General features: G+C 33.8%; 11 protein-coding genes and 1 long non-coding RNA gene across 17 annotated transcripts; 8 read left to right on the forward strand and 4 right to left on the reverse strand.

Moving 5' to 3' along the window:
* The first annotated feature begins 2150 nt into the window (after positions 1-2150).
* Positions 2151-7392, forward strand: LOC138325684 (uncharacterized). The gene is made up of 3 exons (XM_069271508.1): positions 2151-2596; positions 6332-6512; positions 7059-7392. Exons 1-3 carry the CDS (start codon positions 2426-2428, stop codon positions 7169-7171), a joined length of 465 nt encoding a protein of 154 aa, XP_069127609.1. The 5' UTR covers positions 2151-2425; the 3' UTR covers positions 7172-7392.
* Positions 7393-9407: 2015 nt separating this feature from the next.
* LOC138325726 (uncharacterized) lies at positions 9408-13326 on the forward strand. 2 transcript variants are annotated; one of them, XM_069271583.1, is made up of 4 exons: positions 9408-9585; positions 9691-9878; positions 11531-11711; positions 12320-13326. In XM_069271583.1, the coding sequence occupies exons 2-4, from the start codon at positions 9708-9710 to the stop codon at positions 12430-12432; spliced, it is 465 nt and encodes a 154-aa protein (XP_069127684.1). In that variant the 5' UTR covers positions 9408-9585; positions 9691-9707; the 3' UTR covers positions 12433-13326. The 2 variants fall into 2 exon arrangements, with proteins under 2 accessions (XP_069127684.1, XP_069127675.1); XM_069271574.1 differs by having other exon boundaries at positions 9411-9878.
* A 1025-nt stretch (positions 13327-14351) lies between these two features.
* On the reverse strand, positions 14352-19302 carry LOC138325718 (all trans-polyprenyl-diphosphate synthase PDSS2-like). Its single transcript, XM_069271561.1, has 6 exons — positions 18869-19302; positions 17412-17549; positions 16824-17022; positions 15775-16023; positions 15306-15443; positions 14352-14625 (listed from the first exon to the last, which is right to left on the reverse strand). The coding sequence occupies exons 1-6, from the start codon at positions 19144-19146 to the stop codon at positions 14470-14472; spliced, it is 1158 nt and encodes a 385-aa protein (XP_069127662.1). The 5' UTR covers positions 19147-19302; the 3' UTR covers positions 14352-14469.
* Positions 19303-19490: 188 nt separating this feature from the next.
* Positions 19491-32310, forward strand: LOC138325691 (malonyl-CoA decarboxylase, mitochondrial-like). 3 transcript variants are annotated; one of them, XM_069271521.1, is made up of 10 exons: positions 19491-19641; positions 23763-23921; positions 24476-24616; positions 24960-25100; positions 25412-25564; positions 25844-26008; positions 26566-26716; positions 27194-27352; positions 27794-28027; positions 29244-32310. In XM_069271521.1, the coding sequence occupies exons 1-10, from the start codon at positions 19567-19569 to the stop codon at positions 29450-29452; spliced, it is 1587 nt and encodes a 528-aa protein (XP_069127622.1). In that variant the 5' UTR covers positions 19491-19566; the 3' UTR covers positions 29453-32310. The 3 variants fall into 3 exon arrangements, with proteins under 3 accessions (XP_069127622.1, XP_069127629.1, XP_069127638.1); XM_069271528.1 differs by lacking the exon at positions 19491-19641 and adding an exon at positions 19836-19993; XM_069271537.1 differs by lacking the exon at positions 19491-19641 and adding an exon at positions 23108-23207.
* On the reverse strand, positions 31909-42128 carry LOC138325709 (uncharacterized). Its single transcript, XM_069271549.1, has 7 exons — positions 41483-42128; positions 38494-38662; positions 37537-37725; positions 36894-37135; positions 36248-36454; positions 35527-35776; positions 31909-34413 (listed from the first exon to the last, which is right to left on the reverse strand). The coding sequence occupies exons 1-7, from the start codon at positions 41547-41549 to the stop codon at positions 34263-34265; spliced, it is 1275 nt and encodes a 424-aa protein (XP_069127650.1). The 5' UTR covers positions 41550-42128; the 3' UTR covers positions 31909-34262.
* Positions 42129-51797: 9669 nt separating this feature from the next.
* Positions 51798-61077, reverse strand: LOC138310381 (uncharacterized). Its single transcript, XM_069251585.1, has 9 exons — positions 59824-61077; positions 59630-59702; positions 57055-57160; positions 56491-56659; positions 55144-55332; positions 54403-54644; positions 53420-53626; positions 52637-52880; positions 51798-52026 (listed from the first exon to the last, which is right to left on the reverse strand). Exons 2-9 carry the CDS (start codon positions 59645-59647, stop codon positions 51888-51890), a joined length of 1314 nt encoding a protein of 437 aa, XP_069107686.1. The 5' UTR covers positions 59648-59702; positions 59824-61077; the 3' UTR covers positions 51798-51887.
* Positions 61078-73493: 12416 nt separating this feature from the next.
* LOC138325738 (uncharacterized) lies at positions 73494-79559 on the reverse strand. Its single transcript, XM_069271596.1, has 8 exons — positions 79472-79559; positions 79217-79322; positions 78154-78322; positions 77593-77781; positions 77017-77258; positions 76160-76366; positions 75201-75447; positions 73494-74477 (listed from the first exon to the last, which is right to left on the reverse strand). The coding sequence occupies exons 1-8, from the start codon at positions 79487-79489 to the stop codon at positions 74321-74323; spliced, it is 1335 nt and encodes a 444-aa protein (XP_069127697.1). The 5' UTR covers positions 79490-79559; the 3' UTR covers positions 73494-74320.
* Positions 79560-85004: 5445 nt separating this feature from the next.
* Positions 85005-101004, forward strand: LOC138325746 (L-sorbose 1-dehydrogenase-like). Of its 3 annotated transcripts, none has more exons than XM_069271607.1 (12): positions 85005-85161; positions 89823-89985; positions 92432-92640; positions 93092-93281; positions 93649-93780; positions 94078-94199; positions 94639-94806; positions 95408-95558; positions 96844-97007; positions 97318-97495; positions 97782-98010; positions 98271-101004. In XM_069271607.1, the coding sequence occupies exons 2-12, from the start codon at positions 89865-89867 to the stop codon at positions 98437-98439; spliced, it is 1833 nt and encodes a 610-aa protein (XP_069127708.1). In that variant the 5' UTR covers positions 85005-85161; positions 89823-89864; the 3' UTR covers positions 98440-101004. The 3 variants fall into 3 exon arrangements, with proteins under 3 accessions (XP_069127708.1, XP_069127727.1, XP_069127717.1); XM_069271626.1 differs by lacking the exon at positions 85005-85161 and adding an exon at positions 85284-85973; XM_069271616.1 differs by lacking the exon at positions 85005-85161 and adding an exon at positions 85284-85968.
* Positions 101005-101603: 599 nt separating this feature from the next.
* Positions 101604-104141, forward strand: LOC138323675 (L-sorbose 1-dehydrogenase-like). The gene is made up of 3 exons (XM_069268492.1): positions 101604-101730; positions 103359-103522; positions 103899-104141. Exons 1-3 carry the CDS (start codon positions 101679-101681, stop codon positions 104139-104141), a joined length of 459 nt encoding a protein of 152 aa, XP_069124593.1. The 5' UTR covers positions 101604-101678.
* Positions 104142-106155: 2014 nt separating this feature from the next.
* On the forward strand, positions 106156-107726 carry LOC138325775 (uncharacterized). The gene is made up of 3 exons (XR_011208822.1): positions 106156-106285; positions 107083-107234; positions 107664-107726. It is a non-coding gene; the product is annotated as an uncharacterized lncRNA (long non-coding RNA).
* A 1420-nt stretch (positions 107727-109146) lies between these two features.
* Positions 109147-114236, forward strand: LOC138325767 (glucose dehydrogenase [FAD, quinone]-like). Its single transcript, XM_069271652.1, has 4 exons — positions 109147-109367; positions 109737-109914; positions 111665-111857; positions 113702-114236. Exons 1-4 carry the CDS (start codon positions 109350-109352, stop codon positions 113763-113765), a joined length of 453 nt encoding a protein of 150 aa, XP_069127753.1. The 5' UTR covers positions 109147-109349; the 3' UTR covers positions 113766-114236.
* A 1356-nt stretch (positions 114237-115592) lies between these two features.
* Positions 115593-127776, forward strand: LOC138325760 (uncharacterized GMC-type oxidoreductase Mb1310-like). Its single transcript, XM_069271639.1, has 11 exons — positions 115593-116360; positions 118673-118881; positions 119743-119932; positions 120344-120472; positions 120671-120792; positions 121641-121808; positions 122168-122318; positions 123590-123753; positions 124054-124231; positions 124705-124933; positions 125648-127776. Exons 1-11 carry the CDS (start codon positions 116240-116242, stop codon positions 125814-125816), a joined length of 1830 nt encoding a protein of 609 aa, XP_069127740.1. The 5' UTR covers positions 115593-116239; the 3' UTR covers positions 125817-127776.
* The last annotated feature ends 7447 nt before the right edge of the window (positions 127777-135223 follow it).

A 135223-nucleotide genomic window follows, 5' to 3' on the forward strand; every position in this document is an offset into this window, starting at 1 on the left:
CACCTTCCACTGATTATGACGTCATATTTTTACGTGAGTTTTGTGACGTCACAATTACAGGAATGTGGGACTAATCGACGGTAAATCCTACTTGACCCACATCTTTTTGATACCTTGAATTGATTATGAACATATTTCTATTGTCGTAAATTATTGACAACAGGGATTGGACACAAGTTTTGCCAACTTAGTAACGTCTTCTACCTTGAAACCCTCGTATTACCAAGCTTGCATGTCTAAAGTGATGTATTGTTTATTTTTACGTTCTTTTCTTAAATAATCATGTGTCCACAATGAAATACTTATGTCACTACAAAATATCACAAAAAAGGAAATCAAAATATCAAAATCAATTTTTAACATGTTTTCTCCAAACAGAAACAGTCTACTAAAAACATTATAAAAAAGAAGCAGTTCAAAATGTAGAATGATCTTGTAACGGGATACCATACAGAAAGACGAAATATTATTGTCGTTTTAATAAAGGTATGAATAATAAGCGTAATGCTGCATCGTGAGAATATATTGAATGGTACTGATATATGTTTTATACCAAAAAAATAGGGTTAAGATTTCAACATTCAGCAGTTGTCGGTCACACAATGTACATGTACATTTAACATTGTCTCAGTAATCTATTTTTATAACGTTTGAATTACAATGAGCATTTACAAAACCCTCATATACATTGAATGTAAACTATAATTAATCGTAAAGGCGAATACCGACCTTTTGTTTTATAGATCGTATTTGGTGTTAATTGTAATTTTAATTAATGTAAACAGGTATAATATAATATAAATTACCGTTGTGTCATCCGTTGAATTTCCACAGAGTATCCCTACAAAAAAAATGCTTTATTAAGATCAATTATATTAAAGGAATCATCCCTATATTACTTTCTGATACCTGAAGCAAACTATAAGTATTGTTTGTAGAATAACTTCCATTTAGCGTGAACAAATTGTGTGTATCAGATCACAATATAAATTATCTGAATGATAAACAAAAAGGATGATATAAAATGATAAATAAGTGACATGCATATGAAATAACCTACCGTCAAACGTAACCAACACTAAAATTAAACCCACGTGCAGCTTAAACAATGCTATTCTTATCTCCATGTCCACTTCCTCATTTTCCGTGGTTCACTTTGTTTTCACTAGGCGAAATCAGTTTTAAACTTTTGCTGTACATGTAAAACTAGCTTTTACTTCCATAACCATTTCTATTAAGTAACCGCATTTCGAAATCTCACCGTTTCATGCAACCAACGTGCACTACATTGCCCGATTGATTGTAAACTAATCTCCGATCTTGTCTTTATAAATCGACCATGGTATAAATTCAGCATTGATCATGATATATCTCAATGACTCATGGTAAGCACCCGCGTGGTACCATTGTGTGTCTATGAAGAAGTAAATTAAACTGCATACTTGATTAAATAAAGGGTAGGATATCGAGTACTTGTATTTTAATGTTTAAACTACGACAAGGGATATAATTGGAGTAGGATATATGATAATACATGATGCATCAGATTAACTTAATATAGAAACGTTCAATTTTGTCAATGTTATTTTTTGTTCTGGCTATGTCATTTAAACAATTTCTCAGCTTTATTTCAACACTGTGTATTTCCTCTTTTGTTTGACAAACGAAACTACTTCAGATCAGAATGCTTTTTGAATTCGCATATAATACCACAAAAAATGATTGAATAATGGGTTTTGTTAGGATAGGGAATTTCCTATGACAATTAGACCAGAATCAAATCATATATATCAAATTCATTGAATAAGTTATTCTAAAGACTAGTAACCAACCATAAACTTTTATTTTATTCACTTATTTATTTTTGTAATGTTAACTTCAACAACGCCTTCAATTGGTTGTATATATGTCACGTAAGTCATTCATTGGGGATGAGGATGTCCTTTCAGATCAGTCAATTAAGTTGACCATAAAATGCCAACTGAAGAGAGGTGAACTGAAGCAGTTTCTTACTCGCAATGCTGACATCTCAGATTATCTGGTAGAATCGATGACGACGTAAAAGTCTTCATCGTTGATAACGACAGTGAGTCTTTCAGATAACGAAGTGTCAGAATAAGCTATCAGATTTGCTAATGACAAACGAGATATTTCATCATTAGGAGTTGCACGACAGGAGCCAGCAATAACCCTGACCCTATTTTAACTTGAAATTTACCTCTCACGAGATATTTTAACGTAATACGATCAATGAGTGTTTACTTTGTGCACCGGATCCCGTCGAAAAGAACTATTTGCTGAATGGCCTACATAAGGTAGCTTTTCTCTACCTTTAACCACCGCCGTGAAATTCAGTCTGTCGAGTTTTCTGCACGTAGGCCATACCATACTTAGAAAATAACAAAGTTCGCCAAGAAGAAGAACAATGTTCACTCTAATTGAAGGTCTGAAGTATGGGGCAGCAGCGGCAATGGGACTGTTTTCGGGTGGAGCCTTGTACATCAATGCAGTGGAGCATCACAGTCGCAGATCACTTCCAGTGGAGGCCCAGAGGCAGGAGTGGGCTAACAGCTTCAATTCTGCTAAAGTATTCTTGGTAAAAAACTTCATCAGTGATTTTACTTAATACCTCCATTAATGTATATGTGAATCAGTTACATAATTAAAATTTCTTGATATGATAAACCATATCAAAGTTTACATTAGAAACATGTTTTTTACAATTTTAGAAATATGATAAATAATACATTATTGAACAATTTTTAAAAGACTGGTGCACGCATACAGCGTGCACAGGCAGCTAGTTTATCTATGGCGTGGAGGTAACATTATATAGGTGATATTGTAGTTTAAAAAAATTATCGCTTGAGCGCGGGACAAATAGGTCAAGGCATTTACCTACAACAGGTCGAGCGAATCAATATGTCGGCACATTCTGAGTATCTAGATTATGTTATAGACATTTTTTCTGTGATAGCATATGTGTATTACTATATATAGATCATGTGGGTATATTACAGACTTGCCCAAGTCCCTTGTCCAGGATATTTATAATATACAAATGGCATGTTTGCTATAAATTATTTAAAGATGCTCCACCGCCGACAAACCATAAATGATACTCATCATTTGAACAACAATTGGTGTTTAATCGTGTATATATATGTACGCGGATGACCTGGTAATGTTCTCTGAAACTGTTGAAGGGCTGCAGTGCCTCTTAGATAGTCTTTATAGTTACTCAACTAAGTGGAAATTGTCTGTTAATACTGATAAAACGAAAATAGTCGTATTTAGAAATGGAGGACGTATACTTGAAAAGGAATCGTGGAGATATAATGGCAATGAAGTTGAAATAGTAAACGATTTTTGCTATCTTGGTGTAAAGCTGAAGTATAATAATAAATTTAATCAAATTCAAAAACATTTATCTGACCAAGGTCGTAAAGCCATGTTTGCACTTTTTTCTATGTGTTCTAATTTATATTTAAATTTTGAAACCTTGTTACGTTTATTTGACACGTATGTTTCTAGCATCTTGCATTATGCTTGCGAGGTGTGGGGATCATCGAAAGGGTGTGATATAGAAAAAATTCACTTGTCATTTTGTAAGAAGATCCTAAAAGTTAAGAGATCAACGTGTAACGCCATGGTATATTTTGAATTAGGCCGGTATCCATTAGAATGTTTAAGGAAGTACAGAATGATAAAGTATTGGCTTAAATTAATGGTCTCAAATAACTGTATTTTGAATTCCGCTCTTTTATATTTAAGTAATAGCAACACTGGTAATTGTTTCAATTGGATAAACCATGTTAAACATTGTCTTTTTTCTATTGGTTTTGGTAATGTATGGAATCATCACTATCTGTATAACAATAAACATATATTATGTTTGATAAAGCAACGACTATTTGACCAAAGTCAGCAACATTTGAGAGGCTTATTGGATTCCTCATCAAAATGTATATTATATAAGCATATTGTGAATCATTTTACTATACAATACTATTTGACCAAATATATACCTCCGAAATACCGAATTGTCTTATCTAAATTTCGTCTATCTGCTCATAATTTGGCCATCAAAACAGGCAGATATACCAATACTGCTAGAGAACAAAGATTGTGCCCTGGTTGCAATTTAGATGTGGAAGACGAATATCATTTTATTTTAATATGTATTAATTATCATGATTTAAGAAAGAAATATGTAAAATCTTTTTATTGGCGTAAACCATCTATGTACAAGTTGATACAATTATTATGTTGCGAAAATATAAGTGATATACGTAAATTAGCAAAATTTATATTTGAGGCCATGAAAATACGATCCCGCCTCCAATAATTTCAGTACAGTTATTTTAATGTTGTATACTTAACCTGTAATTTATGTAGCCTTTATATAATACACATTTTGATTTCAATGTATAGTACATTTGTAACTTGTCTATGATATTGTACTACATATAATGTAATTACTATGTGATTGTATATATATGTATATGTGCGTATTTTGCACAATTCCAATAAGTTGTAAACTTAAGGAAAAAATAAAGAATTGAATTGAATATGTCTAATTAACACAAAAAATAATATCAAATAATTTATTTTGCTTTTGGTGCAAGCGCAGTCAGAACTGGTTTATTCTATAAAGAACATAGTGCCACAGAATTTTTTCGGGATGCAATTAATTATTTCTAATATTTTAACTTGAAGTAAAATTAGAAGCTCAAACATTCCAATGGTGGTAACGGTGTAAAGGAAGTATCTTTTGTCAGCGGTGGAGCATCTTTAATGAATTGCAATAATTTGTAAAGTTGTATGGTTTTATAAATGTTTTGAAATATTTTACCCTGATGATTAGACATTGTATATCTTAATAACGCAAGTATTACTATACCAACACAAGAGTGTGTAAGAATATTAAACTATAACCATCAGTGTATAACAAAAGATTATAATCTGATATTCAATTCAACGTGAATAAAAGATTGGCCGAAGTGCCCCGACTCTATCAATGTGACACCGATAATTTAATCGAAACAAGGAAATAATTTCTCCTGAAGTCCATATTAATTTTGATCGTGAAGCCTAACAAATATTTTTTCTTTACCTCAAATACATATATCATACTCTATACTGTATTATAAATATACTCATATATCATATGCTCATGTTTGAATTAGTTAAAAACATTTAAATATATCAATTATGTATATAATATATCCCGTCTAATTATTTGATTAAATCCTTGTGTGGTATCTAAATATGCAATTCCCTATTGATTAAAATGTACTAATAGCATGATTAATTGAAAGCAAATTATGTGAATGAACGTATGCTATACATATGTATGTCTGGTGGAAGTGGTCTTTTCCTGGTTAAATTAAAAATAACCGATGTAGTGAGTGATTTAACAAGAAAATGATAGAGATGTGTAATTCTACGAAATAGTATGATTCAGGCGGTGTAGGTTTGTATGCCCATTTAACAAGAACTTAAAAAACTTTTTATCGATGGAAATTTTAATTTACTAAAAATAGAAGTGTAATATTCGCCAATCAGAACGTCTCTTATTTAAGGATACATGGCTGACAGGATGTTTCATTATCACCTCATATAATTCCCGGTAGGCGTTCACGGATTCTTTGAATTCAGTCCTTTTATTTGAAATACTCAAACCAAGACATGCACTTAAAATATTGATGTGTGTATATCTGTCTTTGTCGGAGTTGTCAATTGCGAAATGTTTTAAGGAGGCATAACCCATTCAATGTCTTTATATTGTGGTCACTTACCGTGCCGACTATTTATATTTTTATCTATGAAAGATACATCAAAATAAGTCTGCTTACATAATACATGTAATTGGTATTATGTCAAAGTTTATTTGATTAAATAGACGTATGATGGACAATATTACAAATCATTATAGATTTTACATTTAAAATGGTTACATCTGATTCAGCATGTTATTGAAATGAAAACAATTTGTCAATTTAGTTCTTCTTTCCTATTAAACTATCTTGGTGCTTAAATATCGATTTTAATCAATGGATTCATAACACACGTAATAGATATACATTGTTTTAAAATCATGTATCATGTGATGTAAAATGTATCAAATAAAAGCTCGCGTTCAATGATATTCTTATCTTTCGGTTTTTTCTTAAAAAAAATATACAGTTTTTTTTTACAGTTTCAATTTATAACTCAATGTCTGGAGTATTTATCGTTCGAAACGTAATCTATACTTTACGGTATATGAAAATGTTGTAACCATTATTTGGTTTTGTGCACGTAAAAAGTTTTATATTTCCCTTTCCAGCCGTCGATAGGAACAATAGGTGCGGGATGTTCGACAGCCCTGTTTTTCCTTGACGAGTCCGAGTTTAAGTACTACTGGTTAGTGGGCCCTGTCCAGTTTATCCTTGGAGGCGTGTATACGGTGTTAGTGATGTTACCGGAGATCAACGTACTACTGGACAAAGGGGTGGTCGAAAAGAAAGGTAATGGTCACTTACTACACATGTGTAGTATATAGTTTCTCTGTAGTATTTAGGAATCGTTTGAGGTGCTGAGAAATAATGATAATGAAAAAAAAAATGAATCAAAAAGCTCACAGAATGATATACCTGATGTTGCATAAGACAAAATTCAAAACTGATATGTGGAAGGGGAAGTGGAAAAAAAAATCAGTTGAAATTTTCAACATATGAAAATAACTCAAAATCTTTCGGCTAAAGAAAAAAATCCTTTGATTTTCATTCATAGAATTCTACCTCAATTCTTTATAAGTGAACTAATGCATTTATAAAATGATTATGCTATGAAATTCAATTGTTTAAATGAATATATAACATTTCTGAGTTAACATTAGGTTGGTTAATTCATTATGATAGAAAGGCTACCACACACGTTTACAAAATGAAGACATGTAATTACACAAATATATGATAAAATAATGTTAATATGTGTTACAATAGTTGTTGCATACAATACAACAACAATATTTATTTTTTTTCGTTTAATGTAAAAGTCTTTGTACATTCCAGGTGAGAGATGGGTCCGTGGTGCCATAGACAGGTGGAACTACAGACATATGTTTAGGACATTCTTAGATGGCGCTACATACTTTCTCTTCCTGTATCTCGCTATGAAATCCTGAAAAATTATTATACATGTACAAATGCATCTTTATTTTTTATGTATCGTTAGAACCGAATTGTACATTTTCAAAATAAATGCTTGAAATGTGCCATATAAATTTGCACTTCATTTATTCACTTTTTTTGTTTCTTCATTGGCATTAAAGAACGTTGATGATACTAAAGGTTGTGTAATATTGTCTGTGATTTTTGGTAATCAAAAATCAATTTTTCATCTCAGCTTCTCGAGGTCAATTTGTTTTATGTGGTCAGTTTATTTGTTCCATTCTCGGAAACCACAGTGTCTCCTCTAGGCTCTTAGCGTAGCCATGGGTAACTGAGGATACTTTCTTCAGGCAAATGGAAATATGTACAATGATAGGAACTGATATTATATATACATGTATATAAAATTGTGATATGGAGCAGTAGCAATTTTGTACATGTATGTATTCATGGGTGATGCGTAGTCTTTGCTATGAGATGGTATAATTTGCGGCCAATATATGTGTAACATTTTAAAAGTAATCGCATTTATGTTATATAGAAGATAAAGGAAAATAAGGACGAATAGAAAGAATGACAAGAAGGCAGAGAATTTGTCCGAATATTAAGATAATGTTGAATTAGAGCTGAGCTCGGTTAGATGAGCGCAACCAAAGTCATATGCACTATAAACGAAACACGCCATCTTACTCAGTTATCATTTTGGAATCTTCTACTTGGAATCATGAACTTTTAAGTAAAAGTGACTATACAATTTTAATATTTAAGTTTGTCGGTCATATCACCAAACAAGAACATAGGTATACGTATTATCAAGGGAAATAAAAGACCTGTGCCTAGTACTACATGTAGTGAGAACTGTCTTCTGTAACTCAAGATTTTTTAACAAGATATCTTCTATACAAATGAGATTTTAGGAGCTACATTCGGGTTGAATGCTGGGGTGATATATCTTACGTTAACTCTAGGATGTTTTATATATTTGCGACTAGGATACTTTTTTAAAGAATACAAGTATGTGTAAATCAGTGTAGATTTATACACTCTTACACACAACATTACTTTTCAGGTTTACCAAGATCATTCGAAGGATACATTCCATCTGGTCACTATTCACTCGTATAAGTCACACAACCACGCAAGAATCTACTTTATATATGTGTGTGTATTGAGTGGATATTTTCGATTTTATTTCGAATATTTGTATGGCATGATATACCATTGAGTGACGAAAGGGATTCATTCTGAAGAAATCGGGTGTCCATATGATGTCAACCAAATCGTTTCTTTGTCTTGTGTTATAGTTATTAGAGTACCCCCAATGTTTGTAGGTACAAAGTAAACAATCAAGGTTTATTAAGGTTGTAATATCGATGAAGAAACATTTTTAAAAACTGAAATAATTTATGATTCTTTTTCGCCATGCAAAACCCATGATTGCATCTTCACTAGATTCCAGGAGTTTGTAAAGAATGAAGTTTTCTACGAATCTGCGAAACAAATTGAAAAGTAAACATTGCAAAAAGCTGTAAAACATTAATATTCATTTGAAAATTACCTTTAAAGTTTTATTAGCTTATTAATTACATTTTTAACAACTGGGCCCAGATGTTATGCCTTTTTTTGTATTTCTGTAGGGCATAGAATTAACTGAAAGTTCAACGAGCACGTTTCTTTTATACTATCGCATTTCAACATTTAAACAGTTCGTTTAAGTCGTGTTCAGTTATGGAAAATGAAAGAGATTTGAAACATTTGGAAGAGATATCCTTCAAATTTTTTTTGTTTCGAGTATATGAAACAAGAACTACCATCTTAATTGGATGATACAATTTTCTTTCAATGGACAATGCATTATGAAATACTAAAAATGACATTCACATTTATTTGAGTATGTAGTTATATTCGGTAACGGTGTTCACAAATTCAAAAAATCAAACAGGAACGAAATGATTCATCTTCTCGATAATTTCATATGTTTTCGTAGACTCTCCCGATTACACAAGCCAACAGCATGATAAAAATTGATATTAGTGCTTTGCCAGAAGAATTTATTTGTTGAACAATTCAACGACATCCATGCAATAATACGTACAATATCATTACAGGGTACTTAATATCACAAAAGGTAGAATCGATTTAGCATGACTCACTTATGATGACCTTGTATTTATTCTGATTAAAGTGCTACTCAGGGGCTACCAGTGTATGTGTTTGAATCTGATCAAATATTTAACTTGAGAGGTGTTTTCATGCAGTGTAGCGTATCAACGAAGAATTCACCAGACATGTGTAAACTGATCTTTATATCATACAACGTACATTATATCGTCTAACTACTACATACTACGGTTCGACCTGTAGGGACGGTAATTATACTTCGGTCGAGCACAGGCGTCTGCATCTGATTTTGAAAAAAATAAAACAGGTAAGACACTCCATGAACCGGAATATCTTTATCACACCAGAAGCAGACGCCTGTGGGTCCCGTAAGAGTGCAAGTACCACCAGGAAGAATACCTCCCTGTTACAGAGCTATATACTAGAAACATGTTCACCTTGCTCGAGGGTTTAAAGTTTGGAGCCACCTCCGCCATGGGGATATTTGCTGGAGGGGCAGCTTACATAAACTTGGTGGAGCATCCTAGTCGCCGGGACCTTCCTGTAGCGGCACTGAGGCAACAATGGGCCAACAGCTTCGACCGTGGCAAACTGTGCCTGGTGAGTTTGTATTGCCCAAGGTCAAATATCAACTGAAATATTTTGAACAAAAGGGAAAATAATCTATACTATATGTAATGTTAGCTAAAAATTTAAACACAATATATGTTTTTATAAGTATATTTACCTCAGATGAAAACCAAGAAAGTTATATCTATACGTACAAGTACGATCTAGTGTGGTTAGAGTGCACAAGGGTCACCTACTGACATAAAAACAACACATGTGGATTGAAGTGGATAGGTATTATCTAGTGCATACGAATGAATCACAAAACAGATAGCATATGCTCTATATATGCTGTTCAACTTTTATAATTATGTTACTTGTGTTATTGTACAAAATTAACTATAGCAAAATCGATTTATTGTTAATTACATAAAGAATAAACCAAAAAAATAATAATAATGGTAATTAATTAAGATAAAAACTGATTGATTGCTAGTTGTACCCCAACTTATTTTCGCGTGCGGAAACTATGAAATCTTTCAAACACACTTTAACAGAACCATGTGTGTCTATATCATTCACAAAATTAAATCGCCATGAAACTTGAAAGTCATAACTCAAAATTAAGTCGACATGAACATCAGTAGGCTCATAGTATTAACGCTAAACTTTTCTTACACTGCATATATCTATCGTGTAAAACAATGGACATGTTTCATTATATTTCAATAGCTGTTAACTAAAGTATATCATCGAAAAAATCATAAGTTTTATTATATGTTACTAATTCATTTTCTTTGATTTATTACATAAAATGTTCAATGATATTATTCATCATTCATCCACTAGAATTAATTGGAAACTGAATCAGAATCGTGTACACTGAACAGGAAGTCAAATCTTGTACAGTTGTTTACCCATATATCCGTGTACAAGGAAATAAGAACTGTTCGACTTAACGATGATCAAACGTATGATTTCTAAGTATATATAAGTACATAGTTAATAATGATTGGTAAGGAGATTTCCAAGTATGATTTGCAAATAGAATGGAAGGGTGATGGGTGGATCTAAACACATGTTGATAATAAAAACAAACGTGGGTCACATATGTAGGTCAAGTTGATTGTAAGTGTACTATTTAGTAAATGAGAATTTCATTCTAAATTTGCTGAAATGTTTACAAGTTAATCTTCCTGGTAGGAAGTCTTTAAGTGTGTATTATAACTACACAATGTTATCTTTTTGTTTTTTATTATTTTTATTAGCATCTTTTTTATTAACTTATCTAAAATGTAATTATCCTATTAACCTATTTAAACGATTGGGTCCTGGCTATGCGGAATAATTTTTTTATTTCAATTTGTAAAGAATTGTTGAATTTACTGTCCTTTTATCAACTTTAACGCAAGCACATCTTCAGGTAGTGTTCACCTTGAATTGGATGTTCTCCCAACCCGCTGCTCCCCATTATACAGTTGAGTTGTCTTATTGTAAAACATATTTAAACATGATTGCGAAGATTTTAAACATTTACAAAAAAGTATAAATTAGCAAAATCATAAATTTCATTCAATATTTCGGAAAGATTACCGCTAAAATGTACGTATAGAGCGATTTTGATGATTTTCATCCCAATGTAATAATATTGTACTACTATGTAATTTGATGGTGTATTTCATTGTCCCGTTTATTCTTCACAGCCGTCAATGGGCCTGATAGGTGCCGGATGTGCCACTGCCGTGTATTTCCTGGACGAGTCCGAGAACAGGTACTACTGGCTGTCAGGACCTGGCCTGTTCATAACTGGGGGACTCTTCTCAGCCGTGGCAATGCTCCCGGATATCAACATCCTCCTGGACAAAGAGGTGGTGGAAAAGAAAGGTACGGATGGGCTTGTAGATGATACCTTTGACACTGTAGATCTATATTGTTCTAGAGTATAACAGGCATTGTGTATAGGGTGGTACGGATTCAAAATATATGTTCGATGTCTGTGCATCAAATATCCATAAGCATTTGAAACTAAACGTCCAATTGTGACTTTAATTATTTCAGTATAAAATAACACTACAGTCCTGACTGTTATATGCATTGACTTTTTATTACTTTAAAGATATTTTCATTAGGTGTTATTCCTCATATTGAAATTATGTTTTGTATTTACTATAATACTTGCAGGAAATGATCATGGTAAAATCAAAACTCGTCCGAAGCAATTGCATGTTATTACCACACTCTAAAGAAATTATTTACTTCAGAGGATGCCAACTGGAATTCCGTTGCTTGAAAAACGTTTAAAAGGAATATGGTACATATCAATGGACTCCACAATGTAAACAAATACTAGATTTCACAAAATCTACTAGTCCTGTGAGATAAGCAGTAAATTCAGTATTGGTATCTGTTTTCGGGAAAACGTTAAACTCCAAAAGTTTTTAACAAATATATTACTATAAAATATTGTCAAAACGTCTTTTTTTCATTTCCAGGTGAGACTTGGGTCCGTGATGCCATAGACAGATGGAACAGCCGTCACATGTTTAGGACTTTCCTTGATTGTGTTGCATTTTTCACGTTTCTGTACCTTTCAATCAAAACCTAAGCATTGATCAAATTGTATGTATGTTTGTTACTGCTATATATGTTATGTAAAGGTATCATCCCATCAAATGCCATGAAGGAGTTTATCGATTTAGGCAATTCTGCTGCCTCTTTGTGATGATAATAATAATAGCATGTATTTTGCTTAGTTACCTTAAGCTAGGTACAATCGTTAGAGTTCCCCCGACCCTGAAGTTAGTTCTACAATATAGCAGCGAAAAATGAAGTAAGGTACAATGTAGTTTTATATTATTTTAGTTCGCACCAATCGTATCAGCTTGTGATATGAAAAATCGAAGGATGCAAGTTCAAAGTTACATAGCATCCTGGTCCATATATTTGATCCCTATTCACCAGACCCATGTAACACTACGGTGTTCAAGTCATCTTAAAAATAATTGGTCGAGTGAAAACTTTTCATTCAATTATCTTATATTATTAGAGATAAAATCAAGCAAATGCTTAACTAGATTACTGTGACCTTTGACCTGTTTTCTAAACTTAATTTAACATACTCGGCCTTCTATTGTAGAAATTATGAAAATTCAAAATATTTACTTTTTAGCATCCTTGAAAATAAAATGAGCCAAAAGTCTTTTGAATATCCTAATACAGGTACGTGTATATGCACAAAGTACTTCATTTTTTACCACGAGGCCGGAGAACTACTTAAATCGGTTTATCATTTTTTATCTTGTCATCTCATGTTTTGTAATAATTACACATTAAAATGACTTTGAGATATGTCTTTTTTGTGTCAATTTCTGTATAATTTTGTTCTTATCATTCCTGAAACAATGTACACTTTGTATCAAGTGTGACTACTGCAACAACAATTTGCTGTACTGGTATGCATGCTTGGTTGATATAGTAAATAAAATGCTTAGTTCTTGTTTGTTTTTTTTTAACTTTTTTTTTTTTTTTTTTTACTTTTTCATGACAACTAAGCTTTACTAATTGTGGGTTTCTAATAAAAAATGTTTTAACAAATTTTAGCTTTAGTCTCCTTTGTTTGTTAAAAAACTTCAGTTTTGCTTCATAACTGTTTTCCTCTAATTTTAGTTTTCACTTATCAACTTGTTTTCAACATATTTCTTGTTTTCTCTTAACAACTGCAAAATTTTTATTCAATAAATTAGCTTTTTCTGAACTGTTTTTTCTTCTTCTATTTTTTCGTTTTACAACAATTTAATTTAAACCCTTTTCATTTATTATTGGACAACTTTTACCCCCAGTAAACATTTTGACTTGATAAAATACCCATTAAGCCTAATTCATCTAATTTGCATAATCTGTATGTCATATTTCTAGAATCCTGCATTGGCCTTGATAAAGGGAGTTAGGACGACTGGTTTGCCTGCTGTCAGTATGTGACTGTGTGGGGTATGCTTCAGTGAGATAGCACTACAAAATGGGCAAAAGTTTCCACTTTTCAAAGAGACAAAACAGGCTTTGTGTACCATAGCCTCCCACAATATAGAGATATTCACACACACAACAAATTGCAAACAGAGGAGATCGTTCATAAATGACCCTAGCTGTTAAATAGAATGTAAATATATCAACCAACCTATTATACAAGAATCTACAGCAAAGTGTTTGTATTAAACCTTGAGACATTGTATACGGCGATTGAATTTGTCTGCAATACATATGCATACTAGGATAAATACACCTTCCTAAAAGCAACAAAATTGGAAACGAGTTGATGCAATTGGATATGTTACGGACAAGAGTACCAGATAGCATATATGTGATGACAACTCTGGACAAGAGAAAGAAGTTGCCAGGAATGGAGTGAAGACAGGGTATGATTATTCGCTATATGTTAAATACTGCTTTAGTCATTTCCTCACAGAAGAGGGGAAGGCATACAAATTAAGAAGGGGAGTTATCTTGAAATAAATTATCTCAACCATATTTTTTTTTATTTCAGAAATAAATTTTATTCATTAACAATCATAAAAATAGAAAACTCCATCTAAACAATCACACTTTAACATGTCCACTCACACACAACTCCTTACATCTACTTTTGTCATGAGGCTGAAGTAGCATTTACAATATTCACCAATGCATTATGAGCGTCAGATTCTGGAAACACACTCAACGCTGCCTTAGCTTTCTGTCCATACTCTAAACACAGCTGTTCACATTCTGTTACAGCCTGGCTTTCCTTCACCAGGGCTACAATCTGAAAACAAAATAGCAAAAAAAGAAACTTAAGTATAAATTTTGTACTTGATACATACAGTATTTAGTTCTATCAATCAAAATTCTACTTATCAGATAATAACAGTTGGTAGACTATAGTTACGATAAAAATCATAAGAAAATCTATATGTACAATTTGTATAAACCAATTAGTACACTTATAATTAAAGTTAAAGACAAAATTATCAAAATTAGGATCATGTTAAGGCAAAGTCTCTCAAGCAAATGAAATACATACCGTATTTTTGCGCGTATAGTGCGCACTTTTTTGATAAATTATCAAGTGAAAAGTTGGGGTGCGCATTATACGCAAGTACAAGCCCTGAGTCATGATCATCGACCGCCAACTTAATTCATGTGTTGTGCATGTTATTAGAATTCAAGAAAATATACCGCTGTGAAAATACAACTACAGGTATAACAGGGTGTTTCATCTGTAAATCGTGGAATTTAATTGCAGTGAGAATGTATTTGGGCATGAAAACACGAAATTAGCTCACTGTGAAAATAGTTGATTTACAGCAGTCATCATTTTGTCATACAAATGTACAACTTAACATGTAGTTTTCTGCTCAATCAGCTATATATGTTAATTTATTTACAAGAATAACAATTGGTATGGAAATGCTGAGACACACATCTAATACGAATACCGCTGACCTTTTTGAAATTATTAGCTTCTAATGATTTATGGTTGGATGTCTCCTTTTCTAGGTACTTTATGACTGGAGCTGACGTCAGAGATAACTCATGTAGGTGGTCATCAGGGTTGAGGAATGGCTTCAGATCTTCTTGCATCTAGAATTCAAAATTTACTTCAAAGTGTGGTTATTTTTTTCTCAAATGATCAATTTAATGTGACTTTTATTCAACTTGGGGAAAAAAGGGCAAGAGGATAAACATATGAGCCACATAAAAATTACAGATCAGAAAGGAATTCAGCTTAGTATTTACCTGAATAATCATTAAATACAACACTTTTTCTTGAATGATAGATTTTCCCTATAGCATAAATCAATTAGCATTTTATGTTGCCTATATTTTACTTCCAGAGTACTAATTGAATATTAAACAAAATTTAGATATTTCTAAAAAATGATTAAAATGCACAAAATAATATTTGATATACCTGGTGAGCATATGCCATGTTTTCACCAAACGTGAAGGCAGCTTGTAAGACATGTTCATCATTATTACAAAGTTCAATGGCTGACTGACAGCTCTTGGCCAATAAACTCCCCGAGGCCAGGAAAGTCTGTCGAAGCCAATCATCGAATGTTGCTGTAGATGGAAGTACAGGCTTTCCATCTTTATCTCGCAGTTCTGTGAACTCAGACTCCATTAGATTTCCAATGGCCAGGGATATGTTTTCAACAACCTATAAAAGATGTAAAGATATATCTTTGAAGTTGAGTTTAATATCCATTTTTCTTGCAAAAAATAAACAAAATTTTGATGTGGATCCTACTAAAAAAACCTCTGAAGAATTATTTGTCTTCGGTGTACAATCATATGGACCTGAAGGTAAAATTTCAAAGCTATATTTTCAAAAATTTCAAAACTGAAATACTTCCTCTCTGCTTAAGAATTATCTCTCCTACAGAATAATCTCCCCTACATGTTTCTATATGCTAACACATTACCTACCATAAAATATATTCTCTACTGAGAGATAACTCTTCTACAAGATTCACTCCATTAGATATCATCTCCCTGACAAGATTCTCTCTATTAATAAATTATCTTACTTTGCCGACCTGATTCAATGTGCCATAAAAACCAAACACATGATAACTTGATCTGTTATAGCTGACACAGATTTCATCAAAACACTGTCTAACGACACCTACAAAGTTTGTTTGAGGGTCCAACAAATCATCTGTTGCCCTAAAACCCAGTCAATAACTGTTTAGTTATACCCATTGACTCAAAACAATGCATTGATGTCAGGAATTGTAGGTGAGACGTCATTCCTGTCACACAGCACATTTTAACAGTCGATTTTAACAGTTCTTTGGACCATTGACGGAACAGTTAATTTATTGGCATTTTTGTCTATAGAGTTCATATAGAAACTATTCTATAGGGTTATAACAAATCCACCATGTTACCTTAGTTCCATATATGGTGTTGGTATTATCAGATTTTATTGAAAATTAGAATGAAATATTTAATCACCTTTGTGTTATTTAGTTCTGCTAGGCCTGTACAGGCACTGGCCAAGAGAAAGTCTCCACTGAGAACGGCCATTTTATTTCCAAACTCCATATCCTGGGCAGGTCCATCTTCTGGGGTGAGGGCTGACAGGTTGATAACACCTTTATGGATGAGGTTTGCAGTGTAGATCATTTCTGTAATCTCTGCTAAGGTCCGCTGACTGTACATGTAGAATAATGGGGTTAGAGTTTTGGTTATATTCAATTAAATCTGGTAGCCATGCTCTAAATGATAGATAATAATACAGTATAACTTCTTCTACATACATTTGTATATCAATATCAATGGCATCCAATCTATACAAGTTGCACTAGTACAGTATATCACATATGTGTATTTAGCTTTATCCTAGGGCTGATTTGAGCTCAAACTTTCTTATTAAAATTGTTGAAAAAATAAAGTGACAAAGGGTTTTCCTGTTCAAAAACTTATAATCTGAAATCAGAATTAAGACTTTTCCTAAAAGAACATTACCAAAAGACATAAAATTTTATCATGACCTATGAAAACCATCTCCACATATAAAACCATTGATATACAAAGACACACCTTTTGTGAATGCCATCCACTATATCTGGATCTGATAAGTCGTTGAACATATTCTGAGCAGCCCCAGCTGATTTAGATATAAGAAGCACAAGGAGCCCTCTGGTCTGCATGTTGTACTTTCCATCAACTACCAGGCCCCTATAGAAGAAAAGTACACAATGGTTGGAACCAAGAATTTAGGGTAAAATTATAAAATGTCTTGCCCTTGACCAGGTCGGTTTGACTTGTTCAGCTTCTTGCATTGTATCTTGTATATATATATAGCTGCAAAGGCTTATATTTACATTTAGCTCTTGACGCATGACAGACAAAAGCATTCCGACAAATCGCTGTTATCAGAGCTTCGATTCCATGCAATCCAGCAATGAAAATGATACAATTATCGATTTATCGATGAGTGTCAAGTAAATTTGAATTAATTTAAACACTTAGTCAACATCTCTAACATAGCCTCATTACTTATTATTAACCTAGTCCTTACTCCTACTATCATATTTAAAATATATTTGTATCCACATTTCACTTCCTCTCATCTCTGACATGGTTTAATTACTTGGCTGCCATGATACTTCTCGTTAGAAAGTCTTATTCTCCAAATATGGCAAATTTACTTTATTTAAAATGACCTGAATGGGAAAGAATTCATACACTGCCACTGTTTAACTATTCGTCTTTGCAATTGACTCATCATCAGTTGTATTTTTTTCTGCTAAGAAATATACAGTCATCTCTGCTTACAAGTTAAGTAAAGTTTTGTTTGTATCTCCTGTAAGATTTAGATTTCCCTTGCTAATAAATTAACACTTCTACAATTTAGATTATTGCCTCTACAATATTATCTCTGCTAACAAATTATCTCCCCTAAAATAATAATATTCTTTCTACTTAGTAAAGTTATCTCCCCTGTAAGATTTTCCTTGCTAATAAATTTACTCTCCTACATTTAAAATGGTCTCCTCTACAATAATAATAAATTACCTATTAATAATTAAAATATCTCTCCTAAATTGTTTCTCAAATTGTATCCTTTACAGTATTCTCTTTGCTTATAAATGATCTCCCCTACTAGATTCTGTTGACTAACAAATTATCTCCCCTATCAACAGAGTTTTCTCTTAAGTGTCAATATTTATATGGTCTCTTGTCATTCGCGAACAACAGCTGGCTGACTATAATATATTTTGATTTGCCTCAGTTGGAAATACATCTTTTTATTACAGTCAATATGCAAATATGTAAGACACTGATTCTGATGAATTACATGTACATGTAAATCATGATTATCATACATGTATATTATTTCATTGCAGTGCTATTTCACACATTTTCATACTATAAAAATATATATATATATTCATGTGATGCTATGCCTGTATGATATCCTGCATTCGATTTCGAAATCAATTACCACGTGGAAATAAATGTTATACTGTACAGTGCAATACTAGAAACACCACCTTGCAGTTTTCAGAAGAGGATGTCTCGTCCCAACTAATTTCCTCATCAGCATTGCAACATTGGAAATTTCATCACTAAGTAAACACCGTAGACTCATGAACGACGTAGGATATCCCACGATCTTTTCAGCATCCGAGACGGCTTTGCTCCAACTTGGTGGTTTACTGGATGTGTCTGACCAGGGCCATGTTGCGAACCGGTACAGTTGACATCTTCGACATAACGGTTTTGACTGAACAAACGCACAGCGAACCGTTTTGGAGATAATGGTATGCATTATGACCAAAAAATTCTATCAATTCACTTGTCTATAGCACACCATTTAAAAGGTTTGAAATTGTTAACATCAACTGAACATAGCGATATACAGAATAACCTTACGAAACTCCCAGTCGCATGTCCTCATTGCTCTGCGTAAAACGTCATTACACGTGTCGCTTACGATATAACGAAATAAAAAAATAGATAATTTGCTATAATTATACACCATATGTTATCGAAAGCTGTCAATATTATAAAATGAAATGTGCATACAATACAAAAGTGGAATTTGTGGACGTTTTACACATTAAGATAGTCATTTATTTCTAATGATGTAAGCTTTTACACATTTTTTGTGACGTAGCTCGCATTTAAAGGTCAAAATCACGGGTCATTTCTCACCTGCTGTCAGAGCTTCGACTCGCTGAGATGTGAGATGAGTAAATTGCTAACTTTCCGAGTATTAGTAAATATGGGGTCGACTGTTAAACGACTCCATGCCATTAAAACGGTTAGTATACACTGGATTGAACTAGTGACAATTTATATTTTTTTACAACTAGGTGCACATTTTGAAGCAAATATGTAGGCCCATTGATAAACCGAAAGTAGGTCACTGTAAGATAACTGAATTCGGAGAACCCAGTTTGAGCTTTCCCTTCCAATTCCACGAATACTCGAAGTTTTTTATATGATAATTTCTCGGAAATAAACATTCGGTGGGTAGAATTCAAGGTATGACATGCATTTCATCAGAAGTCAGTTTTCTGTTTCACATAATGTTCAGAGGATAACACTAAAACCTTATGCTTGATAAATATAGAAATTCAAACTTCTGTGATCAGGATCTATTTTTTGAAAACGTAAGTAAAACCTTTTCATTGAACATAAATTCAATGCACATTTAAACACCAGTGAGGTTGTATATATATATATATGTATTTTGTTTTTACATTCATTTGAAAAATGTAACTACTGTATATTATTAATTTCTGGACAGTTACTTAATTAAAGTCCCACTACCGTTCCGAAACAGCTTTGACTTTTACTATGGGAATGGGAATCAAGATGGATAATTTTCAAGAGTCGCAAAAGTTATTGGCGTAACGTTGTTGGTTAATACTACACAATCATCACCTTCTGAAGGAGTTAATCAAAATAAATCAATGTTAATTTTCACAATGCGTGTTGTATTACATTTCCCTCTGTCATCCTAATTACTGCGCATTAGTCGACTATCACTGCGCCATCAGGCTAAACAGCGAATTAAATGTTCACTTTTAACATAGATTTTGCATCACATTTGTTTGGTGTTGTTACCTAATACCTTCAGCTATCAATAGAAATTTTCTTATGTTATAATTTTGGTGTATTCTCCATTTGCCCACTTTTTAGAGAACAACAGAGAAAAGTGTTGGTATAGGAGAACAATGGAAAACCAAATATAGTCAGTTCCATATAAATTTTTACCTGTGTTCGTACCTGATAGATTGTCAGAATTTTTTTTTAGTAAGAAACTTTTTTTTTTGTTTCAGAAAGGTAGTGGGACTTAACTAATTAAATTATTGTCTACCTATATTGTGCATAAGGGTACATGTGTGAATGCACATGTACTTGTTGTAAAATTGGTGTCAAAATATGCATACTAATTAACTATGGAATACTATATGTGGTACATTTGCATGTTATTTATGATTTTTTTCTTCCTTTTTTTTTTTTTTTTTTTTTTTTTTTTTGCATTTTAATTTTTAATTAAGTATAACTTTTATACAAAAAAAATTGGAACAAAGATGCAGATTGTTTGTCTCTCCAAATGATAACCAAACAACTATCAAAACAATAGTAAATCACCATCTACCTAATGATAATTAACACACATTGTCCTTCATCTACAAATTTTGGTATTCACTTTTTTATGTAAAAATAACATCCTTAATTGGCTGTATATTGTCAGGATCATTTAAAGATGATCCACCATCGAAGAATGGTATTTTTTTCTATATAAAAAACAGGCGCAGACACATTAGTATCATCCTTCAGTTACAAAAGTTGCTTAAACTTTACACCAATTCGTACATACCACCACTGAAAAGTTTGAGCTCCCTATTTGAATTCAAGATAAAAATATTAGAAATAAATATTTGCGTTCAGAAAAAAACTATAATACATCAGTTATTGTTCAAATGACGGGTATCGTTTATGCTCTATTGGAGGTAGAGCATCTTTAAGGATATGTACTAGTTTAGAAGTATAAGGAGATTATCTGGAGAAAAACTACTGAACTACAGTCAGTATCTGGTAAATGTCCCCAAGGTCGGGGCTAGGGTGGATTGAAGGCTACTGATAATAACATGTCAGAACATCTTTATAATTATTTGGTTGGTTATCTGTATCTTTAGTCATCAGATATACATGTATAAATGAATGATATCCTTATGTAAATCTTTGTGTGTGTTTTAATTAACAATTTGAAATAGAAGATAATTTAACAAAATTATTTTGTTAAATAAAATTCTGGTTATATACCAAACTTATGTCATCAGCTTTTGACCATTACCTTAAGCTTTAAATCTATACTGTAGCACTATCATTTGAATGGGATGCAATTTTACATTTTTTTCAAAGATAATAATGTTATTCCTTTCATATTTTTCTGTTCTTGTTGAACGTATAGTTCAATAAAGACTAGAACATGAGTTTAATTAGAAACACGAAATGACAACAATATAAAAATTAACAGAACAAAACTCCTTGAAAAGGTCGTAGTGGAAAGAAAAGTGACATTGTGGTTATTTTTACTCAATTTATTGCACTGTGTATTCTTACATTCCTTATATAACTAATATACATGTAGCTATAAATAGCACTGTTTCCACGAAGTTGACGCAGCTGTATGTGTGTAGCTTGAGCATGCACAGTTTTTGCAATACAATTCATGTAATGTAATATAGCACCGTATGAAATGCACCAGTGATCATGAAATCTTATGTCAATAGACAATAATGACCATGATTTATAGTACAATATTTAGCCAGCAGACTGATTTGTTGACCTACAAATGCAAAATCCAGGAATTTCTCGTTTCTAGGGAGACAATTGAAGAGGATAAGATTTCAGACCACTTAAAAAGAATGTCAATAGACTATAAAACTATATGCATCTTAACATTTAAACAAAACTATTTTTGTTCTACAGGTGAATTTTTTGTTTGGTAATTATGTACAGATAATATTTGTTTGTTTTGTTTTGTTTAGTTTATTTAGCCAATAGTTCAGGTCATGATGGGTCAAACTATTATCTTTAAAAAATTAGGAACAAAATGGTCTAGAACTACAGTTGTAATGGAATATTCTACAATGTTATATATTTAATTATGTTTCATTTTTAAATACATTTGATTTTTTTTATTTTTTTTGCATTTTACATGGATGCAATTTTAATTTTAATTAAATAGAGTTTTTGAAATAGATTGAAATAATATAAATGCTGTAATTAGCTTTTTCAAGATTAAAAAAAATAACACATTATAAAACATTTCCCTTAAAATTAAAACTTATCAAATTTCCGCTGTATGTTTTATTTATATCATGATATTTAAGCTTAATTAATTGGTCATATACATATATGTCCCAATATATATAATGCACATGTCAAGTGTTATAACTACACATACACTGTATTAGAGGTATTTAATTTGTGGAAAGCATCAAGTTACTTGCATTCCAGGTTTTGTATTCTGAATAGCAAATATTAAACCTAACACATTTCTGTTGGACAGCCTTGTTGTTGTATTCAGCTTTACATCATATTTAAGTCATTTTAACGACTGTACGGATTGATCAATTATTGTAAGCAGCCGCTGTCTGTACATACACAACAATTACCAGTAACTAGTAGTGTGTGCACGTCTGCCTGCACAGACAAGTGTGTGCGTCTAACCGATTTTCCAGGTAAAACTCAATGTACCGAGAGGACTTCTCGGTAATACCATTGCACAGTATACTAACAATGAAAGATAACGTTAAAAGATTAAGTCAGTCTGCTTGGCTTTATTAGATGATTTCTTACAACCTTGGGGTAGGATATATATATATATAAATTATTATAATATTTATAAAATTCACATCATTATATTTTGATACTGTTTGTTTATATTTGATATTCAAAGATCTGATTTAATAATTTCTTTTTGTTGACATATTTTACATTATTTTTAAACTGATTTAAGCATACACATTTTTGATAAGATTGTCTTGTTAAGTCTGCAAAATTTAAAAAGATTTTTATTTTTTCAAAATCAAGCATTGTTTATATGTGGATGGTGAGTTGCTGATCTAGAATAGTGTAGAATAGGTGATAAAAATATTATTTACTAGGTGATAAAATTATTTTTGATCTTCATAACTTATATGTTTGTTATAGATTGCCTGAAATCTATTATATTTAAAATCGGTTCAAAGTAAACAAAAGAAAATCAACAAGCTGTGAATTACAGAAACTCTACTTAAAAGATTTCTAGTTTATTTTAAAAGATCATCATGTTAATTTAAAACAATTAAACATTTTACATTACAGATAAATTATTACAACTGTTATGAAGCGAATAAATATAAAATGTTTATTGATTTTCAGCATTTGAAATATATGCCAGGAATAACCATTACAGTTCCTCAATGCCGAAGCATGAATGGTGGGACTGACATCCCAACCACTGTACATGATGTTGAAAGCACCTCCCGATTCTTAGAGTCTGTGTTCAATTCCCCTGATCTCAGCGTTTTATCATCAGAGGTAAATATCCTTGGTGAAAATGGCTTGAATAATTTAGTATTACTGTATACATGTAGTTGTTTAAATTTGTGTGGAAAAAATTTGGGATCTCGATCCTCTTTCATATTTATAATATTACAGTAATCAGTTTGCGGAATTAATTTGACTGTGCATGCATAGAGCAAACTTTAATCCCCTGCCAATAAAAACCAACTATCTATACTTTAATGTATGACTAGATTGGAATTTAGTATAGTATTAATTATACATGTTTTCTGCTAATGATTGACAGCATATTCCTGGTAGGTATCTATTTGAAATATATATGCTGTAAGTCTTGATTCATAATGATAATTTTTGTAGTCATTTAGTGATTTGAGATGCTGAAATTATGTTTTGCCACTTGTGAGGATATGCAGTATGATAATATAATAAGAATGCCTTATTTCATTTAATCAGATATATATTACCCGGTATTATTCATAATGATTTCCATTGACTCAAGGGAGGTAAGCCTGTATCTGATTTGTTACAAGGAAATATATTTCACTTTTTTATTGTGATTTCTGTTGCAGACTAAGTGCCAGAGGTTTGTGAAACACTATAATGACTTGAACCAAGAAGAGAAAGTGATCTTCCTTAAAGTGTTGGCACAACAGTACAGTGTTAACCAGGATAGTGTTGTTGATGCTGCTAAAGGAGTCACAGCGGCACAGGTAATATTAAAATCACTCAGTAAATTATCCTATTTAACCAATACTTGCCCCTGTCCCATTAAGTATATGTACCCTTAATTCAGGACAGTTATTGTTAGTTTAGATTGTAAACTGAAAATTCTGTATCACATAATTCAAAAGTGCTCCATTTTGGGTAGCGTTTCAAATTGTGTAGCGTCACGTTATGCATTATCTACAGAAGGAAAAAAACTAATTTTGCAAATTTTTTATTCATGCTCCTGTGGATTTAAATAAAAATTGTGACATCAATACTTAAATTTATTTTGGTGTCAGGATGTGATATGTGATGTGTTTTTAACCGCCATGTTAATTGTTCTGCCAGGGAAGAGGGGAAGCAGCCTTACTGAACTCTGAAGAAAGGTTACGCAGTGTTCTAGTACCAAGATACCAACAGCTGTTTCAGAAAATTGGCAGGATCGAGGGTGGAGTCAAATTTCTAGTCAATATGAGGGCGGACATACTGGTGAGATATGGGAGAAATAATGTCATGTTTGTAGGAAAGAGGGCGGAGTCAAATTTCTAGTCAATATGGGGGACAGACATACTGCTGAGATGTGGGAGAAATAATGTCATGTCCGTAGTAAAAAATAAAGAAAAATACAGTAATTGCTAATAGTTTAAAGATAGAAAAATACAGTAATTGTTTTGTGATTTTGATAAAAATAAAGGACATGTTATATTTTAATTGTATTTTTTTTTATTGTGAACTTACCTAAATGTAACTTCTATCTTAATGTACTGACATTATACATTCTCTATTTTTTTTTTGTACAGACAAAAGCCCCAACAATCCATTGTGAGAAGGAGTTTGCCAGACTGAAGGTGTTACAGAGTTCTATAAGAGAATTGTTGACCTTCTGGTTCTCCGTGGGATTTCTCAAACTTCAACGAATTACCTGGGAGTCATCTTGTGATATGGTTCAGAAGGTAACAATATTATCAAAACTTGTCACTGTTAAACTTGAAAATTATTGTAACAGTACCTGATTATGATTTTATGGAATAAGCTTTGAGGACACTCAACATACAGGGGAAAAAATTAACACGTTTTATATCATTTTGATTTTAGTAAAGCAACATTCTGATTTAGCAAAAAAAATGGTAATTTTTTATTTCAAACAAAAACCTTTGATCTGTTGTTATTAAATCATTAAACCTACAACTTCTGATTGCTATGACAAGCTTCAAGTTTTGTTGTGACTTAAGATTTCAGATTATGAAGCCGTCCACCCAATAAGGAACTGGGCAGATCTGAAGCGACGTGTGGGGTCATATCGCCGGTGTTTTGTTTTCACACACAAGAGTATGCCCAAGGAACCAGTTGTTGTTCTCCATACAGCTCTCACAGACGATATTTCTACATCAATACATGTGAGTAATACAATTTCCTCTATATATGGACAGAGATATTATTTCTTACATTAATACAATTTGCATGATCAATTCAAAAACGATAATGCGATAGTAGTATACTGGCATGAATAGTGTAGAGAAAGTCTCATGTTTATATCTTAATACTTGAGCAAGGTTTAAATACATTTGCATTTAATCATAATTGAGTGATTATCTAATTGTAAATAAGTGAAAAACTACATTTATCTTAATAATTGACTTTGACACTTCATTTTTCTTTCTTACAACTTGTGTAGCTTAGCATTTAATGAGACTAATTCACATACCACGTGATACAAGATAACGTTTGTGCGGTACTATTGTTTCTATTAGTGATGGAATGATGCTAAAAGATGATATCTCGTACTAACATCATTTTAGTGGGAAAATTACAAAGAGTTTTGTTCCATTAGCACTTGGATACCACAGTCGGGTATCACATGGTACATGAATTAATCTTATTATTAGTGCTCACCAAAGATTGGCCCATGATGAATATCCCCTTTATTTATGCTTGGCTGTTCTGTTTGTTTCAGTCCATCATCCGTACGCCATCTCTAGGCAATGTCAGACAAGAAGTGGACAGTCCTCCACCACCCAATGTGGAGACTGATCATGAGTCTCACACAGAGGATCCTTCTAAAATAAATGCAGCTGTGTTCTATTCCATCACTTCAACACAAAAAGGTTATTGCATTTAAATCATCTATTGATCTTTGCCGATGACTGTTCTGACCTGGCTCCAGGAATCATAGAAAAACTTAACCAATTAAAAAGGATATTACTGATTGTAAGACATTTGATTGGCTAAGTCTTAATTTTAATGAGACTATTTTAGATCCTGCCAGGGGCCAAGTCAGGATTATTTCCAGCAATGGGGCAATGGCTAAAATGAATCATATAGGCCTGGTCAGAAAAGCTTGTACAGGCCAAATGTGAAGTGCACATTTGCCTTATTTTTGTGGCATGTACATACACTTAAAGAAAATATCAATTATTTAATTGCTAATGCATACTGCATACAGAGTACGTTTTCCTGGGTTCTGTTGTATGATCACTGTATGTCAATCAGGCTCTTATTTGGAGAAATTTAGACATGAGTTTGTAATTGGTACCATTCTGAATATTTACGAATGTCTAAATTGCTCTATTTTATTTTCACAGGTTTACAGAGTGTTGATCTTGGCAACTATTTAATCAAAAAGGCAGTTCAGGAACTTCAAATGGAGTTCCCAAACATTCGAAAGTTTTCCAGTCTGTCTCCAATACCTGGGTTCAAGGACTGGCTTATCATGGAGATTAATAAATCTCTGAAGGCTGAGAGTAAGTAAAAAAATAATGAGAAGTATTGCATTTGATAAAGATGAACAATTGATTAAAGTTGTATAGATTCAAATGATAATTACATTTGAAAGTTTGCCTCTTGAGGCCAACCCGATTTGCACTCTTTTATGCAGATACATAGAGCTGGCAAATGTAGATCTGATACAAATAGAGTGACTTTATTTGACTGAGTTATATTTTTATAAGCACAAGATGACAAATCAAGTTAACCCAAGGAAACTTACTATCAAATTCTGCAATGTGATCAGTTTTTGTACTTAGATAAATCCTCAAAAATTACATTTTGAATCAAAATGTTTTCAACTATCTTTGTAATGACGATATTGAAGTTTAGAAGTACTTCCTTGATTGAATGTTATTTAATACTTATTGAAATAAGTTCCAATGGAGATTTTGACTCCTTTAGTTTCGTTTTTACAGGTTTGTCTGAAAGTGTAGATCCCCCTTTGTTGTACCAGTCAGAAATCGAAAAGTTACGAGAGATCGTAGAACCAGAGAACGCCAACATGATGACTGTGTTAAAAGGAGTCTTACAAACACACAACTGGGTATCTAATGCACACGTATGTCAGGTGTTACAGGGACCATTGATGCGACTCTGTGCTCGGTATCTTTACACAGAAAAACGACGAGGTTATGCCCTTAATCCTGTAGGTATGTAAAATCTTGAATAATACATCAATGGTGCTGTGGATTTTCCACGGAGTGATTGTAAAAGTAGTTACAGCTAAATATGAAATGGAATCACATTTGTGTTCAGTTTAAGTTCATCTAAAGCTTATGATTACATATGAATTTAAGTTATTGTCTTTGCATGTTACAGAGTTACCTCCCTTTTGGGATGTATCCATTTATGACGTCACTATTTTGTGAGCGAAGTTAATGTAGTTGTCTCTGAAAAATATGATGTTACGCTTGCAAATACATGACATCATAATCAATACCTACCCGCAAGTACAGATAACTCTAATATACGTACAGAATAGTTATGTTTCAAATACATGTACTTTTGTCATTTTATTGACTGTTACAATATGATGTACATGAATTTACATATTACAGAGTTATCTGCCCTTTGCAGGTAGTTATTGATTGTAACGTCATGTGTTTGTGAGGGTAACATCATACACTTTCAGGAAAACAACATAATTTTTGCACACAAACTAATGATACAACATTAAAGGGACAATTCAGTCTAAGAGAACATTAAAATTTGTACATTTATCAGAATAAACCCAGTTCTAATGGAAATTAGACCAGTCGGTTCTTTCTGTGATATGCCAGAAAAGCCCATGGTGCTGAAATGCGTGTTATGTTCGAACTCGCTCACCTGTCCGCCATTACAGATTGTGATCGAACACCTTGTATGACGAACCCTGTCCCTTGTTCGTAGAGTAATGCTACTTTTGTCTAGAACTGCTCAAATCACTCTGACAGTAGTGTGTTTACCTTATTAGGTGAATTGTCTTGCCTAAAAAAAACATTTTATCACCTCCACAGTGGTTATGTAGTTCATTTGTTTAACATGCGTGACTTTGGCTCGGATATGGATATAGCGTACATATTGTACCTGCTTAATTGTATTGATCAACGATTTGTAATTACAACAGTATCAATTAAAATACTAAATAATGACGTGGAATTTGTCAATATTTTATGTTATATGTTTCATAAGAAATGTAGAACAATACATTTATGCCATATTTTGCTTCTTGTTTATGTAAAAGAATTAGCCTGAGTGAAATGTCCCTTTAATACCTTCGCTCAAACTGCGTGTCACAAGAGAAGATAACTCTTTAATATACAAAGATGAGATATTGCATATTGGATTTGAACAAAATACTGCATGAGAATCCTTTTTCCTTTCCAGCTAATTTCCACCTAAGTAATGGTGCCGTGTTATGGAGGATTAACTGGCTCGGTGACATGTCAATGAGAGGCATAAATCAGTCATGTGGTATGATGGTGAACTATCGTTATTTCTTAGATAGCACTGAAGAAAACAGTAGAAAATATCTAGAACTTAGAGAAATAACAGCATCTGATGATGTGAAAGATTGGGCCACTTTAACACTGTGATTACCATCAACCATTTCATACTGCCAAGGATTTATAACGTCCTTGATACTGCCTTCTATTGGAGAAAAGACTATCAACCCACAGACATCAGTCACTTTTCAAAGGGAGGCTTATCAACGTATATGAAATATCCTATTATCTTCTTTCTGGAGTAGGATCATCATCAGTAACATTGAAAAACTAGGTCACCGACCTTTTCAAAGGTAGGCTGATCAAAATATGAAATATTATATTGTGTCATTTCTTGGGTAGTTCTGGTAAATATCATATCTATCAACCATGAAAATTAGGTCACTTTTCAAAAGGAGGCTCATCATCATCTACCATATAAAACCTCCTTTCTGGCAATTAAAGTCTTACAGATATATTTCTAGTTAAATTTGATAACCCTTTGTCCTTGTACATATGTACATGCTTGTAAGCGGTACCATATGCCAGCTACATAGATATATTATAATTTATTTGAAGTTGTAATGTATTTAGTTATGTACCAGTATTGAATTTGATAAATCAAAGTATTTTTGCTTTGAAATTATATATATATTTACATCACTTTCATTGGGTATGCTTTATAATGATGAGTTTGATGGCTGATTTTTATTTGTTAGCTTGTTAAATGTTCTTCAATTGTTTGAAGCCATTTGCAATTAGCTTAGAATAAAACTACTTGAAGAAATGCCTGAATATGGCAGATTGAAGAATAATCTACAAATTGCACGTCAAAGTAGAAAACATATTATACAACGAGGACAATAAAAAGACAATAAGTCTTAATAGTAAATATTAATTAGGGCCCCGCATCGAGATGCGGGTGCCCTATGGTAATCAGGTTGTCCGTCTGTCTGTCCGTCCGTCCGTCTGTCCGTTTTTTTTCTTTTGCACATTAATGATGGAAGGGAGTGGAGTATTTTCCCCATATTTTACATGATGATCCCCCATACATCCTAGATCTGCTTGGTAATTTTTCAGGCTGAAATTAAATTAAAAAATCGGCCATCTTGGATTTTAACATTTAAAAAAATCACAATGTTGTTGCTCTTAACTGATAAACATTTTGTTATAACATTATGATGCAAAGTTGTTCAGAATTAAACAAGGAGTTGACTGTCCAAAGGTAAGGTCATGGGCCAAGGTTACTAAGTCAAAGGTCAAGGTCAAATTTAAAAAAATTATTTTCTCATGAACATTTTGCTACAACATTTATAATGAAGCAGAGTTGTTCAGAATTAAACAAGAAGTCAACTCACCAAAGTTTTGACTGACCAAAGGTAAGATCATGGGGTCACTGCATCAAAGGTTGTGGACACATTTTCCATTTTTGGACTTATTAACAATTTGTTATGACATAATAAATAAAATAAGTTTTTCCAGAGACAAAGAAAAGATATACCATTCCACAGAGTTTATTTGCAGATACAACTCTTATGGAAAAAAACCTTTTACATGATTAAAATATTTTAGCAAGACCTTTATTCCCTTCCTTTCACATTTGTTATGTGTTTCTTCAGCAAACTATGAGGTTTACCTTGTTTAAAAGGGGTATTTGAGTTAATTGTATGCTCTTAATGTAATGTTAGCTTGGAATCAGGATTCAAGTTAAATACTTGGAAGACTTTTTCCAAAGAATTATAATAATGTACCATCATCGGTTTCCCAATTAATGTTGACATTAATTATTTATTAGCAACATATAGCTAACATGGAAGAATTCGTTGTCAAAATACTACTTTTCCACTTAAGCACGTCAGACACATAGCGGGGCCCTTTCTGACGTGTCAGTGTTCTAGTTACTTTTTAAGAAGTAGACAATAACGCAAAAACTGCATTTATTTGATAAACTATACAGAATATGTTTCAAATTCATAAAGGAATATTCAGTTCTTCAATTCAGCAATAAACAGCTAATAGTAAAATGCGGTTCAAACTCTACTGCATAAAACTTGAAACTTAATACGAAAATATTAATGCGCTATTAGCATTTTCTTCAAAACTGCTAAAGTACTGTGGAAGTACATTGTATGTTTCCAGTTGTTATAGTGCAAAGTGATTCTATGCTCTAAAGCGATAAAGCTATCGTTTTGACACGAAGTTGGCAATACACAGAATAACTAGTGAATTAGAATAAAATATATCAACCTGTAGAGGCAACCTAAAATATAACAAGCTATTTAAGTAACCTACAATATAACAAGCTATTCAGACAACCTACAATATATCAAGTTGTTCAGGCAACCTACAATTTATTGAGTTATATTCAGGCAAATTTGATGTCACTTGATTCAAAGTTGTGCAGTTATATCTTGCTGATGTGGCCTTTTCAATGATGTGTTGTGATATATCATTAAGTAAAGAGTTTTTAGAAAACTTTCATAAATGAATGAAGACGTGCTATATATTTGAGATAATCTTAAATTGAAGCAGTTGCCAGTTTGCATTTTTGTGAAAACATGATATTCGATTAAAAAATAAAACGATGAAAATATTGAAATTCGTTGGCAAGAGAGTCTCTTTATTGTTTGAGTTCTTGAGATGCGTTTCCGCGTATCTGCGTTGAATTTTGCGAGATCCGCATTTGGTTTAAAACACTTTTCAAACCCATACTGGTTACAAAATAATATTCACAGTTAAATACTTTCTTTACCAATTTTTACTACCAACAAAGTTTGTAATTTATACATAACACCGGGGAAATTTGAGCGCAAACACGTGGAAAGCCATCTTTAGATTTGTTACATATGATTTGATATTTTAATCCGTTGCCAAACTAACATGAATCATATGTGCAGATATTGTATGTAAGTTTGATATTGATTTTAATTGTTTATTGAATCTTAATCAATAAATGTATAAATATAAAACTGTTGTTGATATTTTTCGTTCATTTTGATGGATCCCAGTGCCAGTGTTTGCTAGGATGACTTTGCTGGTTAAAATGAATGTTAAGGCTACGTATAAAATCATACTTTAACTGATTTCCTAGGTTTAAATGTTCCGTCTACACATATTAGCATCATTGTTAGAACAGCCATATGTCAATTATCTTCACTATTAGGCTTACCGCTACAAACGAAGATGTGTTCCTACAATATGATTTTAGCGAAAAATGAAAGTACATATTGGCACAGTGTTGAATTTGCGTAAATGCAATGATAGAAACAGTGTTTACATCATACAAATATCCAATTAGCGCAACAATATGATAACAACACCTACGATAAATAGTATTTTGCAAATTTTGTACACAAAATAAATTCAATTGAGACATACATCGCATATTGCAAGTTATACAGTTACATTCTTTATTGACATTATGCAATTTCTCATAATTTTCATGTATTTATATCTAGCATTTAATGGTTTTCGATGATTTTCGTAGATAAGTATGAGATAAAAGTTTCATGATTTCTAATGTCTCTTTTTCAGAACATGTTTAAACACCGTTATGCATAATTGTCATTTCGAAATATCAATTTATAGACAATACGTTTAAGTTATATGTGCAGCAATTTTCAAGATTTTTATATGTTATTCACCACAAAAAGAAACAAACATTTTGAGATATACATTCCACAGACAAATAACAGAGGTCAAATTGTTGGCAGTACTGTCAAAAAGCATTATATTTACGTCTACATTACAGTAAAAAGTACATGTATACATGGTAAGACAAGGTGGCCTAACAGTTCATTTCACATTTATATTTGTTATCACTTATAGTAAAGCGACTTTTCCATGCATGTTAAAATACTAATGCAAAATAATTGTGTAACTAATATTGATATGGCACCAAAATTTGTGCTTTGAATGATTTCTACAGCTTTATTTGTCAAACCTTCCCGTGTGGTTTCCGATAGATAACTGAAGAAAAATAACTTGTCAAGAATTCGCACAGTTATGGCATAACAGAATTGAAAAGTACATTACACTGTTAAAGGTGATAACATAATTTTGTAAGAAAAGGATTTAACTATGAAAATATTGATTTTACTCCCACTTCTCTCCTAGAACGAAACTGTTATACATGTAATTATGTACTACAGATGTTTAAGCCTCCAGATGTTTATTGACATCAGGCGACTCTCATCGAACCGAGACAATGAATTATAGATTATTCAATGTTCTAGCATGACCCATCGCCAAATTATGAAATTTCAGTTTATACTGAAGTTGTGATATTAGACTGGATGTATGCCCTCTGAAGTTCTAATATATACAATTTAAAGATGCTCCATCGCTGACATATGGTATTTTTTCACTATCAAAAACAGCAGCAGGCGATTTAGTATTTTTCTTCAGTTACACAAGTTATTTAATTTACACCATTACCACCATTGAAAAGTTTGATCTTCTAATTTTACTTCAAGTTAAAAATATAAAATATATTTAATTGCATCCCGAAAAAAAATCCGTGGCACTATATCCTATATGGAATGGGGTAATGATTGCTCATGCAACAAAGGCAAAATAAATTATCTTATATTATTTTTATGTTAATTAGACATATATATACACGATTAAACACCAGTTATTGTTCAAATGATGAATGTCATTTATACTCTGTCGGCGGTGGAGTATCTTTAATGACTTTTGTGTATAATTCGTATACAAGTTATTCCAAAATCTTGGTTAATTAATTGTAATGTATGCAAATTATCATAAATGTTGTTAGACAAACGTGCATACAAATTATCAAGAATGTAGTTTGACAAAAATGTAACCAAATTTGCATGAATATTGCTGGATAAACTCGATAGGTTCTCAATACATGTTATAGGAATATATATGGTGTCTCCTGAGTAATTGGATAAAGTCACGTGTCGCCCAAGTTGATGTAGCATGGCATAGAGAAAGAGTTAGGGCTCACGATAATAATGATGGCGGACACAGAGGTAGCTACACCAAACAGCACACCTATGCCAATAATCTCATAGTGCAGCACTCTCCTCCATAGGGGTATTACTCTACAACACACACGTTCAAACGTTATAGAAATCATCTCATAGTGCATCATTCTTCTCCATATAGGTATTTCATCACAATAGAAACATTAAGAAAGTCAGAAATAAACTTATAGTGCATCACTCTCCTACATAGAGGTATGACTCTATAACAGACACATTCAAAAGTTATAGAAATAATCTCATAGTTAACAGTGCATCGCTCTCTTTCATAGAGGTACAATGTATCAATGCTGCACAGACATATTCAAAAGTTATAACAATATCATAGGTCAGCTCTCTCCAACCTCCACATCGACATCACACATAACAAAATGATTCAAATGCAGCAGCTTTGTTAATTTCATAATGTTTGCGAATGTTTTGAAATTATCGAAGACACGAAATACCGTATAGCCGCTTATCTTCACGGGAACGATTTTTTTGCGGGGATGATATTTTCGTGATTTCGCGTACCATTGCTATGATCGCGAAATTTGACTCAAAGAATATTAAAGTGAATAATCGGACAAAGAAAACCTGCATAAATGTGTTAATTGGCCTTCCAAAAGTCCTTACATATCAAAACAATGGTCAATTTCTGCTTACGTTGCCCAGTTTTGACCAAAGAAATTATGGAAAAGTCCTGTGTAAATTAAACACAGTTCTAAAATCAAATTTACCTAAGTCTTCGAAAGCGAGGCTGCGTGGAAATGTTCACAGCTATGTTCACAGCTATCCGGGGGGGACGTTTTAGGATTCCTATAGTATAAATAAATTTCCTCGCTTGCAGAGCGATTTAAGGGAAGATGGGAAATATGCTTTTTCTATTTCATTAGAAATTATACTGTATATACTGACACCACTTTTACCGACTTTAGCTTTCTTTTGCCCGACTATCCACTTTCAGAAATGATTGAATTTTTATTTTTTTATTTTTAGATGAAATCGCGGAAATTTTGCGAAGATACGGTATATGTATTGAATATGCAAAAATAAAGTTTAATATCCATTCAAAGAATGTATTTGCATTTAAGTACCCTTCCATGAAAAAACAAAATGTTTGTCTCTGTCTAAAATTACTCTATGTATACGTATATTCAATAAAAGTGAATTATTGTTGCATAATTTACTTACGTTTTGTGAGTCGATAAGGAACTCGTTTCCATAGTAAAATGGCTGCTATAATTGTCCACCTGGGCGCCAGCAGCGGCCGTGATTTTGCACATTTTGGTATAAAATAGAACAGGGAAGATCGTACCCAGAAGAGTATACGTCGATCCGCCTAACAATGATTGTAATGAGCTAAACTTTGGTATTGTTTCGGCCACAAATAACATACCAAAGAAAACACAAGACCTGGATACACACCTCTTCCAGGTAAATACTGAAATAAAAAAGAGAAAATAATGAGAATGACACATTTACAATACATTCAAACATGTCTATAAAAATGCCCCATAGGATGAAAAAATGGTGCACAGGCCAAATTGTCAGGAAATTGACCGTTTGTGACTCTGAGAAAATGGTTTTATTAATTAAGTAATCGTTATAGATGATGGTCGCTAAAGCAGGTTTGGAAGTAAATATTTAATTAAAACTGAACAATGATTATATGTGTCACCATTTCTTCGAACATCAACCGACGGTGTAAGACAGTACAAACGTTATTAGCAAAAATCTCTTGAGATAAGAAGCTTAACAAACAAGCCCACATATATTAAAATAATGTCACTGCTAGGTGGCACTGTAACGGCATATTCTGATAACTGATAAAAAAGCGATGGACCAATAGAATACTACAGCACTTGGTAATTAATAAACAAATGGACCAAAACATTTCTGAGTAAAATCAAACCTTTTGGTACATGGAACACCAGCTCGACGGCTTGGAGGATAGGGTTAATTGATGTTGTGGTAGCCAACAGTAGATGTAGAGTGATGAAAATAAAGACGATGTAGTAAAATACCCCGTATGGTAGGTTGTTCAATATGTTATCTTCTAGGTCCTCCCCGTACACAAGGTATCCAGGGATCGCAGACGATAAGAGGAGGATGAGTACGACTGTTAATATATTAATAACATGAGAACTATTCGTTAATATTTCCTGTCATCATTTAAACCTACATAAATGTATGAATACGTTTGGTTCTTTTCCAGTGAAGCAATTCCGTCTTTGCATATTACAGAGTTAGCTCCCTTGTGGGTAGGTATCGATTGTTACGTCATTATTTCGTAAGCGCAATTTACGTCGTTTTCTCCGAAACGTATGACGTTACGTTCCCAAACACATGACGTCACAATCACATGGATTTAGGTACTGATTTCACAGACAACGAAAGCAAAACACATTTTTAACATGTATATACACAATTCAACATCAATCATTGTCCAAACGATAAATGTGATTTATGCTCTGTCTGTCGGCAGTGGAGTATCTTTAAAGGACTTTAGAAGACACTGAATAGATATAGATGGAATTGGTGTGTTCAATTCTGCTTACTTATGCTGCCAATGACTGCTGCTACTTTAAATTGTTTGGGTTTTCTCATATCCATTAGAAATGTTAGGCAATATGGCTGTACCCCGTCGATATATGCAATTATACCTATACCGAGGCTAATCTTCTTTAAGTCAGGTCCTGGATGGCGGACAATAGGATGGTTTGGAGCATCCAAACTACAACTGATCACTATGGCAACTACACATAGGACGGTGGCCGCTACAGCGCCATAGGCCATCCACCTTAGAGCAAGAGAAACAATTTGTAATTTTTTATAACGAAAACAATAGAAAAAATAATATCCTAATTATGTTGATGATTAAAGGGAAAATATTTGTACGCATAAATACCGGTATTGACCAGCAAGAACATCAATTCAATATGTTTTAATTCTTTCCAATTAAAACGCAAGAATGATGGAAGTCCTTTCGCAATGCCATATACTGAAAATATCAAATTAAATTCTAAAACGAAACATTTCAATGAATGTTAACCATCAATTTACGCATCTAAAATTGTACTAGTTTCTCCTTTCACCACGAACAGTTATATACAGTATGCTGTTGGATAGTGTATTAAAACCCAATAGAGGAAAACAATAACCAGTCTTAACAGAAAAAAAACTACAAAAAACTATATTTACCAGAAATCTTTTGGTGTTCCGAGCCACGATACCGGCGTTAAACAACCAACGATGATCAAAAGCCAGAAACATTTGGAGACATCGTATCCTAGATCACGTACAAGGATCTCCAGGTTATCGGCAATGACCAGTATCATTACTATAGTACTACCAAACATGCTAATGTAGAGGCAGACGGATACTAGGTATCTGGAAATCGAAATTTAGAGGTCAAATAATACTTTTTACAACTGACCTTTGTTGTGATTGAGATACATGCTGTTAATATGCAATTGAGACCAACCAACTTTTAGTAAATGTTTTTACAAAGACCATAATATTCAAAGTTTTTGGTGTTACAGTATTATCAATTAGTTGAATACTAATTGTGAACTATAAACTAAAGTCAATGTAACCATATAACACACGATGAAAAAAGATAGACATTCAGCTCAAACTCAAACCAGGGTAGCCATTTTGAACTAAGATGCATTTTGTACTGAAAAATTTTGGATTTTAATGTTTTTTATATGATTCATTAAATAGATATAAAATTGATATTTTGAGCCTAAATTTCAATCTGGATTTTATATTCATATCATTGTTACCTCCGAATAATTACCTGTCAGAAAATACTTTTACTTTTGAAATTCATAACAAACCATTGGCCAGGTCAAAAATCTATCCAGAGCTGAATCTTCTATACGAATGGGCCGTTTGAAAGGTTTAATTTTCATTAGTATGTTGTTCCCTATATTACGTCCTTAATTATCTATGATGTAATAATAAGAAATTTTGAATCTTAAGTGCAACCTCTTTGAAACATATTGTTGAAGTGACGAAAGAATTATTGCCAATAAATTCTTTTCGTGATTATTGATACATGGAATTGAAAAGTAACACGTCATTGTCTCATACTTATATCATATTTAATATATAATATCATAATCAGGTTAAGATTAGGTCACTATAACAAACCTGATACTGTTTCCGTAGGTTTTCTGTGCCAGTAGCTCATACGGGTTCTGAACATGTCCTCGGCAGTCGTCGTATAGGTCAGCCGCCATATTCCACGCCTCACCCAGCTGTATACTAGTATATGTAGATAGTATTGCATAGAATACAATTAATATCAGCCCAGTCCAGCCTGGAAATACATTTATTTATCACGTAATTCGCCTGATTTCCAGTGATTTCGCCCATGTAATATTTTTGCATATGTCACTTGTATAATATGACATGGAGAGATTCTCATTGGCTGGAAATTCATTGTGACGTCAGACAAAAACAATACATTAACGTTAGGATTACGCGGACGGCGGGACAAAATGGCAGCCTCTACTAGATTTTCAGAATTTCTTTGTTTTGTAGGTATTTGTAGATATGTGATAAAAAGCATCTTTTTGCGTTCATTTCATATGAGGTTTTAAGAAACTCGTTTCGAAGTTTTAATTTTTGTTCGCCACGGCTCACAAGAATAAAAACTTCTTGCATTCGTTTCATATCTTATCCAAATGCGTATACACCTTTTAATTAGTAATAACATATAATATGGTTTAAAAATAAAGTGTAGAACGCATCAATACTTTGGACCGCTTGCTCTTCCGTACCAATCCGAGTAGTGTTGTAGCCGAATATTATATAACTTTTAATGTATTGGTTCAGTGGTCAGAAGAAATATAAAAGTATTCGACATTCCTCCATCTACATCAAACATTACACGTAATTAAATCAAATATTCAATGTATGATATGTGTTGGAATATCACATCATCACATTCATTACCTCTGTCATTCTGCATTATTCTTATTAAAATAACAAAAGCGTCATCAACCATGACATCAACCATCAACATCTTTAAATCCTCCTCCTCCTCATCTTCATCATCACATTACCATCATTATCATCATTATCATCATTCATCATCATCATCATCATTATCATCATCCATCATCATCATCATCATCATCATCATCATCATCATCATCATCTCGTTCTCCATTATTCTCTTTATATTATCATTATAACCATCAAATACGCGAATTTCTTGTCGTGAATTTACATATAGATTGAAATCAAAATAATTAATTTTTATTTATTTTCATAATAAATCCAACTCTCTGATAGGCAGATTCATTTTCTTCATATAGGCAGATTCTTTTTCTTCATATAGGCAGATTCTTTATGAGGAAAAAATCTTAGAATGACAGGAAAACCCGACGTTATCATGACGTCACAATAGAGACGTTGACGTTGCGTATTGATTTAGAAAAATAAACCAATGGAAAATCAATGGAATCGTAATTTTTAACGTATTTTATATTAACAGGTAGTCTGAAAAATTGATTACAAGCATTGATGTAACTATTTTCTAACTTTCATGAAATATATTTTGGCAAACTTTTGTGAGAATCCGTTACGCGGTTCACACAGTTTGGAAGAAAAAATTCTTTAATACCCTGATGAAGTTAAAAAAAATAGTGACATCAATGCTTAAATGAAGACCACAATTTGTTTCTAAAAAAGAATCAACATATACGTTATGTATACAATATAATTTGACCTGTTTTTGACATGCTACATGTGTAACTCAGCCTGGTCGATCGTATGCATATATATTATGTGACCAATTGGCTAGGAATTTATTGTGACGTCATGACAGAAACATTAAAATGACGTCAGGAAATATCATGTGTCGTCAGGATTTCGAGGACGTCGGGACAAAATGGCGGCCATAGCTAGATTTTCGCCACACATATTGAAGTGAGATTCTTAGAAATGTAGTTTTTGTTTTGTAAAAATTATCTTAAATTTGTGTTCATTACGTATGAGATTTATGAATCTCCTCTCAAAGTTTCAATTTTTGCTCGCCTTGATTAAAAAAAAACTCGTTTCTTTTCATAAAACTATTAAGGATGTACTCCTCTGAGAAGTCAACATTTTCATGTATTAAACTTTTTTCTCACATAGATTTATTTTTGGAAATAGCAGTTCAGGCCATAAAAGAAAATGAAAGAAAAACATATGTTCGTGTGCTCGTTTTTGAGCTATTGTCACTCAAAGATATCTAGTTGATTTTTTTTAATTTTGCCGTTTTGACCATATACACGAGAGTTAAACGCCATATTTTCCTGTTGAGGTGTTTGATATTTATAGATAATTGCAGAATTTATTTTCCTGTAGTCTTCTTTAAAATACACAAATTTTTATAATAAGACTAATATTTTTCTCAGAATAACAACATATGCTATCCCGTCCCCTTAATTTTGAGCTACAAAATACACCATTTACAGTCATTTTTGCCAAATTTAATTCTTTATAGAAACAGTTGTGGTATTAAACTTTTGTTAATATTTTGCATATCAATAGGAAATGGGTTGCTCTTTCTAAAGGCAGAAAAATCGGGGGTCTGTGTGTTTACTTTTTTGCCCCATTCGAATATTTGTTATTTTTCAGTATTTTAGAGTAAAAGATAAAAGAGCTCAAAGTAGCATTAAATGTAAAAATAAAGTGACAAAAGTGTATTCACGCATTAATGCGCATTATTTTAATTACCATGAACCTAGTCAAGATTTACAGAAAAAAATAGTTCGATACAGCTAAAAATGCTGGCGCAGTGATGATTTAATTAAAAACAATTTCAGTAAAAAATGGTAAAACTGTCGCTGTAATGAAAGCGAAAAAAGACACAATTTCAAAATGGCCGCCAAATGGGCCATTTCTTAAAATCCATTTATAAAAAAAATCTACCAAAAATAGAAATGTAATTTTTTGACAAAATTAGCATCTGGCAACTTGTTACAGATATTGATAAATTGTATTTGAAAATCTCATAACTTCTTTGATCTTTGTCGAAACGAGACTTCAACGGGACCTCAGAAGAATATATCTTTAAATGAACAGTAATTTAAGATCCTATATACAAGATATTATATCCATTTAATGTATTAATAGTGACAATATTTACCAATGTTATCTACGGCCTTTGGTAAAGACAATATCCCTGTGCCCGCCAACAAACCCGCAATGAACATAGCGGTATCCAGAACCGTCAATCCTTTCGTCTCGATAATCTACGAAAAGAAATATCCTTATCTTCTAAAGAACAGCATATTTGTTATAACTACTCAAACTAATATTCTCTGTCGATCCATCTTACAACTTTTATTAGACCACATTTTACCTCTGTTATGAAAATAAAGCTTAATTAATGACTATGCTACAATACTGTACGGAAAATGATATTTATGCTTTCCTATCAGCTTTCACTTACCTAATAAAACTGAGGATTTTTTAACTCCAAAGAAAATGCAATGGTGTACATGGGCTGTCAATGCCATATGCAAATTCACCAACAACATCCTGTCCAATATTGGCAGCAAAGTCATTATTTCTTTATATGAATTATGTTGCCCTACTTCAATATATTTTGACGATATACTTACCAGTCTCTCTGATGACATTTCGTTTGAGATATATCCGTATTTATTAGAGATCGCATTGGCACCATTAAACGTTTGCAGACATGTGTTTATTCCTAACACACTTGTATGTATTATGCTACGATATGATTTCAAAATGAGAAAGCAATCTATTTGATTACTATTTTCATATCCCCGACGACCAGCAGCTGTTATTGAAATGTATACATATAATATACATCTGTCATTGGGAAGTGTTTGATGTGTTTGATGGGAGTATATATTTGTTTTATATACCTATTGCGTAGACCAATATAGACAAATGTGCTTTGTAACTATATGGTTGAGCAAGATCAATATGTATTGATCTACTGCAAATTTGCATTGTCGAAATACACATATCACATATATTTTTGCTGTATTTTTTAGCACGTGCGCTGATTCCATCGAAATTTTATTGGTTGATTTATTGTTTATAAGTCGGACAAAAAAATTTGTTGAACATTTTGATACGAATATATGTTAATAAATGTAACACTGCTACATATAAAAATCTTATTATGTATTGTTGAAATATAGAAAGCATATGCGACACAAACTGTATATGGTTGTATCTTGAAAAGTGTAGCCGGTGACTCGCCAGTTTGTCTTTCTCTATATCCTGCATCCAGCATTGGCGTTTTCTAGAATTCACCCACAGTATATATTTTTGTGTTTGGCACTGACTGAAACAGATTTATTTTAGAATTGTAGCATATGCGTCGTTTCGATTAAAATACTTCTTAGACGATACCCTGTTTGAGAGACGAACTTGGCATAAGCTTCAATTATGTTGTTTTTATAAATGTTACAGCTAAAATAAGTATACATGGCGAGGGCTTCTGAACAGAGTAAAATATGGTTTTATTTTTGAATACTGGCCATATGTTCTTTCAGGACTAACGATTTTCAAAACTATCAGCGGGATTTATAAGATTGGGCCGATAACGTTCGGTATGTTCCCACAGACTTGATTAATATAATGATATGTTTATAGTGGTGAATTAGGGCTTGTAGACAACCTTGTGGTACAATGTAAGACTTTTCTTTTTTATGCAACGGAAGAGCCTCATTCGAACATATACAGCTTACCATCAAGTGACATGTGAAATCTTTAATATTCCTTATGACTAGGACATTTTGTAATTATTATCGATATTTTAGTAGCTACTATAACTGTTGTTAGTATCCATCCCTGAGATATATCATATGATAAACTCGAAGGCATTTCAGGAGAAAAAAAAAGAGCTGACCAATCAAACGCCTAAATAGTCTTTCATGTTTTTTTTCTGGGGTTGATATTACGACAATGGTAGTAAACTCTGAAATATCGTGGATGAATTTAAAGTATGATTACTCAAAGTACCTCATTTCAAACGTTAGTAAGTACTCTCATAAGTCATTAAATGGATTGGCTATTATGAATTCACAAGTGGTAAGATTTATAGTGTACTGACAATAACTGTGATGTACGTGGTAAATGGAGCCAAAAGCCAAAACGACATCATACATTTGATAATCAGTATAAGATATCATTATTAAAGATGCTCCACCACCGATAGAGCATAACTGATACTCATATTTTGAACAATAACTGATATTCAATCGTGTATATAATTTGATAATTAACACCAAAATGATATATAATAATAATTTATTTGCTTTTGGTACATGCGCAATCAGTACTTCATTCTATATAGGACATTAGTGTCATGTTTTGTCATGGCAGCAAATAATAATATTTTTTTATGTTTTTCTTGAAGTAAGTAACTTTTGTAACTGAAGAAAAATACTAATTCGTCTTCTCCTGTATTTGATAGAGAAAACATGTCATTCGTCAACGGTGTATCAACTTTAATGATTTTTAATACCATGATGCACTGACAGAGAGCTAGAGAGTAACTAATTACAGCATCTGTTGATCAGATCTTCATAATAACGTCATTTTATTTCTAAAATTTACATTGGCTACATGGTCAGAAATAAAATTTACATACAGTATTCCGTATTTGCATATTACAGAGTTATTTAACCTTGCGGGTAGGTATTAATTATGACGTCATGTGTTTTCGAGCGTAACGTCATACTTTTTCGGAGAAAATGACGTGAATTGCGCTCACAAAATAATGACGTAACAATCGATACCTACCCGCAAGGGAGCTAACTGCTGTATTATGCAAAGACGGAATATCTTAGCCTAGATGAGAGCCTAGGTGGGAGCTGATGTTTGGTTCTGCTCCACAATGGTTGATAATTCAAATAGTACTTAACGGAAGTCAGTCTTGGAAGAGGGAGATAACTAACAAGGTTTATCTTGAATATCGCATACACTCTTTTACACGTTTGGCACCAATCAGTAAATATGTCTGGATCCTACCGATATACATCGGTTGAAAGACATAAATACTACAAATAATAGTTATATATCACGATGAATCGTTTTCTTAATAAGACCGAAAAAAATATGTCTGTTTAGGGTTACCCAACCGACCTTTTTTGTACCCCCGATCCTAATTTTTCCACTTTTCTATGAAAAAAAATTGAAGTCGGGATTTCGATCTCAGATTCCGGTTCCGGCCATTATTTTAGAGTGAAAGACACTAAATAAATCCCTACCTACCGACCCTATATTTTTGCCAATGTAACCCTAATCAGACATACATTTTTTTGTTCTGATTCTTTTCTGGTATTCAGTCAACTAATGACAAGGTGCTTCTCCTTTATTTAATGCGATATGATGACGTGGGGCTTCTTCTATGACATATTCGGTCATATGATGATAGGATGGCTTTTTGATGTGGTGCTTCACCTAAAATATCTCAAATGGCATTCTGATATGCTGCTCCTAAGATATACTTTGTCACGTGTCCACGACACTAACGTAACAAGGCAGTGTGAACGAGTTAGGACTGACTATACTGATAATGGCGGACACGGTGGTAGCGACACCAAACAACACCCCTATACCAATAATCTCATAGTTCATCACTCTTCTCCAAAGGGGAATAACTCTACAACAGACACATTCATTCATTCATTTGTTATAGATGTAATGTCATAGTGCATCAACACCTGTATGACAGTTGTAACAACATAAACAATCAAATGCTACGGTAGTAGTATATTTCTATAGAGGAATCACTCTAAAACAAAACCATTCAATATCTTATCGTTTCTTTATTTTAGTTATTTTGTGGTGCTGAAAATCGACGTATTTATGTAAACTGTCTCCAAGTGTAATATAATCATCGGTATTTGTTAATTGAATCACAGATTTCTTACCCAAATTTAGTCTTATAAATCATGATTACTTAGGGTATTCAGTTCAATAACCCTACGTTGGTTATGATGTTCCGTCCCTTGAAAGGTTACCTTTATAAACGATTTATTAATATACTTCTTTTCAATTGTTAAGTATTGTTTTATGAACAAACAGATGACGTTAACATTTACTTACTCTTTATCGTCTGTCGGAGAAGCTATTCCCATGCCGCTGTTGTTATCTACCTTGACCTCCGCTGCAGCTTTGATCTGACACATCTTTGTGTGAAATAAAATAGGGAATATAATGCATAGTAGGACGTACGTGGATCCACCCAGTAGAGATTGTAAGGAACTAAACTTTGGTACAGTCTCTCCGACAAACAACAGACATATGTATATACAGGACCGAACAACACATCTCTTCCAGGTTAAATCTGAAACGACAAAAAGAAAAGAAAAAAAGAGAGAATCGATGCATTTTCAAAATTTGAAAAAAATACACTCATTGTGTTTTTCAGCTGCGAATTCTATGACATAAGTATAATAAATAGAATTTCTCATTAAGTTTTGTGAAAAACATAACGAGAATTCCTCTGTGTGGTTTATTTTAAGAAATGAGAAAGTTTTGTGAACCTCTATTCAAAAACAAAATGAAGATACCATTGTGGAATGAGAGAAAGGATATTGATATCAAAATTATGACCTTTATCGTGACGGTTGATTTAATACAAAGAATGTATATTTTCAGTCATTACAGCGATACACACTGCCAAAACACAAAAACACATGTACATACAATGTATAGGGATAACGTTAATTTAAAGCACTGACTTGTTGGTACATTGAAGAAGAGCTCGGTGGCCTGTAACAAAGGGTTGCAGCAGGGTGTGACGGCGAACAATAGATGCACGGTGATAAAAAAGAACACTATGTAGTAAAAAGCCCCGTATGGAAGGTTGCTCAATATGTTTTCGTCAAGTTCTTTTCCGTAGACAAAATACCCGCTGATCGAAGGTAGAAGGTAAAGGAATACTCCAACTGGTAACATAGAGAAATATTACAATATAATATAAATAAGATGTTATTAATTACATATTCGACCAAATGAGTGGGTAGAATGTCCAAATCGTTCAAAGATATTTTTTCTCTCATACCTCGACGTTTTTATTTCAATTTTACAATTATGATATCCCAGCCTTTTGGGAAAAAAATGACAAAAACCATGACTGCAAGTCAATTCTCCATACATGAGAATTTTGTGATATTTCAAGCAAAGATCCCTTTTATTTGCAATCTTCATTGTAAAACCAGCTTTGTTTCTCACTGAGAAAATAATAATTTTGTTAACACAGTTAAGCCACGAGTTTGTATTGCATGAGAAGCCATGTAATATAGCATCAGCTAAATCGTCATATTTGAACATGGTTTGCCTGGATCATTTGGTTAAAAACGGAATGTCATATACTTACTTATACCGGCATATATAGACGCTGATCTGAAATCTCTCTTCCTCCTCATATCAACTTGAAAAGTAAGAGTGTTAAGTTGAAGGCCGTATACAAAAACCAGTATACCAATTCCGAGGCTTAACTTTTGTAAATCGGGTTCCTGATGGCGGACGATTTGATGGTTTTTGACATCCAAGCTACAACTCATCACTATAGCAACTACACATAGGACAGTAGTTCCTACAGCTCCATAGCCCATCCACCTTGAATAAAAACCGAACAATATTAACCATATGTTCAAATAATTTAACAGACAATGATCTTCCGTATTAACATATTACAGATTTATGTGCCCTTGCGGGTAGGCATTGATTGTGTTTGCACGTGTTTAGTGTTGTAACTTCATCTAGACACATTGGCATAGACATTATGATTGGTATCAAGAATATTTTAATATTTGCTTGAAATCTGCCTCATTGCATGAAAAAAGAATATAAGATGTTTTTGTAGGTAGGTTCTTACTTAGAAAAAGACGTGCGTTGAGTCAATGAAACTACATAAATTGTCTACCGTTTGATAATATTTACCAGAAATCCTTAGGTGTTCCGAGCCACGATACCGGCGTTAAACAACCAACGATGATCAAAAGCCAGAAACATTTGGAGATATCGTATCCTAGATCACGTACAAGGATCTCCAGGTTATCGGCAATAACCAACAACATCACCACCACGGTTACAAAGATGCTCACGTGTAGACAAATGGATGTTACGCACCTGTAAATACATCAAATATCACATCCTCGACATTTCAGGGGTTAATATCACTGTTACCATATCTTGAACTGTACTATAACAAAACTGAGACAGGTAGTTTTGTCGTGCATCAAAAGTATCATATAGCGGTAAACTGTATGCCTTTGAAATAACAATAGGCATCACTCTCTATAAATATTTAAAGGAAGTTTCTGTATAGGCGGCGATTGATCAGTTTATTTTTCCTGAAATGCCTTCAGTTAAGCTATGACTTAATTCAGGGTGAATATATATAACAACAGTGATAGTAACCCATTGAATATCGACGATGTAAATAGCAAGACATTGGTATTGAAACCGATACGATAGTTAACTGAATCATATGCACCAGCGTTAATAAACTTGCTGTTTCCGCTTGGTCTTCTCATCGAAATATATTATACTGTATGAACAGCATCGTCCGTATATCTCTTTATAACTTTCCCCAACTGCTAAGTAAAATAAAATAATACATTTTATATAAAAGAACACTTTTTTCATTAATGTTGCAAAAATTTACCAACCTGATACCGTTTCCGTAGGTTTTCTGTGCAAGTAGCTCATACGGGTTCTGAACATGTCCTCGGCAGTCGTCGTATAGGTCAGCCGCCATATTCCACGCCTCACCCAGCTGTATACTAGTATATGTTGATAGTATCGCATAGAGTACAATCAATATCAGTCCAATCCAGCCTGGAAATACATATATTTATTTGGAATTTTGCTTGATATAATGACAGATTCAACCTCTGCAATTTTTAGTAACAGGAGCTCAATATGAAACCATACTCAAGTGTGAAAGTATTAAATATTGCAAATCATGTTACATTTATATAGAAGTGATGTAATTATTTGCGTCGAAAAATCACTCAAGATTTGATCTTTGCTTAATAAGAACAATACAAAAACGTAAATAATATAGGTGAGAAAGATATACAGAAAATAAATGTTCTGAAACAAAAAGTAAAGTTTTGTATTTAGACATCAAACCTATAAAACTTATAATACAGCTGTATTTGATATTTAAAAAGCTATATCTACTAGATATTTTAATTCACAAATCATTTATGGATCAAGAAAACAGAAAATATTAATGCTATAAAATTGAAATATATCTCACAATATGATGTTCCACTTGCTATCCGAAATGATGGATTGTAAAAGGACGTGTAATATAAATGGTGCTCCACAACTTAAATATGGTTCTGTGAAATATCATCATGTTGTCTGTACGTTAGTGTTAACTTATTATGATTTTGTATGTGTTAAGATATTGTTCAAGTTAGGATTATATATGGTGGAAATTAATGTAGTTATATTTACCAATGTTATCTACCGCCTTTGGCAATGCCAGCACTCCGGTTCCAGCTAATGACCCCGAAATAAACATAGCCGTGTCGAAGACGGTCAAACCTTTCTCCACGCTGATCTGGGTACATATTGAACGTTATGAACACATATGGCTTCCATATCAATAAAGCACCCAAAGAATAGCATTATTTCACAAATAACCTTAATGGATCAAATTCAAAATCTAAATGCTCATATTCTATACCATAAGGAGTTGAAGATTTTTGTCTTAACAAGTAATCAAATTAATCGTTATAATTTTAATTAGCCCGAGATACTCTGGCTCTGCCACCAGACTTAGGTCTTAGACAATATGACAGATAGATGTCTGGTGTAGGGCCAGAGCGTAGTGCTATATCAAAAGCTGGAACTCGCCGACACCGTTTGGTATCGGGCCAGGTCATCTCAAAATTCGAGATTAGAGGCGATTTGCATACTATGAAAATTGGCGTCGACGAGGAGGAAAATTTAAAGTGGCGAAAAGTAAACTACTGTATTGACATAATATAATGCGCATGCATGATAAAATGGATTGCTATGTGTAGATGAATTATTCATTTATTGAAAAGACCAAGTTAGTGACGCTTCTCGGTGGTAATGTTTTTAAGCAGTCTCAATCGAAGATGACCTGGCCCGATACCAATTTGTGTCGGCGAGTTCCAGCTTTTGATAAAGCACTGCGCTCTGGCCCTACACCAGACATCTATCTGTCATAATGTCTAAGTCTGGTGGCATGGCCAGAGTATCTCGGGCTAAACTTTAATATACCAAAGAAAATCCAAATTCTTATTTCGTGAAAGAACTCTTTCTATTCAATCATAACGCCGTTGTTTCAGTCAATCAGAAGTGACGTTACCAACGGTAACTTTCCTTCATTGACTGATAAAGTATGTCTAAGCCAATGAAAATGTTTGTTACAAGGATTATTCACAATTAACAGCAACCGAGTGGTAATGTCCGTTTTATGATATAAAACCAAAGATCAGTCTACAATACGATGCACATTTGAATTCACATAACATAAGTTCCTTAACATTTCCATATATGCCGTTATAATCGAGTGTAAAAATATGAAAACTAAATTTCACCAACAGCTATTGAAACACGAGTGATCAACTTCCAACTATAACTTACAGAAAAAGAGTTGGTATCTTAATTTTGAAAAAAAAAACATTTTCACAATTAGCTCTTACACATCAAGTTCATTTGAATAATAACTGCATTTGACGATTAACTTACTAGTCTTTCTGAAGACATGTTGTTTTGATTTAATCCGTAACTCCGTGTGTTACATTGCTGTCATCTTCCATCACCCAGAAAAAGTTCCAGGGTAAACCACAGGAAAAGTATTTTATACGGTAGTGTTTGATGTACATGTATGAATGATATGGGGAAACACACACATTTTATTGCAGCCATTTTCGGACCAGCTGTTAGAAAGATGAATGTTTCTAAAAGCATTTATTTTATTATCGCACTTTAAAAACAATGGTGGTGATTAACTTTTGTCCGCCGTTGGAGATGAATATACAATAGGTTACTAAAATGAGTTTATAATAAAACGGTACAGCGTTATAACGGGGTTTTAAAGGCCAATTCTTAGTAAGGTTAAGTACAAACTCAAGTAGAAATTGAAAACATTGATCAGAAACATTCCTGTGATTAATGTTATTGACATCTGCAATATTCATGATAGTATCGGAAAGAGATACGACTGCTGCAGTAGTTTAAATGAAACTTCACACAAATAAAAACATGCACCTCGATTATGCATTGAAATTTTATGGATCTATATATTGAGAATGTTGTATAGCTTCAGCTGGTTGGGTTTTTATTCTTTTTACTTCACTTTGTTTTGTTGCGACCCATTGTTGCGATAAATTTCAGGCCAAATGAAAATATTATCCTGGTATTGGATATTAAGAAAATTTAACATTTGCAGTCAACCCTATCTACAAAGACCGACTAATGGGCAAAAAACATCTCGATTTTATAACTAAGTGGTGTTTATACACAGGTTAAACTGTGCTTAAATGAGTCCCACGAAAGTCTTCTCAAACAAGTGGTCATTATTATTCTATTATGGCCATTTCCAGAGGGAAGTGTTCTCATATAATGTTGTCTGGCGAGGTATAGTCCCCAAGTCTAAGACGAGGGGACTATACATTGTACCTCGCCAGACAACACTATAGGAGAACTGTTCCCGAGGGAAAGGGCCATAATAGATTTAGTACGTCACATGACATTCATTATGATGTCATATATTTGGTCGCGTGCTCATTCCCGGGGGACTATACTTTAGTATAGTTCCCGTAGTCAGGTCTAGTCTCCCGTAGTCAAGAAGGACAGATAACTGTCGCAAAATAGACCATGGCTGTTATCCAATCGCATTCCTAGTAATTATCATGTGATGTACTAAAATAATGTGGTCGCAAATAAGATGAGATTCAAACATCCATAACACGTTATTTCTGCGTGATTCATAGAAATATACAACACTTACATGTATCATTGATAAACATATCTATGCACAAAAGACGCTAAAGTTACAAGTAGCTTACCCCGACAAAAATATATCATTCTGTCAATGGATCTCTCTAGATTTGTTTTGTAATCGTTTCACTATATTTGATACTTTATTTCTTTACAAAGATAAGCCCTGAAATGATACCATTATAACAAAACTATTTTTCCAATTCATTATTGAAAAAACCATTTTTGTGTTTACAAAATTCTACGCTTGTAATCATTGTAAACTATGCTATTTTTGCGCCTATCAAAGTTTACGTTGTTACGAATTAGTTCATGGCGTTTATGTTTCATAGTCCCAGTCTTTCAAATCTGATGTTCTTACGAATTAGAATTAACCCTACCTCCTTCCACTGTATATAATACCTTAATCAGTATTCTCTGCCATAAATAGCTTGTAATGATGATTTAATTAAAATGAAGAATGAACACAAAAATGACGAAAATATTGTTTAATAGACATAATTCACTCAATTCAAAAACACAATCATTAAAAAGATTTAGAGATCCATTAATCAATGCTTGGTCTAACTGAGATAGCAGGGCATCGATAAAGAATCTGGGCTAACAATGTTTATTATGGCAGAGACAGAGGCAGCTAGTCCTGATAAAATCCCTACTCCGACAATGATGTAGTTTAGTGCCTTCTTCCACATTGGTAATACCCTGGAAAAAAAGTACAATATTAGTGATGTTATACATCTTTACTGTCGTTCAGCAACATTATTTTCACAATAAATCATTTTATTGCGAAATGAGCAATGTAGAAGCTTTCGTACATTTCTATCTTCAAATTTAAAATTGAAAACAATATTTATGAAATATGTTTTATATGTTTGTTTATGCTTCTCCTTTTTTATTATTCGTATATCACTTTGCATTAAACCGTCGATAATATTTCATATTTTCAGAATCATAAATATGTGAAATGTTCTCTTTTGGTGATGTCATCAAATTTACATAAAGATCAAAATATCGTTTTTCATGCGTGATCCATTTCTTTATCATTTTTAATAATAACAGAACGTGGCTCAATAATGACTGTAGAGTTAATCACTGTAACGCAAGAGAAGATATTCTGCATTTGTACATTACAGAGTTACCGCCCTTGAGGGTAGGTATTGATTGTTAAGTCATGAATTTGCTAGAGTAACGTCATATTGTTTTCAACGACGAAGATTTCGATCACAAGTAATGAAGTCATAATCGATATCTACCTGCAAGGGAGATTACTCTTGTAATATGCATAGACAGAATATAAGGGGTCCAAACATACCTTTTTGGTCTATCCAAATCTGAGTGTATCTCTAGATTACTGTCATTCATTAAAGAAGCGTTATGTTCAGTCTTTAGTTTGCACATTTTCATATACAGTAATGCGGGGCACACAAAGTCTGTCAGAGTAAAAGACGATCCACCAATTAATGCCAACAGATTGCTGAATTTTGGAATCGTTTCCGCAATAAACAGAATACATGCTATGATAATGAGTCTAACAACACATCTTCTCCATGTGAATTCTGAAAATGAAACAAAACAAGTACACGATATTGAAATGGAATGTAAAATATTAAGGAATAATGTAAAGAGTAATGTAAAATTTAGCTATCTGAATATCGTTAGATGTCTATATATATATTTATTATAGGACATACTTTTATATAACAATCTTTACATTGTAATGTAATAGAAAATATCTTGACCAATTTCAGTTTCAATAAGTATACATAATACAAATGTGTTTTTGATTGTTTTTTGTTTTTAGAACAAAAATAGACGTCCATCCAACATAGACATACAGACAAGAAAGCGACTGTTCTTGGCCTTAAACGTCAATAGTTGAAATACTTTTTCCTGAGATACAACGTATGTTGACGAACTCAATTACCTTTACACTTGACAGCACTAAGAAAGAGTTATATAAACAATATGAAGAATGACTTTTAAGGTTAGCTTTAAATGAGGTGGATTTGTATTATATTCTCACCATATTGGACGACTAATTTTATTTCATTTACTATATTTGTTTTTGAAAATCGACTAATCACCTATGGCTTACCTTTTGGTAAATTAAGGGCCATTTCGACCTCCTGTAGAGTAGGACTAAGGACAATGATAAAGGCTAGAATTAGATGCACGGTGACCATTAGTATTACAATATAGGACAGAGTTCCTATTGGCATGTTGCTCAACACATTTGGTTGTAGTTCGGACCCATATACAAAGTATCCGATGGCTGTGACAGGTACGTACATCAGTAATACAACTACAAAGTATAAACATGAGTATAATGTTATATAAAGTATCCCATGGAGGTGACAGATACGTACATCAGTAATACAACTACAAAGTATAAACATGAGTATAATGTTATACAAAGTATCCTATTGCCGTGACAGGTACAATGTACGTACATCAGTCATACAACTACAAAGTATAAACATGAGTAAAATGTTATACAAAGTATCCTATTGCCGTGACAGGTACAATGTACGTACATCAGTCATACAACTACAAAGTATAAACATGAGTAAAATGTTATACAAAGTATCCTATTGCCGTGACAGGTACGTACATCAGTAATACAACTACAAAGTATAAACATGAGTATAATGTTATACAAAGTATCCGATGGCCGTGACAGGTACGTACATCAGTAATACAACTACAAAGTATAAACATGAGTATAATGTTATACAAAGTATCCCATGGAGGTGACAGGTACGTACATCAGTAATACAACTACAAAGTATAAACATGAGTATAATGTTATACAAAGTATCCCATGGAGGTGACAGATACGTACACCAGTAAAATAAATATAAAGTATAAATTTAAACATTACCAAACAGTATATCGACGGGACTGCAAAATACGGTTGTTATAAAGCTACAAAGTATGACATTTATTACATCGCAATACAAGTCCTTTATCGTCGCAAAGACTTCAGAAAACAACTAAACATAATTTTAAGTATTATATTGGTATATAAAGTTAATACATGATATTCGCGTTTAATTAAGAAAGAGATAATATTCGTACGGATGTATCCAAAAATTACAGCTGGTTTGAAATCTTTTGTCCTCTTCATGTCCATTTGAAAAGTAAGAAAACAAGAGTGACCACCAAATGTGAAAGAGAGGGTACCAAATGCCAGTACAATTTTCATTATATCTGGGCTTTGATGCTGAACATCTGTCTGATTTGGCGCATCCATTCCAATACCGACAGCAATCAGAATGGCAGCTACGAAAGTAGCTACTGTAGCCCCATAGCCGATCAACCTAGGGAAGGGAACCAATTAATATTATTAATATTTTCAATATTTTCCAATAATTTTGTAAAATACAAATAAAACAATTAATATTTTTATTTCAAATATTTTTTAAATAACATTTCAATCATTTCTAAATTCACAATATTAATATGTATTTTTATATCATAATATAAAAAATGTCAATTTCATGCATCTGGACAAAAGAATGCTTCTATGATAAGATAAGGGGGTGACAAGCGCTAATATGGTTTTTAATAATAAGGTTGATATCAACATTATATATGGACTTGTAATATAACACTTTGGAAGTTTTATTTTCCACACATGTTGTAGTTAGGAATACAAAAAGGCCTAACTAATTTATTTCAAACACTGGAAGTACCTTTTTTCTTTGAGTTGTGATTAATTTCAATTAGATATCATATACATTCGTCACGTTTTAATTGTGCCCGTGAAATATTAATATAGTCGCAAAGATCCTTCCAGATTTAGTGTCATTCCCTCACCAGAAATCTTTCGGCGTCCCAAACCATGACAGAGGAACCAAACACCCGGCGATTACAGCTAACCAAATACAGAACGTGATGTTGTACCCAACAGCTGCAAATAGCGTTTCTATGTTGTCTGCAGACAGTAGGAGAAACACAATAGCTGTCCCAAACATCGACACGTGCAGACTCATTGACACAACATACCTGTAAAAATAGAAATCGAATCTTCTACATTAATGATCGAAGATTTAACAAAACTTGGAACTCAACAATGTTTGTGTTTCAAGAAGATAACGATGACGTTTGAAATTTTCTTTTGATTATTTGCAGTTGAGAAAGATCATGATAATGATCCAAACCATTTTTAATCAACTCCTGAATAATATAATCCAATGTGTGTGGGGTTTTTTTCAAACTTATACTTTTAAAAGATGTTACCACAGAATATAATAAAAAAATCATGTAAACTTTCTGATGTAGTAATTGTTTTTTAAAGATGTCACCACAGAAAATAATAAAAAAATCATGTAAACTTTCTGATATAGTAATTGTTTATTTAAGATTTATTTTCCAAATCATCGGTTGTATTGTCAAACTAATATATATTTTTTGAAGTAATAATAAATACCAAAGTGTACATTTATTCCTTGAAAAATATTACTGATATTTGTGCTTAGTAAGTAGCAAAACTAATGCTTATATGGCTGAGTAAAAGCTGTATGCAACTTTGTCACATGCGGAAATCATGATATTCAGTTCTGATTAAAATCAAATATCAAAAAATTATAGCAGCGATATTAGCATCCACTTGTCAATTATATATGGAATGCTGAAGTCATATTAACATATTTCCAGTTATCTTATTCCTAAACGAATTATCAATAAGTAGGTATATTATATATAGGACCTTTGAAATGGTAATATACATTGTCAAATCTCATTAACTCGAAGCCGACAGGACTCGCGTTATATCGACTTATTTCCCGAAGTGCGAAAAGTGAAGTCACTTCGAATGTGTAGAGTTCGAGTTTACGCGGTTTGGCATTATATTAAAATACGGGGATTTCGAGATCCCATAATGACACGGGTAAAGCACAATTTACCGTAAATCAGTCCCTTCTTCCGTTAAATTTGACGTCACAATCACCGGAAAGTAGGACTAAACGACGGTAAACCGTACTCTTTACACGTCGTTTTGGGATATCGAAACCCTTGAATGGGACTCATTCGTGTACCACGTGATACCCGATGACGTTTGTGTGAGACGTTAGCGCGAGATATCATCTTTTGACGTCATTACATCACCAATAGATACAATAGTCGAGTAGCACGTGGTACGCGAATTATTCCCATTATTACAACCTGCCAATTTTGCCGTAGGTTTTCTCCCCGAGTAGTTGATATGGATTCTGCACGCGTCCTTTACAGTCATCAAACATGGACGCTGCCATAATCCATGATTCTCCGAGTAGTATGCCCGTATACGTCGAGACAAACGCGAACAGTAACATCAATATAAATCCGGGCCATCCTGAAGAGTTGAACAAATACATCAGATGGTATCTCATAACGAAAAAAATCAAGTACCTCTGATATACACATACATTAACTACTGATGGTTATTTTGAACTATAATGGATATTGGCGTTTCAAAAATCATTTAGATAATAAAAGGGCTTTTATAAATAACAATTAAGTTGGCATATACATTTTGTATAAAAAACGAGCCCTACTTCCGTATTTGAGAACATCATCTGGTATTTTTATTTCATTGTGACGTAGGTTAGTGATTTTTATTCGAATACAACGGTTTCTCCACCGCCAAAACTTGAAATTCATTGAATAACAATTTATTGTTGATATCAGGTAATTTCCCAGAAGCCCAGATGAATTCAGAATGCTTTAATTGGTGGTTTACAACATCACCTATATCCTCGACGGCCTTAGCTAAGGCTAATATCCCCGTCCCAGCTACGTCCCCTGCTATGAACACTGCGGTGGACGGGATGGTCAAACCTCTTTCAATGGGGATCTATAATAGACATAAAACAGGTTAATTTACCTATATATTTACAGTCAGTGGTGAATTGATAGTATAAACCCCGTTGATTTCTACCAAAGGCTACTCAACTTTATTTCACGATAGATTGAGTATGTCACGCGCAATTTGGAGCCGCGCGGATGAATTTATGATGGTCCAAATCAGAAACTTTTGGTGTTTTCAGTACCGAACGTACGTTCGATGAACATGTACGACTAAGTATCAAAATAGGTTTCAACACATATCCTACAGGTACGTGTGTAAATACAAATGTAGAAAAGTTACATTGTTTATGTTACTACCGTGCCTCTTTGAGCAATGCTTCCATGCGTAAGCTAAATAAACAATGTTGTACAATGTACAGTTTTGCACATTCCGATGACGTCGCAATGTTTACATGTTGTGTGTCGGTGAGTGTGTGTCGGTGAGTGTGTGTTGTTCGCTACAACATGTAGATCTACATCCTATTATATTTTGTTTACATCTTTGGTTGTAGGCAAATGGATAAGATATGTCAGGATAACATCAGTCTTTGAGTTGGATAAGTTTAACCAAAACGACCTAGCACGAAAATGCATTTTTGTTAAACTCGCGGGACAGTCCTGTACGTTATCTACTCGAACTGTGAATCGGCGATAGTAGGCCCTCCTTACTTATACCTACACAATGTACGTTTGGGTGATTCGAAATATCAATGAAACGGAATCCTACAATTGTAGCTTTACAATACTTGTAATAGACATCTCTAATATTTATTGAAGTGTTTGAAACAACAATATAGATATAAGCTAACATTTTGAGAGCGGTAAACGTGTACAGTTAGTGACCTACCTGTGTTTGTACATGTTCCTCGAAGCGACGTCCGATACATTTGAAAATCTCCAAAATCCGGAAATAATGACATGAAACTATGTAAATATCCATGTATTCAAGTAATTTCAAACGTGAACTGATTAAGTAGAACTCAAGTGATCACAAAATTGAAGAAACTCTCCGTTTGTCACACCTCCTTGACACAGGCGGTTTGAAACGGACGCCGCGTCACAACTACGTTAAATATCCTGCCACGTTATGAGTTGTGTAAGCGTGTGAAATAATACTAAGCAAAAGATTAAAACCAAACTGCTTTGCACCATGGTGTTTGTGACAACAGATAAATAGAACGATTTATAGCTTCATACCGGGAAAACACCAGATAATATGCTTCATCAGACGGAACTCATTTTATTTGTATGTTCATTGATAAATTGGCGGGAATTTCCGCCACTTCGAGTGGCTGTTCCAAATGCCCGTCGGAACCAAACGATATAATCCAATTTTAGTCTTATAAATGCCATAAACACTATTAAGTGTAAGTTTTGAGCTATGAAAATAATAGTTAAGACTGTAAATATAAGAATTAAAGTCTCTTTCTGGTGGTTCTATCGAAGGATAAAGTTGAGTAGGGTATCGATATTTGTTTCATGGACCGCTTCGCGGTCCATTCCAAATATCGATACCCAACTCAACTTTATCCTTCGATAGAACCACCAGAAAGAGACTTTAATCCTTAAATAATAAGAAAAAGTAAAAACCGTAGTTCGGACCAATAAACGAAACGAATAACTTATTAAACTGTATGTAGGATCTCTCTCTAACGCAAATCGTCACAGAAAAGATCTCAAATCCAAACACCTTTTTTTATCGCAAAATATAACAATATTATTAATTCCAATAATTAGCATGCTTTACATATTGTAAATTATTCCGTGTTATATAAATCGACTTCTTCGCTTTATTTACGTGTTTTATCTTCATTGTTTTGATGGGTTTGAATTTTATTTTATTTATTTCATGTTTATTTATTTTTATTTTTGCATTACTAGACACGTTTACTCGTCGTTTGTCACTTTAATTTTGCCCAATGACATTTTCCATTTGATTTGTTTTGATTTCCTTCAACCTATTTCACTCTTACTGTCTGTTAGTTTATTTGAAGCACACATCGTGTTTCACAATCTTCAGAAGTGATTTGTTGAAAGGCGGCGTCATACTCACGCCAGCGGCCATTTCTCTATGCCCTATAATTGGTTCGTCTTCTAATGGTAATATCATTATTAACTAGGTATATATAGAAGCATTATAAAAGTGTACACGTATGTACATATTTTGCTTAAAGCCATCTTTACAACACTCTAATGAATCTCCAATTGAAATAGCAGGTATTGAGACACACTTTATTTATGTGTAACAAAAATTAATAATACATTATAAAAGAAGAAGAAAAGGAGTTTTAACGAATATCAATTATCATATTATTTTGTTTATTTGACCACGTGTCGTTTATAGCCTAGAATGAATGTATAAATCATTTTTTATCATTTGTTATTTAACCAACATTTGACCTCCAATACAAAAGGAATCTAAATATCGGGAAATTTTAGATGTATACAATTATATTATAACGAATATCATACTTACTAGATTTTCATCTGACATCGCTGCTTAAATGGGATGTTAGATTTGTAATCTTGGTCCGAAACCATATAGCTTCCTGTAAAGTTAATATAACATTTTATAGATATGTAAATATTATATATCAAACCGTGTGTCATCTATATATATATATAAATATCAACATTAAAATGAATGTCCTTCGTAAAAAGTTACCCTACCTTATTACGTATGATCAAATGACCCAATGCATATAAAGTCACATAACCATATATATTTGAAATGACCCCGATTCCTGATGTCCTCTCGGGTACCGATTAACGAACAATGTATATCCAAGATCTTCAGAAGAGACAACTCATTATAAGGAGTGGTAGAACAAGCCGGTCACACAACACCATTATTTGTAATGATGAAAAATGACTCTATGCTGCAGGCGTTTACATGTGCGCAATGACCTTAAGACGTGTCACCAAGCCTAGCGGCGTGCTCATAATTAAAAAGTGTTTACAAATATCGAAAGAAAATTCTTTTTAGTACTATACAAGGGTACCGAAACTAACACACGTGTATACTTATGGAAAGAAGAAAATAATACATTGAGATAATTCCCTCAAATATCAAAAAATGTATATCAAATAAGTAAAACCTCCAACACGAATTCAGAACTACATTTGCAAAAACAAAAATAAAACTAAAAATAAAACAACGCTCTATTCATAGTGACCATATTGAATTTATACTGCTGGATTCAAAGGTTTTATATAGGTTAATAAAGTAGAGTTTGCTATCTGTCACACAGTATTAAATTTCATTCTATAAAACACAATACTATTTCAATATATACTGTGTGCTTGTGACACCAAAACATTAACATATCGCTAGAGTTTAAAAGTACGCAACCTACTTATTTTAGTACATAAAATATACTGGGATCTACGATCAAACGCGCCTTATAGATTATGAATGATAAGTATATAAAAAGTACAAGTATGTACATACAGCACTATTTTAATACTTACAGAAAGAAGAAAAGCTATTATGTTAATAAATGGATAGCAGAGTGTTTTAATATCGATCACATTGTTAATGTAATGATCTATTGACGGGTTTGCATGATTTTTGAAGATTGTCAACACTTATATAAAGCTACGGTCAGACTGATAAGCTGACAGGTTCATATTGTGTATTGTTGATATATTCAAGGTTTATCGTGCTCATTTATTCTAGAACTTCAAATCACAAGCTCATATGACGCAACGTGTTGATACTGTTATAATAAACAATAAGTTGGGTATTGCCAGAACAAATTTGAATAATAATTCTGTTAATAATTCTACGTTTAACATTGTCGTCTGAAAATGTAGAAATTGATAAAACGGCCCTTTGTTTTAACTAAATATTTTGCTTAGAATGATTTTTTGTATGCTAAATATCTTCCGTCTATTTTGTCTGCATGGTGTATATGTACGGTCCATTTTGAGCTCAGTGGCAAATGTAAGTGTGAATGTTTGATATACATTTCTTTGGTGTATATCATAATTTATTGATATATATTGCATTACATACAAATTAATGTAATTAATGTATTTGAAATACAACAAAAAGTTAACATAATTTCTGTTTTATAAATTTTCTGGCATTGTAAAATGTTCAATTAAATATTTCTGCATGCCATTTCATTTTCCATTGTAATCTACTACTTGGTACATATGGGTGCAAGTAGATTACATAGTGTACGATCTAAGGGAGATAGATATATAGCCTTTAATGAATACGGATTATTTCCCTTTACTAAACACTATGTTTTGAGAACAAGAAAGACGTGTTGTTGTTTCTCTGTCGAAGATGTAGCGAGCATGCTCTTAATATATTTAATGTCTCAATCGCACAACAATCGCCATAAGCTTATCAGCTGTAACTCTTTAATTTTACAAACTTTGAAATATTATAAAAAAAATGTATTGGAATGTATATTACATGTTGCATAAACACATTTCAAATGCATTGAATGAAGCTTAGAAAATCCTGACAATGGAAAGCAAGTAAATCAGGAAGTGAACGCTATTTAAGACCATTTAGTGTTAGAATTATAACTAAGTCAGGTGTAGATATGGTTCATGTATCAAGCATTACCTATAATTATGTATATATCTAGTTAACTAGTAATAATATAAATATGGATATAAGATATAAGAAACACCCTCACATATTATCTATTATAATAGTAATAATATAAATATGGATATAAGATATAAGAAACACCCTCACATATTATATATTATAATTATCTTGTTTTGTGAGTAATGGCGAAAAAATATTCGGGTTTAATTTATTTTAACTTTAAAAAAGTAAACATGGACAGATAGTAAAGCCAAACTCTTATTCTTATAAAATCAAACGAAGTTCACAATTTTGTAGCATGGTCATCTATCCTGACCTTGCCATGACGCTCGCTGTGTCTTAGCCCGAAACGGCTACATTTTTGTTCACACTCTGTATATGACAACGGAAGCAAATGCAAAATATACAACATTGACGAATTCAGTGGACAATGTTATAAATACGTGTCTTTAATATACATATGTATATTATTGACCATTAAGTGTGTATCCGGAATTTTAATTTCTTTGTATGTTATTACACCGGCAATTGTTATGTACCCGTAGCAGTTGAAAATAAATGTTGGAAGAAGACAGACTTCTTTTTATTTCACTGCAAGCGAGTCCCCACAACTATCTATTTTAAGCACGACAGTAAAATTGAAAACAACAAATGTCTGTTTAAGTGTAATAAACTGACAGGTGGTGTATAGTTTTTTATGATTTGACCCAGAATCGATGTTACTGTTGAAAATAAAATATTTAATATTGTCATCCTTCAAATGAACTATTCTCTTGTATTTAATTGTGAACTGACTGTGAAACTCTTTTTACTGGATTTTTCCCGTGGATGGATATACTGGTCTGTGTTAAGAAACCGTAGAAACAAGCAAAAATTAGATCTTTGAAAAACTCCTTCAAAACAGAAGAGTTTATGGGGAAGTTAATGTGTCGAATTTTGGTGGTTGGATATGCAGGTGTCAAAATTTTCAAAAGTTCAAAAATATATAACTTTAATATGTATATGTAAAATGTTTCTATTCAAGAATCTGAATTATTTGTCATTTGTTTTTGTAAAGGGGATGTAATAATTAATTTTGTTGTAAAAGTCGTAAATATTTTTGTTATGTAGTTCAATACAAGATGCAAGATACAAGTCAACATAAAAGATATAAAATAGTTCACGAGAATGCGGGATGGCCTTCTTCAAAGTCAGCCATTGGTATATTACGGTTCAATTGATTAAAAGTGAGACATGAGCTTGTATCTAAAAAGGAGTGTTTATTCCGCGATATACCGGTACTTTAATAAAATGATTCATTATTACCCATGTCTTTGAAAAGGTGAGTGTGGAATAAAACTTGTCAATGTTGTTGTCGTTTCTGACTTCCACAATCGTACTGAAATGACTTGAATTTCAAATTGAATGATATTGTTGTTGTGATAATATTAACTTGTTATTTCGTAAGCTATTTTAAGTCTTTATACAAATTCATTCGTTTTTTTGGAAAATCGACAGTTTTCCATTCATGACTTTAATTTTCTCCTTCAGTGAAGTCTCATTATTTGCGACTCTCTGAAGTTCTGAGAAAATAATTGTAAATAAATGAATACAAAGTAGTATTTATGGTTAGGCAGAGGCTCATTTAATGTCGACATAACAAGGCACGGAGAAGGAGTCTGGGCTAACGATGTTAATAATGGCGGACACTGAGGCAGCGACTCCGGCCAGAACACCCACACCTACTAGTTAAGTATTCTTCTTATAATTGTGTCGGTCTACAAAACAATATTAATAAAATTACAAAAAAAGATATATAAGGAAATAAAAAACAACATTATTTAGCGCTATATATACATAAAGCTAACATAATTAGTCTTTATAGATTTATTTTTTTACTTTTATTAGTTATTTTTTACAAATAAACACACACACATACGAAAAGCTTTGGCGAATGCATTTTGTTATCTTTAGAATATAACTTACTAGTGTAAAATAAATACCATTTTAAACAATATCAGGTCGTCTGACACGTTTAATATTGATAAAATTATAATGATTAAGGATAAACTAAGCTGGAATCTAAAACACTGTGGCAAAATTTCACTTTCAATGCGAAAATATTGATGATTTAACGAAAACATATCAAGAAAACTTTTTTTTACAAAACAATAATATACTTATAAACACACTTTAAAAATCGAAATACAAAAAAAAGAGCTTTGGAGTATTTGCTTCATCGACAAAATCCTCTGTTTGAATCTTTATCAAATCTGCGTCAAATGCAGATAAATGATAGCCTGAACAGATACTCATTAAACTTAATATACTGTAAACTAATGAACGAGTTTTATTTGAAAATGTATTTAAATATCAACACATAAAACAGATTAGGGGTTATGGAGAAAATAAATAACCTTAAAATTAAATAAAAATATCATCTGTTGATCTGTGGATATACTCACGTACCTTCATCATGTGTTATATTAAAGGTCTCAGTTTTCACCTTAATATCGTTTTCGTGAGCGTCTGATTTCAGATGACACATCTTCATGTGTAATTATCCAGGACAGATGAAAACCAACAGTGTCACTAATGATCCGCCAATTAATGATAATATATAATTAAATTTTGGGATAGTCTCGGCTATAAATAGCACAGAGAGAACAAAACAGGATCAGGTGACACAGCATTTCCATTTGAATTCTAAAACAAAAGAACAGAGCTTGGTAATATTATGTAGCGTTATACCGCAATGTATGGAGGTTAAAGGGATAATTCAGTGAGGCTAATTCTATTACATAACCAGAAGCAAAATGTGGCATAAATGAATTGTTCTACATTCCTTATGAAACGTATAACAAGAAATATTGACAAATTTCACGACATTGTTAAGTATTTTGATTGATACCGTTGGAAATTCCAAATCGTTGATCAATACGATTAAGCAGGCACAACATGTATGCTGTACTAATACTCGGGCTAAAGTGGCACACGTTCAACAAATGCAATATATAACCACTGAGGAGTTAGTGAAATTATTTTTAGACAAGAAGATGTATCTAATAAGGTAAACACAATACAGTAAGAGCGATTTGAGTAGTTCTCAAATTCATTATTTTTATATAAGTTTTACTTATTTATGTTTTACATCGCATTAACAGCAATGGTGATTCAAGGACGTGTCACATCTCAGAGGTGAGGAAGCAACTAACTTAGGCAACTAGAGAAAACCACAAAGTTTCAGTTATTACATGGCAACTGTCACCCCAGAGATGGAGGGTTAGTGGTAATATATCACAACATCTTAACTATTGGGCATTCGAACCCTCTTTTAGTAAGAAATAATGTCAGGATAAATTGGGATGCAATTATAAAAATATAATGCATAATCTTTTTCTCTCAAACGTATTTTAAATCATACCTCCTGGAGTTCCAGGGGCGTAGGAAGCGGGGGGGGGGGGGGGGGGGGGGGCAGGGGAGCAACTGCCCCCCCCCCCCCCCGTTCCCCAGGACGGGGGGCAAACATGTCTTTTTGACCCCCCCCCCCCCCATTTTCGCCGACTGAAATTTTCTTAAAATGCTTATTTGAAAGAAAAAAAGGGTCCTCCTACACATTTTTCGTACTTCATTCTAGAAAATTTTCCGCTGCGCGGCGCATTTCCTAAAACGTTCAAGCACATAATGTCAAACCTTAAATAGTGAAAATTCAATACACAAAAACTAGACTAAAAATGTCCATCAAGGGATTCTATGTGCTATTTAAAAAAATGTCTCTTAAAAGATCAATTTGTTTATATGTCTTAGCGAGACAATTAATTCATTTTTTTTATGTTACACAACAATGTGCCGATGGGTGTGAAGCCGGTATATTCAGATCGAGTAGGGTTGCATAATGTTATGGCGACACAATTGTCATTTCTAAATGCAGGTAGCTTTAAATCGAAAAATTACCATGTTAAGAACGCTTTATAATCATTAAACTTTATCGTAAAACTCATCTCAGCCATTCTAAATCGTAATTTTTTTTCCCGGGGAGACCCCCGGACCCCCCTAACACCAAATTCTCACGCCTTTTGGCGCTCGCAAATTCATCAAAATGCATCGTAAAACTCATCTAAGCCATTCTAAATCGTAATTTTTTCCGGGGAGACCCCCGGACCCCCCAAACACCAAAATCTCGCGCGCTGTCGGGCGATCGCAAAATCATCAAAATACATAAAACTCATCCCGGGGGTCACCCTCAGACCCCTAATAAAACACCAAAATCTCGCGCCTTCGACGCTCACACACGCTAATTCGGCCAATTTGCGTATGTTTTCTGTGCTAGAAGTTGATATGGATTTTGTACGTGTCCTCTACAATCCTCAAATGATCAGATGCCATCAGCCAGGACTGACACATAAGGCCGAAGTGTACCCGGAGAGGACCAGAAACACCACAATCAGGATCATACCCACTCATCCTAAAATGATTAGATTGACACAGTATGACTGCAGTGTACCCGGAGAGGACAAGAAACACCACAATCAGGATCAGACCCACTCATCCTGAAATGATTAGACTGACAAAGTAGGACCTCAGTGTACCCGGAGAGGATCAGAAACACCACAATCAGATCAGACCCACTCATCCTAAAATAATTAGATTGACACAGTATGACTGCAGTGTACCCGGAGAGGACTAGAAACACCACAATCGTATCAGACCAACTCATCCTAAAATGATTAGACTGACACAGTATGACTGCAGTGTACCCGGAGAGGACAAGAAACACCACAATCAGGATCAGACCCACTCATCCTGAAATGATTAGACTGACACAGTAGGACCTCAGTGTACCCGGAGAGGACAAGAAACACCACAATCAGGATCAGACCCACTCATCCTAAAATGATTAGACTGACACAGTATGACTGCAGTGTACCCGGAGAGGACCAGAAACACTACAATTAAGATCAGATCCATCCATCCTAAAATGATTAGACTGACACAGTATGACTGCAGTGTACGCGGAGAGGACAAGAAACACTACAATTAAGATCAGACCCATCCATCCTAAAATGATTAGACTGACACAGTATGACTGCAATGTACCCGGAGAGGACCAGAAACACCACAATCAAGATCAGACCCATCCATCCTAAAATGATTAGACTGACACAGTATGACTGCAGTGTACCCGGAGAGGACAAGAAACACCACAATCAGGATCAGACCCACTCATCCTAAAATGATTAGACTGACACAGTATGACTGCAGTGTACCCGGAGAGGACCAGAAACACCACAATCAAGATCAGACCCATCCATCCTAAAATGATAAGACTGACACAGTATGACTGCAGTGTACCCGGAGAGGACAAGAAACACCACAATCAGGATCATACCCACTCATCCTGAAATGATTAGACTGACACAGTATGACTGCAGTGTACCCGGAGAGGACCAGTAACACCACAATCAGGATCAGACCCACTCATCCTGAAATGATTAGACTAACAAAGTAGGACCTCAGTGTACCCGGAGAGGACAAGAAACACCACAATCAGGATCAGACCCACTCATCCTGAAATGATTAGACTGACACAGTATGACTGCAGTGTACCCGGAGAGGACCAGAAACACCACAATCAGGATCAGACCCACCCATCCTAAAATGATTAGACTGACACAGTATGACTGCAGTGTACCCGGAGAGGACCAGAAACACCACAATCAGGATCAGACCCACTCATCCTGAAAATGATTAGACTGACAAAGTAGGACCTCAGTGTACCCGGAGAGGATCAGAAACACCACAATCAGGATCAGACCCACTTATCCTAAAATAATTAGATTGACACAGTATGACTGCAGTGTACCCGGAGAGGATCAGAAACACCACAATCAGGATCAGACCCACTCATCCTAAAATAATTAGATTGACACAGTATGACTGCAGTGTACCCGGAGAGGATCAGAAACACCACAATCAGGATCAGACCCACTCATCCTAAAATGATTAGACTGACACAGTATGACTGCAGTGTACCCGGAGAGGACAAGAAACACCACAATCAGGATCAGACCCACTCATCCTAAAATGATTAGACTGACACAGTATGACTGCAGTGTACCCGGAGAGGACCAGAAACACCACAATCAAGATCAGACCCATCCATCCTAAAATGATTAGACTGACACAGTATGACTGCAGTGTACCCGGAGAGGACAAGAAACACCACAATCAGGATCAGACCCACTCATCCTAAAATGATTAGACTGACACAGTATGACTGCAGTGTACCCGGAGAGGACCAGAAACACCACAATCAGGATCAGACCCACTCATCCTGAAATGATTAGACTGACAAAGTAGGACCTCAGTGTACCCGGAGAGGACAAGAAACACCACAATCAGGATCAGACCCACTCATCCTGAAATGATTAGAATGACACAGTATGACTGCAGTGTACCCGGAGAGGACCGGAAACACCTCAATCAAGATCAGACCCACCCATCCTAAAATGATTAGACTGACACAGTATGACTGCAGTGTACCCGGAGAGGACCAGAAACACTACAATCAGGATCAGACCCACCCATCCTAAAATGATTAGACTGACACAGTATGACTGCAGTGTACCCGGAGAGGACCAGAAACACCACAATCAGGATCAGACCCACTTATCCTAAAATGATTAGATTGACACAGTATGACTGCAGTGTACCCGGAGAGGACCAGAAACACCACAATCAAGATCAGACCCACCCATCCTAAAAAGATTAGACTGACACAGTATGACTGCAATGTACCCGGAGAGGACCAGAAACACCACAATCAAGATCAGACCCACTCATCCTAAAATGATTAGACTGACACAGTATGACTGCAGTGTACCCGGAGGAGGACAAGAAACACTACAATCAGGATCAGACCCACTCATCCTAAAATGATTAGACTGACACAGTATGACTGCAGTGTACCCGGAGGGAACCAGAAACACCACAATCAAGATCAGACCCGTTCATCCTAAAATGATTAGACTGACAAAGTATGACTGCAGTGTATTCGGGAGACCAGAAACACCTCAACCAAGATCAGACCCACTCATCCTAAAATGATAGACTGACAAAGTAGGACCTCAGTGTACCCGGAGAGGACCAGAAACACTACAATCAGGATCAGACCCACTCATCCTAAAATGATTAGACTGACACAGTATGACTGCAGTGTACCAGGAGAGGACCAGAAACACCACAATCAGGATCAGACCCACTCATCCTAAAATGATTAGACTGACACAGTATGACTGCAGTGTACCAGGAGAGGACCAGAAACACCACAATCAGGATCAGACCCACTCATCCTAAAATGATTAGATTGACACAGTATGACTGCAGTGTACCCGGAGAGGACAAGAAACACCACAATCAGGATCAGATCCACCCATCCTAAAATGATTAGATTGACACAGTATGACTGCAGTGTACCCGGAGAGGACCAGAAACACCACAATCAGGATCAGACCCACTCATCCTAAAATGATTAGACTGACACAGTATGACTGCAGTGTACCCGGAGAGGACAAGAAACACTACAATCAGGATCAGACCCACCCATCCTAAAATGATTAGACTGACACAGTATGACTGCAGTGTACCCGGAGAGGACAAGAAACACCACAATCAGGATCAGACCCACTCATCCTAAAATGATTAGACTGACACAGTATGACTGCAGTGTACCCGGAGAGGACAAGAAACACCACAATCAGGATCAGACCACTCATCCTAAAATGATTAGATTGACACAGTATGACTGCAGTGTACCCGGAGAGGACAAGAAACACCACAATCAGGATCAGACCCACTCATCCTAAAATGATTAGACTGACACAGTATGACTGCAGTGTACCCGGAGAGGACCAGAAACACCACAATCAGGATCAGACCCACTCATCCTAAAATGATTAGACTGACACAGTATGACTGCAGTGTACCCGGAGAGGACAAGAAACACCACAATCAGGATCAGACCCACTCATCCTAAAATGATTAGACTGACACAGTATGACTGCAGTGTACCCGGAGAGGACCAGAAACACCACAATCAGGATCAGACCCACTCATCCTAAAATGATTAGACTGACACAGTATGACTGCAGTGTACCCGGAGAGGACCAGAAACACCACAATCAGGATCAGACCCACTCATCCTAAAATGATTAGACTGACACAGTATGACTGCAGTGTACCCGGAGAGGACCAGAAACACCACAATCAGGATCAGACCCACTCATCCTAAAATGATTAGATTGACACAGTATGACTGCAGTGTACCCGGAGAGGACAAGAAACACCACAATCAGGATCAGACCCACCCATCCTAAAATGATTAGACTGACACAGTATGACTGCAGTGTACCCGGAGAGGACCAGAAACACCACAATCAGGATCAGACCCACTTATCCTAAAATGATTAGACTGACACAGTATGACTGCAGTGTACCCGGAGAGGACAAGAAACACCACAATCAGGATCAGACCCACTCATCCTAAAATGATTAAACTGACACAGTATGACTGCAGTGTACCCGGAGAGGACAAGAAACACCACAATCAGGATCAGACCCACTCATCCTAAAATGATTAGACTGACACAGTATGACTGCAGTGTACCCGGAGAGGACAAGAAACACCACAATCAGGATCAGATCCACTCATTCTAAAAGACTAGACTAATGACAAGACTGGTATCAGCTGTTCATAGAATAAGGATTTCACAATGTTATAAGTACTGGCTTCTCCGTATTTAAGTACATGTAGCAGGCTCTCAGATTACCATCTCAAATCCCGCCATATATATCTGTCCCGGAAATCCATTACAAAACAAAGCATTAGTTTCTACGATGGAACTTTATATAGAGAACCAACGCCCCAAACTCGTCCTGATACTTTTATAAGATGAAAACTTTAGCGTATGCAATAGAGGGATATCATCTGTGCTACTTAAGTCAATATTGGAGGAAAAGACAACCATGCAAAAAGTGATTTCATTTTACTGACAATTAAATACATTTTATTGCTTGTGTTTTAATTTGTCCAATGTTCTATTAATAGCCAGTATCATTGAAGGATATTCCTAGTTTGTTGTCGAAAGAAGACGAAGTATCCGGAGAAAAAAACACACCGAGAAGTGATCCGTACCTAGCATCTGCCCCACATAATATTCAAGCTCACTAACCCAGAAGTGGTTGGCACGTGGTAATATGTCGGGACATCTGAACCAATTTGCCACCGTGGCTCCTACATATATTTTCACGTAGATAAAACATTTTTTTATTTATTTTATACAGTATTATTTGACCCCGATATGGTGGATATGTTTCATTACCCTGACTAGCAGAGTTATTTCTGCCTGATGCTTACCTGTGTGTGGGATTTTGGACCCTATCTTTACCTGTGACCTCTACTGCCCTGGAAAGGGAGAGTATGCCAGTTCCTGCAACGTTTCCAACAATAAAGAAAACGGCGTTCAGGGCACTTAATCCCTTCTCCTGTGGAATCTGTGTCAGGTTATCAAAAGTAATATTGAAAGATCTTAAATACATGCTCATTTCATTTATGGAACGGGTCTAATAAGTTTCGAGTTTCGTAACATCGCATATAAAATGCATACACATTTAAAATACTTTTTATCGCATAACTAAAACAACCTTCATTTCGAAGAATATTAACATCAGAATTTGTTATGAAAATCCATGCCATTCTGTCACAAGTCCCCCGAATCCTGACGTCAGTTTTACACCTACGTTAAGAAAAAATGTCACAATTGATTTTAGACAATGGGAATCGCTCCAGGTTGTATTACTATGGTGACATGTGCAAACATATTACACGGCCAAGTCATTGAATATCAGTCGGATTATGTGATAAAATATTATATGCATATACTGTGCGCAGATGATACACAATATTATGCTTTTTTCTCTCATCACATTGATATGATGTGCGTAATATAAACGACAAATACCCGAAGAATAAAACAGTATTTGACGCTCTTTACATTACTGGGGTCTTAGCCGAACTATTTGGCGTTCCAACGGACAAGTCCTTGAAGAGCGAAACAGCTATATGGTTTCCCTTACTTTACCGGCGAGTTATAGATGGACAAATCATTTGCATCACTGACGAAGTAAACAATTCTTTTTAAATATGCAGTTGCTTATTATCTTAAACATCTTTTAAATAAATCTCAATTATGGTGCCCTTATATATCCTCGTTACGATGGCATCACAGGTTAAATATGTTTTGTTACTATTTTCAAACCTCTTTTTGTTGGTATATCATTTAAGTATTAAATATATTCTATGCAAAATAATGCTATATCTTTCTTCGATTACTAACCAAATTATTTGATGACATTTCGGAATATGTTCCCGTTGTTTTATCAACATCATATGCACGTTCATCATTAGATCTTCATTTTGTCTGTTATATCTTATGCAAAGACTGACATGTGTTGCATGAATAGATTATAAATATGATATTTTCAAATTTTGATATTGCATATAACATTTTTGATAAAAAAAAATCAATGCATGTAGTACCGACAGCATTATCTAGAGTATTATTGAATCTCTGTCAGTAGCCGGTGTTACGTAAAAAAATGACCTAGGTAGGAAATTACCAAGTTTCATTATTCTACGTAGACATCATACCCAACTTAAAGCAACTGAAATGATTGACACCTGACCATTGATAAACGATCCGGGAAACCGGAAAAAAACTTTTTCTTTACCACTGTGTCAACTGAAATCTTCATTTATTGTGAGCTTATCACTTTTAATAAGGTGCTGCGTTTCCTGCACTCCCTCACCCCTTTCACCCTCTCTTTCAAACGAGTTTCCCTTTGTTTACATCATATCATGTCGGTAAAGACTGTGAAAAGTTAGATTCGGAAGTAGACAAGTTCCGGTAGAAGCAGGGTAAATATATGTAAATATACATAGTTACATGTAGTGCTACAGGTGTGTCAGTTCCGAAAAATGTGGTCGGTATGGTCAGATTTCACTGTAATAAAATTTGAAAGAAAATGTTTTAAAATGACCGTTGTTTAAGTTCTCAAAAAAATCACACAAAGAGCATATAATGTTTGTTGTTTTTAAATATAAGTGTATTATTCTAAGATGGGCCATTTTTTTCTTATCTTATCTTTCCTTTCTTTTTCCACGGGACGAAGAACACAAATGATAAGGAGGATCATTTTTCTAATGTCACCAAAGTAGTATTTCTTCAATGGTCCCAGGGATTTTTTCCTCGAATATTGACCCCGGATATTTTCTTATGCCAGGGCATTTTTTCACGTTACACCGGCAACCAACTGATATTCATTTTCGTCACTACTTTACATTTATTTTGTACACCAACATATACAGTCGATACATTTCCAGAGATGAATGCGCATGACTGTCATACTAATACAACAGAAGCTGTGACCAGTACATGGGCGTTTTAAGTTGCCATTGCTATGCACAAGATGAAAGTATGCGAGGTAAAATGTTATACATACACGCGATACTTATTTGTGATAGGATTTTTGCATGCGTATTATTTATGTTAGTTTTTATTGTTTTTATTTTTTAACATTTGTTTTCGATTTTTCTTTTTGAATCTGCAATCGTCCATTGTTTACTTTGTAAGTGTAAGTTTAAAATTCAATAATCAAATGTACATAGTTTGGTTGTTGTGAGTGTTAGCGTTATAGGTAGAAAAATAGTTAAATAAAAAATGAACATCAATAATAGTTAAATACCATTATTTCAAATAAACATTTCATCATACAAATTCTCAAAATATTTAGATTTAACAATACTATTTTCAAATAAATATTCTTTTATCTTTTTAATATAAAGTTGCAATTTTAAGAAGCTAGGGAAATATTACATACCGGTACATATCACAATTTGTAATCATATGTATATTCATCATAATGTCAATCGAAGGTACTGTACTCCCTCAATTCAGAAGAGAAAATAGTAATCTGAAGATTTGGGGAAATCAAACGATAAATAATTCAATGATATCTTTTACAATAAGTGTATAGCATTGTGTGATGGAAACGCTACTGAGGAAAAATAGATTTGAATGTTTCCATTAATTTGTATTGACATAGGAGAATAAGATGATGAAGCATTATCCAGGTACTTGATGTTCATATACATGCACACAGTTATACAAAGACAGATGCGTAATACGTTGTAGGCAACTAATATGCAAATATCAAAGTAATTACAAAAATTATCCAATTCTAAATCTTGTGTCACTACTTGTTCCAGTACAATCAATATGTTGAATAGCCTGCTTTGAGGGTATTGTTAGGGTATTGTTAGGATCTTGTCATCTGAAAAGATGATTTAAAAAATAGACGTTCCACTGTTAATTGATTAGCTTCTGCTTATCTTCTGAGACAAGAGAAAACAGATGTCTCAGCTGATGCGATGTAGATTAATCACCGGACAATATTGATCACCACCTCGTCATCACGGAATCTTTTCAGGAGAACACTATGTCTGTTTTATACAATGTGGGTAAGGTATATCCATGTCTCATTGTTACTTTTGGACGGTTATGTGGCTGCCCTACTGATATTGACATAGCAGGGCATGGAGAAGGAATCTGGACTGACGATGTTGATAATGGCGGACACCGAGGCAGCCACACCTGCCAGAACACCTATTATTAGGATTTCGTAGTTTAGGACCTTTCTCCACAGAGGTATTTGGCTACAATGGAAATATCATGTACGTATGAATAAATATGTCGTAATATAACTTTCACAAAAAAATGATAATATTGTCCAAAAAAATAGCACCATACCGTATCCTTGGAGCTGGTATAGCTAGTACTTCATTAATTAACCAATCAAAGCGACAGTCATGTGTTTGACAAAATTGCTAAAATGTTGCCTTTTAAAGCTATCAAGAGATACTTGTGAAAAATATTTAAAATCATTTCCCAGACTTAAATGCCTGGTAGCCTTAACTTACGTAGGTATTGCAAGCTAGAGATCATTGATATGGCAATAACGGATATAGAAATCTAGAATCACCATAGCGTGTCAATTATAAACCATGCATAAGGGAATTTCATATATAGGAGAGCGCTCTTACATAGTTCAAGAAAAAGGTACAGCAGAAATATTACAAGAAAAGTTTAAGTATCACCATCAAAATACTGCAATTGGAACAAACGATGCCCATGAACTGAACAGCTAAGGTTAAGCTAAACTTATTGACAGAACAATACTACGAAAATATTCTTTCGTCAGGGTTTGACTATCTATGATTTTTTGACCATAACGTCAAATCCATTAATTATTTTTGAATTACGAAACTGGACATTTCAATTCTATCTATTTAAATAAAATGTGATAACAGATACTTTAAGTCAATTAATGATGCAATTGTTTGTTTATATAATAATTCTATAGGCTACATAGTACTTACTCTGATGGCTCATCCCACGATGCCTGGACTGCCTCTAGGCTTTTATTTACGACTGCTGGTTTATCGGCTTCCGCCTTCAGGCGATGCATTTTCATATGAAATAAAATCGGACACACAAAATCTAGCATTGTCAATGAAGATCCGCCAATCAAGGACAAAAGAGAGTTGAATTTAGGGACGGTCTCAGCAACAAACAATACACAGGCTACGACCAGCAATCTGGTGACGCATCTCTTCCATGTAAATCCTAGACAAATACAATCATAATTAAAAGATATACTCAAAAAAGTTTTGGTCTCTGTCATTTGTTAAAATTCAACATAATGTAAGTATTTGTTAAATAAAAATTTACGGATTATGCAGGAAGAAACTTCATTTAACCACTAATATTGAACGATTTTAATTACATAGTATTATTAAGTTGGTTTTTCTAATATCAAAGTTCATTTTCGGCAAGAAAATGTTTCTAGCAACTGTGATTTGATATCATAAAGATTTTTTGTATATAATTAAGCTACTTCATCAATGTAGGATCTCTAGACATTGATTTTGGTTTTGATTTCTGCATTACTTTTCTACCGGTTTATAATAATACACTAATGGGTGAAAATATAAGCTCGATGAACTTCTACTTCGTGTACATATTGGCTATTCTCCCTGCAGGCTTATTATTAAATTGTCTTTGTTTTCATGCTAAATCCGACTAATTGACCGATTTTGTTCTTCATACTTCTATGACGGAAAAAATAATCCGAAAATGTGACGTCACAATAGAGACATCCACGCTAGGTATTGATCGGGAAAAAATCCCTTGGAAAATCAGTAGGTTTAAACGTATCTTATTTTATCAAGTATTCTGCAAAAAAAAATCATTGATACGACTATTTTTTAATTTCATAGGGATATCAAATAAATTTTGTTTGTATATCCTTCTTGAATGATGAACACGACTACTTTACCTCTGGGTACATGAAGTACCATTTCGACTTCTTGTATCACTGGACTGATTACTATGACAATGGCTAACAACAGGTGTATCGTAACTAGTAAAAGGACAGCATTAGCCAGTCCTCCAGATGGAAGGTTCGTCAGGATATTGGCGTCCAAATCCTTCCCGTAGACGAGATATCCAGCGGTCGTTACCGGGAGGTAGAGAAGGCTGACGACTGTAAAATATTCAAAACATATCCATCATTTATATTAAAGGGGTTACTATCACTCGTTCTACACACCCCGGGGACTATGTCGTTACAAATCTTTATAGGCAGTTCAGGATAAAACAACTGACAATTTGTAGGCCTGAAGAGACTTCCTTTGAAAAGTCCATACAGAAACAAACGCCATGTTTCAAAATATACACTGTACTGTTATTTGATTCACGACCAAATTACCTGCTCATCTAATGTTACAGAGCCATTTAGTCCATGGGTGGATATAACGGCAGTGATAGTAACCCCTGTAATATCGAGGGTGAAGCATGTCATGAACACCCGGATTCAATTTTTCCTAATAATTCTGTGGATTATGGGAAACTGGTCTTTGAATAATTCGTAATTAAGAAATATAGAAATACTTGCTTTTTCAGGGAAACTGACATTTGAATAATTAAGAATTATAGAAAACAATAAAAGCATTATCAAGACATTTGGCTTTTTAACTTTAATGAATTTGTCCGAAATTTGAACATAACATTACAGTTAGCATTCAAACGTTTCATTTTCTAAACTTTCCCTTGTGTTAACATTAAGGTGTTAATTATGGTCAGTGATGCAGCATTAAATACTACAGTTGTAAAACAATTCGATACATAACTTACTTATAAATCCGAAACAAACTGCCTTTTTGAAATCCTTTTGCCGCTTCATGTCCATTTGAAAAGTAGGGAAAGCAGGATGTCCTCCTAGAGCAAACACTATTGTCCCTAGTGCTAAGGCAATCTTTTTGAACTCGACCTTTTCGTGCTCTGTGGACGTGTGGTTTGAGGCGTCCAGACCTACACTGACCACTATGATGACCGCAGCGGATGCAGTAGCTATTGTCGCCCCATAAGCAATCAACCTGAACCAAGACATTGACACCTGATACATGTATGTTATTTAAAATGTACTACAAAAAATTCTACTTTGTAGCTTATTTTTTACAATTCGGGTGTTATTGCTGTACATGAATTTTAGAACATGGAGAATTATCAAAAACGAAAACAACTACATATTATATATTTACTAATTTTTGCGCAATCAATATTTAGCTTGAATTTGGTTTTAAACCGCAGAATCAATTCGCGCATCGCAATAGTTACTTTATAACGGCATACTGAATATGCAATACAAAACCTTATAGAGAGAAAATCGCTAAAACACCACAACCGGCAAAAAAATGTAAACATTAATACCAGAAGTCTTTTGGAGTTCCAAACCAGGTAAATGGGACCAAAACTCCGGCTATTATTAACAGCCAGAAACAGAAGGAGATGTCGTGACCTAAATCTTTCACTAAAGTCTCCATGTTTTCGGCAGCCAGAAGGAGAAACACTACTGCCCCACCGAACATGGTGATATGAAGGCATACTGACACTGTATACCTGGGAAAAACGGTGTAAGTGTATACTCTTATTATTGTTATATTTCCATCACATCAAAAATATATTCAATTTGACTCTTAAAATTTAATCTTTTACCTGTTATTACCCTTTTATGAATATTTTTTCTCATAGAAATTATTATGCTGACGTATCTACCAATTATAAACATAAACAGAAAAAACTTCAATCATAACCAAAGTATAAGACGTTAACACGAAAACTGCGTTAAAACTTTAATTAAACACACAAAAAAAACAGTATAAACATGTTACATTACTTCTTGAAAAAAACATTTAGAAGACTAAAGATGTTTTGGTCAATAGAAACAAATAGACGGAAAACAGTATGGGGATTAAGATACATCAAACTTACCTGCCAGCCTTGCCGTATGTTTTCTCTCCAAGAATTTGGTATGGGTTTTGAACATGTCCCTTACAATCCTCGAATACCTCGGCTGCTATCGTCCAAGCCTCCCCGAGGATGATCCCTGTGTATGCCGAGAGGATGGCACAGAGAATGATCAGCATCAGCCCCACCCATCCTAGTCAACAGAAAACGTTCTGATCTACCAGAGTTGCCTCCCTTCGATTTATGCACTTAACATACATACTAAGTAAAGCTGACATAAAAATAACTCAGTGTTTCTTTTTTATTTTTTGACCATATACATTTTGTATATGTACTATGTTTTAATACAAGTTATTCATGAATATAGTATGATATTTAATGATATTCGAGATATATGTGGTTGTTTGACTAGTTTATGTATCATATGTTATTCCTTTGTGAAAATATTTTTGGGAATATCTTTGGATATCTTAAGAATTTTTCTCATACTGGAGAGACGTTTTCGTCGGAGACAGGCACTGATACATTGTGGGTCTCCCATCAAAACAAGGGAGTTGGAAACCAAGACAAATAAATTCAAAGAATGACAACTCTCAGTTCGTAGAAATGTTTTTGTTATCAAAATGATACACATATATTACATAAACATGTGATAGAATTTGATAGATAAATACATAATTTTGTTTAATAATGACCTAGATATAAGCAGTGCAACGTACTTACTTGCATTTTTTATAGTTTGAATGTCCTGTATGTGATAGATACAGTACTTGCTATTTGTATATCGTTTATCAGTGATTTTATTGATTAATCTACTCGTACGCGCTAACTAAAGTGTCTATATTCACTTCATTTATAAATACAGTATATTGTGTACTTGAGGAAAAATGTCGAACAATACTATTGTTGCCGATTCTTTGAGGCAATGTACCCCATCATCGAGACAAAGTCATACAGAACAAAAGTATAAAATCAATAATGAGACAGGAATTCTAAGAATATAGTAAAGTACAGAGTGCTATGCGTAGCAATTAAATAAGTTACTAACACACAATAAATTACATTTATCATATGATGTTTGTATTACCTGTGTCTTCCACAGCTCTAGGGAGAGCTAGTATACCAGTCCCAGCGATTTCTCCTGCGATAAAAACAGCGGTAGACGGGATCGTCAATCCCCTTTCTCCTTGAATCTGATGGAAGAAACCTCATAGAAGTTAGTATAGAGAATACACTAAACCCAGAGGTAACAACAGAACTCAAACCTCAACTTGTACTAACGTATTGGGTGATGTTACTGATTTGAAAGGCTAATGTGTTACATTTATAGTTACTTACTTACCAGCGGAGTTGTTGACATTTCAGGACATTTGTCTGAAGGATTTGTTTATCAGTCACATGTTAACATGTACATATGTACCATATCTCGGACAGTTGAGACGACCCATACCCGTTCTAATCAACAGGTGATCACTATCTGTTTTTTTAATATTAACATATCGCAACTACACCTACATTCAATTTCTGTATTTGAGGTGCAAAGTTGTTGTTTTTAGTTAATATTTCAGTTCACTTTCAATGGCACATAAAGAATGTAAAAATATGTAAATAGAATATTGTTTGCTGAAACAATGATTTTAATAATGTCTTAGTGTTTTTAATTTATTTGCGATATCATGAAAAAAGTGACCGATATTACCCTTTATAAGTCTTAATTGACATAAAATCTATTACAAGAAGAATATGAACAGGTGAATCCGATGTTTCCTTTTAATCATACAAAACAGAACCTTAATTTGCACAAAAAACATTACTTTCCCAATTATTATATAAAGCTTGTGAATGTATTTTATTGATTTAATTTGTGTTTGTGCGCGTCAGTTACCTAACTTAGTGACGATTCTCTCCGCTAGGCTGCGCTTATAAATTCCAAAGTATTGAAACACATTGGAATTCGTATCAGAACGTTAAATTTTGAATATAGTCTTTTTAATATTTGAGTTTCATACGCTGATGTCATGTTGAATGTACCAGAACGGAGCGAAGCCTAGCGGGAAGAAGAAAAAACACTATGGTTGGCAATCTAACCTTAGATAAACGTGTTATATGATATGAGAGTACACGTCAACTGTTGTACTGGTGGATTGCCATTTTTTATTCATTACGACATAAAAGCTGTGTTCAACTTGATATAACTGAAAGAAAGAATTACCTAAAGAAAGAATTTGTATAGACTTTGCTTTTTATTCGATCCTTTTGACATTGGAAATCGTATCAGAACGTTAAATTTTCAATTCAACATCTGATCACTTTTGTTCTTTTATGTTTCATACGCTGATATCATGTTGAATGCACCAGAACGGAGCGAAGCCTAGCGGGAAGTAGAAACAATTCTGACACGCAATCCAACCTAACCTTAAATACACATAGACGGGTTAAATGATGTGAGAGTATACGACAACTCTTATATTATTGGTTTGTATTCATTGCGACATAAAGGCTTTGTTTATGACGTAATATAGCTGAACAAAAGAATCACCTAAGGGAAGAATTTGTATAGACTTTGCCTTTTATTCTATCCTTTTAACTAACATCTTGTCAATGAATTTTGATGAAATGAAATGCATATAGATGGATCCACAAGTCTAAGACGTTGGTTTTGTCGTGTAATTAAACGTTCTGAACTTAAATTTCTAATTAATACCTCGTCGCGTTGAGTGTTGTAATAAACACATACAAAACAGTGTCCTTACATCGATTTAAATATCCTAAACCCAATTTCGCTCTGCATGTGTAAACTAATACTGACCAGTCCACCTCAGTGCAAGTGGACCACAAAGTTTCAATTGCATCTATAACATAGTAGGCCTAAATACAAGCCATCATTCAAAGAAAACAAAGGAAAAATAAAGACCTTAATAGTGAACACATTAGCAGAGTATTGCTACTTTCAGCCGAATGAGCTGGATGGAGAGGATTCCGTGAGAGGAGAGCTGATAGCCCTAATAAGCTTACAAAAGGACTCGGTATAATCAGGGATATTTCTCTGTTGTAACATGAATGCAAAAAAATTATTTGAATACATTGATCTCTTTATAATGTAATGATGGACAGGTATAACTCATCCTATTGAATAATTACATGACATCGTGACAATACATTCATTCATTTTTGTTCTGTTTGTTTGCCTCTACCATGGCAATATAATTACAATGGTAATTGTGTGAATGACTTTCGAGTATGTGTCTCGACTTCAGTGTAGCTGGAGCATCAATATAATTACAATGGTAATTGTGTGAATGACTTTCGAGTAGTGTCTCGACTTCAGTGTAGCTGGAGCATCAATATAATTACAACGGTAATTGTGTGAATGACGTCTCGACTTCAGTGTAGCTAGAATTAGAAAGGGTGATTGTCTTAAGCCTATACCAGGAGCCAATATTGTCCACATGAAAATCAATATTGAACAGCAATAGTAGATCTTTCTGCAATTGAGTGGAAATACAGGTAAACATGCCTACAAACAATGTTTCTTTGACGACTTGATAATTCAAATGTTATCGAGTGGTCAGCAAATTGTTCTCTCACTGTGGTCGGTTAGCTGTGGGAAAAATCTATGTTTGGTTGTAACTACATGTATATGATACTTTGGATAAACGGTGATTAAATATCGACAATGAACTGAACTTCGTATAACAAAAGCAGCATAAATGTCGGTTGCGCAAATGAAAAATTCATTAAGCAGCACTCAGTTAGTGTTTTAACGACAAATATTGGCAAGCATTTGTTCGGGAAAATAAGGATAACAATTTGATGCAGGTAAGTGGTCTTTTTAATACCGTATAGCCGGTCAAAGTTTTCGTGATTTTGATTAAAAAGAAAAAGAAAATTATAGCGGTTTTTAATTTTCGGGATTATTGGTCGATAATCCGCCGATAAAATTTTTGTGGTCATTGAAATGTCCCACGAAATCGAGAAAGCATCATCCCTATGATATAATCGTCATTACGATACTTTAAATCAACCTTTTTTCGAGGCTACTAAATTTTGCGATTTCAATTTCAAAACAAGTTCCCGAAGATAAACTGTCGCGCATTTGAAAATTAAATGCAAATATATATTAACTTAAACGTTGTTCATATGCATTCGCGGAGATAAACATTCGCGAATTTACTGTAATCGCGAAATTCGCGAGAGCAAATATCACACGCGAAAAAAGTTCGTTAATGGTATAGCATATATATTTATGTACTCTGTTCAAGACCTAAGTCAAAAACAACCTTAAATAAAATGAATGTATTTGGCTTGTCTTTATCATCTTGCTTTGCCACCATATCTTGATGTATTCGTGCATCTATTTCTTATTTAGTACCAAAAAGATTATAATTTTTTCTCTGACTTTATTTCTATAGCAATCTTCATGTTTTGTGCAGTTCAAAAATAAAAGAGCCGCATTGATTTTTACCTAATTACGTCATCACTTTGTTTTATTGAATACCATACTTTTAGAATAACACTTGGAAGTCCTCGAATGTAATTGTCGTACATTGACCAAGAACATCCATTTTGAAATTAGGGACTTTTTTTTAACAACAGGTTGTCACCGAGGACACAACCCCACAAAAAGTGTCACTTTATCATTCGATTTTCTTACAAATTCTTACACCTATCTCATCCTTGGAAATGTTTTACATCCGGCGAGTTCCGATTGCCAGAATAACATTGTAATTTGTCAAAATCGGTCCTTGCGTAATCCGGACCCCTGTATATTCTGAGGTAATAATATAGCAAATTCCTTCTTAATTTCACAGTATTGAAACCTGTATAAACCGGAAACTAAACTGAACCAAATATGCTGCTGCGGTGATGTTCTGTTTAGACAAATAGCACTTTACTATATTTTACTCGCTAATATTCATACCGTACATTGTATGAGGTCTTATATTCCACCTGATTACATTGAGTGGATATGCGATCTCATACGAGATCCGTATGTCCGCCGTGTTGCTGGCAGCGCCCGCTTATATTTAAACGTATCAAAGACAATTTCAATGGCAAGATATAAAACCGATTACTGATGACTTAGTTGATGATTATATATCAATTCATTCCTACAAATAATTTTGTATGACACCACCCATATATTGTTGAATCCATGTTAAATCGTATGCAAGTCGATTTGCTCAATTCTACTGTTACTAAAACATTATGGCTGCTTTGGTTAATACAAAACACAAAATTTAAATTAAGCGAAACGCATAATGGAAATGACGTTAACTTTGTTCCGCTTGTTTTGCGTACAGATTTAGATAAATCCTAAATTTCATAAAACCTTAATAATCCTATTCAAATTAAAAATGGCGGTTAATACAAGTGAAAATACGATGAATGTTATAAGAAATGCATTTTCATAGCTTCTTGGACTAATTTGTTGGAAATGTCTCGCAAATATGTTTATTTATGATAAATAATCCAAAAAGGTAGGGTGACAATATCTAAAATGTGACTTTTGATACATTTTACATCATTTTGATCAGCTGTGGCCCAGCAACATGAATCAATGGCATTGCTCGTTAGAGGTCACACGACGCAATGTTAAAAGTATCTCGTCGTGTTAACATCTAACAATGTTGGAGTAGCTTTACATCTGCTATCATAAACCGGCATACAGGCTTTTTAATTTACTTTGCTCATATTGTGTTGTTTTCACATATTGGCATGGTACAGTTTAACACAAAAGCCATCGTTACACATCGCAGACAATAAACTGGGGTTATGCATGTAATTATCTCACAAAGACTCTATAACTATTCATAGATATCTTTACATTTTTACATGGAATAAAGATATGAAAATGTTAATAAGTTTAATGGCCAGTCTAGAGAGAATACCTGAGGATCAGTTTGATACGTAAACAATGCTTATGAGTGAGTTAATAGGTTTATTTGTTGCTTTATATATCGTTCGCTTTAGAATTTGCACCCATCTGTACGTTAATGCTGAGCAATCTTACAAAACCAACGTATTTAGGTAGACAATCCTAAAATAACGTGTAGTTGTGGCTAAATTCCACTGAAAATTATGTTCAGATGACTTGTTGAGTCTCTCATCAAATTATTGTATTCCTAACAAGGTCTGCCATATAATGTTGAAATTTAAGCTCAATATGTGTATTGTGTTACCTATGATATTTAAATGTCGTCAGCTATGCCAGTTTGGTAGTGTCGTTTTGGACCAAAACAAAGTAATTTACCGCTTACATCCAATTGTTTGCCGTTAAAATATCTAAGGTCAGAAAATGTTTCAAGGTCAGTGGTTGTAAAGTACATGTAGGCAGAATCTGTTTCGCTGGTAGAGGTTCAAAAACAACAATATTGAAATTGAAAATAATGAGAAGCTTTTCATATTATCAACGCCAATTAAATTATTGATATTTTCATAGCTACTCTAGCATAGAACCTTGAATGATCCAGATAGAGTGAACCGTGAATATAATTTCTTCTTCGCCTTACATATCACAAAACATTTTGAAAATATAAGTTATTTAGAATATCCTGTTATCTTAATCCGTGATGCACGAATCTTCTCCAAATATATATACAGAAAATGAAAGAAAACTTGCCATTTTTACTTTTTTTCCTGTGATTGTAATTCCATAGAATGAAAGTGCACATTACGCCCAAACTATACTATAATCATTAAAATGTCGAGATAACGTCTATTGGTGAATATTAATGTATCATGCAATATTATCTTAACAGGTGTTGGAAATTTACCTCAGATATTTATCGTAGAACTTCCTTGCTGAAGTGGTTGCGTAAGATTTATACCAAACAAATATTGACTTCATTGATCGAGGTCTGTGCATGTTGTTAGGTAAGCCTATACGCGTGATACGCGTGATAACTTGTGACGAAACAGTTATTCATTAACACGACGATCGGAGATCGCTTGTGACTGGTGTGTGTGTCGAGATGATGTAAACTGAACTGACACCTGATTAGATATCGGATTATGAGAGTGTATTTCAAGGTAAGTTCACACTAAGGCTGGAGGCGTTTCAGTTTGTCACACCTACCGTTGTTTACGATATCTTAGTTGTAGGGAAATGCATAGTAATTATGTATATAGTTTCATGACATTGCAGAATGCTTGACTTTAAGACAAAATTTGTGAGAAAGCTGTTATACGATGTTCAAACATATCGAAAACGGTAGATGTGATCGCTTCTTTAGAAAATTATGTCAACTACGGATTTCAGATTGATTTCTTGTACCAGTTGTTCTAAAAAATTAATTAATTGTAATATGTCGGCAAAATCATAATATGCTATTTAAAATGGAAATCGTTTTCAATTCATGATTACAAACAAAGTACTCTGAAAGCCTAAATATGTGAAGGTATGATGAAATATTAAAGTTTCTGATTTGATGTTTAAGCTTTTAATGATATATCGTGTGTTTTGAAAGCAAAAAATCATTGAACTTATGCATTTATTGATGAGCAATGTACACGTAGAAAATGTGTCCTTCGTACGTAGACGGACACCATGCGCTACATCCATCCAATATTTTGAAATACAGTGACGTTTTGATATCAACCAATGGAGAAATGTAAGGGGAATTTAAATAAATGAATAAATAAATCAGAAAAAATATAACCTAAGTTCACAATTTGCTGTTTCTGGATACCTGTTTATGCATTAGCTGTGTGCCTACCGAGATAATACAGACGACACCCTAGTTATCTCGAGACCGACTATCGTAATGTCAATATTAGGATCAGTGATCTGTGATTCAGACTGACTTGGTAAGGGACCGCTGTCTGGCTAACTACAAGGTAAGGTGTGTGCCTTACATTGACATAGATATGTACATTGATTGGCATTTCCATCATGTGGCGTCTAGATTTTGTTATGTTTATACGAAAGGTAATGTAAAATACATGTCAATATATTTACCATACTTATCATAAATCGCACTATTAATCTTCTTGTCAGGGCTCTGTGGGACTCAATAATTTTGAATCACTGATTATGTTAGATATTGATATTCAATTTTATGGCTGATCTAGCTAATCTCAAATTTGTTATGATATTTTTTCAGTGATTGATATGAAATATATTCTGTTATTTATAATAACTTTTTATATGACATTTGACGTTCTACTGATGCGACTTGCCCTACAGTATGACTGAATTCCATTAACTGTCCATAATTCAACTTGTTTAGTCCAGCTAAGACGTGGTTTCCTCAACATTTATTGCCATGCAAAGGTCAAGGACTCTTGTCGATATAACATAAAGACAATAATTGCAATAAGACAAGCAGAGTTTTTGAAAATCTGTAAACTTAAGTGAGTTTCTAGAGTTTCTATGAATTTAAACACTTGACCTTCGATACAGATGCCCCCTTGCATTGGATCGTTTTACATGATGAGCAAATCTTTTGTTATATATCTAAATACTCGAGATTCTCGAGAACTATCAGAGCATAACCATTGTTCGTCCTATAGGACCCCTAACAAAGTGCTCAAACTCTCTCTCTCTCTCTGTTTACGTTATCAGGCGAATGACCTAGTTACATAGTCCGGACGCCCCAGAATCCGATCCCGAGTCAATCTAATATAAAGAACAAATATAACAAGGACATGTCTAGGAGGTGGTTCGGTCATTTTATGCTTTGTCAACAAATTTCGGTTATTAAGATGTAAATGTTGTTATGCGGCATGCCAAGATATGAAGTAAGTGGAGACAATTACAAGTTATTATAATTGATTTTTATGTGTTTTCATACTAAAGCCAACTCTCTGATTGGCAAATTATTTTTCTTCATATGAAGAAAAAATCCGAGAATGGCACAAAAACCCGACGTAATCATGACGTGACAATAGAGACGTCGACGTTGCGTATTGATTTAAAAAAAATAATCCTATGGAACCATTGGAAAATCAAAAGAATCGCACATTGCCACGTACTTCATGTTATGAAGTAGTCTGAAAAAAAATATTATAAGCATAGGTGTAACTATTTTTTAACTTCATAGGATTATGAAATAAATCCGCTACGCGGATTCACACAGTTTGCAAACAAAGTTTTTTCCATACTCCTATGAAGTTGAAAAATAGTAACATCAATGCTTAAATGAAGGAAGTCTCCGGCTGAATTGAAAAATAAAGTTATCAAACATGCGTTTGTAAACTATGTAACTTCACATGGTTGAAGGTTTTATAAGGTTCCCTTTGATTGTGCATTGCGTTTGGTAGTATCCCATTAACTTTGTAAATACTCTAGACACTACATACTTAATTGTGAAATTTTGTTTGTACTAGAAATAAACTAATGTAGAAAAGAAATAGGTATTAATATCATAGCGAAATTTCATATGTTTATTGTTTTTACATAATTGTTTGTTATTTACCTGTGAATATTTTGATAGTTAATTAGTCACATCCTCAGATCTACCTTGCGTCCGTATCTTGGGGAATTACGCTCAATTCTTCACGTGTCAATCAAAGTGTTTATATTGTCGATATCTCCACCTGAGGCGATGGTGTCATCAATAGGCCTGGGAAATCTTTTTATATCCAAAGCGCACACCCTACTGTCTATTCTTTTAAATAATTAGGTAATTAATCTTACATCCGGAGTTACCTGCCAAACTGGGCAATAGTCGCTTCATAAAAATGTCTTTTTGATATTTGGACACCAGTTGGATCCCAACGGGCAAACGGACAAGACGGTCCACCATCGGACATTTATTACATATTTGTAAGTTGGATTTCCAAATAGAGAAAAAAAGTGTGAATCTATGGACTTATTGGTGGATTGCCATCTACGGACATAATATACAGTGCCTACATTGGAGTACCAATATCAGTGAACTTTAAAGTTACCTTCTAAGCAAGGTGCCACTATCTTAATTTATTTATGATATGAAAACCAAATTCAAATTAGCAATACAAGAAACGAGTGCAAGCCAATCGAACTCTTTGTTTTGTGTCCTGCTAATTAAACCAATACCAACGGTCCGAAAACAACCAACAATCAATCAACAATCATAAACAGCACAATGATTCTTATGATACTAAGTTCACAATTTTTTATAATTACTAATAAAGACAAATGGCATATCTCATTCAAGGTAAGTGTATTACGTTTGACGCATCAGTAAACACATCTTTTTAAAACACTTTTAATGGAGACCTAACTGCAACTGTCAATATACAATAAGTAAACTTAAAAACGCAATAAGATCAAATGTTCACAAATCGTGTTCCAATATATAAATGCATACGAAGTCGATGCTACATCTGTTACGCTGTAGCTAAGTCAACTGAATGTGCATTTTTATTTATCTGTTCTTTATCAGTTTCTTTATATTGAATATTACCAATAATTTGGGTCATGTTTTGTATTGCCAATTTCAATTTTAGTTTTATTGTCAAAGACGATGACAAAGGAATCAGCCATCAGACATTGACTATGTAGGTCTTCTCGTTTATTTGCAATTTTATTCTCCAACTGCAACATACTAGTGAACATAGCCAAATCTTAAATAATTTTTACCATGTAAACGTCTTAGTTAAACAGCAGCTACATCAACATTAATAGGATTTAGCAGGAAACAGTTAGATTTCAGACATGGTAATTATAGAGCCTTTGCCAACCGTTCTCCCTTTGATTGCTTAACGTGACTAGACAAATAAAACGTTAAGATTGTTCGTTTTCTTTCAGACAGGTATTAACTTTTTCGGAATGACTGTTATGAGAGTATAATAAACTTAACTATGACAACTATTTTCTGTGCTTTTACTGTGCATACCAACACTGGCTGATCATCAATAGATATCTGGGTTCTGAATCTTCTCTTTTACATGTATTGGTGTTGACGTCTTGATGAAAGTCGTTAAATTGGTGTTCTTTCCCCCCATTATTTCACTGACATAATGCTAGAATATTTGACGTCTCGACTACGTTTGTGATAAAGAAATTGTTCCAAGTTTCATTCTCACTATGGGAGTAGGCAGAAACCGAGGATTCAGTAACATCGAAATCAATAAGATATTTATATAATCATTTCTAAGATTCTACTGTGTAATTAGACAGGTTTGTGCGAGAATCCAGTCACTTTGGTAAATGAAGTGACATTCTTAATATTACAGAGGAAGATATACGAAGAGTTAAATATTCGCGACTAATTACTCTTGTTCATCGTGCTTACACAGAATAGTTAGAGACGAATCCAGAAAAGGGAATGAAAACGAAGGGCAAACCATGATTACGGAATGAAATGGTTGAAGGTTCCAGATATCAATGAATAAGTTAATATGGAAACATATATCAGCCATTGTGAATACAAAGTGAATAGATTAGTGAAGACAATCGAATAAACACAACTTGAAAACACATAGGAATTATGTGGATGTTCAAAATAAACTATAGTTACTTTGACAACGACATACTTGTTGACATTTGAGACAAAGACAATTGCTAACGTTTAATTGCATTTATAAAGTAAATTGATAAAATGCTGAAATGTACTACTAGCAGTTCTGTTGTATATTACACGTATATGTAGGTTAATCCAGTCACACCGAACACATGGCGATTATATGAAAACAAATCTACACGTTATTGAGGTCCAGGGTCATGTGTATAAAGTTTCTGTCAGCACTTGTTGTTGTTATTTCAGTCTGTCTAGACAACAACTTGACCACTTGACCATTCGGACAGGATGGGTGTGTTAACCTACGTCTTGGTTCTGGTCTTCGCTGTACTCACTGCTCTGCTGTTTATGGGGAGCTCTGGTCCACAACCAACTAAATACTTGAATGATACATACGATTACATAATAGGTGAGTGAACTTGACAGAACAGCAGTTAGATAATCGGCTCTTCAATCTATTTTGCATATTTCCCTACAGGCAGTAGGGAGTAGGACGCCTGGTTCGCATGTTGTCAGTATAATGTGACCGGATGGGATGTGTTGCTTGGTGTCTCGATCAGCATGCTTCAGTGATATAGCGCTATAAAAAGGACAAGAGTTTCACTATACAAAAAGACATAAAATGAATATACTGCAGTCTTCCAAAACACGCACGCACGCTACACACTGCATACATGGGAGACTGTCCTTACATGACCCTATCTGTTAATAGAACGTTAATTAAACAAACAAGCAAACAAACAAACAGTTTGTCTTTTACTCTGTTACCGGGTGCAACATGTATTTCTGGATTTAATTAGTGGTCATGTCTTATAAGGTAAAAGATCAATTGAAATAATTATATGTCTCCACTATCCAAATCATGGATGTCCTTTAGGTGCTCATAGCGGTAGGTTGATGCGAAATAAGCTAAAAATCAAAGCAATAACATTTGTTTCTAAATCGATTAGACTGTACTACCAAAGTTTCTTATTGGATAAGATTACACAATAGCAAATAGGAAATTCTAAAATTGATATGATTGCACAGAAATACCACGATAGTTTCTAATAGTATATATGCTTGTACCAAAGCAAACAAGAAGGGTTTTAATAGATAAGATGGCACACATCCAAGATAATGAGCCACTTAAAATGAACTAAACTTCATTATGATATGCGTAAAAGTGATTTTTCAATAATTGTATTGGTAGTGACAATTAAATAAATAAGAACGTACCATGCTGGCTGAGACACGATGAAGCCTTAATCATATATATGTTTTAAATTACGTAATTAGTAAATGATGCGTCAGACAACTTTGGGGCCATTGATCAATATGCTACATATTTGATAGATACTAATCGAAGCTTGGTCTGCGGGCATTTAGCTTCTTCACAGAAGATTAGTTCACATGCTATGCGTTATGATATCAAAAGCATGATGGATAACATGACAAGCTGTATTAATGCTGTAAATCGCAGGCGTTATTTGATACGTCATTGATAAACCGATCTCTCCATATTGAAGCACACAATCTTTTGATATCAACGGTCAGTACATTTGTAGCTGAACAAGCCATTACAGATAAATGACACAATGGAAAGTAGTACATGTATACCAATATTAGTATTTCCATCATAATTCGTGTACAGAGCTATTTAAATTCCTAAACCTCATTGAAAATCAGCTTTTATCTGACAAAAATTGATAAAATAGATCGATCGCCAGTATATTTTTAATTTTGTTTAGATGGAAAATATTTTTTATCATATATAATTATTGTTAGGACCAACGCCGCAGTTAAACGCCGCAAATGTGTAATAAGGTATAAAGTATGCCCGACCTTAACACAGAACGTCCGGTACTGCAAACCATAGCTCTTTACCGTGTGCTGATCTATTAATTTGCAAATTTTGCGATAATATTAAATTAACAAAAGATTGTCTTCGCAAAAACAATCATTTCTATATTGAAAGGAAATTATATTTAATTTTCATTCGACGAATATTAACTCCACGCATTTGGTTTGAAACAGAAATCGCGAAATTTGATAGCCATGAAAAATAGTTGAAAATATTATATAGAGATATTGTATTTTTGACAAATATAATTCATGCTAAAGAAAATATGATACTTATTTCAATTTTATATATCAAATTCGAATTTGTTTGCTATGATATAAGCTTTATCCACCCATGACGGTCGAACTTATATATTATATCTATCAGATCTCTTAAAATTACCTTTGATGTTTTTTAGAAACCTTTTAAAATTTATCTCTATTTTACTCGCTCTTTAATATCAGTTAAAAATGGCCAATAAGGCTAAACGTCGAGCCAATAAATTACGTATAAGGTCATGAAAACAAGATGGATCTGCGTGCGTGTGCACTGTGTTTAATTATTTCAAAATAAATAGTAATGTGCGTCGTCATATTTCAAAACACGTATTCTGCTGTGTTTATACCAACACCTGCTCGCAAAAACATCAACCTTTAAAAGCAAATATTGTTCTTGATAAAGATGATATTGTAAATTTCAGTGTATTCTCTGTCACGTGTTCGAGGCTCAGAAGGATCCTTTCGTTCGTGTATGAAATATAAACCATGTTTACATCATTCACGATAAACTCATTTAAGAAAGGTTAGGTCGCAAAACAAATGCCTTAAATGAACATTCTTGAAATGTTTTCCCAATATTTAAAGAAGAGCCTCACATTGCTTAATCTTTGTGACACCACCGACAACCCCTACAGTAATTGTAAGCAGTTACTCAATAATGACGAGTTGGCATTGTTTGGTATAACAACTCTTTACATAACTTTAACAACATGCCAATAAGTTAACGTCCATTGGTTATTTGTTTACGTACATAGTCGGTGGTGGATCTGCGGGTGCAGTATTGGCGACTCGGCTGTCCGAAGACAGGGAAAGTAGTGTGTTACTGTTAGAGGCTGGGGGTACAGGAGACAGCAACTGGTTCATCAACCCACCGTTAACTGGCGCTCTGATTCAAAAGTCGAGCGAAGACTGGAACTACCTCACAGAGCCACAACAACATGCTGCATTCGGTATGAAGGAGCAGGTAGGTGTTTAGGTCAACAAGAATTCAGGTTACTGTTAATGATGATTGTTTCATGGTTTTAACAGGGAACATGGTGACGTTAGCATTTATATCGCCATTTGCAACCTTTCGATTGGCTGACAAAATTTTATTATAATGAATATTTAAAATCAGCGATGTATATCCTTTTAACTCATTGTGTTAAACACGCAAAGAGTAATCGCAACTAAAATATCAGGTTATCAATGTTAACACTTCGTATTCTCATTCAAGTTATTGCTTGAAAAAGCAAAGTCTTGTGAACGGGTATAAATCGTTAACAGTGTTATATTTCTAATTTTCGAGAAAGCGGTGAAATTTATTTGTGGAAAATATCTGCTCAAAAAAAAAAAAAGTAAAACGAATACCCGTACATGATAATATATTGTTCTGTAAGTCATTTGTTATGTACAGAATTATTTGACACCATCAGAGAGGCAGCTGGCCAAGAGGGAAAGTCCTGGGAGGATGTAGTTCTATAAACATGATGGTTTATATCCGGGGTAGCCGCCATGACTACGACAACTGGGCGAAGGAAGGATGTGAGGGCTGGAGTTACAAGGATGTTCTACCATATTTCCTTAAATCCGAAGATGCTCAGACAGACGAACTCAAAAATTCAGGTACACAAAGAGTGAAAATTTGAGTCATATGTTCTTAAACTTAGATCTTTTTCGATGTACTATTTTTTTTCCAAAGTTTTGAAAAGGGTATCTAAGTTGAATGTCTATTAAAGTATCAATGTTGTTTAAATTGTACTATTTTTCGTTTCTTTTTTTCATCCAAAGATTTAAAAGGAAAATGATCGTTTAAAACTGATCCTGTCTGTTTTCTGTTAATATGAAATACATATAAAGCTAATATAGTTGCGAAGACTTTGAAATGCAATGATTTCGTCAATTTAATGATTCTTTACAAAATTAATTTTATTTTATTCTTTAAAAACTGCACTAGAATTTTACAAACATAAAATACGATTTCCTTTCATAGTGTTCCACAGTACCGGAGGGGAGCTAAGTGTATCACACATCGGACATACAGGCTTATCCGAAGTCTTTCTAAATGGTGGACACGAATTAGGTTTTAAAGCTCAGGACACTTGTCACGGACCAGACCAAATAGGTACATTATGTAATCATATTATACCTACTTATAACTTTAGTTATTACATCTGCTATTCGTTTTTCTAATGTAAGTAACACATAATTATCAACCGACTGTACAAACAATCAAGAAGCTGGTTTTTGGGTTTTTTTTAAATATCATCGCTAGCGATTTTTGTTATTCGAACTGATGATAAAACTGGCATACGATATCGCTAATCTGCGAATATGTCTTCAGTGCTCTACATGGCGTTTGGCTTTCTGGATTTTGTTTACCTTGAATAATCTAGAGATATAACCAACCTTTGTTTTTCAGGGTTTTGTAAGATGGAAGCTACCGTGAGGGGAGGAAGAAGAGCCAGCACTTACTCCGAGTTCCTCAAATCTGCAATGAACCGTAAAAACCTACACGTCGGCGTGAACAGTTTGGTAGCTAAGGTGAGTATAGTATACGGTTGAGAAAGATGCTGTCACAAGTTATTAGTCGGATACCTTTTCTTAATCAAATGTGCGCTGTAAGACCTTGATTATATCTATAACATCTCCTGGTTAGTTTAATGATAATAATATAATGTAAGTAACATTGTCTCCCTTTCCATTATTTTAAAATTTTGACAGAACATTTTTATACCAAGTAATGTATCAAAACTATAAAATCTGCAATGAAAACAAATGAAAAAAAAAAACGTTGGCATGAATAGTTTGGTGACTTTAGGTACAAGGGTACTATTAGAATGTGAATTTTACCACCACATGGGCCTTTTATTAGTCTATGTCCATGATGTATTAATAGTAAAAACTTCCATGTCAATAGCTTGTCATGACAGAAATCTTGGAATGAGCCGTACCAATTTACTCAAGATGTTTGTTTGTCCAGGTCCTGATCGAGAACGGCCGTGCCGAAGGAGTGGAAGTAATCAGAGATGGGAAGTCCGTCACAATCCGCGCCAGGAAGGAAGTTGTCCTGTCAGGTGGCGCTGTCAACACACCCCAGCTGCTAATGCTGTCAGGGGTGGGACCACGTGGTCACTTACAGGATATGGGGGTATGTTATCGTTATATATTACATGGTACCACTAGATTCTATATATAGAATATCGACTCGATGTTCCCATTTTTTGAAACATCGAGTTAATATTCGATCAGTGACGTCATTACCAAAACAGTGCGTTTTTCAAGATTACGTCCTATTGTCATCGTTCTTCTTGTATTTAACATAAAATGATAATTCTTTTGACATTTGTAAAGAAACTGCATATCTGCATATAAAAATTAAGGACCTTTGATTCCCTCCGAACCCCGCGAAAATAACCCGCTCTATGTGTTACGTATGACACTAACCTTAACGTAACAAATATATGTTTGTTTTAAGTCACAGCGCAGTAAACGAATATATTTTAAAATTGTAGCAAATATGGAGATTTTACAGAACATTAAGTTGTGCTTATTTCTATGAATGATGCTAGGTAGATAGAGAAACTTATGCTGTAAGGATAAAAATTCATTTTGGAAAATGCACTAATTAAGATGTTTTTAGTCATCGCGATTTATTTTAAATTTTCTGATCCAACCTATGATTATGTTCTTTACCTTAGAAGAGAGATACAGGTAAGCTTATTTATAATAATATCATGTCTATGTTTCAGATAGATGTCAAGGCCGACCTGCCCGTCGGAGATAACCTTCAGGACCATTTGATGGTGTTCTTGCAAGTTCTTACCAATACAACAATGCCTTTATCAGCTGAAAACGTAGGCAACGTGTGGACGATGGCAGACTATTTCCTACATAAAAAGGGTAAAGACTCTTTAAACCAAATGGGAGTAGTAGACTTGAATCAGGTTGTCTGCCTGTCTCTCCTCTATAAACACAATGATCGACCGACTACTTCTTCTAAACTATAAGTTGGTCTCCTGGAAGACAATTCTAGTTATTTGGTCTCTAGTTACATAGAACATATAGACACTCTTTAACAATAATCAGCATTGTCATTAGTCTCTGTTTTATATAGAAGATGTAGGAGGTCTTCAACAAATCCTCACCATCATCGATGGTGTCGGTTTTACATACAAGACTCTTTAAACAAAGTCCGTCATTATCATACAGCATAGGTATAAATTGCCACAGGAAAGTTGCTAACCTTAAAAATATATTATCATAATAATGGCTTAATGCTTTAATACTGTAAAAAGTATGATTATGATAGCTATAAATAATGTTTTAGTCTTCTGGACCAAAATCGTCTAAGATGAAGAAGTTGAAGATGTTCTGTTATGACTGCGACCAGGATGCAGATTCAGTGTAATACATGTACAGTACTATTAACTTTCGATTTCGCGATGATGACTTATCCTTCTCCAGGTTACCATGACGACATCTCTATAACCGTGATTACAAGCATGAAAACCATGTACATTCCAATGGTGTAATTGAAAAACCCAAGTAAATCTATGAGGTGGCTGAAAGTAAACTGTTTTCAATATCGTTTGTCTATACGTAATTAAGGTAATAATTGAATCATTTTTAGTGTTATAAATTCCAATTGACAAAATGGCTTCAAAAGTAAACCAACTGTTTTCGCGGCTATAAGATCTCGCGATTCCTGTTTCAATTATGCTTCGCAGAGATTAGCTTTTTCAAATAAGTTAATTGATTTTAAATGCTTTTCAATAAAAATACTGTGGCTTACAGTATATCTCGACTTCTATTTTATTTTAAGTGCGACAAGTACAAATCTTTATTATCAAGTAGAACTAGCATATTAATTTTGGGAAAACATCGGACGAATGAAAGGTTCAATAGTATAGTATGTGTATGAAATATATTCGCATTTCAACAAATATCGACATGCTTTTACTTGTTTATAACATTTTAAGTAGCAAACTTTCACAAATCGTGCACATTCTTGAAATGGGGCTTTTTAAGTTTTTGAAGAGAAATACAGAACCTCGCAGGCAATTAAGGAATGGTCAGACTCAAAATATAATAATTCATTCTGTAATTTCTTAATAACTGGTTATACTCGTGCTACATTATCTAAATTGTATATTGATATAATGCCTAGTTTTCTTGATTATTTCAGGTGCCATCGCTACGACAGGTATTGAGGGTTCAGCCTTTCTGTTTAATGATGGTAGTATCACAAGTGATAATGGAAATCCTCCAGACATACAAGTTCATCTCGAAAGCGTTCATGCCTTCACGAAAAATGAGAAATCTTTCGAAAACATGAATTTTAAGGAAGAGGTGCGGTTTTACGTCATACTAATTCAATTCCATTGATAAATGGATGAATAGATATTATAAAAACTAAACTTTAGCTATTTCACTTTTCATGAAGGTACTTTGCTATTGTATTTCCTCTTGTGCCATATGTAATTAAGTAAAAAAATGAAGTCATTGGAGTTATTTTTCTTTTAATAAGCGTCGATGTTGTTTCTTCTTTGATTACATATGCTGTAAATTGAGATAATATTTTCACTATTTGATTTAATGAAATTCTAAAAATCACCTTCTACACTGGAGAATGTTGCCTGAACATATTTTTCCTTTGCAGGTTAGAGACTTGTTATTCTCCTCACCAGCAAGACCTAGTAGTTTTGTGTTATTACCCATTCTCCTACATCCAAAAAGCAGAGGTACCATTCGACTAAAAAGTAAGGACCTCAACCACTACCCGGCCATAGACCCACAGTATTTACAACACTCAGACGATATCGACACCTTTCTGAAAGGTAATCATAATACGATACTAGTTTTGGCATTATATTCCAGCATACTTATTTAATTCTATTTCAAATTTATAATGAAAAAAATGTAATTTATAAACAAAAACGTTATGTAAATAATATGGAACCAGATGCGACAGAATACTGAGCGCCCTTGATTTAATAAAATGCAAAAAACATACAATTCATATGATATTTAAAAACAAAATGAGAAATCGAGAATCCAGTTGGAAGCAGAATGTTTTGCATTCGATCATGTGGTAACTCCTCCAATAATTGTCTTACCGGACAGGTATTCGCTTCTTGGAAGGGCTTCTGGACACAAAGCCAATGAAGGCAATTGGTGCCACTCTCAATAATTCCATTCCTATGTACAGCCTTTGTAAGGACTACAAATTCAGATCTGATGATTTCTGGAAGTGCTTTGTGCAACAGATATCCGTTACTGTCTACCATCCAATTGGTACCTGCCGAATGGGTCGAGCAGACGACAGCACGGCGGTGGTGGACCCTCAACTAAGGTAAAATGGTGTGGCTACTGATTGATGCATATCTTACTTTTTTATAACTTTTATAACAGATTATAAAGTTTTCCTCTATTTAATCATACTAATATTTTTTCAAGATCAATGTAACTCAAAAATGTATATATGGGATATTATATGTCAAACACCAATAGATAACCGTTACTTCAAATACTATAATTAAACACATTTAAGTAAACGTATTTACTTCGAAACGTAACGAAGGTGTAATTTGATTCGAATAATTTTCATTGCAGGGTGAAAGGAATTAAACATCTACGTGTAGTAGACGCTTCTATCATGCGAAATATTCCGTCGGGTAATACAAACGCCCCGGCGATCATGATTGCAGAGAAGGCTGCAGATATGATACGTGGTAAAGACACTGTCGAGAAATGGAAGGAACAAATAAGGGGACATATATGATAAGAGTTGAAATTTAATTCAATGAAGTGTATCGGAAAAAAATAGCTCAGGGTTGCGTCACGACAAATAACTTTAACATTTTTACTTTTGTAAATGAATACCTTTTCGTGAGGATTTTCATCCCAGAGTATTACGTGTTATCATTGATATATTAACTTTCTTATACAGTTGCTGACAGATTTTTATTTTGTTCACGCCAAAACATAACTTTGTAGCGATTACATATATATTGCAGGGTAGTTAATTCATCAAATATTTTTTTCCACTTACGTTCTACCATAGATGCTTGAGTCCGAACTCCAAACGATTTACTGACTAGAGAGTGATGCATATAATCATTTTTATGCTTTCAACCGCTATTAATGCTTTACAAAAAGTCTTTGGTTTAACCGCTGAACTGTATCCAGCTGGTAGTTATAAAAATTTCCAACTAGATCAATGCAATTCCAAATAAATATACCGAACGGGAATTTGCTAATTTACCTTTAATCCAAGTGGCATTCATCAGCCCCTAATTATGCAACATCAGATTCACAGTATTTATTTTTATAAAAACAAATATACACTGTGTAACAATATCACTAGGGATTGTGTAATACTTATTGATAAAACATGGTATTTTAAATACGGTCCTTTCAACAGCCATTTTTGGTAATTGTCAATTTGAAAACGTTGACGTCACAGCGCCATACCAATTAAGAGTCCTGCTCTACTCTAATGACTAACAATCATATTGTCTTCCTGATAAGCGGTTGATACTCATGACCTTGTGATTGCCATTCGTAGCTATTATGGTATATTATGCTGACATGATGGATATCAAATAAAATGACTATAACTACTGAAACACGTTTCATGCCTTTCAGTTTAAGTCTTTTTCTGTAGCATATTGAATTCGATATTAGCTTGTAATAAAGCTTTTATTTTATGTACCTTTAAAAAACAATAATACCGTCGTGAGTGAACTAGTTTAGGTTTTTTCCGCATGACTAATTATAATACTAGTCATTAAGATTTATTATGCTACCTGATAAAGTGAAATTGAATATTGATTTTCCTCATCTGTTTTGGGAGAAAAGTGTATGCTGCATGTATATTTAGCATCAGTATGGCTGAAATATTATGTATTATGATGTAAATGGAGTTACCTTTTCTTTATAACAATGTAACTCTAAAGAATTCAGTTTGTAAGCGTAACTTCATAGATAGCTATGTTTCATATACTTTAGGTATGCAAACTAGTCAATTGTCAATTAAAACTTACGACTAATATACATGTGGTACATTGTGAAATCGTGTGTAGAAATTATGTATACTCAGACGTCTCAGACCTCGGTTTTATTTGATACTTTAACCAAATCAGTTGGTTTTTGTTTGTGTGAATATTAATTAAATTTATTTTTCAAGATGTTTTGATTATGATTTATCCCAGGTGCATCTTCAAGTCACAAAAACACATATGGTGTTCTAGAAATATCATTTGAACATATCACAACGAACAATTTAAAGTCATTTTAGTGTATTTGTGTTTTTGCATAGTGAAAGCGTAGGTCCTCCTGCAAATGGTTATTGAGACAAATCCTTATCTTTTATTATTGTTTGGCGATTTAAGTAGCGATTTTTGCAGCTGAGAAGGTGCTTCCTATCTCATGTATCTTTTGCATATATTTCGTTTTGCGTGTTGTATTGTAGTTATATGTTGTTAATTGATGATATTCGAACTATAGTGCTACGGTGATATCACTTATAATTGTATTAAGATAATCATAGCATTCCGATAAATATTTGTTGTAACGTCTACTTCAGACCAACTAACTTTTGCGACGATTTTATTTCGCAATTTCATGCCTAATGACTCATTCGCCGCAATTTAATTTCGCAATTTTGACTCGTAGAGTAGCATGCATGAAACATTTTTGTGAGGATTGTATTACGCGATTTCTTATGACCCGAAAATATGTCGGTTTTCAGGATAGTTTGCGGATGGGAATGTTTTGTGATTGGTATTTATCTTGTAAATATTGCCAGATTCTTTTTACAGCTTGGTGGTACATGGTTAAGGTTACCGTCAATCACTTTTATTTTCGCAAGATGTTAATTTTTTGGTTATTTTGCGAAATATATCTCGCATGAATTTCAAATGTAACGCGAAAAATTGTATGAATGCACGATCTTCAATAAGAGCACTTGATCACGATTGTCGAATATGTTGAAAAACATTGCAGACGGGAAATATTGTATACGGGAAAATAAAGTGGGTTACAGTACCATTTTATGCATAATTACTATATAATTATATGTACTATGTATACAAAAAAAAAAGATATTTGAAAAAAAACAACTTACGAACGAAATCTATAAGAAATAAAAACAATAACAACTGACTAGTAATGTGAGCGCTTTCGCCCCATTCAAGGGAGCTTTTCAGACTGTACGTATATATATATGTGGTGCTTATCTAAGGCACATTAAAGTAAAAGTGGACTAATTGTGATTTTAAAATGGTTGTAACATCGAATGGAAATGGATTACGATGAAATAAAAATGATTAACAATGTATATGTATCTCACTCGTATGTTATCATTGGAATCACAGTATCATTTCCAAAACATATTGTGAAAGATCTTCAGTATAAAATCTTTATTGATGGTGGTGAAAGTAATACATTTCAATTTGAATTTTACCATTGATTGCGAAACAAGCTATGCAATTTATACAAATCACTTTAGAGAGTCCGAGTGTGAGCGCGCAAGTTGGGGGAATCCGGAGTGCCTGGAGAAATCCACGTGATTTGGCAGGCGACTCCTGAACTGTTACGTCAACGCCGGGAATCAACTTTGTTCGTCTAGGTGAAAGGCAATTACACTAACCGACTACCATTCAATGGAGAAATCAGTGCAGCAAATCACAGAAATGCACTACAAAACTACATTTGAAACGTTTCGGTTGGTTGGAGTTAAAACGTCACTGTACATCAGAAAATCAAAATTAAATGTTAACGACTGTTGTTAAAATACATTTTCTTTCTTTGTGTAACATTTTTCATAATTGTCAATCTTTAGGTCATATTACGTCTTTTTATATCCTGATACTTTTTTGGCTAACATATTATTTACAAGTCTGCAACACGCGTTGTCTACACCGATATCATGGTAGTGTGTGACGTACGGGGATTCAGGTCGACTGTGTGAGTGATCGCTGTCTTGCTTTCCACACGTACTAATACGTATTTATCTCAATGGTCGTGGAGGACATAGTAGAGTCTTCATCCGGTGTGAAGGGACCTTTAGGTAAAGTAGGTTCTCTCACGGATATTTACATTGATTGGTATTTGTATAATGTAACTTCTCGGTAAATTCAGGTGAATTTCATGTCAATTCCAAGTTCCAAAATTTGTTCAGTTCAAATTGACCTAGTGCCTGTATAGACTACATCTACAACAACTAAGTCTTCTTTTCATAGCTTATAGCATAGCTTATTTCATGATATGTCTGACTGTAAACACTTAGAATATTTGAGGTTTGCATTCACGTACTGCTACAGATTTAGATAATTCTAACTTTGCTGCCGTCCGTTATAACGTCCGTTCAGTGATACCTAGTATTTGTAATGATTTTGTGTATTCGCTTTATAAGATAATTTTAACTTCCTGTGATTAAGCTGACCATATATAAGGAGTGAATTTCGTTCCCTGCATACGTACAACTCGTATTACCCAGCTACGCAGCTGTGCTACACTGAGTTTTAAACAGGCATTGTCATACAGAAGTCAAGGACGAGCAAACATACCGATATAACATAGAGAATATGTATTGAAATAATAAATGCTAGACTCTATGAAATAATCACATTGTGTATGGAGGAGTTCGAGAATATCCCCTACATAATTGCAGGGGCTCATTCCGTATGGTGCGGAAAATTACGTATAACACATACATTCAATTACATAAGCCATCATAATTGTCATGACATAATTTTTCCATCCGATCGGGATCGCAAATCATACCCCGTACACTCTACTACCTAAAGATAGGGCTACAACACAAACAAAACGAACGAATCGATAACACACATTAGCTAACCCAACAGACGTCCCTGAATTCGACCCAGGGGGTTAATCTATTGTAAAGTTAAAAGTCAAGGATGTGTAAGTTTATACTTAATAAGCAAATTCGGGTATGAATACCTATATTCTGTTATGCGTTTTAATGATATGATGAATGTATAGATTAAATGACTGACGACAGTTACGAGTTATTTCAAAGAAACATTTGAATGAGTTGAGGAATAAAGCAACTTTTTGTATTTTTTAAATTGTGTAACTTGAAAGTTTGACGTTTTATACGGATCCATTTCGACTAGACAGTTCACAATAATATGTGAATTACATTGCCCTCAAAAAGGTGCTTTAAACAATAGTCATGCATTTTTATACATAAAATACAAAAGAATGTAAATATTCTTTTAGATGCCATGTGAATATTTTATTGTCCAAATACTTTTATTCATCAATTCAATGTCGCTAAATTAATATAGTGCAACGGAATTCAAATGTTTCCTTAATAGCACAAAAATTGACATTTGATAGGTTTATAGAAAATATAAATAAATGCATTATCTATAAAATCAAACTATGGAATCAGGTAGAAGTTCAAACTAATCCGTTTTTGCAATAATAACACATTATGCAGGTATTTTAGAAATGACATATTTAGTACACCGGTAATTTTATTGTTATGATAGTTTTATAATTTTTCAACTTCAGTTGCCATGGTTACCACTCGAAATATATATATAAATTATGAGAATGTGGAAACTTTGACTATTTTGGCCATTTGGTTCTACGTTTTTGTTTTAGAAACCATAGAGCGCATCCTTAAACAAATACACACATGTAATATATTGTTGAATATTTTAGGTGCCTTTGCTACGACCATTGCTGAGGGTTCAGCCTTTCTGTATAACGATGGTAGTATCACAAGTGATAATGGAAATCCTCTAGATCTACAATTCCATCTTGGAAGTGCGCATGCTTTCACAGAAAATGAGAAAACTCTTGAAAACATGAATTTTAAGGAAGAGGTTTGTGGCTTTGTTTCATAACAATAAATTTTATAACGATATGCCGATAGAAAAGAGTTAAATACATTTGTAAGTTACTATATATTAAAAACACAAATATTCAAATGTTTAATTTTTTTTTTTTTTTTTTTTTTTTTTTGTTTGTTTGTTTGTTTGTTTGTTTTTTTTTTTTTTTTTTTCATTTTTAGGTTTTTTTTTAATAAATTGCTGTATGGAATTAAGGGAAAACATGGAGATTTGCGTTCCTTTGATTTTTTGACGTTAATCAAGATATTATTTTCAGCATATAACTACGGATATGTACGAAATCTTAACAAAAATAAACAATCCTCTATTCTATGCAATCGTGTTCTTACATTATATTATTCCGTTGCAGGTTAAAGACCTGTTCTTTTCTTCACCAGCAAGGCCTTGTAGTTTTGTGTTAGTTCCCATTCTCCTACATCCGAAAAGCAGAGGTACCAAACGACTAAAAAGTAAGGACCCCAACCACTACCCAGCCATAAATCCGCAGTACCTGCAACACCCAGACGATATCAACACCTTATTGAAAGGTAACAACAATACAAAAAAAAAAAGGTTATACCAGTCATTATACGAAAATGAAAATATCTTTTAACAGTTTACTTGTTTGTTGACTTTGTAACTAAAAAGCGAAATGATCACAAAATTCATTCTTTAATCATATGTCAACTTCAAAAACTTTATAATTTGCTTTTTTAATTCCCCCGCGAAACTCGTCCGTCCGAGATCCTTTTCCCGGGCTAGCTCAAAAATCGTTCAACGCAGCTTCTTGAAAACTTTCTGTATACATCAGTTAACTGCCCTAGTTGTGTTTTTTCCTGTTCCAGGCCTACCATTTTGGGAATGTTTTCGTTATCATGGAAACTAAGTCAAAAATACCAAATTACTGTTTCTTTTTTGGGCTATAACTCCAAACCCGTTCAACGCAGCTCCATGACACTTTCTGATTATAGGTAGCTTCTCCTGAATATTTCCCGATTTACTCCATTGAAATCTATTACTTTTAGGCCCCCTCAATTTACTCAGCTAGTATACATTCCAAATATCTTGGTAAACTATCTCAGTCTAATACTCGGGAACAACTCCAAGGGCAAAAATTATCAATATGCTTAAAACAGAATTAGTTCTATTTTATGCTAGAATTTTGTTTTAACTCGATAAACAAATGAATCTACATACAATATCTACCTAGTACCTTTTGTATTCATTTATTCGCTGATTATAAATTTGCATACTTCGAGTATAGAATTTTGTAAATATGATGTTACATACGGTATCTATAGATTGTCTTTTTGTCATGCACTCGTTGATTTACATAGTTGGAGGCGGATCTGCGGGTGCAGTATTGGCAACTCGGCTGACTGAAGACAGGGAAAATAATGTGTTACTACTGGAGGCTGGGGATACTGGAGAAAGTAACTGGTTAATTAATACACCACTGACTACTGGTCTACGTCGAAATTAGAGACTTGAGTTACCTCATGGAACCACAACAATATGCTGAATTTGGTATGAAGGAACAGGTAGGTTTTATGCTACAGTTATCTGTAGGGGTAGGTATTGATTGTGACGTAAAGTGTTTGCGAGCGTATAATGCCATGCATTTTTTCGGGACGCGATTAATTATTTTAATATTTCTATCTTGAAGTTAATTTTTTCAATGTAGCTTTTGCAACTGAAGAAAAATAAAAACTCGTCTGCTCATGTTTTTCGGTAAAGAAAACATAATAATCATCAGAGGTGGAGCATCTTTAAGGTTCGTGCATGGAAATGAAATAAACTGTGCTCTTAATCATTTATACATGTTCAGAATTATTTGACACCATCGGAGAGGCTGCTGGCCAAGAGGGAAAGTCCTGGGTGGATCCAGTGCTCTAAATAGTATGGTTTATATCCGGGATAGTCGCCATGACTACGACAACTGGGCGAAGGAAGGATGTGAGGGCTGGAGTTACAAGGACGTCCTACCATATTTCCTCAAATTCGAGGACGCAGTGACAGACGAACTCAAAAATTCAGGTAGACAATTCATTCAGCGAGTGATTTGTAAAAGACTGAAAAAGGGAAACTATGCGTTGTAAATAGTTATTAAGGTCATTCACTACACTTGGGCATAATTGTTAAAACATGTGAATATATGTAACTACAATTTAAACTACAAGCTGTTTCAAAAATGTTTTACTGAGGTTGACCGAATCAATATTTAATGAAAGCACTTAAATTTATAACCTTGACTAAGTGTCACTTCTAACAAATTGTTCCACAGCACCGGCGGAGAACTGGGTGTATCTCTCATCGGACATACCGGTCTAGACAATATCTTCCTTGATGCTGGACAGGAGTTAGGCTTCAAATCTCAGGGTTTCCATGAACCTGACCAAATAGGTAATCATATGCATGTTTCAGTTATTTTAGTTATGAAAAGTGCTGTCATTCATATTTCTTGATTTTGCAACAAGTTATTGTTTTTCCTAAGTCTTTTGAATTTCGACTTCAACAACGTATTAACACTTAATTAAGAAATGCCTTTGATCTAATGCTCTTCAGTAGGGTTTCTGTTTTTGTATGTTCTTGTATAATATAGATAAACTGTAAGCGTTTCGGTTTTTCAGGGTTTTGTAAGATGGAAGCTACCGTGAGGGGAGGAGAGGAAGAAGAGCCAGCACTTACTCCGAGTTCCTCAAATCTGCAATGAGCCGTAAAAACCTACACGTCGACGTGAAGAGTTTGGTGGCTAAGGTGAAGAAAATATAAAGTTATGAAAGGAAAGATGTTGTCACAAGTTGTTAGTCGGATGGATACCTTTTGTTAATTAAATGGGCGCTGTAAGACCTTGATCATATCTATAACATCTCCTGGTTAGTTTGATGAAAATGATATAAATATAATATAAGTAACATTGTCTCCCTTATCATTGTGCAAATAATTGACAGACCATTTTCTTACCAAATAATTTTGTGAAAACTGATTTGTATGCAGAATTTAGATAGTTGTATAAAAAGCTTTTGGAGACAGTGTATATCTTATGTTGATTTTTAATAAAGGCAACCCTTGTTAATACTAGCCGCTATATAAGTCTCGGGTGGAGTGAACTTCCCTTTTGCTTGACAATCAAGTGTTCACATGGTCAATACGAAAAAGGCCTAATAAGAATGACAAACAAAATGGCATCCTCGATGTTCCAGAATTTACTATCACATTAATGTCCGTATCTGGCTTATGTCATTGTAAAACTATTTTTGTCTTCGTTTGAAGATTTACAGTATGTGCTACTTCAATATACCATACTCGTACAGTGTATTGTTATTCTCTTTTGAAGTACATCGACTGGTCAAATTACCTGATCATTTGTTGTCGCACTCAAAACCTCCACTTTAATATGACATATTACGACAATGTAGTAATCCCTGGAGTATCCAAGATGACAAAATGATTATTTAACTATTTTTGAATTTTTATTTAAAGATATGTTGTGTCGTATTATCCATATCATGGAAAAAGCCGTATCAATGTGCCCATCGTGTTTGTTTGTCCAGGTCCTGATCGAGAAGGGCAAGTGATCAGAAATGGGAAGGTCATCACAATCCGCGCCAGGAAAGAGGTTGTCCTGTCAGGTGGCGCTATCAAAACACCACAGTTACTGATGCTGTCAGGGGTGGGACCACGTAAACACCTACGGGATATGGGGGTATGCTATCTTTATTTTTATTTTTAATTTGTTTAAATTATAAACTATTGATTGTAGAACACTGTTACATTTTAAAATGTTTTGCTATACGGGCGTTACTAATCTTTTTAACTCATTCAGCCCTCAAAATTCATAATGGACTGTTCCAGCCTTTGAAATGGAAGACTCCAAATGTGTGTTTAGGGGTGAATGAGTTAACAGTAATGTGTGTGATCTTTGTGGCAGTACAGAACATAGCCGTATTCCAAAAGTCTAGCTTTTTATCGAACAAAACTATTTTGCTTTTAATCAAGGTTCCTTTAAGGAACCTTAACATATTTGTTGATGCAGCATATATGCTTATTACTGTGAATATTGCTCAGTTGATAGATATTAAGTGCATTATTTTTTTTAACGTGCATATATATAAAAAAACTGTCTCTGTTTCAGATAGATGTCAAAGCCGACCTGCCAGTCGGAGATAATCTACAGTACCATTTGATGCTGTACATATAAGCATATATTGTCACAGCAAAGGAAAGAAATCTTCAAAATGCTTACCATCATCATTGGTTTATGCCCTTCTTCGCAAAAGTATTTTTTTTCTACGAAATTTGTATGCTTTATTTATTTATTTTTTGAATTGTATAATTACGACAATTTTAAGCTTGCTCGCCAAAATAGATTTAGATTCTGTGATCTTCGGAGATTTCCCACGTCTAAAGATCTAAAGTAAGCAATGAAATAAATTTTAATTCATTCATAATCATCATGAGAGACGCATTGTTTCGATTTTACGATAATTGTGATGATTTTACGCACCATCCTCAAAACTTACCTTAGTCAATGAAAAACAAACGGAATTCGTAATAAGAATTGTTTTATCAAGTAAGCATATTTTTCAATTGCAATAGAATGTTCCTAAACATGTCACAAGTCCCAACAGAACCTGGGCAAGTTCCGCTTGAGATGTGGCTTCTGTTTCTTCTATTGCTACATGCCATTTCTGAATTTCATTCCCTAGAGATATTCTATGGTGCTACCGATTCCATTCTAATTTCCTCCTCTTTGTTGCCGATTCAGATACAATTTTTTTCTCGCACGCTTTCGTTCAGCCATTTTGTTTACTTTTAGTGCGTAACAATGCGCATGGGCGAAACTTCGACAACATAATCCATCGCAGCTTCATTTGCATACTATCCTGTCTGGCTGACATATCGTATTAAATCAAGGATTTCCTTCCATTTTGTATTCAAGACACATTTGTTCAATCTTATACTGTTAATAAAATTGAGGTATTTTAATATGTTTTTTCATCTTTTCTTCCGTTTAAAGGATTGAACAAAAATATTTACTTGGTTGGGCGAAACCTACCTTTAATGTCATTTTTCTTTTGCGAATTTAAAACTCATGGCAAAAATCAATTTCAATCAAGATGAATAAAGAAAACGCTTGGTGCATTTTATTGTCATACAAAACCCAATGTACTTGATAGGTTCAATATCTCAAAAGAATGAAAATCATTACTTTTCGGCAGTAATGATATTTTTCGAGTTGTACCCTTTACCTTGACATAATAATTTACAACGGGAAGTTACAATACCGAAACACAAAACCATATATATATATATTACATCAGGTAATGAAAATGGGTTTTAATTGTATGCAATTTGTTCAATTGATGTTAAAGGACTTTGTATCGTTTTGGGCCGTTTTGGGGCCTCAAAATTCGTCAAATTTCCAAACCTATTATTTAGTATTTCAAATTTTAGAAATGACATATTTAGTACACCGGTAATTTTATTGTTATGATAGTTTTATAATTTTTCAACTTCAGTTGCCATGGTTACCACTCGAAATATATATATAAATTATGAGAATGTGGAAACTTTGACTATTTTGGCCATTTGGTTCTACGTTTTTGTTTTAGAAACCATAGAGCGCATCCTTAAACAAATACACACATGTAATATATTGTTGAATATTTTAGGTGCCTTTGCTACGACCATTGCTGAGGGTTCAGCCTTTCTGTATAACGATGGTAGTATCACAAGTGATAATGGAAATCCTCTAGATCTACAATTCCATCTTGGAAGTGCGCATGCTTTCACAGAAAATGAGAAAACTCTTGAAAACATGAATTTTAAGGAAGAGGTTTGTGGCTTTGTTTCATAACAATAAATTTTATAACGATATGCCGATAGAAAAGAGTTAAATACATTTGTAAGTTACTATATATTAAAAACACAAATATTCAAATGTTTAATTTTTTTTTTTTTTTTTTTTTTTTTTTTTTGTTTGTTTGTTTGTTTGGTTTTTTTTTTTTTTTTCATTTTCAGGTTTTTTTTTAATAAATTGCTGTATGGAATTAAGGGAAAACATGGAGATTTGCGTTCCTTTGATTTTTTGACGTTAATCAAGATATTATTTTCAGCATATAACTACGGATATGTACGAAATCTTAACAAAAATAAACAATCCTCTATTGCAATCGTGTTCTTACATTATATTATTCCGTTGCAGGTTAAAGACCTGTTCTTTTCTTCACCAGCAAGGCCTTGTAGTTTTGTGTTAGTTCCCATTCTCCTACATCCGAAAAGCAGAGGTACCAAACGACTAAAAAGTAAGGACCCCAACCACTACCCAGCCATAAATCCGCAGTACCTGCAACACCCAGACGATATCAACACCTTATTGAAAGGTAACAACAATACAAAAAAAAGGTTATACCAGTCATTATACGAAAATGAAAATATCTTTTAACAGTTTACTTGTTTGTTGACTTTGTAACTAAAAAGCGAAATGATCACAAAATTCATTCTTTAATCATATGTCAACTTCAAAAACTTTATAATTTGCTTTTTTTATCCCCCGCGAAACTCGTCCGTCCGAGATCCTTTTCCCGGGCTAGCTCAAAAATCGTTCAACGCAGCTTCTTGAAAACTTTCTGTATACATCAGTTAACTGCCCTAGTTGTGTTTTTTCCTGTTCCAGGCCTACCATTTTGGGAATGTTTTCGTTATCATGGAAACTAAGTCAAAAATACCAAATTACTGTTTCTTTTTTGGGCTATAACTCCAAACCCGTTCAACGCAGCTCCATGACACTTTCTGATTATAGGTAGCAGTTCACAGTTAGACCGAATGGTCATGGGTGAGATTTTTACTAATCCAAAAGCCCCTGTTTTATTATATGCATATTTTTTTTTAAAGTATATGTCCTAAAATAGGTGAATCCAATCTAGAGACTTATATGCAGGCTTCACATTTGCATAAAGAAATTCAACAAAATAAGTTCGAGAATAATGGTTTAGAGGGTATCCGGATGTGCGTCTAAGACGAGAAAACTCAATACTGTAGCAGCAGAAATTGATAGCCGCGGTACGAGGTAAGATTGCTCAAAAGTTTAATGTTATACCTATGTCAAAATAGGCTCAGTTCCACTATCATGACAGTGATGCTTGGTTTTAAACTGCATGAAAGAAAAAAATTCTCCTAAATGGGGTGTTATTTTGGGTTAAAAATCCAAATTTTTTGCAATTTTTCAAAAACACAAAATTGGTTATCGTGGTTTTTACAGGCTCACATAAAACAAAAAATAGACCTGTCCAAAAATGAAATTTGCATAACAATTGCAAATGTTGTATAGATTAAGAATATATATACTTTTATATAGGTGTTATTAAGGTTAAAAAGCTGTGTGTTCATAATTAAAGCCTGCACTTTATTTTGAATTTTCAAATCTACTTTACTCTGCTACCATATCAGACAAGTGCCCTTGTTGTGCCTTTTGCTGTTACGGACCTTCAATTTTTGAATTTTGAATTTCTTTTTTGTTACCATTGAAACTCAGTCAAAAATACTAAATTAAAGTTTCTTTTTGTTACCTGCTGTTTCAGTTTTACAATTATCGCATACATTAAAAGTTATACTTGAATAATTGTTACTTTGGCCTTTGTTTACTTGAGTATTAAATGCCACGCTTTTGCCGCTCCTTGATTCTTCTATGATTTGAAGTGTTTCTTTCAGTCAGTTTTCACTACATATTATACTTTCGATGGTATTCCTACATTCGTTTTTGATTTTGAAAAGATCTAAATGTTCAGGTTTTAAAAGAAGCAGGTTGCCATATAGTTGATGAACGAGTAGAGTTACAACCTTGAACCGTTTTCCGACGTAAAAGTTTATAGGGTTACCTACATTTATAGGGCTACCTACGACGCAGGCTCCACTGCCCCATCCGTAAAACACGTCAAACTTTTCCATAGTTACAAAGACATGCAAAACCAATCAGATATTTACTTAACTTACTATTTTTTTAACATTATTCATTTTGATTATTATATCTACAACTGTACTTGTATTACCGTCATAACTTGTCATCAGTTCGTTTCAGGGCATCAACACATCATAAGCTGTACTATATAGAAAGGATATTTCTAACTGTAACAGGTGCATGGTTCGCTGAACGGCTTCTGGACACAAAGTCAATGAAGGCAATTGGTGCCATTCTCAGCACTTCCATTCCTATGTACAAACTTTGTAAGGGCTACAAATTGAGATCTGACGATTTCTGGAAATGCTTAATACAACACGTATCCATCCAATCGGCCGACAACACGGCGGTGGTGGACCCTCAACTAAGGTAAAAATATTCCGGACACTGATTAATCTATATCTTACATTATTTTTAAGCTTTTTTGATATGGAAATAAAACTGATGCACATAATTAAGATCGTAAGAAATAAAATAATCTAATGAACAAAAGTTTTCATATTTAAACATGTCACAATAATACAAACGCCCCGTCGATCATGATTGCAGAGAAGGCTGCTGACATGATACGTGGTAAAGACACTATCGGGAAATGGAAGGAACAAATAAGGGGACATGTATGAGGAATGATGAAATTAGATGTTAAGCTTTGGGTTGCGTCACGACAAACAGCTTTACCATTTTAGGGTTCCATGCTGGTCGAGTAGTAAAATTTTCCCACTTACGTTCTACCAAAGATGCTGGAGTCTGAACCACTAACGATTAACTGATTATAGACTGATGACAACTGTTGAAGTTCTTGCAAAAGATCGTTGCTTTAAACATCGAACTGTATCCAGCTGGTAGTTTTTGAATAAAGAATGTGAACTAGATCAATGCAATTCCAAATAGTTATAACGCACGATAATTTGTTATACTTTTTCTTTGGTCTAGGTGGCATTCATCAGCCCCTTATTAACTAACTGAAAATTTACAATACATATTTTTTATATCTGATAAACATCTTTCTGCAGTTTGAAAAAAGTCCTTCATATTTCATGTATCTTTTGTATAGACCACCAGTTTTTATGCGTTGTAGTTATAAGTTGTTCACTGATAATTATATTAAGACAATCGTAGCGTTCCGATTGATATTTGTTATAACATCTACTTTAGATCAGCTTACGTTTGCGGTGGCTGTATTTCGTAATTTCATGTCCAATGACTCGTTCGCCGCGATTATATTATGAAATTAAGACTCATAGAGTAGCAAGCGTGAAGATTGAAATTCGCGATTTCCTATGACCCGAAAATATGTTGGTTTTCATGATAGTGTGCGAATGTTATTGTTTTGTGATAACTATCAAGTAAATATTACAAGATTCTATTATTATTTTTGGTATTATATCATTAAGGTTACTGTAAATACTTCATTTTTGCGAAATGTAACTTTTCGCGTAATTTCGTGGGAGGGCTCGAAAGAGAATTAAATTGTTACGCGAATAATTGTTTATGAATGCACTATTGTGATCAAGCGTTGAAATAAGTTATTTGTATACGCGAAAAGAAACTGGATTACAGTACTGTCTATAGATGATGCTAAACGGAGTTACATTAAGGCAAACATGTGCGTAAGTTTTGTAATGCGTGTTGTGCGTAAATTTTGTTCTGCGTGTTGTGCGTAAGTTTTGTACTGCGTGTGTTGGGCATAAATTTTATAATGTGCGTAAGTTTTGTAATGCGTGTTGTGCGTAAATTTTGTACTGCGTATGTTGGGCGTAATGCGTGTTGTGCGTAAGTTTTGTACTGCGTGCTATGTGCAAATTTTGTACTGCGTGCTGAGCGTAAGTACTTGTACTGCGTGAATTGTACTTTAGTGTTATAAAGGTGAGATCTGCTCTCTTCTGAGAGGACTCGTAGTGATTTTAAGATGGTTGTGATATCCAATGTAAATGGATTAATATGAAATAAAAATTAATCTACTTTGTCTGTATTTCATTCGTTTGTTATCATCACTTGCGCACGTTTAAAGTATCATGTCGCAGATCCATTGGAATCACAGTGTCATTTCCAAAACATATTACAAAAAGTTTTCAGGATAAAAGAAATCAAATCGATGTTAGAAAAAAGGTTTTATTTAGTTTTTGACAATACCCGCTATATAAACTATTTCTAATTTACATCGATTGCGAAACAAGCTGTGTTACTCATACACATTACTTTCGATATCTCAGATGTAAGCACGCGAGGGGTCTTAGAGTAGGAGGAATCCGGAGTGCTCGGAGAAAACCCATGTGATTGGGTAGGTAGCCCCTGACCTGTTTACGTCCACGCCGGGAATCGACTCTGGCCGGGTAGGTGAAAGGCGACTACCATCTAACGGAGAACTCAGTGCAGCAAATGTTCATACATACCACTATCTAACCTAAAGATTGACAATTATAGTAAGACATTCACTACCAAATTAATATTTGAAATGTCTCGTTTGGTCGGAGTCATAACGTCACTGTACATCAGAAAATTGGAAGTAAATGTAAGCAACTGTTGATAAAATACATTTTTATCTGTGTGTAACAAGGTAATATTACGTTTTGTTTCATCCTTATACATTTATTTGGCTAACATGTCATTTGCAAATATAATACATATCATAGGACAAAACATCCGTTATCTCGACACCTACCGTCGTGGTGGTGTCAATATCTAGAGCGTGACGCACTATGCACTGGCATTCAGACTGACTGCATGTGCGATCGCTTTCTTGTTTACCACACGTATTTAGGTAAAGTATGTTCTCTCATTTTATTTTCATTGATTGACATTTCTACAATGTAACTTCCCGATAATGTTATTCTTCCGATGCGTATTTATATAGAGTAGGTTCTCATATTTTATTTACATTGATTGGCATTTGTATACTGTGACCTCTCGATTATGTTATGTTAAGTCCATGCCAAAAAAAACAGATAAGTCGATATATTTAAAAAGGCATACTGAGGTGAATTTCATATCAATTCCAGGTCAAGATGTTTTGCAGGTCAAATTGACCTGAAGATGTATTGCCGGTGTAATCTAGTCTAGTCTACATCTGCAACAGCCGAGTCTTCTTTTTATAGCTCATTTTGTTTGTTCATTGGTTTCTAAACACTGAATCTTTTTGTTGTTTGCATTCACGTACTGCTACCGATTTAGCTAATTTCAACTTTACTGACGTCCGTAATGTGATACCTAGTATTTGTAATGATTTTGTGTATTCGCTTTATAAGATGATATTACGTTCCTTTGATTGATCTTGCAATACATAAGAAGCTGTGCTCCACTGTGTTTTAAATATGCACTGTCATACAAAAGAAAAGGACAAGCAAACATACTGATATAACATAGAGAATATGTATTGAGATACTAAAAGCTATTCTATTAAAACCCTATAAGATAATCACATAGTGTAATGATGGAGTTCCAGAATGACCCGTACTTAATTACAGCGGGTCATTTCATATGGTGGGAAAAATTACGTATAACACCTATATTCAATTATGCAAGACATCACAATTGCCATTACATATTTTTTTCCGTCCTATTGGGCTTAAAAACCATACCTTGTACTCTGTACTACAAACATGTAGGGCTACAACTCAAACAAAGTTGACGAATCGATAACATACGTTAGCAAACCCCATGGACGTACTGGAATTCGACCCTCAAGTTAATCTATCGTAAAGTATAATGTCTAGCATGTGATTCTGTCAGTATAAAGTTAGTCATCAAATTTCGGTTATGAATACATATTTTCTTTTATGCACTGATTTTTTTAATGATATGATGAATTTTATAGACTACTTTGTGCATTTTTTAAATTGTGTAACTTGAAAGTTTGACGTTTTTTACGGATCCATTTCGACAAGACAGTGCACAATGATGTGTAAAATACACTGCTCTAAAAATGTATGTTGAACAGTAGTCATGCATTTTTATTGATAAAATTTAAAAACAAAAAAATGTAAGTATTCTTTAAGATGCAATATGAATATTTTATTGTCCAAATACTTTTAAGTTTTTCCTGACAATTCAATATGTCGCTAAGTTAATATAGTGCAATGGAATTGGAAAATTTGCTTAATAGCAAAAACTGAAATTCAAAATATAAACAACTGCATTATCTATAAAAGCCTGTCATGGGGCTTAATTAGGAAAATATTCTTGTCAAAACACCAATGTAACATTGTAATTCATGAACTGCTTCGCAGATTCTTGTAATTCAGTTTACATGTACTATAAATAATCTCTTAAAAATTCTAAATCACTAAGGGACTATTTCTTTAACAGAATTCTTACGCCCTAAACCAAACAGAAATGACTTAGCAAACAGCAACGTACAATTTCAAAGCCAGTGAAACCATGGGATAAAGAAAAAGTTCTAACTAATCGGTTTTTACAAAAATAATACATTATGCAGGTAACAACTAGATTTTAGACACAACACTGATGTACAGACGACATAACGTTAACAATTACTTTATGTAATATGTGTGTATGTCAGTTTAGAAATCTAAAAAGTTGTGGCTCTTAATAATTCTCTGAGATAGGTATTAAAATTACGAGACATATGTATGGGTTATATAATTCCGTAGGAGACTGAAGATATTTTGCTTTGCGATAAACATATTACCGAGCTCATAGATTCCAATATCATTTGTATAAAGTGTTGGTTAACACATGCAATTGTTATTTCGGTCTAGACAATAATTTGACCACTTGACCATTTGGACAGGATGGGTGTGTTAACCTACATCTTGGTTCTGGTCTTAGCTGTACTCACTGCTCTGCTGTTCATGGGGAGCTCTGGTCCACAACCAACTAAATACCTGAATGATACATACGATTATATAATAGGTGAGTGTACTAAACATCACAACAGTTCAAATATTGGTTATAAGATCTGTGCTGCATATATTTTACAGAGAAGATATAAAAGTATCTTACAATACAAGGTTTATTTTTTGCGAGACTTAAATTGTTCGAATGCCGAGACAACAAGGCTTCGTCGAGTCAACTCGGCATTTCGGGTCGACCACCGAAATAAACCTTATACTGCAAATACAAACCGTGTATTCTTCTGCTGTTGCTTATAAATGTCATTCAAAACAAATGGAAGTTAGTGATAATTACTAGTTTTCGCTTGAAGCGAGACGCTACTTTGTTGCGCAGGAATGAGAGTGTACTACTTTTTACTGACTTTTCAAACAGTAAAGTAGTTCCAGTAAATTCTGGTTTCATATTAAGCTAATTTCTGAAATAGAATGTAAGATATTAAATATAGAAGTTAAATTAGATATCTTATTTAAAGTTGTATTTCTGGTAATTTTCACTGTAACGATATATTGCTTAAACATTTGATATTTAAACATGCACATGGAACTCATTGATTAAGCTCCCCAAAAGAATATGTCGTCCTATAAGAGCTACGAAATCTAGGGATCATATATTCCTGGTTTTGAATACAGCGCTTTCAATCACCGCCATTTTCAGTACCTTCGGCTTTTGTCGGCATTCCGAATCGTACCACGTGATTTATGTCCACACGTCCTGCACGTGGTGATCCAGGTAACTAGAGTAAATGCACATGTGTTTGTTTACGTTTTCCTTCTGGCTAATATGAGCAAATCGTGCTGGTATATGTCCACAGACTGAGAGCGAGTATTTGAAATATCTAATTCATACATTGCCGTAATTCAATATTGTGTGTATCAAATATTGTAATGTGCAAGCATTATTTTCTTTGTAGATCCAGTCTGCTGAGGTCGACCGCATGTTTTGTTTATGAAAAAAATTGTTGACATTTGGTTTCACAACTCTCGTGTTACTTCGAGATTGTCGCGACGATGTTCGGAAGAGTTCGGAATGATTCGGCATCTTTCGAGCTTATTTTTGACGTGTACACGTTAAAAAGATTTTTTACTTCTATAATTAAAAATACTTCCAGTGCTGCAACTTTATAAAAAGTGGTAAAAGTAGAAAGTTTAAACCTCGGACAGACGGGGAAAAATGTGTATAACACTTAAACAGTTTTCACTATGACAAAAAGAGCGAAAGTGATAGACCATACAACTTTAAGGAAAAATGATAAGATTAAGATAAAATAAGATAAGATAAGATAAGATTTATTCTGGTTCAGGACAATCATGAGTCCTCTATACCAGACTCGTATAGATACATATTACATATGTCATAAATGCATTTATAATCTGTACACATCATACAAAATTGTGTTATTATGATATTGTTGCTTCGTAATTGAAAAAAAAAGTTCCTGATTCTTCCAGTGATTATCCAACTTATTTTTAAACGAATTTACATTATATTACATTATATATAAGATATCTCATATAGTATATAAGATATCTTATTTGATTTTCTACATAAGATATATGCGGAGGTGGCGTTGAAAGGGAGAATCAAGCGATGTGTGGTTGCATTCAACGATACATTGAAAACGTAGAAGCAGTTAATTCCCATTATTCTAGGAAAGACTATATAGGCTATTCTAGGAAAGACTATATAGGCTATAGTGGCAACCGATCTATACATGCATACTTACAATTATGTAAGTCTCGTTCAACTTAACGTTTGATACTGCTGTAGCATGCGAAGCCAAGAAGAGTCTGGTTAAACGAATAGTAGTATACTGTACGGTAACTGTCTATATGTAGACTCATCCCATGTAGGGAGACTTCATTTTGGGCTTTGGTTGAAATCTCGTTCCTATATTGATAGCTTATATAGCAACGAGATTTCAATTATATAAGATATCTGATATATTATATAAGATAAGATATTTTATATATCACATAAGATATCTTATATACGATATAAGATATCTTATATCGGATTCATTAAAAAATTAATTAAGATAACTCATATATTACATAAAATATCTTATATATTATATGAGATATTTCCTACACTATCACAATCAATATATCTTATATATATATGCATTGAAATTAAGGATCGACATTGCTCTTTGAATAAATGTCATGTTATTTTGTCATTGTTGATTGTTAATTTACATAGTAGGAGACTAGAATTCTGTTTTAATATACAAGTACATAATGTTACATATGTTGCTTAACTTAGTTGGAGTATAGAATTTCGTAAATACGATATCTATATATTGTATTTTTGTCATTCATTGATTTACATAGTTGGAGCCGGATCTGCTGGTGCAGTATTGGTAACTCGGTTGTCAGAAGACAGGGGAAATAATGTGTTACTACTGGAGGCAGGGGATACTGGAGAAAGTAACTGGTTTATTAATACACCACTGACTGGCAGCCTACTTCGAAATTCAAGCGAAGACTGGAGTTACCTCACGGAACCACAACAACATGCTCAATTTGGTATGAAGGATCAGGTAGGTTTTTGTATTACAGTTATCTGCCCTTAGGTGTAGGTATTGAGTATGACGTATGACGTATGTGTTTGCGAGCGTAACGTCATAAAATGGCGTGAATTTCGCTTACAAAACAGTCACAATGGATACGTATCCACACGAGAGGTAACTCTGTTACATGCACAATAGGATTTTCATTATAACATTTAACTTTGATTGATGTACATACCATAACCAAAGGAACATTATTTATATGTCATATTCTCGTATTTTAGCACTAATAGATTATGTTGAATTTGTTTTAATTTTAATACCAGTTCTATATTTTCATACTCCTGAAGAGTATCCCATTGTATCTTATTAGCAGATAATAATATTTAGTAATCTGTAATTCATTAATTTGTGAAAGCATCAATTTAGATTCATAAATTAGTAGCCCAATCTTTGGTCCAAAGAGAAAGTATGCACCACAGCCGACAACGTATAAACCACTCTCATCATTTGAACAATAATTGGCATTTACTCGTAAATATGTATAATTTTCAAAATTATAAATTATATAAATAACTGACTTTGCTTTTGCTTTTGGTGGATGCGCTATCTGTACTTCATTCCATATAGAGCATAATGCCATGGATTTTTTTCAGGACATAATTAAATATTTTAATATTTCTAATCTAGCTCAAACTTTTCAATGTAGATAATGGTGTTAAGTAAGTAACTTTTGCAACTGAAGAAAAATACTAATTCGTCTGATCATATTTTCGATAAAGAAATCCTACCAATCGTCAGCGGTGTAGCATCGTTAAGGTTCGTGTATGATAAAAATTACATTGTGCTTTAAGTTATTTATACATGTTCAGAATTATTTGAACTCATCAGAGAGGCTGCTGGCCAAGAGGGAAAGTCCTTGGTGGATCCAGTGCTCTAAACATGATGGTTTATATCCGGGGTAGTCGCCATGACTACGACAGCTGGGCGAAGGCAGGATGTGAGGGCTGGAGTTACAAGGACGTCCTGCCATATTTCCTGAAATCCGAGGATGCCCAGTCAGACGAACTAAAACATTCAGGTAGTCAATAATTCAGCGAGTGATTTGTATGTGCTTAAAGTTGGATGCAGATATTTTACATCCGCAGTTTTCCTTCTTTCGTTGTCCATTGACTGGAAAAGGAAACTACTTAATTCGTTATAAATGTTTACTAAATTCCATCCATTACACTTTGGCGAAGTTGTTAAAATAAGATAACTGTAACTGGCAATTTCATCTCTTCTTCGAATATGAATGCATAAATGTTTCCTTCTTTTTTGAATGATATTCTAGTATCATATTATAAGATTCTTAGTGTTTTAAATCATTGTAACTTTAGGTAAATAGTTTATACTATAAGCTATTTTATACATGTTTTGTGATTAGCCGAATAGCTCTTTTACAAAAGCACCCAGATTTATAACCTTGATTAAGTGCCACTTTTTTACAAAGTATTCCACAGTACTGGCGGAGAACTAGGGGTGTCTCACGTCGGACATACAGGCCTAGCCAATGTCTTCCTTGATGCTGGACAGGAGTTAGGCTTCAAATCTCAGGGTTGCCATGAACCTGACCAAATAGGTAATCATATTTCAGTTATTTTAGTTTTGAAAACTGCTGGAATTCTTGATTTTGCAACAAGTTATTGCTTTTCCTTAGTCTTTTGAATTTCGACTTCAACAACGTATAACATGCCGTTGATCTTATGTTTTTCAGTTAGTTTCTGTTTTTGCATGCGTCTTATATAATCTTGATAATCTCAACGCGTTTTGGTTTCAGGGTTTTGTAAGATGGAAGCTACAGTTAGGGGAGGAAGACGAGCCAGCACTTACTCCGAGTTCCTCAAATCTGCAATGAGTCGTAAAAACTTACACGTCGGCGTGAACAGTTTGGTAGCTAAGGTGAGGATAGTATACGGTTGAGAAAGATGCTGTCACAAGTTATTAGTCGGATACCTTTTCTTAATTAAAATGGGCGCTGTAAGACCTTGATTATATCTATAACATCTCCTGGTCAGTTTGATGATAAGATATAATATAAGTAACATTGTCTCCATTTTCATTATTCAAAAAACATTGACAGAACATTTTATACCCAATAATTTTGTGAAAACTGATTTGTATGCAGACTCTAGATAGTTGCACAAAACATTTTGGAGACAGTGTATATCTTATGTTGATCTATAACAAAGGCAATCCTTGTGAATGCTAGTTGCAATATATCTCACGGGTGGAGGGAACTTCTCTTTAGCTCGATCGGTTGAGCATTAGACTAACAATTAAGTGTTTTCAGGGTCGATACCTTAAAAACCTAATAAAAATGACATGCAAAAAGGCATCCTCGAGGTTAAATGAGGTACTATCACTATCTTAATATCCATCACTGGCTTATGTCATAGAAAACCTGAAGGCAGTTCTGGAGAAAATACTGACATGCCTACAGGCTTCCTTTGAAGGTTTACAGAGAGCTACGCTCAACTGCAAGACCATACAATGCATTTTTATTCGACTCATTTGATGTACATCAAATGACCAAACTACCTGATCATTCGTTATCGCACATAGACACTTTTGCTATGATATATTTCGACAATGATAGTAAGCCAAGGAAGACAAAGGGGCTATTGAACTATGTGTTCTATTTGTAATTAAAGATATATCGTGTCGTATTACAAATACAATCGGCATTCAAGCATAATCTTATCATGGAATAAGCCGTATAAATAAGCCCATCGTGTTTGTTCCTCCAGGTCCTAATCGAGAGGGGCGGTGCCGAGGGAGTGGAAGTGATCAGAGATGGAAAAACCGTCACAATCCGCGCCAGGAAGGAAGTTATCCTGTCAGGTGGCGCTATCAACACACCCCAGCTGCTGATGCTGTCAGGGGTGGGACCACGTGGTCACTTAAAGGATATTGGGGTTAGTTATCTTTATAGTTTATTTTTTATTTTTTTTATTGTATGCTATTGATTGTAGAACAATGTGGCATTTTAAAATGGTAGCGACACGAGCGTCACTAAACGTTTTAACTCATTCACCCCTGAAAATTCATAATGGACTGTTCCAGCCTATGAAATGGAGTTCAAATTTATGTAAAGGGGGGAACGAGTCAATGGAACAACCCTATTTTTCTTTTAATCAATGTTCCTTTAACGAACATTAACATATTTGTTGATGCAGCACATATGCTTATTACTGTGAATATTGCTCAGTTGATAGCTAGGTGCATTATTTAAAAAGACAAGTGCATATATATGTATGTATGTTATCTTTTTCAGATAGGTGTCAAAGCCGACCTGCCCGTCGGAGATAATCTACAGGACCATTTGATGCTGTACATACAGATCCTTACCAACACAACGCTGCCTTTATCAGCTGAAAGCCTAGCCAGCGTTTGGGAGCTGAGCGATTATATCCTTAACAAGAAAGGTAGAGTGACTTTGCAGTCACATGAAAGTGTGGACTACTTCAATTATGTCCAGCTTTATAAGTCTATATTTTCAAGTAAAAGTTCTTAAGAAGGAAGATTTTTTAAGAAGGAAGATTTTTTTCGATTTTCCAATAATGATGATATTACGCACCATCCTCTAAACTTATTCCACTGAAAAACAATAGTGACGGTATCGTTTTTATACCAACGACCATTTCGAAAATGAAGATGCGATATCCGAGAAACCTTAATCTCATTTTCCTTTTTCGAATTAAAACTCAGGAAAAATATTAATTTCCATCAAGTTGAATGCCGTACAAACTGTAATGCCGTACAAACTCTATGGTACGGGTAGTTGATAGGTTCAATATCTCAAAAGAATGAAAATCATTACTTTTCGGTAGTAACGACATTCTCTTCGAGTTGTACCCCTTTACCTTGGCATAATAATTTGCAACGGGAAGTAACAATACCTAAAAACTAACCATATATATATATTTTACATCACATAATGAAAATGGGCTTGAATTGTATACAATTTGTTTAGTAAATATTAAAATTGATAGGCGACAAATAGATCTAATCCAGAAGCAGATTATTGTCTTATTTGACTCTGTCTTGATACTCACCTATCTTTCCGCAAAACATTGTATACTTGTATATGGTAGTCAGACTAAATGTACCTAGAACGCATATGCGTTATGCTGTTCTTAACAAAATGGGGCCGCAGTGGCCGAGTGGTTAATATGTCTCGACATATTACTACCTATGGGTTGCGAGTTCGAATCCCATGTGGGGCAGTTGCCAGGTACTGACCGCTGGTCGGTGGTTTTTCTCCGGGTACTTTGCTTTCCTCCACCAACAAACCTGGTACGTCCTTTAATGTCCCTGGCTGTTAATAGGACCTTATTCTGATAAAACTTTTTAAAAACTCCTTACAAAAGCATTGTTTGACAAAGGATGAAACCTTTACACCTTTACCAATTATTTGAACTTGCTTAGATTGTTGTCAGTCGTCCTACTAGCAATCATTGTCATTCAATGACCTACAAGGTTTTCGAGAAATTCAAAGTAACAAGAGAAAACACATTGAACCATGATCATACATTGACAAACGGCCCACGCAAGTGGCTGTAAGACTCCCGACTAAGAAATTTGAGGTTTGAGTTGAACAGTCAGCTTGGCTAACAAGACCTTTGCACTTTTCGAACATGTATTAGAAAATCACAATTAATAAAAAATACACATAATGTACTGTTGAATATTTTAGGTGCCTTTGCTACGACAGGCATTGAGGGTTCAGCCTTTCTGTATAATGATGGTAGTATCACAAGTGATAATGGAAATTCTCCAGACATACAAGTCCATCTGGGAAGTGCGCATGCTTTCACGGAAAATGCGAAATCGTTTGAAAACATGAATTTTAAGGAAGAGGTTTGTGGTTTTGTTTCAAAAAAAAATAAATCTTATAACGACATTGCAATAGAAAGGAGCTAAATACATTTGTAAATGAATATGTTTTTCATATTTAATGAAATTACTTAACCTTTTCCCATTTTCAGTTGTTATTTCAATTTGATTAAAAACATAAAGCGGCATTGAAATAAGTCGTTTATAAGCTTAGATAGTTGCGTTCCTTTGATTTATTTGCAGAAAATCAAGATAACGTTTTCAACAAAAAATAACCAATCATCTATTGCAATCGTGTTCTAACATTATATATTACCGTTGCAGGTTAAAGACCTGTTTTTCTCTTCACCAGCACGACCTAGTAGTTTTGTGTTATTACCAGTTCTCTTACATCCCAAAAGCAGAGGTACCATACGACTAAAAAGTAAGGACCCCAACTACTATCCAGCCATAGACCCACAGTATTTACAACATTCAGACGATATTGACACCTTATTGAAAGGTAACAACAATACAAAAACTTATCAACGATATGAGATCCATTATACGAAAATGGAAATATTTTCTAACAGCTTACCTCTTTTGCAACTAAAAAGCGAAATGATCACGAAATTCATTCGGTAATCAAGTGTGAACTTAAAAACTTTATAATTTGTGGTTTTTTTTTGTTTTTTTTTCTCTCTGTCTATTGAATTGTTCCTTTCAGTCAATTAACACACCAAAAAAAATGTACGTTCGATGGTATTTCCACATTCGTTTATAATTTTAAAAAGATCTAAACGTTCAGGTTGAAAGTAGCAGGTTGTCATGGTTGGTGAACGAGTAGAAATTACAACCTTAAACCGTTTTCCGACGTAAAAGTTTGTAGGGTTACCTAAATTTATAGGGTTACCTAAATTTAAAGGGTTACCTAAATTATAAGGGTTACTTAAATTTATATTGTACTATGTAGAAAGGATATTTCTACTGTAACAGGTGCACGGTTCGCTGAGCGGCTTCTGGACACAAAGGCAATGAAGGCAATAGACGCGACTCTCAACACTTCCATTCCTATGTACAACCTTTGTAAGGACCACAAATTCAGGTCTGACGGTTTCTGGAAATGTTTGATACAACACGCAGCCGTTACAGTATATCATCCAATCGGTACCTGCCGAATGGGCCGAGCAGACGACAACACGGCGGTGGTGGACCCTCAACTAAGGTAAATTAAACATTATTTTAAGGTAAATTAAACATTATTTTTAAGTTTTCAGCTTTTTTTGATATGGAAAGAAAACTAATCCGGGTCGTAAAAATTAGTCATAATCTCTTTCCGTCTATTTAAAGCGTAAAAATAGCTTTTAGAGAAAAAAAAGATGCGTGACATTTAAAGAAACATCCCGAAAAGAATATTCATGGATACATATTTTTTATTTTGAAATATCTAAATAGAACAAAGTGTTCCAGAAGATTAAGCGTTCTCGTTCATTGATACTAACATATCCATGTCAAACGTTATATCCAGCATCGCCTTCATACCGCTAAACAAATCATAGTAGTTATACTGAAAATCATTATAGTCTAGCTAGATGCTCGAGGGCATAATCAGGTAATGCTTAGCGATAATTTCTGCCTAAGTATGATGTTTGGTAAAACTGTATCGGATTGTATCATGATCCTCAAAGGTTAATTTAAATACAGTTGACGTAATAAGGATACAATATTTCAAACTCAATGTGAACTTTGGAGATTTACGTAGTGTTTAGCTTCATAATAAAAAAAAATTATAAAAATTTTATTCATTGTTAAATATTAGTTTTGTGCTTGAATTGTGAAACTTTATTATTTCAATCTGGATTTAAATTCTATTTTATACTCAATTTAACTTTGAAACAAAATGAAAGTAAATGTCAATTTTTAATAATATTTATTTCAGAGTGAAAGGTATTAAACATCTACGTGTAGTAGACGCTTCAATCATGCGGGACGTTCCGTCGGGTAATACAAACGCCGCGGTGATCATGATTGCAGAGAAGGCTGCTGACATGATACGTGGTAAAGACACTGTCGGGAAATGGAAGGAACAAATAAGGGGACATGTATGAGAAGTGCTGAAATATAAAAAAAAAATCTTATAAAGAAATGTATGTATACAGCTCAACATCACCTTCTAATGTCTTGTATTGCTGATGGCAAGTGAGGTATTTTGACAATCATATATCATGGAGTATTTTTGTTATTGTCAAGGCCGTGATTCTTCCCTTTTTCAGAGGATTTCCTATGATGGAACAATAGTTAGAGAAACAAATTATGTCAGATTTGATCTGAAACATCATGGAATTACCTTTTTAATTTTTTTTTATTTTATGTCCTCTTTTTATACATTCTCATTGTCATGTATATTTTTTGATTATTTTGTTTCAGATCAAAATATAATTTTTGTTGAAATAAGATATTTTTATGAAATAATGTCACCTGGTGTGTGCCGTGTGGTTGATGTACAGTACTTGTATAATAAATTCTTCGTTTGATTATCTGCCATGATAGAAACCCCATACGGAGGTAAAATCAGAACTAATGAATCCCATCCAAATCTTTAATTCATGGTAGGAAATGGAACATGAACCAAAAAATATCAATATTGTATAAAAAAAAAAGTATCCCTGCAAAGAATCCTTTAACTTTTCTGTCTATCCGTGCAAAGAATCCTTTAACTTTTCTGCCGATCATTGTTTATTTGAAATATTTCCATTCTATCAATTCTTTAAACATTGATTTATTCTTTGTTTGCATTTATGGAACATTTCCAGCTAGTATGATTACATTCTGCTGAAGAGCAAATATAAATTTTAAAAAAATTACGAATGTAATTTAGGTTAAACATATATGAAATGAGTATTAGGTTTTAAGTGTCTTTGACGAAAAAACGATTTTAGAAAGATGAATTAGGTTTTATATAATCTTGATTCATATTTCTTTGAATTAAATTGCCCTAGCTTAACATATGACGAAACTATTATTATCTGTAGCTGTGCTGACGTTCTATTATTATTCTAATGCTTGAAATAAGTGTTATCTCCCTTTTCCTTTAATAATCCGGCTCTGTAAATATCAATTTTACGGAGCTGTATAGATAAGAGATTAAGTTTCGTGTTGTTTTTATGTCAATAGGTCTATAACCAGTTCCAACCTACTATACGTGTGACAAATGTCAAACCGGCTGTGGAAATTAAATATTACTGAAGTAACACTGGTTTTCATTTTATACTTAAACCAAAGAAATGTTTGTTTAATGTTTGGGCGTTAATTATCTAGACATGCATACAGTTAAAGTTATTTTAGCATAATGAGTTTATGCATTTAGCGGTCGCAAGGGTCATTCTTAAAATATCCTTGACTTTTTCATCATTGAATTATTTTAACAACTGTATTGTGCAGGTAAAGCTGAAAATGACATTTATATCTGGTCCCAAAATATTTAATACAAACCAGCTATTGTGTTTTGAATGGTGTTGTAGTTCTATAATGTGAAATGATGTCAATCGAACAAACTTTGTTACTGAGATATAATTGATACATACAAGGCTATAATGGCATTCCAGTTTGTGAAATCATCTACTGTAGCCCAGACTATTCGCTATTTCGTGTCAAACAACTCAATCGACTCTTTTTGATGTCGCACCTAAGTCCCGTATTGTTCTTGTTTACCTAAATATGCGTGATATATTTTGGCGGTGATCTCCATTTTTATTTACCGCGAAATAAGCGGAATGTAATCGCCCGTGTCGATTTTCAGAAAATGTGCGGATGGTAACGTGATAGCAATTACGTAGATTTCGGAAGGTCGTTTTTAACCATGAAATAAATAATGTCATTTGCTTTAACATAGGTATAATCAGGTAACATTAAATGTTTGTCATGTTCATAAGTGGTGTAAAGTGTAAACGTGTTTAAAAGTGTTACGAAAGAAGAAGTGTCCCATACATGAGGGGATGTCAGTGTGATTTCAAATGATTGTAATTGTAAATGTGTATTATAAAATTAAAATAATCAATTTTGTGTATATATCTCACTCGTTTGTTATCATCGCTACCGTACGTTTAAAGTATCATCGCACAGACGGATTGAAATCAGTGTCATTCCCAAAACAGATTGCGAAAAGTTTTCAGAATATAATCAACCAGATTTGAGCGGTTTAATATCTAGATAGCTGGGTGAATGGTTATGCTTGGTGAATGGTTATGCTGGATGAATGGTTATGTTGGGTGAATGGTTATGCTGGGTGAATGGTTATGCTGGATGAATGGTTATACTGGGTGAATGGTTATACTGGGTGAATGGTTATGCTGGGTGAATGGTTATACTGGGTGAATGCTTATGCTAGGTGGATGGTTATGCTGGGTGAATGGTTATGGTGGGTGAATGGTTATACTGGGTGAATGGTTAATATGACATTCGTTCCACTTAGACCCCAAAACATTAGTTCAAAGCCCAAGCAATCGTAACCTACTGGCCATAAAGTCGTTCACATTTATTGCTGTCTAAAAGGTAGGAGTTATATATGCGGTTCAACGACATTTAAACGTACACAGAAACCAGATATGACAGGCCATGATCAATGTCCAGACTTGTAATCTGTTGTCAGTTATGTAATACACATTTAGAGTATCTGCATTAGTTGAACTATATTTTAACGAAGTTTAAAGTCGACGTGAACAGGAAGAGACAACCCATGTATTCATACGCAATCTAAGAAGTCGCATTCGATTAATGAAATATGTTCCTGGTATAATATAAATCACATGGCTTTACGATCATTCATGGCAGCATGATTCGACAAAATATCTTCTGACAAGATAGAGTACAGTATGAAGTGCGGATTATATGCTATTTTCTATATATACTTTATGCAGAATGTCACAACAGCCGATGACAAATTAATATAGACAGTCAATTAATAATTCCGTTTTATTATACCCGAAATAGTAAGGTTATGTAATTCTTTAACAATTATGCGGAAATATAAATGATATTTTAAAGACATATGCATGATTAATGGTGAAAGTATTAGGCTGCAACCGAAAGCTAAAAATTAAGCATATATAATTTGTTAGATTTAGTTCATTTAATTAGTTCACTTTAAAGAATTACGCCGCTCATAGATAGGAAATATTCAACCAAATTTTGTTTAAAAAGAAACAGGAAGTACGAGGCTCTTTTGACAGTAGCAATAAACCATCTTCTTTTGATCAATTTTTATTTTATCAGTTTCAGTCAAGAGATTCGAAATATGAATACAAAGCGTTTTCACACCAGAAGTTTAATTTATCACTCTAGTAGCTATGAACCAAAGTTTTATTTTGACGAAATATACCTTAAATTAAACCCACTCAGGCTTCTAAGATAAATCTAGTTTTTACACTTTTTTATATCTTTTGTCAAATATTTCGAAAGTTCCATTTGACAGCTTGAATAACGGACAAATATGTCAATCTTGAAAGAAACGTAACGCTGAACCGTGAATCACTTTTGGTGCCAAGTGCATGTAGCTCAAAAGTGTGTTTAGCATGCTATAATACGCTGCTCATGTCAACCGTTTTCAGTTGATGTTGTCCTTAGGGTATTCAAAATACAAACATTGTGGAGAACTAACAGAGAAAACTGTTCTTAGAGTGCTGGAAGCATTTCACAGGGACCGTTCCCTCTGTGTAACGTAAATGATGAAAAAGAATTTAAAAAAAAAACAGTGGTAATATGGCCAATTTGTTGTAGCTATAGATGAATATTACACCAATGTGAACGAATAATGTGAAAAAATACGCCCACAGAGATACCGGATTGGTCATTTCTATTTTTATTGGTCAGTTCTGGCCAAGTCATTCTACCTTAACCTTAACTGTGGTCATATTAAATAAACTTGCATTCGCTAGTAGTATATGTTTTTGTCAGGTAGATAATCTGGTAAAGCAAATGTTTTTATGTGTGATGTCGCATTCAGTCACTTAGGGCGGTTTACGCTATCGGGATATTGTTTTCTCAAAATCATTATATTCTTAGTCTGTCGACAAACAAGCCTATTGGCTGCAATAGAAACAAATACTGGTCCTTTTACCAAATGAGTCGATATTCGACTCAATCCAGACGCACTTTTTAGCATGGCACACAAATTCAAAGTTGGTCGATGATTTTTCTCCTGAATTTTTAGCTTTCTTTAGATAATTAAACCCTACCTAATATATGACGATGAGTATTACAAGGACGGAAGTCACTGACCCAAGAAACCAAACAGAAACAGATCATCATTTAAACAACAAATATGGTCTGTCAATATTAGTAAGCTATGCCGAAAGGGGATTGGACGGTTTGGGTCATTAAATCACAACTACAAAGAATATTTTTGTCGTAAATAAAAACAAACCAATTAGAAACGAGTGGACATGAACTCCATCAAAGGTAAATACAACATTAAAGGATTGCCCGGAGTAGATAACTGATACACAAATTCGGTGTACTGGACTTTGATATTCGTTTGAAGTACATAAATGTAATGTTAACGTGTTAATTAACAAATCAACACCGTATTTCGAAGAACTCGATATAGCCGATAACACATGGTTTTAATCAAATCCAAATCAATGTATAAGCAGACGATCCACATTTCCCAAGCCTAACTAGTGTTTGAATGAAAATTACACTCCCATCTCAACAAAGAATTCATGCATGGTATTATTTAAGCATTGAACTGTATTGATGTCTTTCTAATAACCAAATAACTTTGTCCATCCATTTTCTCATCATATTATCTTGAACTGCAAAATAGTCGAAAAATATTTCGTTTCCATGAGACAAGATATAAATTTTCATTTTCAAAATGATACAAAAATGTCATTTCCATAAAACATTAAATGTGGGAGGCATTTTCGCGACCAAACAATCTTCACGTCTACATTAACAGTAAGTAATGTCAAGATACACTGACCTTTACACCATTTCCATACCTTAACCACCAAACTACATAATCAATATGATTAAATATAGGTCTGAACGTGGCTTCTATCAAATGATAATGTGATAGGAGTTACAAGTAATTGTAGGCTATGTAGCTATCCTCTTGACTTGATAGAAGGATAATGTGCAGTATGACCGGGCTTCTTTTTTATATGTCTGGGTCAAAATACTCATTCCCACATTCAGAACATTCGCACTTGGGAATAACATTGACCGGATTATATTAATAATTTCATCAACGGTGTAAACAATTTCTCCGACGACAGTTGTATGGTTTTTATCAATGAAGAAACCATTGAAGTTAACGGAAAGACGTCAACACAACATTTCCCTACCGATCGTTTACCTTGACCGTATATTATGTGCATATTTGCTGTTGCCTTAACACGGAGGGTCAGTTAATATTAATATCAACATCATTATTCACATCCCAATACTAGATTGACCGATTTTCTTGTCGGATTCGTTACTATGCTTAATTGTAGTTACATAACCTTTTATTTTGTTATTTTATACTTTGAAGATAATTAACATTTTAACGAAATCGTTCGTTTAACTTGTTCTATGTTCAAAATGTCTCCAGTGATGATATAGCACAATAGTAAAAATCATTGACCAATCTAAAGTCAAAGAATGGCGGTCATGTTGTTTGACGAAGTGAACGCTCTGGACCAAGATGAATATTTGTGTAAGTTTTCATTAAGATCCATAGCATAGCTTTCGAGAAATGTGTCAGGCAAACTTCTTTGCGCCAGTTTCCTTACTGCTAGATTATTTTTGTTAACAATACATCAATAATGACGTAAGTTTTATTCTTAAGTTGCATTTTATTCCATTTCTATTTCCAAAATATTGTGAGCCTTTAGAAGACAATAGAGGAGGAACAGAGAATACATTGGGATATGCTCATCATCTGTTGAACCATGTATTTGATATACCCAGTAAAACTCACCTTGATTTACCTGTAACGACTGCGATGATCCCGGAATGACCTCACCTCCATTATGAACGCGTCACAGATAATCAATTACACAGGATGTCGTTTTAGATAAACAATTAGTGTTATTGCAGGTTCAAAGTGATACTCGAGTCCCTGACCTTTCTGAGCCCGTAAAAGGTGTTCTAGTGAAACACAAATATAGTAGCTGGCCTAATCAAGCCAGTTCTCGCTTAACCTGCTTTTATTTGAGCAAATATGCTGATAAAATCCAGGTTTCGATTCTGAATATATACCACATTGTAGACAAATGTCAATACGTATGTATATCTGACAAAATAATAGATATATATAAAATAAGTGTAGATAAGTGTACATTTCATATGAGATTTTACGAAACGAATCTAAGACGTTTTTATTTGAGAACCTTGGCGAGTTTCATAGCATTTCATCAGAAATGAACACAAAATTAAGATACTTTTTATCATATAAAATCGATAACAACATATCTTTCAAAAAAATTAATGTCAAATTGCATGGCGAGTATCAAGCGGCTTCGCCATTTTGTCCCATCGTCCTCGAAATCCTGGCGTCACGTCATTTTATTGTTTCTGTCATGATGTCAGAAACATTTTTCAGCCAATAAAAAATCGTTCTCTAGGTCATATTACACTAATGACATTACACGAGTGAAATCACTGGATATCAGGCGGATTATGTGACAAATTAGTCTTTATAATAGTTAATTGGAAAACAAACAAACAAAAAAAGAATAAAAAAAGAACCAGAATAAAGAATGATCGGTATAGCTAATTGCTAAATTTACGCATAGACTAAAACTGCATCAGATCTTTTTTTCATTCTTTGAAATACTTTTGATCTATCACCATGTTGAAAATAACTGCATGCCGGTATAATATGTTAAGGAGTTTCGGATATATTAAAATGCCAAGTTTTGACAGAGAAATGAGAGATGTGTTCTCTTTCTTACCTGCGATGTGCATAACTATAAATTACGACTAAACGTGTGTTTCATCAGACACCATATTCAGGGTGGAGATTAAGGACAGCATGCCTTCATAATTATAGAGTTTTTGCCAATAACAACTGGAATGTTTCTCTCTAAAACTTTGCCATGTTTCATTTGTTACGCATATGTGTTTTACTTTAAAAGTTCATTTTGACATTTTTCCAATAAAATACTACCGCGTTTTTACAAGAGCGTATATGTAGTCGAGGTACATGAAAAAATACACAGACTATTAAGCCGTGATGTAACAGATGTTGACTAGAAGAAACAAAAATCGGACGAGGAAATACTGATACTTGTTCTATTTCTCCATTATATTACGAAAATTGCAAGCAGCCCTATGGCAACAAGATTATCTCCTCCGCATCTCCTAACATATTATTTAGCCACACACCAAAATCTTATTGGTAAAAGAAAAAAAATGGTATTTCTTTTTTCAATATTTAGTAAAGTTTACAATTATTTGCTTTTCAGGAAGATCATTGGGTAATTTATAGGCACCTAAAAGCGAACGCTGTTCTGATTGACAAAAAGTACACTTGTAATTATCAGGACAAAATACTTGGTGACCAGTAATCCATATTATTATCATATTATACATATTTATATGATATTGTACATTATATTTAAATCATATTTCTGTTTTACATATAAAATGATAAGGGTTCAATACTTTCTAATCGTACTGCTTCTCATCCACCTATATTCAAAGATACATTCAAGTTCGTTCAAATGCAGCAATCGTGATGTAATTTTGACATAAATCTCCATTTGGTAACAGTGACTACCAAACATAGACTCAATTATGAATTCATCAAAATTTGTCAGTAAATCTAATTTCATGGAAAATTTCTGGTAAATCTGAACGAGATAAAGTAAATCTCCCTTCTGTCAGATTATTATGGTTTTAAATTATATTTGTTTTGACAAGTTCGAAATACTTTTCTATAATCATACATCGCAATGACGTTTTAATCAAAGGAATAACCATAGACTAGCTCCGAGAAACATAAAACTCTGCGATTATTTTGTTTATTATGCAAACTATTTTGTTGGTTTAGCATTTCAAATTGATCGATTGTCTATATACATCACATTTTATAGTTATTCCCATGGCAACGAAAAGGTAAAAACATGATAATTTCTGTGAGGTGGGAATTTTGTTCTGAGTTTTACGAGTCTAATCGTTCTAGAAGTCTGGGATCATACAATCGCACAATATAGCAACAACCCAATACATGATTTAACCCGACATGATGGAATTTTTTTTTTCATTTAGGTATTATCAAAAATTTAGTCTTAGCACATGCATACATATGATAATAATTTCATAAAAGATTTAGACATTTTACTGTCTTGATAAGGTGTCTACGGTATATTGAATACAAATGTGCGCAAATGTAATGCAGCAATGAAAGTGCTTACATTCCGTCTATATTTACTGAAATTTCATCTTCTCAAATGGGAAGCCGAGTATAGCAAAGTTTGTTTTCATCAATAAAGTGAATATTTATAACATTTCAACATTTGAATTTTGATGGGCTAACCTCTTTATCTTTTTTATTAATGCATTCTTATACTATTCTTTGTCATTACATCGAGAAGATATAGTCACATTTACTGGGTATTGGACAAAGTGCTGTGTTCATTTCTTTAATTAAATTTATTCCATTATTTGATATCATTTGATACATCAAGATAAAGGAAAAAAAAACATTATTGTTATATTAAACAATTCTTGAACTATGACTATTTATATTAGAAGAACTGAAAGAGATATCCGTTTAGGTTGTTGATCAAGTTACTGCTTATTGGCTAATTATGAAGACTAGACTTAATGCATAATTGACTACCACACACCGATCTAGTATTTGATGTACTTTATAGATATTCGATTGACAAAAGTTTGTGAAGCCGATTGATACAGAAAGTTGGACATTTCATCGATAATATAAATGTGATTTAGTTATACGTTCACTACAGCCATTATAACATGGCTCCACTTTGTTATTAAAACGTCATTATAAATATGACGTCTTATTAATCACGTGGGTTATTTATGGATGACGACTGGCGTTCAGGTCTTGACGATAAGCTCGTGTTTTATGATTATATGAACAATATTCCGCAAAATATTCTCTAAGAAACAGAAATTGTTATTAAATGTTAATACATATACTATATAAACATTGAATTCAACGCGATTCTTTCCAACGTGTTACCTTCGATCATGTGGCATTTATTATTCCGTAAGTACCAAGTAAATGTGCAATGCATAAGTAACTTGCTGACCATAAAATGTCAAATCGTACAAAAGTATGTATACTAGCATTTTAATTTATATACCGTCGGTCTAGACGGGAAGATTAAACAGGAAGCAATTTCCGTCTTGGTGCATGGTTTCAAGCTTCGACAAAAACGTGTTTCCTTATCATTTCAGCTTCCGTTTATATTGCTTATACGCTTTACTGTACACTTTCCTATAATAACAATGCCCTAGTTATAACTAACCCGTCCCTCTGATCGATATTGTATTG

This window comes from Argopecten irradians, chromosome 1, assembly GCF_041381155.1.
Source record: "Argopecten irradians isolate NY chromosome 1, Ai_NY, whole genome shotgun sequence".
NCBI lineage: Eukaryota > Metazoa > Mollusca > Bivalvia > Pectinida > Pectinidae > Argopecten > Argopecten irradians.

Excerpts from the sequence above, each read along its gene's own strand:
- LOC138325684 (XM_069271508.1), top strand. The coding sequence starts at position 2,426 with ATGTTCACTCTAATTGAAGGTCTGAAGTATGGGGCAGCAGCGGCAATG. Across the intron at positions 2,597-6,331 it reads ATTCTGCTAAAGTATTCTTG|CCGTCGATAGGAACAATAGG; the intron begins GTAAAAAACTTC and ends TTCCCTTTCCAG. Across the intron at positions 6,513-7,058 it reads AGGGGTGGTCGAAAAGAAAG|GTGAGAGATGGGTCCGTGGT; the intron begins GTAATGGTCACT and ends TGTACATTCCAG.
- LOC138325726 (XM_069271583.1), top strand. The coding sequence starts at position 9,708 with ATGTTCACCTTGCTCGAGGGTTTAAAGTTTGGAGCCACCTCCGCCATG. Across the intron at positions 9,879-11,530 it reads ACCGTGGCAAACTGTGCCTG|CCGTCAATGGGCCTGATAGG; the intron begins GTGAGTTTGTAT and ends TATTCTTCACAG. Across the intron at positions 11,712-12,319 it reads AGAGGTGGTGGAAAAGAAAG|GTGAGACTTGGGTCCGTGAT; the intron begins GTACGGATGGGC and ends TTTCATTTCCAG.
- LOC138325718 (XM_069271561.1), bottom strand. The coding sequence starts at position 19,146 with ATGCATACCATTATCTCCAAAACGGTTCGCTGTGCGTTTGTTCAGTCA. Across the intron at positions 16,024-16,823 it reads CAGAACTAAATAACACAAAG|GTTGTTGAAAACATATCCCT; the intron begins GTGATTAAATAT and ends CATCTTTTATAG. Across the intron at positions 14,626-15,305 it reads AAGCTAATAATTTCAAAAAG|ATTGTAGCCCTGGTGAAGGA; the intron begins GTCAGCGGTATT and ends TTTTGTTTTCAG.
- LOC138325691 (XM_069271521.1), top strand. The coding sequence starts at position 19,567 with ATGAGTAAATTGCTAACTTTCCGAGTATTAGTAAATATGGGGTCGACT. Across the intron at positions 23,922-24,475 it reads TCAGCGTTTTATCATCAGAG|ACTAAGTGCCAGAGGTTTGT; the intron begins GTAAATATCCTT and ends TTTCTGTTGCAG. Across the intron at positions 25,565-25,843 it reads CTTGTGATATGGTTCAGAAG|ATTTCAGATTATGAAGCCGT; the intron begins GTAACAATATTA and ends TTGTGACTTAAG.
- LOC138325709 (XM_069271549.1), bottom strand. The coding sequence starts at position 41,549 with ATGTTCATTGCGGGTTTGTTGGCGGGCACAGGGATATTGTCTTTACCA. Across the intron at positions 37,726-38,493 it reads ACCTACGGAAACAGTATCAG|ATACCTAGTATCCGTCTGCC; the intron begins GTTTGTTATAGT and ends TTCGATTTCCAG. Across the intron at positions 35,777-36,247 it reads GGTGTTCCATGTACCAAAAG|TATTTACCTGGAAGAGGTGT; the intron begins GTTTGATTTTAC and ends TTTTTATTTCAG.
- LOC138310381 (XM_069251585.1), bottom strand. Across the intron at positions 55,333-56,490 it reads ACCTACGGCAAAATTGGCAG|GTATGTTGTGTCAATGAGTC; the intron begins GTTGTAATAATG and ends CTATTTTTACAG. Across the intron at positions 52,027-52,636 it reads GATTTGGATAGACCAAAAAG|GGTATTACCAATGTGGAAGA; the intron begins GTATGTTTGGAC and ends CTTTTTTTCCAG.
- LOC138325738 (XM_069271596.1), bottom strand. Across the intron at positions 76,367-77,016 it reads AGTTTGTTTCGGATTTATAA|TCGTCAGCCTTCTCTACCTC; the intron begins GTAAGTTATGTA and ends AATATTTTACAG. Across the intron at positions 75,448-76,159 it reads GGTACTTCATGTACCCAGAG|GATTTACATGGAAGAGATGC; the intron begins GTAAAGTAGTCG and ends GTATTTGTCTAG.
- LOC138325746 (XM_069271607.1), top strand. The coding sequence starts at position 89,865 with ATGGGTGTGTTAACCTACGTCTTGGTTCTGGTCTTCGCTGTACTCACT. Across the intron at positions 92,641-93,091 it reads CATTCGGTATGAAGGAGCAG|AGAGGCAGCTGGCCAAGAGG; the intron begins GTAGGTGTTTAG and ends TGACACCATCAG. Across the intron at positions 93,282-93,648 it reads AGACGAACTCAAAAATTCAG|TGTTCCACAGTACCGGAGGG; the intron begins GTACACAAAGAG and ends TTCCTTTCATAG.
- LOC138323675 (XM_069268492.1), top strand. The coding sequence starts at position 101,679 with ATGGTCGTGGAGGACATAGTAGAGTCTTCATCCGGTGTGAAGGGACCT. Across the intron at positions 101,731-103,358 it reads CGGTGTGAAGGGACCTTTAG|GTGCCTTTGCTACGACCATT; the intron begins GTAAAGTAGGTT and ends TGAATATTTTAG. Across the intron at positions 103,523-103,898 it reads ACATGAATTTTAAGGAAGAG|GTTAAAGACCTGTTCTTTTC; the intron begins GTTTGTGGCTTT and ends ATTCCGTTGCAG.
- LOC138325767 (XM_069271652.1), top strand. Across the intron at positions 109,915-111,664 it reads TATCAACACCTTATTGAAAG|GTGCATGGTTCGCTGAACGG; the intron begins GTAACAACAATA and ends TAACTGTAACAG. Across the intron at positions 111,858-113,701 it reads GTGGTGGACCCTCAACTAAG|ATGTAAGCACGCGAGGGGTC; the intron begins GTAAAAATATTC and ends TCGATATCTCAG.
- LOC138325760 (XM_069271639.1), top strand. The coding sequence starts at position 116,240 with ATGGGTGTGTTAACCTACATCTTGGTTCTGGTCTTAGCTGTACTCACT. Across the intron at positions 120,473-120,670 it reads CCATGAACCTGACCAAATAG|GGTTTTGTAAGATGGAAGCT; the intron begins GTAATCATATTT and ends TTTTGGTTTCAG. Across the intron at positions 123,754-124,053 it reads ACATGAATTTTAAGGAAGAG|GTTAAAGACCTGTTTTTCTC; the intron begins GTTTGTGGTTTT and ends TTACCGTTGCAG.